The sequence below is a fragment of the Dama dama genome, chromosome X (assembly GCF_033118175.1).
Source record: "Dama dama isolate Ldn47 chromosome X, ASM3311817v1, whole genome shotgun sequence".
NCBI classification, from domain to species: domain Eukaryota; kingdom Metazoa; phylum Chordata; class Mammalia; order Artiodactyla; family Cervidae; genus Dama; species Dama dama.
Window position 1 is genome coordinate 40,444,363 of NC_083714.1, and position 144,179 is coordinate 40,588,541.

General features: G+C 39.6%; 3 protein-coding genes and 1 non-coding gene across 4 annotated transcripts; 1 reads left to right on the plus strand and 3 right to left on the minus strand.

The window, feature by feature from the left end:
- Positions 1-5,958: 5,958 nt before the first annotated feature.
- On the plus strand, positions 5,959-89,208 carry LOC133052044 (transmembrane 9 superfamily member 2-like). The gene is made up of 17 exons (XM_061136786.1): positions 5,959-6,219; positions 9,673-9,740; positions 10,806-10,899; positions 14,488-14,615; positions 15,623-15,752; positions 24,693-24,820; positions 29,314-29,425; positions 43,535-43,614; positions 46,415-46,511; positions 47,213-47,345; positions 48,322-48,441; positions 48,634-48,691; positions 62,744-62,903; positions 64,152-64,300; positions 66,986-67,097; positions 71,341-71,512; positions 89,113-89,208. The coding sequence occupies exons 1-17, from the start codon at positions 6,031-6,033 to the stop codon at positions 89,178-89,180; spliced, it is 1,998 nt and encodes a 665-aa protein (XP_060992769.1). The 5' UTR covers positions 5,959-6,030; the 3' UTR covers positions 89,181-89,208.
- On the minus strand, positions 18,925-19,723 carry LOC133051819 (small ribosomal subunit protein eS6-like). The gene has a single exon (XM_061136463.1). It carries the CDS (start codon positions 19,687-19,689, stop codon positions 18,940-18,942), a length of 750 nt encoding a protein of 249 aa, XP_060992446.1. The 5' UTR covers positions 19,690-19,723; the 3' UTR covers positions 18,925-18,939.
- On the minus strand, positions 36,594-36,665 carry TRNAE-UUC (transfer RNA glutamic acid (anticodon UUC)). The gene has a single exon. It is a non-coding gene; the product is annotated as a tRNA-Glu (tRNA).
- Positions 89,209-98,338: 9,130 nt separating the features above from the next.
- GPR101 (G protein-coupled receptor 101) lies at positions 98,339-99,850 on the minus strand. The gene has a single exon (XM_061136806.1). The coding sequence runs from the start codon at positions 99,848-99,850 to the stop codon at positions 98,339-98,341; it is 1,512 nt and encodes a 503-aa protein (XP_060992789.1).
- Between the last annotated feature and the right edge of the window lie 44,329 nt (positions 99,851-144,179).

The window sequence follows — 144,179 nt, forward strand, 5'->3', positions numbered from 1 at the left end:
TGCATCCTCTTTTGATTTATTTCCAAATGAGGTAAAACACAAAATGTCTGTGACAGTGTGAGTTCATTTATTAATTCATTTTTTCATTTATTCTGAATTACAAAGGGCCCAGCTGTGTGCTATGGATTTGAAGATAAGAAATGGATCCTGTGCTCAAGAAGCTTACTTTCAATAGAGGGAGAGTGACAAGTAAGCACAGAAAATTAGTACAGTGCTCATGCTCTACTTTTCCACCAACATTCATCATGCCTCAGGAGAGAGAACCCATGTCTTCCTGGAGTTTGGGGCATAGTTTACATTAAGAAACTAATTTCTTTGAAATGGAAAGATACCCCTTGCTCTTGGATTAGAAGAATTAATATCCTTAAAATGGCCATAGTATCCAGAGCAATCTAGAGATTTAATGTAACCCCTATCAAATTATCCATGGCATTTTCCCACAGAACAAATAATCCTAAAACCACTGTGGAATCATAGAAGACCCAGAACTGTCAAAGCAATACTGAGGAAAAAGAATAAAGCAAGAGACAACCCTTCCAGACTTCAGATAAATCTGCAGTAATCAAAATAGTGTGGTGTTAGCACAAAAAACATACAGATAGATCAAGGGAACAGAATAAAGAGCCCAGAAATAAACTCACACACCTATGGTCAATTAATCTTTGACAAAGGAAGCAAGAATATACAAAGGAGAAAAGACAGTCTCTCCAATAAGTGGTGCTGCGAAAACTGCACAGCTACAATAATGAAATAATTGTAGAACATTCTCTAACACCATATACAAAAATAAACTCAAAATGGATTAGAGACTTGAATATAAGACACGACACCATAAAACACCTAGAAGAGAATGCAAGCAAAATGTTCTCTGGCGTAAATTGTACCAACGTTTTCTTAGGTCAGTCTCCCAAGGCAATCGAGTGAAGAGGCAGAATACAAATCCCCTGAGCCTCTATAGCACAGAGAATATGCTGTATCTCCGGGCCCGGCAGAAGGCTGGAGCTGGTGATGATCACACACTGATAACACTAGGAGGGCTGTCTTGTTGCAGAGAATGGGGACATAGCTTTCTGTGATGCTTCACTTCTTGAGGTTAAGAGACACAGCATGGCAGGGAGCTTTAATGGAAAACTTCGATGGCACTACTGGAGTTGTAGAGGGTGAGGATGGTAATCTGCTGACCACTGCTCTTTCCTGCTTCTCAGAATCTCTCTGGAGAGTGAGCACAAGGGCGGGGGCAGGCATCCTGTAGAGGACCTGGGGGGCACCCCTCCTCCAGGCAGTGCCCAGAACCCCACCCTCCCGGGTTAGCAGAATCCGCAGGCACTTGGCAGGCTGCCCAGTCCTGCAGCAGTTCCGGCCTGCTGGGTTATCCTGTTTTCCAAATCTTTACAGGGGCCACTCCAGTTTTCTTGGTCAAGTTCAATCCTTTTACTAACAACATGACTAATTCTGATCATTAGTACATTTTCTCCATTCATGTCCCTAACAACTTTTCCTACCTCTTGGGTCCAGGAGTAAACTTGGTAAAATTTCTTCCAGCTTCTGCTATTGGCCAGTTAGCTGCCTTTGTTTGGTCTTGAATCGCCCCTGCCAATCTGCAGAAGATGCAGACCTCTTGGAGCGAGGGAACTTACACAGAAATGCTCTTGGCCAGGCGCACACATCTCAACATAAATGACCTCTGTTCTCCAAAACTCTTGAGACACAAGGAGGAAAAATAAGAAGCTCTTCTATTTTTGTCCTGTGATGCCTACAATGCTTCCCTTGGTGGCTCAGCAGTAGGGTCCACCTGCAATCCAGGAGACTTGCAGGAGATGCAGGTTCAATCTCTGGGTTGGGAAGATCTGCTGGAATGGGAAATGGCAACCCACTCCAGTATTCTTGCCTGAAAAATCCCATGAACAGAGGAGCTTGGTGGGCTACAGTCCATGGAGTCACAAAGAGTCAGACAAGATTGAGCATGCACCTACAATACCCTCTAGGTGCAAATACAGACACTTTGCATTAACAGACAGAACAAGGAGCAGAAGGTAAGGATTCTGACAGAGGTTGCAAAATAAGATCCCTGCCCTAAGAGAAAGAAAACTTTCTTTCAGAATCTAAGAGCACCCCCTTCCTTCTACTCTCTCTTCTTCATTTCCCCCGCCTTTTTCCTCCTTCCCCAGACTTGTACTGTCCAACAGCAATATAATTAGAGCTCCATATGTAATCTTAAATGTTCTAGTAGCCACACTTAAAAAAATGAAGGGATAATTTCAGAGTTTGAGATTAACAGATGCACATTATTATTATAAAGTAAACACAAGGACATACTGTATAGTACAGGGAACTATATTCAATATCTTGTAATAACCTATAATGGAAACAACTCTGAAAAAGAATAGATATATACACATATATAACTGAATCCCTGTGCTGTACACCTGAAACTAATACAACGTTGTAAATCAACTACAGTTCAATAAAATTTAAGTCACAAAAAAGAAACAGATGGAGTTAATTTTAATGTTTTATTTAATGCAATATTTCCCTGGTGGCTCAGATAGTAAGGAATCCGCTTACAATGCAGGAGACCTGGGTTCAATCCCTGGGTTGGGAAGACCCCCTGGAGAAGAGAATGCTACCCACTCCAGTATTCTGGCCTGGAGAATTCCATGGACAGAGCAGCCTGGTAGGCTACAGTCCATGGGGTTGCAAAGAGTCAGACATGACTGAGCGACTTTCACTTTCACCCTAAATATTATCATTTCAACATGTAATCAATATGAAGTTGGGGAGGTTTTGCATTCTTTTTATCACGCAAAGTCTTTGAAGCCCGGTGTGCAATGTCCCATTGCAAGGCAAACTATCCAGCATCACCATAATCCAACTCTATGACCCAACCACTGATGCCAAAGAAGTGTAAGTTGAACAGTTCTGTGAAGACCTACCATGTCTACTAGAACCAGCACCAAAAAAGGTGTCCTTTTCATCACAGGAGAGTAGAATGCAAAAGTAGGAAGTCAAGACATACTCAGATTAACAGGCAAGTTTGGTCTTGGAGTACAAAATGAAGCAGGGCAAAGGCTAACAGTTTTGTCAAGAGAACACACTGGTCATAGCAAACACCTTTTCCCAACAACCCAAGAGATCATTACACATGGACATCACCAGGTGTTCAGTAGTGAAATCAGATTATGTTCTTTGTAGCCAAAGATGGAGAAGCTCTATACAGTCAGCAAAAACAAGACCTATAGCTGAGGCTCAGATCATCAGCTACTTATTGCAGAATTCAGGCTAAAATGGAAGAAAGTAGGGAAAACTACTAGGCCTTTCAGGTATGACCTAAATCAAATCCCGTATGATTATACTGTGGAGGTGATGAATAGATTCAAGGGATTAGATCTGGTAAATAAAGTGCCTGAAGAACTATGGATGGAGGTTTGCAACACTGTACAGGAAACAGTAACTGGAACTAAACCAAAGAAAAAGAAATGCAAGAAGGCAAACTGCTTGTCTGAGGAGGCTTTGCAAATAGCTGAGGAAAGAAGAAAAGGGAAAGGCAAGGGAGGAAAGGAATGATATAGCCAACTGAATGCAGAGTTCCAGAGAATAGCAAGGACAGATAAGAAGGCCTTCTTCAATGAACAATGTAAAGTAGAGGAAAACAATAGAATGGGAAAGTCTAGAGATCTCTTCAAGAAAACTGGGGCTATCAAGAGAACATTTCATGCAAGGATGGGCATGATAAAGGACAGAAATGGTAAGGACTTAACAGAAGCAGAAGAGATGACAAGATTACACAGAAGAGCTATACAGGAAAGGTCTTAATGACCCAAATAACAATGATGCTGTGGTCACTAACCTAGAGCCAGACATCCTGGAGTGTGAAGTCAAGAGGGCTTTAGGAAGCATTATTACGAACAAAGCTAGTGGAGATGATGGAATTCCAGCTGAGCTATTTCAAATCCTAAAAGACGATGCTGTTAAGGTGCTGCATTCAATACGTCAGCAAATTTGGAAAACTTGACAGTGACCACAGGACTGGAAAAGGTCAGTTTTCAAACCAATCTCAAAGAAGGGTGATGCTAAAGAATGTTCAAACTATTGTACAATTGTGCTCATTTCACATGTTAGCAAGGTTATGCTCAAAATCCTTCAATTTAGGTTTCAGCAGTATGTAAACCAAGAACTTTCAGATGTACAAGCTGGGTTAAGAAGAGGCAGAGGAACCAGAGATCAAATTGCCTACATTTGTTGGCTCATGGAGAAAGCAAGAGAATTCCAGAAAAACACCCAATTCTGCTTCATTAACTATGATAAAGCCTTTGAATGTGTGGATCACAACAAACTGTGGAAAATTCTTAGAGATGGGAGAAGCAGACCACCTTACCTGTCTCCTGAGAAGCTGGTATGAGGGTCAAAAAGCAATAGTTAGAACCAGACATGGACCAATGGATTGGTTCAAAGTTGGGAAAGGATTATCAAGGCTGTATATTATCACCCTGCTTATTTAACTTATATGCAGAGTACATCAAGCAAAATACTGGGTTGGATGAATTACAAGCTGGAATCAAGATTTCCTGGAGAAATATCAATAACATCAGATATACAGATGATAACACGCTGGTGGCAGAAAGTGAAGAGGAACTAAAGAACCTCTTGATGAGGGTCAAAGAGGAAAGGGAAAAAAACTGGCTTGAAACTCAATATAAAACAAAACTAAGATCATGGTATCTGGTCCCATCACTTAATGGCAAATAGAAGGGGTTAAAGTAGAAGCAGTGACAGATTTTATTTTCTTGGACTCTCAAATTACTGCAGACGGTGACTGCAGCCATGAAATTAAAAGACACTTGCTCCTTGGAAGGAAAGCTATGACAAACCCAGACCGCGTATCAAAAAGCAGACATCACTTTGCTGACAAAGGTCCCTATAGTCAAAGCTATGGTTTTTCCAGTAGTCATGTATGGATGTGAGAGTTGGACAATAAAGAAAGCTGAGTGTGGAAGAATTGGTGCTTTTGAACTGTGGTGCTGGAGAAGACTCTTGCGAGTCCCTTGGACAGCAAGGAGATCAAACCAATCAATCCTAAAGGAGATGAACCCTGAATATTCATTAGAATGACTGATGCTGAAGCTGAAGCTCCAACATTTTTGGTCATTTAATGTGAAGAGGTGACTCATTGGCAAAGACCCTGATGCTGGGAAAGATTGAGGGCAGGAGTAGAAAGGGACGACAGAGAATGAGACGGTTGGATGGGATCACGGATTCAATGGACATGAACTTGAGCAAGCTCCGGGAGAAATAGGAGGAAAGAAGAGCCTGGTCTGCTGCAGTCCCTGGGCTTGCAGACTGGGACACGACTTAGTGACTGAACAACAGTAACATGCAATGTACACTTACAGAACATCAGTTTTGGATTAGCTGCATTTCAAGCCCGTATTAATAATCATAGTGGGCAACAAGGTCCAGGAATTCCCTGTCTTCTCCTTTCCACCCACCTGGAGCAAGACCTGAAGATGGCCGGGCGGCTTACCACCCGGTAACCCTGCTACTCTGGTGCTGAGAGGCAAAATCAAGAGGATGCCAGACTCTGGGATGTTGGAAACTTTAAATCTCTCCGACTGCATCCTCACCTCGCAACCATCCCCCTACTCTGCACCTTCCCTCCAGATTCCGCGAGGAACCTCTGAAGGAGGCGCGCGAGAAGCCGCCCAAACCGCGGGAACGTGTTCCGCAGGGGATGCTGGGAAGAGGGGGAGGGGTTTGCAGGGGCGGGGGGAGAGCGAGGGAAGACGCAGCAGGACCATCACGCATGCGTACGGCGCGCGCGCGCTCATAAAGGCAGCCAGGTCGCCTAGCAACCGAGTTCCAAGCCAGTATCTCGTCTGAACAGGTGGCCTTCCCCAGAGTGCTAAGTCTCACTAGCCGGTCTGGGCTCTCCTCTGTCGTTTCACGGTTCTCCTTATAATTTCCGCTTCTTCTCTCCACTGGGTCCAGTCACGCCCCTGGTGTGTGGCCCCAAGCGCAGAACCCGCTACTAAAATGAGTACTCGTGGTTTCTGCCTGGGAACCAACCCCTGGAGCCGATGGCCCACCCTCCCCTGGCTCAGGGTGTTGCTGGGGCTGGGACTGATCCTGGGTCTTCAGACCGCCAGCTCCACCGCTTTCTATCTTCCCGGGTTGGCGCCAGTCAATTTCTGCGAAGTGAACGGAGAGACCAATTACTGTCAGGTGAGGACTAGAGGGACGAAGTGAGATGTGAGGGGAAGGCTTCGGGTTGGAGTATCGGGCACACCGGGGCCGACCAGTGCTGAGAGCTCTCTGACTCTACCCGGAATGCCTAAGCCCCCTCTGTGGGTGTGTCTCAGGATCTCGATTGCAGAGCCTAGCACCTGGCGGATCCGGATCTATCTTTTTCCCTTGATCCTCTTTCTCTCCCTCTCGGTTCAGCCCCTCCCCTCCCGTCCCCTCCCTCTCAGCTCAGCCCCTCCCTTCCCCTCTTCCCCTAGGTTCTGCCCTCCCTTTTGCCCCCGCCCTCCCCTTGGCCCCGCCCCTTCCTTATCTCGGTCCCCCTAGTTCCTGCTCCTGCTTGGTCCCGCCTACTCCCTCACAGCCCCCTCCAAGTGGTTCCAACCTCCCCCCTCCCAATTGGTTGCTCCTCCCCTGTCATAGCTCCTCCCAGTCATAGCTCCTCCTCGTCATAGCCCCTCCCCCGTCATAGCTCTTCCCGTCATAGCCCCTCCTTCGTCATAGTCCCCTCCCCGTCATAGCCCCGCCCCGTCATAGCTCCTCCCCTACCCCTCCGTCTCGGTGGTTCCTTCCTCTTCCGGTGGTTGGTTCCTCTTCCGCTACGTATAGTCTTCTCCCTCACTTCCCCTTCCTGTTGTTCCCCTTATACAATCTGCCTGTCAAGACAAACTTCTCACTTCATCTTATGTATAGTCACACCATGTGTGTGTCACTCCTCACACCTGTGGTCTCAGACTTTTACCTGTTTAATTCTTGTTAATTCATCTTGGTTTCCCTTGGGCCCTCTCTGCAAACAGCAAGATAATATTTACCTCTCAGACTTGTGAGAATAAAATGAGACAATGTATGAAAAGCACTGACAAAAACATCTGGCACATGGTAAGCTTTCAATAAGTGGTGACCATTATCATTATAAGTTTTCTTTAGTCAGAGATCTCTTGCTCAGTTCCTCTTCCACACGTCCACAAACCCCCTGATAAATTTTTGACTTCCTTCTTTGGCAGCCTAATTTTTTTAAACTAGAAACTCACTGTAAATTTTTTTTTGGCAAGTAATGCATTCAAAAAGTATTACTGAATAGTAAGACTTATTTTCTGATCTCAAGTTGCCAGTCAAGTGTGTGAGCAATGTTTTGGTAGAAGGAACCCAAAGGCTTTAGAGCTAAGAACAGTGCTAGGTGTGGCTTGACTACAGACTTAACAAATTGAAAGTTGGGGTTTTTAGAGACCAGGTCTAGGTGCAGCAAATTTGCACTTAAAACCTGGAGCTTGCCTTTTCCTGTGAGAAGTATTGATAGTAGTGTTTTGAACCATCATCTTGCCAAATACAGTAAATAAGAAATGGCATTAAAAATAATTTTACACCTGCCTTTTCTCTGACTGGTAATGCCTAGTCCTGGCTCTTTCTTCTTTATTACAGCAGACTTCCTAGCAAAAATGATATAATCTTTAACCATATCAAATGTCTGGAATTTATTTTTTTGTAAGCTTTTTTCTTTTTAGATTTACTTACCTCCTTGAATGTGTTCTACTTTTGATTCTGAGATTGTACCTTCTTTCCTTTGGTGAGTCTCTCATTTTATGTTTAGTATGCCAAACTTCCCGAATTCAATAGTGTCCGGCCTCTTGATTTCAGATAGGCAAAAATCAGGTAGTGAGATGAGATGGTTGGATGGCATCACTGACTCAGTGAACAGGAATTTGAGCAAACTCTGGGAGACAGTGAAGGACAGGGAAGGCTGGTGTGCTGCAGTCCATGGAGTCACAAAGAGTCAGACACAACTGAGTGACTGAACAACAGTGCGCATTTATACTTTCAATAAACTTTATTTTTTGAGCAGTTTTAGATTCGCAGCAGAATTGAGCAGAGAGTATATAGAATTACCATATGCCTTGGCCCCCCCACACGTGCATAGCCTCTCCCATTATTAACATCCCCAACCAGAGGTACAGTTCTTACAGTTGGTGAACCTTCACTGAATAACATTATCACCTAAAGTCCATAGTTTATGTTACAGTTTAATCTTAGTGTTGTACATCCTATGAGTTTGAACAAATGTATACTGATGTGTATCCATCATTATAATATCATACAGGGTAATTTCACTACCCTAAAAATCCTCTATGTTCTCTGCTCACTCATCCTAATGTCCCTTTAATCCATGACAACCAGTGATGTATTTATTGTCTCTACATGTCTGCCTTTTCCAGAATGTCACATAGTTGGACTCATACAGTATGTAGCCTTTTCAGCTTGGCATCTTTCACACAGTAATATGATTAAAGTCTCTTTCATGTCTTTTTATAGTGGACTAGTTCATTTCTTTTTAGTGCTGAATAATATTCCATTGTCTAGATGTGTCACAGTACATTTATCTATTCATTAACTAAAGGACACCTTGGTTGCTTCCAAATTTTGACAATGATGAATAAAGCTGCCATAAACATTGTGTGTAAGTTTTTTGTGTGGACATGTTTTCAACTGTTTTGAGTAAATACCAAGGAGCAACATTCCTGGATCATGTGGTAGGAGTATGTTTAGTTCTGTGAGAAACTGCTAAACTGTCTTCCAAAGTAGCCGTACCATTTTACATTCCCAACCAGGAGTGAATGAGAGTTCACATGCATTTTTTTCCCAAAATAAGATCATAGTATACATGTTAATGACTGCAACAGCCATAAGGAAAGAGACATAAAATCTTTACACACAAGTTTATATTCTTTGGTAGAGTTGAGGGGGTGTGGGTAGCCGGGGTGTGAGTAGTCATCTCTTGCCATTCAGCTTTGGGGCAAATAACTCTTCTCATTTCACTTGATACTGAAGATGTCACAGAGTCAAAGCAAGTGCAATAGCTGATGCTCAAAATGACCCTGAGTCATCAAGGAAGGTTAAATTGTGATCATAATGTTCTGTTTAAGTTAGGAAAGAGTGAAGTGTATTTTAGAATAATTAAAAAATAGTTAAAATAATGCAAAAAAAAGCACTTATGCAGGTAGCTTAATTATTTCAAGTTATTGAGTTTCATGGACTCTAGGGTCCCTATGAAGACTCTTAAAGCTGAATAGGGAATTTGGTGAATGTGTGTGCTTCTCTGGGGAGAGGGGCCATAGTTTTCATCATATTCTCAAAGGGTTATATGGTTTAAAAAAGTTAAGAATGGCTGAGGTATATGAAAAATTCATATGTTCAGAGACCCTGATGATGCCAGATAAATGAAATGTTATGAATTTATAGCTATACTGTGTTAAAATTTATAACTGTACTGTGTTATAAACATATAATACTACACTAAGTTATAAATTTATAAATATACAGTTATAAATTGATGGGAGTAATAAACCCAATTACCTTTCAGTTACTTCATTATTACGTATTTTGCAAGTGCTACCTTATTTTACTTTGTATTAATAATTAATTTTTTTTTCCTTCTTGCAGTCATCAATAGAACTGTATGTAAACAGATTGGACTCAGTGGAGTCCGTGCTACCTTATGAATATAATACGTAAGTTATAAGTATTATAATTATATCTGATATAGTTGATATAATTGTGATTAATTTATATCAAAATTATGATATAATACTGTTAAGATGTGCCTTCAGTTTTTAAAGTTAGTGAATGCAAGCCATGGGTGTATTAAGAAATGTGGTGGTAATATTATAATAAAGGTAACAGGAAAAAATGATTAGAGAACTTTCAATGTGAGACAAATGCCTAAAAGATTAGGAAGTTTCCATTCTTGATTTTTCTTGCTAAGAAAGGCAAATTATAAATTTGCTACATTTTGAACCTTGAAAAAGTGTCTTTGCAGTTGTACCTTATTTCCAAAACATCGAATAGGTAGGTTTCTACTAAGATTTTAAGGGATGAAGGTGCTTAGTTTAGTAGTGAGTAGTTATTACATATTGAAGATTAAGTATGATCATTCACTTGACAATAACAACAAATGATGCACTTCTTGGAAAAAAATGATCATAGTTTCCTTTGGTATTGCTTTACTGCCTCTAATTAGGCAGAAATAAAATCAGGTCTCATTTTCATTAAAATACCAGGTGTAAATGTAGGGTGTTAGTATGAGTATTAAAAATATTACTCAGGCCTACTATTTATTTTATCTTCTACCTAAACCATTTTACATTCAAATTTACTTAAAGGTAGTTGTGATTCTTTTCAGTTAGTAACCATTTGATTTGTGAATATGTGAGAATGTGTTTGAGGGCTTTTTTAAAATTCCCCTTTGGTCAGAACTGATAATTACAGTTTCTAAATGTCTCAGGTTAGAATCAGTACAGACTTTAAGCCATGATTTCCTTATTTGTGCTTACATGTCATTCGAAGTGTAACCCTAAAAATAGTGTTGGTTTCTTTCTGATTGTGATTACCTACATTACAAAAGTCAAGAGCAGTATCATGAGCATTTTGAATCCTGAATTCATAATTATCAGAGGTTAAACAATTTAAAGAGAAATATAGAATCTACCATGAAAGGTGGAGCAGCTAGATGAATGATCAGGACTGATTTCTTTGTTGAATTTTTTTTAACCTTACTTAAACTTTTCTTTTTTTAGATTTGATTTCTGTCATGACTTCAAAAAGAAAAGCCCTTCTGAAAATCTCGGACAAGTCCTGTTTGGAGAAAGAATAACATCATCTCCTTATGAGGTTATTCAGTTGATCTTATTTTAAATTTTATTTTAAAATGAATCTTCTCAGAACTGACTACATACAGAGTTGTCTGTCAGTATCCATGAGAAGTTGGTTCCGGGACCCACTGTGGATGCCAAAATCCACATATGCTCAAAGTCCCATAGTCAGCCCTCCATATAGGCAGGTTCTGCATCTGTAGATTGAATGAACCATGGTTCATGTGTTAAGTTTTCCATCTGCCATCCACAGTTGGTTGAATACGTGGATGTCAAACCTACAGATACAGAGGGTCTGCTGTATATTTATTGAAAAAAATCCACATATAAGAATGGACCTGGGTAGTTCAAACTTGTAGTTGTTCAAGGGTCAACAGTCATACCAAAGAGTCTTTGCTTTAAAAGGAAAAGAAAAAGGAAAGGAGGTAGAATCTGGTGTTGCCAGAAGAATGCATTAATATAGTTGGCCCTCCAAATCCAAGGGTTCTGCATCTGAAGATTCAACCAACTGAGAATCAAAAATATTCAGGTAAAAAAATTCTAGAGTCCTCAAAAGCAAAACTAGAATTTACATAGTATTTACATTATGCTTAAAACTAGTTGCACAGCATTTACATTGTATGTTAAGTATTATAGGTAATCTGGAGATGATCTGAAGTACAGTTGACCCTTGAACAACACAAGTTTGAACAGTGTGGGTCTACTTATACCCAGATTTTTTTCCCACTATATGATCTATGGTTGGCTGAATCTGTGGATGTGGAATCTCATTCAGAGGAACCATCTATGTGGAAGACCACCTATAAGTTATAGGTAGATTTTCAGCTTCAGGGAGGGTTGATCCCCTAACCTCTGCATTGTTCAAGGGTTACCTATATAGGGGAGGATGTGTATAAGTTATATGTGTATGCATGCATGCTAAGTCACCTCAGTCGTGTCAGACTCTTTGTGACCCTCTGGACTGTAGCCCACCAGGCTCCTCTATCCATGGTATTCTTCAGGCAAGAATACTGAAGTGGGTTGGCATGCCATCCTCCAGGGGATCTTCCCGACCCAGGAATGGAACCAGTGTCTCTTTTGTCTCCTGCATTGGCAGGCAGGTTCTTTACCACTAGCGTCACCTGGGAAGCCCCATATACTCCACCATTTTATACGAGGGACTTGGGCAATGGTGGATTTTGGTATCTGTGGATCTTTATATCTTCCACTGATACTTTGATATACTTCACTGGGCTTCCCAGGTGGCGCGAGTGGTAAAGAATCAGCATGACAATGCAGGAGAAGCAAGAGACGTGATTTTGATCCCTGGATTGGGAAGATCCCCTAGAGGAGGAAATGGCAACCCACTCCAGTATTCTTGCCTGGAAAATTCCATGGACAAAGGAGGGCTATAGTTCATGGGGTCATAGAGAGTCAGACATGGTGAGCTATAGTTCATGGGGTCGTAGAGAGTCAGACATGACTCCGAGACTGAGCATAGTGACTGATACTGTGAGATGACTCTATGCTCTTTAAGCTTTCTGCAGTAGTTGGTGGTTCCACACAAGGATTTTGCCTTTGACATTTTATTTTTGCTTCATAAAGAGAAAAAGTTTAATTTTTTGTTCTTACATATTTTGGGTAGGGTGATATAAGGAAATATAATTGGACTCTCAGTGTCTATTGATATTGCCCTCAATATCTTAATAGATGTGAGGATAGAGTAAGGATGTTTTCATGAGCAGTTATGATTATGAAGGCACTAATTTTTTCTTCTTTTTTCCCCAACTTCATGGAAGTATAACTGAAGTACAATAAACTACACATATTGAAAGTGTATAATTTGATCCATATATGTGAAACTATCAGTCATTAGCCTGTTTTACAACTTTTTATTTTGAAGTAATTACAGATTCACAGGAAATGACAAAAGAATGAACAGGGAGGTCTCATGTATGCTTTGCCCAGGTTTGCCCGATGGTAACATCTTGCACATTGAAAGAAGAGGGTGGCAGAGGGTGAGATGGTTAGATAGCCTCAATGACTCAATGGACATGAGTTTGAGTAAACTCTGGGAGATAGTGAAGTACACGGAAGCTTGGAGTACTGCAGTCTGTGGGGTCACAAAGAGTTGGACATGACTGAGTGACTGACAACAACAACATCTTGTATAGCTACAGTATGACAGCAAAGCCAGGGAATTAACATTGGACAATGCACAGAGCTTATTTAGATTTCACTAGTTTTACATGCACTTATTTGTGTGTGTGTGATACAGATTTGTGTACGTACTACCACAGTCAATACATGGCATAGTTCTATCAGCACAAGGCTCCCTAAAGTTCTCCATTTACTATTCTTTTTCTGTTTAGTTTTCAGAATTCTTTATGTATTCTAGTTATGATTCCTTTGTTGCAACAGTTATTTGCAAATAGTTTATGCCTGTCTGTGACTTGTTTTTTTGGACTTCTTATTAGGGTCTTTCATGAAACAAAGACTTTAAATTTTATGTGGTCCAATAATCAAGTTTTCCTTTTATGAATCATGCTTCTGGTGTCTAGTCTAAGAAGACTTTGTATAGCCTTCGGGCCTAAAAACTTTTTTCTATGCTTTTTTCTAGAAGTTTTATAATTTAGCTTTATATCTTTAAGTCTGTGATCCATTTTGAATTTTTTTTATATAAGGTGTGAGGTTTGGGTTGAAATTTTTTTTCTTTCTTTTTTGGCCTGTAGGTGTGCAATTACTTCAGTACCATTTGCTGAAAAGACCTTTTCAACAATTTCAGTTCTTTCTACACTGACTTGCTTTTGCACCTTTGTAGAAAAAGATCACTTGGGCCTAGTTGTGTAGGTGTAATTCTAGGTTCTCTGTTGATCTGTTCCATTGGTCTGTGTGTCAGGCATTTGCTTTTTGATGATTAAAGTTGCACACACTCCCCCTATTATACCATTGTACTAAAAGAAAAGTGCACCTTTCCAAGAAATGCTATGCTTTGCACTGAACATGACAGTTCAACTCAGTTTGGGGTTAATATTGTATGATTTCAGGATATCAGGTGTTGAATTTTCATTGTTTATTCTTGCTCATTGTTTTCTGATTAACAACACTAGCACTTCACCTTGGTCATCTCCAGTAGCCAGACTTTGTAAATAAGAGATTTCATATTAAAAGTTTCAAATATTTTCTTATCATTTTTTGGTAACACTTTTATTGAGGGATCATTTGGATGCCAAATAATTCACCCGCTCATAAGTGTCCATTTCAGTGCTTTTCAGTATATTCATAGAGTTCTATAACCATCACTACAACCAATTTTATTATCAGTTTTAAGTGAAGTGTTCTAGATCAGGGTAATTTATAGAAAGCTGCAGTGGATTTTATACCCCACCTTATATAGTATTGAAGAAGGCAGGTTCTCTTGAAAGCAGTGTGTGCCTATGTGTGTATGTGTCTAGTTTAATTATTTCAGATGTGTACTGAAGTGTAGAGGAAATAATGTTGAGAGCGATGGCATACTGAAATCTCTGAAGAAAAGTTTTATCTGGAAAATAAAGTGCTTACTTTGTGACATTTGGTTTATACAACTTAGTACAAATCTCTTAATATTTTAAATTTTCTTTCTTAACAGTTTTCCTTTAACAAGACAGAGACATGTGTGAAAGTTTGTAAGAAATCTTATGATTCAGCAAAAGAAGATCAAAAGAAAAAGCTGGATTTTTTGAAGAAAGGAATGCAACTGAATTATCAACATCACTGGTAGGTTTGGCATCGGACATCGTATGACTTAAATTTTCAATTCCCTTCAGAAGCAGTTTTATACGTTTTATTTCCCTTTGGAGAAATGTATGTTGTGATAGTATAAATTAGTAGTTTTACTGTAAAATAATTAACCAGTTTGCAGTCTTTGAAAGTATGCTGGTATTTGGGAATGGATTGGGGGAAATCTTGATTGGGGATTTAAAAAACATCTTCAAGGAAAGAGAACAGAATGAAAGACAATGTTTGACAATTGGTAAACTTGTGGGTGACTTCTTTATTTGCTAGATTTTATATAGCATCCTTTTTATTTCTTATCTGCAAACAAATTTAGGTATTAGTGCCTGGCATATGGCAGGTGTTCAATAAATAGTTGCTGAATGGGTAATGAGTGGAAGAATTTTTTAAAATTTATTTTTTTCATTTTTTTGGCCATGCCACACAGCATGGGGGATCTTAGTTCCCTGACCAGGGATTGAACCCAGGCCCTTGGCAGTGAAAGAGTGGAGTACTAACCACTGGACCACCAGGGAATTCCTTAAGTTCAGATTCTTAAAAAGATTTTTTAAGTATTGGAGTACAAATAAATTAATAAAAATAATTGGAATGTAATTTCTTTACAATGTTGTATTAGTTTCTGCTGTACAATAGCATCAATCTGCTGTATGTATACATATACCTCTTCCTTGTTAAGTCCTCCCTCCCACCTCCTCCCCATAAGTTAACATTTTTAATTAAAGCCAAGTCACAAAAAATAGTATATAATTTCAGGTAGATATTAAATAAATTTTAAAACTGCTTCTGGGGAATTCCTTGGCCGTCCAGTGGTTAGGACTCGGCACTTTCACTGCCATGGGCCTGGGTTCAATCCCTTGTCGGGGAACTAAGATCTTGCAAGCCATGTGGTGTGGCCAAAACAAAAACAAACAAGAATCTGAACTTAAATATATGTAAGATGATGTTATTATTGCTTGTTAAATCTTTTCCTTAAAAATATTTATATTTAGGATTATTGATAATATGCCAGTGGTATGGTGTCGTGATATAAATGGTGGAAATAAGTACTGTACAACAGGATTTCCGATAGGATGCTTTGTTACCCCAAGTGGCGTATCCAGTGATGCTTGCATCATGCACGTAAGTATTGAAAACTTACTATAGAAATATAAGAATGTTGCTTCATTTACAATTTGCTTTCTAGTATAGTCACTTAACAAATATGAATGGGACACCTACTATTGTCTCCGTTTTATGCTAGAGATTGAGGATACAAAGACAAGTGGTCCCTTGCCCTCTAGAAGTTCATAGTCCTAAGTAGGAGATAAACTTGTGAGCACACTGATGCAATAAAATGTTTTATGGTAGGAGACTAAGGAGAAAGGAGGATATAATGAAGGGAATGAAAAAGTGTTTGTTAGATGAATGGGTGGGTGAGCATTTCTAGAAGGGAAATCAGTCAGGAGATTGGAAGTCTGAAATAGCATGCTGTGATTGAGGGACTGTGAGTAATTGGGTATATCTGCAGCATAAGGTTTGGGGTTTTGGGGATGCATGTAGAGATGAAGTTCAAAACAGGGGTAGGTAGAAGCCAGATCATGGCAGGAGGTCCTGTATACAGTGGTAAGAAAAGTCACATTAAATGCCTGTTATGAGCCAGAAGCAATGTTATATCAAACTCTATACACAGTGATTAATCCTTGAAACAGCCCTGTTGCTAGAATCTACTGCTGTTTTACAGATGATGAAATTCAATCTCAGAGACGGTAAGAGACATGACTAGGGGCAGACAGTAAGTGGGAGACATAGGACTCCAACTCAGATCTTTTTAGCTTGGAAGTCCTAATCACACGGTTTGAAATTTATCTTGTGGTTCTCAAACTGTTTTCTACTGGGTCCTAGGGTAACAGAAGTGTCTTGGGGCTGCCTTGGAGGCTGAATGGGCATGGAAGGGCAGCACCACTTAGAATCTTTCTTATATGAAGAGACTCAATGTGGATCAGCAGTGGGCTGAAGGGGAAGGGAGAGAGAGGAGCAGAGGCTGCCTGCCAGGTTTCTGTTTTGGAGTCTAAACTATGGTACCCTTCATTGTTTCTTTCCAGAGAAAAGGGCTGTGCTTCTTGCATTTCAGTCATTCAGGGACCACCTTGGTGATTTGTGCCACAACTGAGGCACTTGTAATTATTATTTATCTGTAATTTTAAAAGTTTCTTTAAAGTTTTATTGTTATGAATTTAGGAAGGAAAGTTATATTTGGTACTGCTAGTTATAATAGCTATAGCAAAAAGTATATATATATTTATATATATGATATATAAAACAATAGATATTTAATCTTTAATAAATTTCAGAGGTATTTTTTAATACCAAAGGTTTGACATAGCTAACAAGACTCATGGGGCCTGAGGTGTAGTTTGTATACATGTCTCAGGGATTCCAGCATATCAGAGCAGGCCACTAAAAGTCCTAGTTACATGAAAACTCCATCTCTTCTCCCATTTCCAGTAAAGACATCCTGGGAAAAAGGGGGCTTTTTTTTTTTTTTTTTACACAAACATTTGTAACAATTTATGTTAGCCAACATCTGCAAACAATGTAAATGCCCCTCAACAGGTGAGTAAATGAAGAAGATATGGGGTATTCATTCCTTGTACAACAACTGAGCAATTAAAATGAGCAAACTGTTGACACATGCACAACATGGAGAGATCTCAAATTTGTACTAAGGGAAAGAAGCCAGAAATAAAATTTTACAGGTTGTGTGATTTCATTTATGAGGTATTACTAGCAAAGGTAAAGCTATAAAGACAAATGGCTTTAGATCTGACAAGCATAAGGATTTGGAGTGGAATACAGAGAAGACCAAGGCCAGAAGCTCCAATTCTTGGAGCCAGAGAAATCACTCCGAGGTAACAAAGTTGAGATAAATGGGATACAGAGTTTAGAAGTATGTAACAAAATAATTGTTTTATTTTTCAAAATTTTTTCTTTCCTTTTAAAAAAAACCTGGAATATAATTGCTTTACAAAAGCTATTGTTTTGTTAAGGACCTCAAAAGTCCTCTGGCTCATTCTAGGAGACTTGTTAATACAATGCTCTGCAAAAGAGATGGAAAATATGTATGTCTCTAATTTAACTTAAACTTATTTAAAAGGAAATTATAGAAATTACAGGCTTAGTGTACTTATATATTTTATTCATCTATTTTCAAGTACATAGAAAAATAGAATACAGATTGTTTTATCATCTACTACCTAAGATTATCTCATATGTCCCCAGTGATATATATTCTTCACAATGGTAAACATTGACATAGGGAATGTGGGAGGAAAAGCAGCAAATAGCAGAAGAGAGAAGTTAATGAATAGGAGAAATTTGGATAAATAAAGCTTGTGTTTGATACTCTAGATGAAATTCTATATGGAATGGTTCTTTTTTTGGCTGGGTCATGCAGCTTGCAGGATCTTAGTTCCTTGACCAGGGATTGAACTATGGCCATGGCGGTGAAAGTGCCGAATCCTAACCACTAGACCACCAGGGAACTCTCCAAAGGATATGGACTTAATAAAAACCCTTTTTGTTAAAAAAAGACAAAAAACACAGATAACAGAAAACCACACAGAGCATATATAAAGTTTAATGAACTATTATAAGGGGAACACCTTTGTAAACCTCAGCCAGATCAAGAAATTGAATTTGGCCGGCCTCCTCAGAAGGTATCCATGTATCCTACCTGTTGAAACTCTGTTGTGTCCCCTAAAATAACCACAATCCTAACTTTTACCCTAATCACTTCCTTGAGTTTCTTTTACAGTTTTATTACCCAAGTCTACATCTCTCAACACTATAGTTTAGATTTGAGCATTTTATATATCTTTTATCAATATTTTCTTGTGAAAGTGAAGTCGCTCAGTTGTGTCCTGACTCTTTCAGACCCCATGGACTGAGCGTTTTCTTTTTTGGGGGAGCATTTTCAAGCACACAGAAAAGTTGAATGAATTGTATAGTGGACACTCATATACCCAGCATCTAGATTCTATAATTAGCATTTTTTGTATTTGATTTATCACAGATTTGCACATTTGTCTATTCCTGTATCATTCATCCAAACAATGGTACATTTTCCTCTGTCCCTGATTTCTTTGAAATTGGTAGATGGATCTAGGGACTTGATTAGATTCAGGTTTGATCTCTTTGACAAGATAAGGTAGTGGTGTTCTTTTATCAGGACAAACATAATATCTCTTTTTTAAAAATAGGTTTATTTTGTTTTATTTTATTTTTTTTTTGATGTCTGATCTTATTTATTTGTTACTCTTAGAACATCTCATTTTTGACTGGACTCAGTCTTAGAAGTAGAAGCTCTCAGAGAGGACAACCTCCGTCTCTTGGCAATCTGTTCCTGCCGTTTTTCTTTGGCCTCCTTCATTCTCTTGGCCAAAAGTTTAGCATATTCTGCAGCCTCTTCTTTGTTTTTCTTAGTACGCTGTTTCTTCAGAGCAATACGCCGGGGTTTGTGTTGCAGAACTCGTGGAGTCACGAGACGCTGAATCTTGGGTGCTTTAGTCCTAGGTTTCTTACCTTCTTTGTTTAGGGGCTTTCGCACAACATACTGGCGGACATCATCTTCTTTAGAGAGACTGAAAAGTTTGCGGATTCTGCTAGCTCTTTTGGGACCCAGGCGACGAGGCACTGTAGTATCAGTGAGTCCAGGAATATCCTTCTCCCCTTTTTTCACGATGACCAAGTTGAGAACACTCAGATTGGCATCCACAATGCAACCCCGTACAGATTTGCGCTTTCTCTCTCCAGTCCTCCTTGGTCTGTAACAGGAATGCCCCTTACTCAGTAGCAGGCGAACTCGGCCATGGGTCAAGACACCCTGCTTCATGGGGAAACCCTGCTTATCGTTCCCGCCACTGATTCGGACCACATAACCCTTCCATTCTTCACCCAGAGCGTCAGCAGCAACTTCTGTGGCCATACGCTTCTCGTAGAAGGTACGAAGTTTTCGTTCATCGTCCACTTCAATGAGCTTCTGGCAGCCAGTGGCCGGGAAAGAGATGTTCAGCTTCATTCTGAAGTGGCCGACAGCCTCCGAGGCTCCATGACAAAGAGACAAAAATAGGTTTATTTTAAAAAAATAAAAATAGGTTTATTATTTAGAGCAGTTTTAGGTCAAAGAAAAATGAAGTGGCAGGTACAGAGACTTCCCAGGTGCCTTCTGCCCTCACACATGCATAGCTTTCCTCCTTATCAACATCACTCACCAGAATGTGGTACATTTGTACAACTGATGAATCTTCACTGATACACAGTGAAGATACACATTATAGCACTATGTGATACACATTAATTAATGTGATACACATTTCACCCAAAGCCCATAGTTTACATTAGGGTTCACTCTTGCGTGCATTTTATGGGTTTGGACAAATGTATAATGACATGTGTCCACTGTTATAATATCATACAGAGTAGTTTCACTGCCCTAAAAGTCTTCTGTGCTCTGCTTGTTCATCCCCCTCTACCTGGTGTCTTTTGTTTCTCTCTTTTACTGTGATAACTGGATCCACTATTCCTTAGAGGATGCTGAGGCTTCTGAAACTAGAGGGTAAAGAAACCATAAGCTTCCATCAACCAGGAAACAGAAACTTTTTCTCTTGCAGTGTCTAGCTAGCGCCCTCTACTGACAAAGCTTCATTTAGTGCCAGCTTGCAAAGGAAAGCTAGTTAAAATACTGAAAGGGCCCAGATAATTTTCACAGAGGTAAAAGAGCATGAATTTGGCGATGAGAGGCAATAATCAATAACTGGCACACCTTACACGCATGCACTGATCAATACTCTGATGAAAGAGAGCCCTTGTTTATCTCCAGAAATCTCTGTGCAGCTTTCGTTTCTCTGGTATTCTGCCCCACAAAATCCAGCCCCTGTGGCCTCTCTGGACTTTGAACTTTGTCTTCCCAACTGGGGAGATTGCGGGGCTCCCTTGGGTACCCCCTTCCCTGCACCACTGCCTGGAAAGTCTCTCTGGGAAGGAAGCTTGAGGCTTCCCCTTCTCTAGGTGATCACTCTCTTATTAATGTTCTTTGTTGTCCAAGGTCTGAAAACCATTTTCAAATACTTTAACCGTTTGAAAAAATTGTTTAAGGTGAAAGAGTAAATCTAGTCTCATGTTCTTCCATCATGTCTGGAGGAGGAGATTCCACTCTCCTGTTTTCTTTTTGCATACATTTGCTTGGTGTGACTTTGCCTATCCTTTCAATTTAACTTTCCAAATCTCTTTTAGATGTGTCTCTTTTATACAACATGTTATTGGTTTTTGCTTCAGGGCATCTTCTGAAAAATCTTTTCCTCTTAATGGCTGAGTTAAGCCCATTTACATGTATTGCTATGATATTTACTTTCAGTTCTGTTATATTACATTTAGTTTGCTATTTTGATATTACACATTTTATTGATTCTTTTTTTTCCCATTTGTTTTTATTAGTTGGAGGCTAATTACTTTACAATATTGTAGTGGTTTTTGCCATACATTGACATGAATCAGCCGTGGATTTACATGTGTTCCCCATTTATTGATTCTAAGACTCATGTTTCCCCATATTTTATCATTTATGAAATCAAGATGTGTCTTCCAGTTGATGGCATGTTAAAGTTTAATTGGCAGTGTATTTTTTTAGCAGCACATAAAATAATGTTTTGCAAGTGGTGGCATTTTCAATTCCATGAAATATAATATTTCTTCGAAAAGTCTTTATGTGGTCTACATTTTATTGTAATTCTTCTAATATTTAAGGTTTGAATTTCTATTATAGTCTTTTCATTTCTACCTACTTCTTAGTCACTTTTTTTTTTTTTTTGCCACACCATATGATTTTCAGGATCTCAATTTCCTGACCAGGGACTGAACCAGGCCTGAGGCCGTGAAAGCTCAGAATGTTAGCCACTAGGCTACCAGGGACCTTCCAGTTGCCTGTTTCTTAGAGGGTGTTATACAGTTTCATGATTATGCATCTGGTTATGGATTTTTGTTTTGCTTTGTTTTTAATCGTGTTGTTAATTCCTTGAGTTTCCTGGATTGGTGCCTTTTATCAGTTCTGTAATTCTCAACCATAGTCAGATATTTTCTTCTTTCCTTTTTAGACTCCAATTAAAGCTATGTTAAGTGTTTTTTTCTTCTCCACATGTCTTAACTTTTTTCTGTATTTTCTATTTTTTTTCTGTGCTGTGTTCTTCTGGTGTATCTTCTAGTCTATAAATTCTCTTTTCACATGTTCCTTCTCTTAAAATTTCAGTAATAATCATTCTCATTTCTACAAGTTCTGTTGTTTTTCAAATCTGCTAGGTCATTATTTTATGCTTATCTAGTTTATGCACATGCTTTCACACTTGTGTTTGATGTCTTTGAAATATATATTAAGTTTGGTTAACTTTAAATCTGCCTCTTATCATTCCTGGATCTGAAATCTTTACAAATTTGTTTCTGCTGGTTCCTGCCCATGATTCCTTTTTTCCTTATATACTTCATTATTTTGACTTCACATTCATTGTTCTCAAGTAGTATTTGTGGAGTTTGAGTCCTAGGGTCAAAGTACTTTCCTTCAGAGAGGATTTTCATTTACTTCCACATGGTGTCTTTGGAAAATACCAGTCCAGGAACACCTTAAGGCAAATTCATAATTTAAACTTCCTGAGGCAACTTAGATGATGTGAATCTAGCCAGCAAATCTATGATTTTTGAGGATAGTTTTATTTCTCTCCCCCTACCCCCACCAGGTTCTGTTTATCTTTGAGGCCATCTTCCCAATAGTCCGTTGGGACTATAGGAGTAGGCTCACTTCTGGCTCACCTTTATCCTGAGGATGTTGCTTTTGGAAGGGGTGGGTGGCCTCAGCTTAGTGTGCAGAGGGTCTCATATTAGCCTTCTCATCTGGGAGGGCCCCCCCGAGTGCCCCCCTCCTCATCCTATGAAGCTACCCAAACTGAAGTTCAGGTTTGCCCAAATTAGCAGGTATCCTCAGTGCAAGAGCAGCATCAGTGTTTCCTTACCCAGCTGACCTCTCTGGCTTGCTGCTTCCCCTTAGAATTTGGCATTGGGACCTCCCTCGCAGTCCAGTGGTTAAGACTCTGGGCTTCCAATGCAGGGGGCAGGGGTTTGATCCCTGGTTCAGGGAACTAAGATCTTATATGCCACATTGCATGGCCAAAAAATAAAAATAAATAAAAAAACAATAAGAATAATAAATAAAAAAAGAATTTGGCATTGGTAGTTCTTTACTTTCTTGTCACCTCATGTTGCTTTTTTAAATTTTAAAGCCTATTTTTTTAGAGCAGGTTTGGGTTTATAGTAAAATTGAGAGGAAGGTACAGAGATTTCCCATGTACCCTCTGTGCCATACAGACATAACCTCCTCCATTCTCAGCATCTTCCACCAGAGTGGGACGTTCATTACAACTGATGAGCCTGCATTGATGCATCACATGATGACCACCTAAAGTCCATAGTTTACATTAGGGGTCACTCTTAGTGTGGTACATCCTATGCTCATGTTACTTTTAAGGAGATATTTGTTATGATTATCATTTGTGCTTTGCAGCAGGAGATTTGGCCAAGATAAGATGGGAATTGGAAATCTAGTTAGTTTTAAAGCATACTTTTAATATCTAGTAGGAAGGAATCTAACATTTAATGACTTCCTTATTCTGTGCCAGGTACTGTACTAGTTCTTTCCATATGATTTCTCATTTAATCCTCTTAATAATTTTATGAATTAAGTGATGGTAGCCCCATTTTATGGACTTCCCTGGTGGTTCAGTAGTAAAGAATCTGGCTGCAATGCAGGAGACCTGGGTTCGATCCCTGGGTTGGGCAGATTCCCTGGAGGAGGACATGGAAACCCACTCTAGTACTCTTGCCTGGAGAATCCCCATGGACAGAGGAGCCTGGAGGGCTAGAGTCCATGGGGTCACAAAGAGTTGGACGTGACTGAGTGACTAAGCGCAGTGTGCTGCTTCTGTTAGCATATATCATGGCCATACCTCCATACCAGTACGTGCAGATCTACTGTAGCTGCATTGTATTTCTCTATATGGTTATATTGTCTTTCATTTAATTGTACTGGCAGATACAGTCCAACACATCACAAGTCTTATACAGAAGCTTCTCCCACACCCTTATGGAAAAATAGTCATTCACTCTCCCTTAACCAGTTTTACCAGAAAAGAACAGTCAGAAATTTTCTTTCTTCTGAATTGGAGCAGTGGTTCTCAAAGTGTGTTCCAGGACCAGTAGCATCGGCACCACCTGGGAGCTTGTTAGACATATAGAATCTCAAGTTTCACCCTAGGCCCAGTGAGTCAGAATCTGCATTTTAACAAGATCCCTGGGTGATTTGTAGAAACTTTCAAGTTTAAGAAGCACTGATGTAGGATAATTACCTACAGATATAGTTGTGGCTGTTAGGGAACGAACTAATGAATACTTGACTGATAGAGAGTTTAATTCACTTTTTGATGCCTCTGTTTGATGCCTGTGACTATAAATGTAAATATACCCTCATTATACAAAATTTGGTAAGTACAGAAAAATCTAAAGAACCAGTGGAAAAATGAATGCCTGTAGTATCACTACCGAGAGACACCACAGTTTACATTCTGCAACACGTCTTCTTTCTATTTTTTCTTGTTTCCTTACTTTTACCATAAATAAAGCCCAAACTCTTGATATGCTTAAACTTTAAGTACCTATAACATTTTATTAGTTTATTTGCATTACTTCATATTTTTGTGTGGTTAAAAACCAGCAATGTGTGCATTTGTGAATTTTACATTTTCAAATTATTCCTTTGTAACAACCGTTTAAGACAATAGAATTAAGTAACATCTTAATTTTAGGACAGATATTCAGGGCTGCAGTTTTAACCTTATAAAAACATATTTACACTTCAGTATGCTTAATTTATAGCTTGGTTTTTTAGAACTAATATATCCCATTTTCATTCCATGCTCACAATTTATATTTTTGAGTTTGTAGGAAAAATTCAAACTTCTTTCAAATTTGTTTATATTTTTGCAGCCTGAATTCAACAAAAATAATACTTACTACCTCTTCAACCACGTTGATATTACCATTACATATCACAGTGAAAATGAAGTAGATTGGTATGTTTCAAAATTGGTTTCTGCTAGACTTGAACCCAAAAGGTAATTATAGAATATCTTTTAAAGTAGTCCCATTAATTTAAAAATTAATTCAAAGTGTAGAAGATCTCACCAGAATTTTCATTTTTAGGATATATGTGTGATATAACATTTGACATAAAGTTTAAAAAAATCAAATAGACAATTTTATTCCCTTTTACTTATAGCAAGCATCTGAGTAACAGGTAATGTGAGAAAGAACTGACAGATCTGGAAGAGAATAGCCTTATTGAGGGTGTCCTAACTCTCCTTTAGTTGCTGCCATATGACGGAGATTACATTAAGGTTTGTGTTTGTTCAGAGGAGAATTCTAGTTCCAATGGAGTCTATTAGGGAGGTATCAGTTGGGTTTGAGGAAGAATCTGCTAACAGTTAGAGCTCTCTAACAGTTGAATAAGCACTCTCAAGAAGCAGTGAGTAGTTAATCCCTAGATGTTTGTAGGAAGAGCCTAGATGACCCAGCTCTTAGAGATTTCATAATTAGGCACCCAGCATAGTGTCTGGTCCTTAGTAAGTGAATACTTAATGAATTTTTATTTTATTTTATTATTTTTTTAATACTTAATGAATTTTAAGGGCAGTTCTGCATTGGGTAAGAGACTGGATAGGTGCAAATGATGTTCTAACTTCAAGATTCTTTGAAACTGTAGGATAAGATTGGTACTCTTCAATTAAAAGAGGGAGGGGGAATAAATCATACAGTATATCAAATCATGATCAATATGGGTAAAATATTATAAAATCTGATATATTAGGATGGAGGAAGTTATCCTTTGAGACTAAGGTGAAGTATATTAAAGGAGGTAAGTGTGGTATAGTTTTCTGAACACAGAACAGGAATTTGGAAATTTGGATTTTAGTCTTATATCTGCTGGCTCCATTTTGGAAGTCAACCCTAAGTTCATTAAGATGGATCAGATTTCATTGTTTTTAAGTCTACTAGCTTATTTTATTTTACCCAAGGTTGTTCCATCTGTCAGAACTAATGACCAAAGGAAAGAATAGTTAAAGAATGTACTGTACCAATCTTTTGGCCCTGGGTACATTAACTTGATGTCTCACAGGCTCAATTTCCTCATCTACAAAAGGAGGGGACTGAATTAGGGGTTTTTAATATAGATCCTTATGCATCAAACCCAGTTTTTATTGATGTGTATTTTTCTGGGTAAAAGGGTCCATATATTTCATTAGATAAACAAGACCCCAAAAGATGAAGAACATTGGTACTTTCCAAATCTGATTTATCTTTGTTTTTTTTATTTTTTTTATCTTTGTAAAAAGATATTCTTTTGGAAATTAGTGGTTATGTTAAAATTTTTTGAAGATTTATTTCATAAGGTATTGCAGATAGGAAATAAAAGAAAAGATTAAAAGGATCAGGGCATGTTTATCATTAACAGGGTAAACAGAGCTACTCAGAGAGGCCAGGGAATACTAACCATTGTCAAGGGCAATCACCCATGCTTCTTTGTGTATGTCACTTCTGATAAGTGGGAATAGAATTTTAGGTTCATGGACTGTGAGATCTGACTCAGAATGGCTGCTCCTGTTGAATGTCATTTGGGTAGAAAGGTAGTAAACATACAAAGTATGATATAGGAAGCTAATCTCATCAGCTATATGAAAATCAAATTTAGTGCTTACAGGCACATTGCATATTCTCAAACTCAGGGTAAAAAAAGCCAAGAAAATAATTTTCTAGAGCTGTATTTATCTATCCTGCCCATAGTAATCACTTATATATGCAGGCAGTAAAACTTTTATCTAATCACAGTAAAGCTCATTTATTTGGTCCCCCTGAGAATAAGGACTGTGTTAAAATTCATCTTTTTCAGAATTGGGCAATCTGCTCAAGGTCATAGATGTGAGTTAGGCCTAATGGTTTTCTCAGTCTAAAGTCTTGTGGTTTTTTTTCAGGTACTGTACCCTGTTTATTTCCCTGATGGTTGCCATAGCTGATTATCTCTTTTTCCTTAAAACACCTGCTGCATTGGCTTTTGGATTGCCACTTTCCTGGTTTTCTCTTGTCTCACTGGTTGCTCATCAGTCTTCCAATTTCTCCAACCTCTCTCTCTCTCTCTTTTTTTTTCTGTCATTTTTGGGTTTACCACACGGTTTGTGGGATTTTAGTTCTCCAACCAGGGGTTGAACCAGGGCCCTTGGCAGTGAGAGTAGGGAGTCATAACCACTGGACTACCAGGGAAGTCCCTCATTTCTCCAGCCTCTTAATCTCAGTGGGCTCCAGAACTCAGTATTTGAGCTCTGCCTCTTTATTTATACTCACCTTGGTGATCTTACCCTGTCTCCTGGCATCAGACACCACAACGACACTTAGGTCTCTGTGTGTGTGCTCAGTTGCTTCAGTCATGTCCAACTCTTTGCTACTCTGGACCGTAGCCCACCAGTCTCCTCTGTCCATGGGTTTCTCCAGGCACGAATACTGGAGAGGGTTGTCATGCCCTTCTCCAGGGGCTCTTCCTGACCTAGGGATCAAACCCATGTCTACTGTGTCTCCTGCATTGGCAGGCAGATTCTTTACCACTAATGCCACCGGGAAGCCCCTCTTAGGTCTCTAGACCTGTATATTTAGCTGTCTATTTGCCACTTGGATGTCTAATAGGCATTTCCAACTTAACATGTCCCCAAATAAACTTCTAATCTTCCCTCCAAACCCACTTCTCTTGTTGTCTTCTCCATCTCAGTAGATGGCAACTATATCCTTCTAGTTGCTCAGACCCCCAAACCATGACATCACTCTTGATTTCTCTTTATCATTCTTCCCTCATACCCTATATCTGGTCCAACCCTTTAGTATATCATGTGGCTCTGGCTTTTTTTTTTTTTTGGCAGCACCATATGGCTTGTGGAATCTTAGTTACTAGACCAGGGATGGAACCCATGCTCCCTGTGATGGAAGCCCAGAGACCACCATGGAATTCCCCATGTGGCTCTATTTTAAAAACATATTTAGAATCCACTACTTCTCATCACCTCCAGCACTATCAGCTGGTCCAGGACATCATCATACCTTACCTGGATTGTTGCAGAAATCTAGCTGGTTTTCTTGCTGCTACCCTTGTCTTCTCATAACCTTTTCTCAATACAGCATTCAGAGCATTCCTTTTTATTTTTTTATTTTAAACTTTTATTTTGTATTGGGGTAGATGATTAACAATGTTGTGATAGTTTCAGGTGAATAGCTAAGGGACTCAGCCATACATATACATGACCCTTTTAAAATTTCAGCTTGTGTTAATCCCCCACTTAGAATCATCCAGTGACTTCCCATCTCAGAGTTAAAGTTGAAGTTGTGAAAGTGGCCTGGAAGGCCTTATACAATTCATATATAAGGCCAGTGGTTTAAAATAGGGCTTCTAACTCGATTAGAGACCTTTATAGAATTTTTGCCACATAGTCTCGCATATGAAATGCAGATCTTCCCTGTATGGGGTTCAAGACCCATGCTTCATAGCATACTTGATATGCATTATCATGTAGTAATTTAATTTTTCCCTTCAGTGTGAAATGTTGACCTGTAGCCTTAACAATTATGATTTCTCTAATTCATAGCTATTTTAAAATGTATTTTGGCTTTAAATAGAACACGTTTATCCTACACTTGTAAGGGCACATTATGGACCAGACAGTAAGTAGGGTTACAGGAATGAATACAAAAGATGTGCACACCAGTAACCTTTGCAGTTGTGAGTGAGTGGTTTGATTGTGCATGTATGTGTAGAGATAATAATCTCATCAGGATTGCATAGTAATCTTTAGACAGAAACCACGGGGTAAACTGTATGTTGAATTAACTAATTAAAAAATGAAGCAACATGGTTTCTCCTTTTGATTTTTCTCCCTCCCTTTTATTCTTTTATTTTTCAAGAAATAGAAGAGTCACTTTATTTCTGACCAGGCATTTGCTAGCTTCACCAGTCCTGTCTAGTTTCAAGCTTCTCTAGTTTTTGTTTTCCATCTTTGGGTTTTAATGATCATTCTCTTTTTCAAACACAAAATGTTCACATAGATATATCCTCAGGCCCTTTTATGGCTAAGCATGGCATTTTACACACAGTAGGCCCTCAAATCTCTGGGTGCTTATAAGTATGATTTCTGTCTCATCTATTTGATTTTCTAACTCTATAGTTGAGGTTACAAGATAGATTTTTTTTTAGTATATAGAAGAGAGGGATGGGATGAAAGATGAAAAATAAAGCCATTTGCTAATAGGATTTAAAAAAAATCTATCCACTGGCAAAGAGAAAGTTCTTAAGTATTGTGTTTTGGGCAGTATATTGAGTCTATTTGCATGTTAGGGACATTTAGAAACAAGAATATTTTAAATTGTAAAGAGTTTTAAATGCAGAATATAATGAAAGGCCCATTTTTATCAGCCTGCTGTTATTACATGCCCAAAGAACCATGAATCAGAAGTTTACAATTTCAATTTGGTATAAAAATTCCCTTCCCTTCCTTTTCTCCTTCTCTTTTACTAGCTATAAACATGTAGATGAAAACCATCTAACTTGTAATGGAACCCCTATGGAAATTCCTGGAGACAATACAGATAAGTTGAACATCATCTACACTTACTCGGTGAAATTTGAAGTAAGTATTCCATTCCATAATCTTACTTTTTTTTCTAAATCAAGTATATAAATATCATATACTTCAGTAATATTAAAGCCTTTATTTCTATCAATTGAAAGTTGTATAGTGCACCTTTGGAGTCCAGGAAAGAAGGTAAGTTCTTCATGTTAAAACCATTCAAAGGACAATCATTACAGGAATTGCTGTATTTAATCTACTACATTTCAGGTAGCTTGCCAGGTACTTTACTTATTCTTACTTCATATTGATGTTTGAATGAGGTACATAGGAAACCAGAGAGGTGTCGCCTGGGGTTGGCAGACTGGCTGACTGCTCAAGTGAGACCTTAAAGGAAGAGTATCTTGTGGAAGAGACAAAATCTAGTATAGTGAAAAGAGCAGCCATATTGGACATTTGGACTAACCTGCAGTTCAAACTATGGCTTGGCCATTTACTAGACACAAGTGCATAGGCAAGTCATGTGATCTCTGAGGCTCAATTTCTTCTCATGTCATTTCATCCTCATTTTCAGAATATATAAAGCCCTTAGCATGATATAGAATAGGTCCTCAACATATAACATTTATTATTATTTGTACATCTGGAATTATCCCTTTTGTGAATAGCTATTTTTATAAAGATGGTATGTATTTTTGGTAAATAGGTAGATAGATTAATAACATTCTGGTGAATAATCTATCAGTTCTTTGAAGCCCATGTTTCCCAAAGGGTTTTCTGGAAACAAATTCCTTCATATTTTATTCATTTTAGCTTTTTTTATTTTAGCTTTATATTTTAAAAGGTGTTACATGAAAAAAAGGATCTATGATGAGGTTACGGTGGATAATGCTAGGTTAAACAATGTTAAAACAATGGCTTTAAGGGTATTCACTATGATAAACAGCATTGTAAATTTCCAAAAGATGATTATAACATGCAGCATTTCATAGACCATGGCACAGCTCATGGGGATATCATTTTCTGTAGGAAAATACTGTGTGTGGTGCTAAAAAGTGCACAACTTTGTACAAATGGGGTATTATATATACTATTTTCACTTACTGTATATGTCATGGACATTTTTCCAGGTCAATAAATACAGAGTCACCACCTTCTTTTTATTGACTACATAGTATATTTAATGTACAGGCTGTAATCAACTTATTTAGTGCCCTATTGATAAAAATCCAAATGTCTAATTTTTAATTCTTATAAACAGTGTTTTAATTAGCACCCCTTTTTATTTGTCTGATTATCTCCTTGCATTAAATTCCTTGAAGTAGGAATTTAGGTAACAGGGTATACAGAACAGACTTTTAGACTCTGTGGGAGAAGGCGAGGGTGGGATGTTCAGGGTGTAAACATTAAAAAAATATATTTGTTTGCCTGCGCTGGGTTTTAGTTGCAGCACACAGGATCTTTGATCTTTGTTGTTGCATGCAGGATCTTTAGTTGCAGCATGTGGGATCTAGTTCCCTCATCAGGGATCAAACCCGGGACCCTGTATTGGGAGCACAGAGTCTTAGCCACTGGACCACCAGGGAAGTCCCAGGGTGTACACATTTTGATAACACATTACCAAATTCTTTGCAAAAAAGCTGTTAGGCTGTTCCCTAGCATGCTCCGCAATACTAGGTTTCTGTCAATTTAAAAAATCTTGCTTCATAATTTTAATTCTGTGAGTATAACAAAGTGAGATAGATTCATACTAGGCAAACTCCTAAGGATCTAATATATAAACCAAAACACCAATTTCCTAATTTATTTGGAGAACTCTAAATGCCTCGTTGACCACATCATTCATGTTAGCTGGTTGGCACATCTGCCAATGATAAAGAGATATGAGAAAACAAATATAAATAGAGTAGAATAAGTAGAAAGTTTCTTGGTGAGCATAGGACTCCAGAGAAAAAGGAAGACAAGTATTAAAAGATGATATTCACATGGCACATGGACCAGATGTTCATATTCATGGGTCAGGTACTCTTAGCCTTGGACAGTTTTAGAGGTACTTCCCTAGAAAATGAACAGTGGGGCTTTCCTTTCATAGGGAAAACTTTTTATCACTATGTAGGTATATGTATTTCTCTTTATAGTTTTTCTTAAAGACTATGTGTCATATTTTTGATTCAGCTTTGATTATACTTGATTTTATACAAGGCTTATTTCTTATAGCTTTGGATATGCTTTCCTGAGACAAAACCCTAATCACCTTATTTGGGATCAGGTCTCAAATCTCTTTGAACACTTACAAATTGTGCTTGGTTTGTGTCATTTCTATAGATGGCCTGACAGCCATTATAACACAATTCTTCCTAATCTCATTCTCAAAGCAATTCCAGTTTGGGGATGCCTTGCTTTTGTCCCTATGTATCACCTAGAGTGGTTATCTCCATTTTATAAATGAGGATCCTAAAGCCCAGCGAGCTGAAGTAATTTTCTCCAGATCATAGCTAGCAGGAGGTGGAAGTGATATTCAAACTCAGGTCTGTTTGGCCCCAAACTCATAGTTTTTCCACTATTCCATTCTGGCTTTCTATATTAAAGGTCTATTATATTTTCTGCCTACAGAGTTACTGTAAAGAAAATGAGAAGCGTTTATGTTAGAGATATGTGTGTGTACTTTGAGTCATCCAGCTAGAGGTCAGGATTACTTGATCCTACATCCTGCAGTTTACCCAAAATACAATTGGTGAAAACAGGCAATTTACCAGTCCAATAAGTATAGTCCAGTCTTCTAATCTCTGGATGAAACACAGAAGTGTAATCTGGGAAAAGGAATGAAGTACACCCTGAAGAAATTAAAATAACCTTTCCCTAGTGATTGAAAATAGTATTCCAACTCCAAGCTATTACCAGAAGTAGATTGAAGAGTGGAAGCTCTTATATATTTTTATCACTTATCAATTGGCTATTAAAATTAAGTGTAGGATGGTAACAGACTTATTTGTGGTGATTATTTTGAAATGTATAGAAATATTGAATCACTATGTTGTGTAACAAGAACTGACAGAGTTGTAGGTCAATTATACTTCAAAAACAAACTCAGAGAAAGAGATTAGATTTGTGGTTACTGGAAGCAGAGGATGAAGGGAGGGAGGAATTAGATGATGGTGGTCATAACTACAAACTTGGAGTTATAAGATAAATAAGTGCTAGGGGTGTAATGTACATCATGATATATATAATTAATGCTGTATATTATATATGAAAGTTGGGAGTAAATCCTAGGAGTTCTGATCATAAGGAAAACATATTTTTTAATTTCTTTAATTTTATATCTATATGAGATGATGGATGCTCACTAAACCTATTCTGGTCATGATTTCATGACATATGTTAAGTCCCATCATTATGCTGTACACCTTAAATGTATACAGTGCTGTGTATCAATTATACTCAGTAAAACTGGAAGAAAAAAAATAATAAAATAAATTTAAGTGTAAGAACGCTTATGTTTACAGGAAATGGCAAGGGAAAGCACATCTAAACTCTGAAGTTTAGACTCAAGCCAGGGGCCTACATGGTATGGTGTTAGTGGTCTGTCTGCCTGTTAGGAAGCAACTGTGGCAGTTAAAAGAGCTAAAGTGCAAGTTTAGATGCAGCTATAGCATATGGGGGTTTTGGGGGGATTGCCTTATTTGGGGTTAGGTCTCAACTCCTTGTTCTTTAACTTTCCTTAATCCTGGGAGCTATTTCAGAGGAGGAATTTTCCTTCCCATTGAAACTCATTTAAGGTGCTTAGAAGGCCTGTGGCTTCCAGATGTGGTACAATGGAAAGAACCAGACAAACCCAAGGTCTGAATCCTGGCTTTGACATTTCTTAGCTGTGTGAACTTGGGCAGGTTACATTGAGCCTATATTTCCTGATCTGTAAAATAGGGATAAAATAGTTACCTCATGTGATTGCTAGCAGAGATAAGTTAACAAACATATAAAATATTTAGCACAGCTCCTAGCCAGTAGTAGACACACAGTGTTTCCTCTTCCTTCTCTCAGATACAGGAGCGCTTGCTTTATAAATGTCTTATACAAAAGTAGCTCATAGGTGCAGAGTGCACTTATACAGTGAGAATGCACTAAGCCACAATGTTCTTTTTTTGGCCTTTACTTAATTGCTTTTAACCACAATAGTCTGTATCTGAACACCAGGAAGTTGCTGTTACAGTTGTGGGGAGGGCGCCAGGAAGAGTGGTTATGAATATCTCTGATGGTGTTGTTTCTTTATTTTCTGTCTTGGGTTGAAAATGTTTGTGTTTTTAAAAAATTTTTTACACAGTGATAATCGTACACATCAACATGTCCCAAAGTGCATTCCCGAGAATGCTAGTCAAATAAATTTGGAAAATGCTACTTTCTACTGTCTGCTTTTGTAGCTTCAGAAAGCACATGAGTGTTTGATGTTTTTTAGTTGCTATGTCTGACTCTTTTCAACCCCATGGACTGTAGCCCACTGGGTTCCTCTGTCCATGGGATTTCCCAGGCAAGAATACTGGAGTGGGTTGCCATTTTCTTCTCTAGGAGACCTGCTCGACTCAGGGATCAAATTCACACTCCTGCTTGATAGGCATATTCTTTACCGCTGAATCACCTGGGAAGCCCACATCAGTGTTTTAAAGTCTCCTAATAGAGAAACCTTTGACTGCGTCTAACTCAACAGTTAAGAATCGCCTTTTGACTATGGAGTACTATTCTGGAGTAACATTTATATCCCACTGCAGATTCTACTTTGTGTACACTAGGTGTACATGGTTGTTGTGTCTTACAGTAGCTTACAAGATTCTACTGAACTAGAAATTTTTACTTTTTAAATTAAAAAAAATTTTATTGAACTATAGTTGATATACAATATCATGTAAGTTTAAGGTGTACAGCACAGATTCAGTTATACATGCATATATATGTATATTATTTTTTAGATTTTTTCCCCTTATAAGTTATTACATAATAGCGAGTATAGTTTCCTGTGCTATTTAGTAGGTCCTTGTCAGTTGTTTTAAGTAAAAAAAAAATTATAGTAGTAAATCATGTTCATTGTAAAAATATAGAAAGATCACAAAATGTAAATAAAAGTCATTTAGAATACCACCATGTGCTGAGAACCACCATGAAAATTTTGGTATGGAATTAAGAGATAATTCTGAAATCAGGCAGCTGGGTTTGAATTCCTGTTTTCTACCACTACTTACTATACTAGCTCTTGCCTACCATTTACCTCTTCAGACTTCCATTTGTAAAACTGGGTCAATAATAGTAATTATCTACATCACAGGTGTGAAATTTAAATAAGGAAATATAACTAAAGGCACGTGGTATAGTTTCTGACACAAAGAAGGAGCTCAAACAATGCTTGCTACTAGTAGTGTCATTAGGTTGTGAGAATTGGATGAGCTACATTGTTTTGTAACCTGCCCTTTTAACTTAACCATATAATGTAAACACTTGCCATATGATTAAATTTTCTTCTGCATTATCTAAATTTAAACTTGGTGAGATTATATTATTTTAAATTTAAGATTATGAAAATGAAAGTTCAATTCTCTACAATAAAAAATCATATTGAACCTATAACATAGCTTCCAGTGGACAAATGAGAAGCTGTGTACTTAATTATCATTTATTGAATTTCTTCAATGGGAATGGCAGAATTTGAAAATAAGTCTCTTTTTCTGGATTTCCCTGGTGGTTCAGTGGTTAGGACTCCTCACTTCCAATGCAGGGGGCACAGGTTCAGTCCCTGGTCAGGGAATTAAGATCCCATATGCCAGACAGTGCAGTAAAAAGAAAAAAAAGAGGTTTCCTTTCATCCTCCAACTAAATAATTGATTCAGGTCAATAATTGATTAAAGGATATTAAAACTGTAGATGACTGAGTGCTGGAGAAACTGGGTTATTCTCAGTGACAAAGTAGCACTCCATAGATTATTTTCTAACTGTAAATGAGAAAATATAAAAATAAATGGATAAAATAAATATGACAAGTAGGAATTCATACTGATCTCTCTGACTGCAGTGGTCATGCTAGCCCTCTCCTCTTGTTGATCTGTAACTTCTTTCTCTGATATTGAGAAACCTGGCTCCCATTATCCACAAGATACTGACTTTTTGGTCAACTGAAGCACACACGTAAAATATTGTCTCCTGCTAACCCATAGTCCTGTGAGAAACAAATGTATTAAACAGTATATAGTGTTCGTGTAGCACTTTTTTGATAAATATCTTACATTCTTCTTTTTGAACCAAATCTTTAAAATCTGATGTATGTTTTACACTTAGAGCTCATCTCACTTAGGACTGGCACATTTCAAGTGCTGAATAGCCATGTGTGACTAGCTGCCGCCATCTTAGCTAGATCTAGACCTCCACATTTTCAGGGACTGTCTGTTTTGATCTGTGTTTGTACATGTTCTTTGCCTTTTGCTACTTCTCACTCTTAATACAGAAAATCCCACCAGGTCATTTAATAGACTATAGTATAGTTGTAAAAATTTTGTCTTTTTGCTTTTTATTTATTTTTTTTTTGTCTTTTTGCTTTTTAATTGAACATCTGTGCACTTTGTGTTTCCAGAAAATGATACATGTTTCCATGTGGGTATAAAGTTTGGTGTTTATATAATGATTTTGTTCAGAAGTTACTGAAGGATTGGACCATAATGATTAACATTTGAATGAAGACCTTTTATTTATCTGTTTATATAGCAAATATTTTTGAGGGTCTATTATGTTCCTGGGCTTGTCTGGTGGCTCAGCAGTAAAGAATCCACCTGCAATGCTGGAGACATAAGAATTACACTTATAAGAAAGGGAAGATGTAAATCTAGTGCAGTATTATTAATGTCTCTAGTTGGTGACATGGTGCTTCCCTGGTGGCTCAGTGGTAAAGAATCTGCCAGCCAATGCAGGAGATGTGGGTTTGATCCCTGGGTCAGGAAGATCCCCTGGAGAAGGGCATGGCAACCCACTCCAGTATTCTTGCCTGGGGCATCCCATGGACAGACGAGCCTGGTGGGCTCCACCAGGTCGCAAAGAGTTGGACACAACTGAGCGACTTGGCATGCATGATTATGTGCTTAGCATGGGAATTTTTATAAAGTACCTAGTTTAACTTTATTTTTCATACCTGCCTCTGAAAGCAAGTATTTTAAATCTCCATTTTTTTTTGGCCTCTTGACTTGAAGAATCTTAGTTCCCTGATCAGGGATTGAACCCAGGCCACAGCAGTGAAAGTGCTGAGTCCTAACCACTGGACCACCAGGAAGTCCCTTTAAATCTTCATTTTATAGACTATAAAACTGAGACTCATAAAGTCACTTGCCCAAGGTCACAAATGTAAAGGATTATAAATCTAGATTAAGTTGGCTACAGAATCCAGGCTCCTAAAACAGCCACTTTAATGGTATGAATTTATTTTTATTTTTTATCTATTTATTTTTTGGCTATACCAAGTGGCATGTGGAATCTTGCTTTCCTGACTTCCAGGGAAGTCCCCATGGTGTGTGTTTACAATGGGCAGGAACTATGCCTAGGAATGAAGGGTGGGTACGGGAGGGCATTACAGACAGCCCCAGGGGGAGGGCGGGGCTCTGGGGGGAGGTCAGTGTCTAGAGGCCAGCAGGCCCTGGGGCGTCCAGAAGGCGAGGCCCTGGGGGGGCTGGTGGAGGGGTTGGCTTCCCAGAAACCCCCAGGGTTCAGGTGGGCAGGGGAGGCCAGATCCCACCGTCCAGGCCCAGGCTGGGCAGAACTCCCAGGTGCTAGGAAGGCTTTTTAAGAGAGAGGCCTTGACCTAGTCCTTGAAGGATGCTGAGGATGGTTTGGATAGCATGGGTAGAATGTGCAAGGCATTCTGGGAAAGGTCATAGACTGAGTTAAAAGACCTGGAATTTAGGAATTTGGAGGGGGGCCAGCAGAAGGGCTTTCCAGGTGAGAATGTGCATGTGTATGTGGGGAACAGTGAATAGATTTGTCTGAAAGAAATTTTTTTCATTTGTTTATTCATTCATCAATAGGTAATAAGTGCATTCTAGGTGACAGGTGTTAAGTCCTGGGTATATAAAGGCCAAAAAGATTCAGTATAACACCCCAGACTTTAACAGTTTATGTGTAAACAGTATTCATAGAAAGGTTAGAAAGATAGATTTGAGACACATTTTGAATGGCCTTGAATGCTGGGCTAAGGTATTTTTCTACTCATCATATTTTACTTTAGAAAACTTACTGTTTATACCACCAATTAAAGATTTTTTTGATTTCACTCTAATCACATTAATTTTAGCTATGTATCTGTGTATGTGAGTTATATAAGCTTTAGTTGTGGGCTAGCTTGAGACCCTAGCCACATATATAGATTGTTTTTTGCAAGATGCATTCCTGATTTTCAGGCACCATGGACCAATAACTGAATTTGAGAATCAGAGATTTTTGGTACTGGTTTACTTCAAACTCATACTTGACCTTGAGCAAGTTCATTTTCTTTTCTGGACTTCAGTTTCCCTATAGTAGAGTGAGGGAATGGAGCTGGATCAGTAGTTCTCAACCCTATCAGATTAATATCTTCTTTTAATAACAAATGTTTTATCCTTCTCCCTTTGCTGTTGTAAAACAATTTTAATAGATACTAGATAATTATACTTGTCTTACACGTAGTTTCAAGAGACATCAGTATAGCACCACAACTATAATATAAAGGAGGAATAAAAAAATCAATTTTTAATAAGATATGTTTCAGTCATTGTTAGATGCTTGCACCTTTGTGTATTCGTGCGTGTGTGCATGCTCAGTCATGTCCCACTCTATGGGACCCTATGGACTACATACAGCCTGCCAGGTTCTTTGGTCCATGGAATTTTCCTGGCAAGAATACTGGAGTAGATTGCAATTTCCTCCTCCAGGGAACTGTGTGTATAATCATTGTAAATATGATATACATGAATACAGATGAATATGAGACTATTTTATATTGGTGGCTCAAATATCACACCTTCCTAAAGGATGCCATGATTTTCTGAAATGTTGATTAATTTTAATAAAGTTTCAAGCCAAACAGTACCATTTTCCCTCAATTTACATGGTCGTTGCATTCCTGGGGGAAAAATAAATGTATATTAACTTGCCTGCCAATGCAGAAGATGCTGGAGGCAAGAGTTCAATCCCTTGGTCAGGAAGAGCCCCTAGAGGAGGGTATGGGAGCCAACTCCAGTATTGCCTGGAGATTCACATGGACAGAGAAGCCTGGCAGGTCACAGTCCATAGGGTTGCAAAGAGTTGGACACGACTGAAAAGATTTAGCACACAAAAATACTTTAATTGTAAAATGAAGTTAGAATCTAGCTGCAGATAATCATAAGCAGTTTTTCACTCACATAAATGGTGGATGGGGGCTTTTGGAAGTTGTTCTCAATTCTTTGTGTGGGTCTCCCAGTGCCCTGCAGGACGTCTGGCATTCTGCTGTGCTTCTAATACCAGTAGTATCCTCGCGTCGTTTCATTATGTCCCCTAGAGGGTGCTGTTCTCCCTGTTGAAAACAACTAGACTGAAAGAAGCTCTAGTTGCCTGCCCCTTGATTCTTTGATTCCCTGCAGGTGTTTTTACTGAGTGAAACTCATCATATACTGGGTCCTGAATCAAGAACTCTCATCTGTATTTCTGCCTTTGCTTCTTGTGATTTCATTAGAAAGAGCATTAAAGACCTGCCTACCTCATATGCTTTTATGTCTTATAAAAGATTTTGAAACTCTGGGATGTAAAGATGCAGAATAATTAATTTTAAATGGATTTAAAAAATGGGTTCCACCATTTAGTTATCTTTTTACATTTGTCATTTTGTCTCAAATGTGCCTTAGGATTTTAAAATAATTTCTTCTTTTCTTATGGAGGAGTAGTATGTGTTGTGGACTGTTATTTCCAGCAGATGGCAATGTTTGGTGCAAAAACTACTTGATTTAACAACTGCAGATTTTCTAGGCTCTCTTTGTATTTAAAAGTCAAACTTCATAATGTATATTTGAAAGTATCTCTTTTATTTAAGTTTTATTTTTTCTTCCAGTTTTATTGAGCTATAATTGATAAACAGCATGGTATGAGTTTAGGGGCTTCCCAGGTGGTACAGTGGTAAAGAATTCTTCTGCCAGTGCAGGAGATGCAAGAGATGTGGATTCAATCCCTTTGTCAGGAAAATCCCCTGGAGGAGGGCATGGCAACCCACTCGAGTATTCTTGCCTGGGAATCCCCGTGACAGAGGAGTCTGGTGGGGTACAGTCCATGGGGTCACAAAGAGTCGGACACAATTGAGTGACTGAGCACTGTATGAGTTTAAGGTGGACAGCATTATGGTTTGACTTATGTCATGAAATGATGACCACAATAAATTTAGTGAACATTCATCATCTCATATAGATACAAAATTAAAGAAATAGCAAAGCAATATTTTTTCCTTGTGATGAGAACTCTTGGGATTTACTCTTTTAACAACTTTCATATGTAACATACAGCAGTGTCAATTATATTTATCATGTTGTACATTACATCCCTAGTACTTGTTTACCTCATAACTGGAAATTTGTCCCTTTGACCACCTTCATCTACTTTCCCCTCTCCCCATTTCCACTTCTGGTAACTACAAATATGATCCCCTTTTCTATGGATTTGTTTGTTTGTTGTTTTTGAAGTATAATTAACTTACAATACTATGTTAGTTCTTGTTTGTTACAAAACAGTGATCCGATATTTCTATCCATTTTAAAATGATCACCACGATAAGTCGTTACCATCTGTCACCATACAAAGGTATTACATAATCATTGACTAGATTCCTCACCCTGTACATTTCATACTTGTGACTCATTTATTTTGCAACTGGAAGTTTGGACCTTTTAATTTCCCTCACTTATTTCACTCCTTGTTAAAAGGCTTGATATGAGTTAACTTGCTTAAGTCAATGGACAGTAGTCTGGTAAAGAAATGCATGCAATTCAAATTTTGACAAATTAAATCACACTTTAGTATAATAACAATATTTTAATAATAAAATGGCTAAGACAAATCCTTTCATGCAATGACTATCTATCCCTGGATTTGTCAGTCTGTAAATTCAGATTTTCTAAAAATAACTTATTTAGAAAGAATTTCATACTACAGAAAAATTGCTAAAATAACACAAAGAACTCTTGTAGTCCCTTTAACCAGATACTCCAATGTTTAACATTTTACTTCATTTGCTCCATTGTTCACTCTTCTCTCTGTGTCCATTATCTTTAGTCTTTCTGTGAATCCTTTGAGAGCTAGATGCTGTCTCATCACCTCTAAATCTGCCAGAGTGTCTTTCCCTAAAACAAGCATGCAACAGTGCAAACCAGGAATCAATATTGGCATTACAGCATTACATTACCATCTGATTCATATCCATCCATTCAGATTTCGCCAGCTGACCAACAATGTCACTTTCCCCCTTTCTGGTTCAGTATCCTTTCCAGGATTACATGTTATATTTAGTTTTTTTTTAAAATTTTTTTCCATTTATTTTTATTAGTTGGAGGCTAATTACTTTACAATATTGTAGTGGGTTTTGCCATACATTGACATGAATCATATATTTAGTTTTTGATCTCCAATCTGGGCCAGTTCTTCAGTCTTTCCTTATGTTTCATATTCTTGAAAATTTTGAAGAGTACAGACCTTATATTCTGTAGGATGACCATCAACTTGGGTCTGTCTAATGGTTCTTCATGACCAGGCTCAGGCCATGGATTCTCAACAGGAAGACCGCAAAATGATACTGCACATCAGTAGATACAAAATGTCAACCTGACCTTTCATAGATAAGTTCATCATGAACACTGGGTCATCAGGTGTTAGCTAAAGTCTACTGTTGAATTAAAAGTCATTTCAATTAAAATCCATCATTTCAGTTTTTTAAAAAGCAGTGTACATTGACTTTCTTCATACCCATCCCCCACACTTCACAGAAAACATAGATACCTAATTTTATTAATTTTTCTACCCATTTTAGATTATTTTAAATTATAAAAGTATGATAATACATCTATAGGAGACTTGGAAAATACAGAACAAAGTTACTTATAGTTCCACTATATATTACAGTTATTTTTAAGTAGATAAATTAAGATTTTTAGTTGGAGCTTCAATATCAAACTCTCAAACATTAATAGGACGAATAGACAGAAAAGTAGAAGGATATAGTAGACCTGAAAAGTACTATGAACCAATTTAATATAATTAAGATTTATACAATTTTCCCAAAACAGCAGGATACAAATTCTATTCAAGTTCCCATAGACTATAAATCAGTAGACACTAGAACATATCCATGGACATAAAACAAGGTGCAAAGATTTCATGGTCTAAAAGTATTGAAATCATACAGAGTCTGTTTTCTTATCACTGGAATTATTTTAGAAATCATTATCAAAAGATATTTGAAAATAACCCACATAATTTCAAGCGCAATGTGACATTTACCAGGAGAGATCTTTGACTTAGTCATTGAAAGCCTCAATGAAGTTAAAAGATTGAAGAAACACAGTGGGTGATTGCAGAGAAGAAAGCATTTAAATGAGAAACTAATATAAAAATGAGAAATTAATATTAAAGATACTTTAAAAAACCCATGTTTTTTGAAATTAAATGTCCAGTTTTTAAATGATGGGTGCAGATACCAAATTTTAAATAATAAGTCATTTCAAACATAATTTGGTCAATTTGTTACCTGTGTTTTCCTTTTGCTAAGAGCATGCCATTAATTTAAGGGGTAATAATAACACATTAATGGTTTAAATGTTTATCAGGGATTATCTTTTAAGATATTCATTTATTGGGGCTATTTTATAAGAAAGCTATTGAAAGGTTAGGTTTGATCATGTATCGGCAGAAACAACTGGTGATTATATTTTCTTAGGTTTTAATAAATATCGAGAACCACAATATTAAAAAACTTTTTATCAGTTTGTTGCTGAAACATTTCAAAATACTTAAAGTACAAAAGTAAAATATTAGAATATTCTGTAAGAAATAATGACAGAAATTGAATACTGTTTTCTAAGTAAACAAAATACTGTAATAATAAACCTATTTGCAGGAGGTGGATTTGGTGTGTTGTAGTGAAGCAAGTTGTCTTATAGTTCAAAATTTTAGTTCAATTTAAATAATAATATTGATAATACTTATATGTGGTAAAGGCTTCAAACCATATAGAAAATGTATAAGTAAAATTCTGCCTGCCTTTACTACCCTTCCCCTACTTTCTAGTCTCTTCCTCCAAAAGTATAACCATTGTTTTTTCTTCCAGAAAAATGTTTGCATCTACAAAATATGTATATTTTTTTGGAGGGGGAATAGAGTCTTGCTGTACATACATGTCTTACTATGTACTTTTCACCTTTATTTTTTCATTTAATGCTATTTCATAGACATGTCATCACCTAGAGATGCACATCATTCTTTTTAATGGTTACATAGTATTTCTTAGCATGGATTACCATAGTTTGTTTATTCCTATTCTGATGGGAATTTTTGGTGGTTGTTTTTCGGTTTTTAAATTTAAAAACGAACCACAGTGACTCTCATTATATATGCCTGTGAAGTTTCAATTAAGATGAAAATGTGGTCTGGACAAAAAGAAATGAAGTATGGGGTGGATTTAGGATGACAGAAAAATAGCAAAAAGGTGCTATTATTTCTGACGAACAGTAAACTACATTTTTTTTCCTAGTCCCTTTCTGAAATGAGATAGTGAAGTGAAGTTGCTCAGTCTTGTCCGACTCTTTGCAACCCCATGGACTGTAGCTTACCAGGCTTCTCTGTCCATGGGATTTTCCAGGCAAGAGTAGTAGAGTGTGTTGCCATTTCCTTCTCCAGGGGATCTTCCCAACCTAGGGATCGCACCCAGGTCTCCCGCATTGCGGGCATCTGAGCCACCAGGGAAGCCTGAAATGAGACAGGATATCAGTAAATAAAAGTAAGATGAAAATGTCAGGCTAGATTGCATGATTCCATGAAGTTAGCAGTAAAGAAATGGAGAATGTACAGGCAGAATAACTTTCTGTTTTAGGATTAAACCTTTAATAAAAGGTCAGTTAAAGTTTGGTCATGTGATTTTTGTATTTTTGTTTTTAGGAAAACAAACAGATCAGGTGGAGTTCTAGGTGGGATTATATTTTGGAGTCCATGTCTCATACCAGCATTCAGTGGTTTAGGTAAGCACTTATTGAATTAAAGAGTAAGTAGCTTCATGGTGGGAAAAGTATATACACACATATGTGTACATATGTGTATTTTAAAACTTATTTTGTTACCAGAGATGATCTTTTGTTCCTTCCAGTTTTATTGAGATATAATTGACATATAATAGTATAAGTTTAAAGTGTGCAGCATAATCTGACTTGCATTGATGGCCACACTAAGTTTAGTGAACATCAGTGATCTCCTATAGATACAAAATGAAAGAAATGTAAAAAATTTCCCCTCAGTGATGAAAACTCTTAGGATTTCCAGTCTTAACAACTTTCAGTATAATGTACGTTAGTGTTAATTATATTTATCATATTGTATATTATATCTCTAGTACTTATTTATCTTACAACTGCAAGTTTGTTGTACCTTTTAATTACTTCACCCAATTCCCTTTCCCCCAACCCCCTATCAGAGATGATCTTGAGTGACAGTTTTTCTTCTCTCTGGCTAATTTCCCCTCTTCTTCTCCTCCCCCACCTCTCTACATACACAAAGAGAAACAAGAAGGAAAATCTGTTTTAAATATACTAATGTTTATGATCAAGGGAAAGAGAAGGCTGAGATGTCCAAGAGATAGCATGTCTGCGTGTAAAGAGTAATACATGCTGGGAAGTATGCAGGATAGGACTGTGATAGTGGACCCTGTGCAGAAGATGGAAGGAAAACAAGACAGATTCTTTCATTTGTGGGGTCAGAAAGTCTGAGCAAAGTAGAGTGGAGGAAAAGCAGTAGCCAGCTGGGGTGGAGGAAGGTAAAGATGTCATGCAAGACTGGGAAGAGAGCAGAGAAAGATGAAAAGATTACAGATGAGAAACCAAAGCACTCCAAGTGGTCACTTAATCAAGGCAGGTCATTTAGATGAGACAGTTGTGTGGAGATAATGTCTGTGAGTGAAGGTCGATTTATTTTCCAGGTGTTCTTTTTCATCCCTATTAGGATGCCAAGCACTAGGGGAGGTGCTCAGACCTGGCAGTGAATAAGGCACACAGGCTTCTGCTCGAAGGAAGCTTACATTCTAGTGGATTCACAGTGAAGGGACTTGATTCCTCAGGAATTTTCAACAGGATCAAACCACAGAGTTAGAAGTCCTTCATGACTATGGAAGGAATAGTTTCAACATGAAACTGAAGGATGGATCAACTGAGAATGTGATGATTGAGTCTGTCATAAAGTGCTGACAGCGAGCATAGGATCTTCAGTTAGTAACTTAGGAGACTGATCAGAGAAGCTGATGAGAAATAGAAGAAACTGGTACATATAGTACTTTTCCCCCTTCGTCTCTTATAATAAAGCAATTTTGGATGGAAGAAGACTATAAAGGTAAAGGTGAAAGTAAGGAAGGATATAATTCTATGAGTATGGTCTTCTGAGGTGATGATTTTCCTTATACTGCTATTGCCTTTGTTTTTTAAAAAATATTTTATTTTGGGTTGGGGGACACATGTACACCCATGGCGGATTCATGTCAATGTATGGCAGAAACCACCACAATATTGTAAAGTAATTAGCCTCCAAGTAAAATAAATAAATTAATTAAAGAAATATTTTATTGGTGTATAGTTGCTTTACAATATTGAGGTAATTTCTGCTGTACAGCAGAATGAATCAGCTATGTGTTTACATATATCTCCTCTTTTTTGGATTTCCTTCCTGTTTAGGTCACCACAGAAAACTGAATAGGGTTCCCTGAGCTAAGAGTAGGTTCTCATTAGTTATCACCTTTATTTTTTAAAATTTCATTTTATTGAAGTATAGTTGATTTACAATGCTATTGCCTTTAAAGTGAGAATAGCTCCCATTCTCCTCCTCCTCCTATTTCTATCCTCACTCTTCCTTCTCCTCTACCTCCTTCTCTTCTTCATTATAATTATCATATCTTAATTTTTCTAGAAAATCTTCTGTTGGGGCAATAGTCCACGTCCCATTTTGTCACACCCCCAAGGAGTCTCTTCAAATAAAATTTATTTAAATGGTTTCTTTAAAGGGGTCGTGAAAGGAAAGGGCATCCAGATCAATGGTGGGGCTAATCTCTAGTATTAATATTTATGATGTAACAATAAATGTACTTTAGTTTCTGTCTCGAGCTAATTTACTTATGACATTTAACAGACATTTTAGACATCCTAGCGGCATTTTTCTACAACAGTGCTGGTCTTTTCAGAGATTCTGGTGAAACTTTTTAAAATGTGTCTGGATTTGGCTGGGTGGTGGGATGACAGATGGTCTTGGTTTTCATTTGGACATAATTTTTAAGATTCAGTTTTGGAACCAGTAAGAGCTGGTAGGTAAGTGGTCCATGGGATCTTTACCCTGACTTGATAAAGACTTGATTAAGTTAAAAGCCTTGATCCATCTAAGGATCCACCTAAGGACTGACTGACTAAAGTCATCAATTTAACCTTGACTCCTGAACTTCCATTCTCAGTTTCATGTTCTGGAACTAAGTTTGTGTTCCTGATCTTTTTCATTTCCCCTTGTTTATTTTTGGGGATGTACTCTTAAAAAGTTGTAAAATAACCTTAAGAATAGTGTTGCTTCTATTGCTTAATTGGTAGTGAACTTTTGTGATAGAACTTTAGGTTTATTTAATATATTGATGTATTATCCAAATGTATTAGCCTTAGATCCAAATTTAACTTTAGAAAACTGTTCGACATGATAATTTGAATGTCTTTCTTTTACATGTGCAAACATTTTCTTTTTTACTGTTCAAATAAGAAACTTGAGATTTAACTTCTATTTTTCCTTCTTTCCATTTTCTAGTATCTTGAATTCATTTGTTGTTGTTCTATTCTTAACTGGAATGGTGGCTATGATCATATTAAGGACTCTCCACAAAGATATTATCAGATATAATCAGGTTTGTTTTCCTGTAAATAAAAATGCACATATTTGATTCAGCCAATATTTGAATGCCTGCTTTGCCCAGTTCTCAAGGTTATGTTTCTACTTAGAGTATAACACCTTGAATACAACACATTTTAATGTCTAGTAATTTTGCATATTGTGCTGAATCCAAGTATAGAGTATTGTGTAGATTCTTAAAAAGTATAGGTAAGTTTATTAGAGAGTTATTTGCTATCAGCTCTTTGGTTATATACCTTTCCATGTCCTGAGCTTTCAAAATATCATTATTTAAGATTTTCATTAATTTGGAACATGAGAATATGTAAAAAACATTGCAAAATACTACAGTTTAGAGCAAATTTAGTTTTATCTAATTTATACTCTTTTGACTCTTATGATCATTTATGTATTGATGAACTTTTAATTTCTATAGAATTAGTTGAATTTTTTTTTGTAAGTTAAATCATGTTGCTTTCTCCATGAAAATCAAGCCAGTTGTGTGCTTTACATAATTAATACACTCCCTTCAGTGCAAAACTTAGAGAATGGCTCATTTGTATGGCAGGATCACATACCTGCCAGAGACCTACTTTATCCAAAATGAGCCATTAGTCTGTCTTTAGAGGAAAATTAGTTTTCCCCTAACTTTCAGAGCTCTTGTAAACTTTCTGTCATAATAACTCCTGTGTTTATTAAAGACTTTCTCTTATGCAGGAAGATATCCAGAAGGATTATGGTTGGAAGCTTGTTCATGGGGATGTATTCAGACCTCCAAGGCATGGAATGTTGCTATCAATTTTACTGGGTCAAGGAACACAAGTTTTGATTATGACATTTATTACTTTATGTGAGTAGGCTCAGATCAATATGTGTCATCCTCAACATTCTGACATAGGTTAAACTTCGATTCATGTGTACAAAAGAACTTTGAAAATTCTACCCTAAAGTTTAAGGAAATGTGTATTTTATAGTATATTTTAATGAGTATATGTAGTGTATTTAAAATAAAATTTGTATTTTATTTTAAGGATATGAGTCTGAATATGTTCCTATATCAAGGACCTTTCACAGTTTCTTCAGTTCTGAATAATATATTGTAATGTCCAATATACATGTTCCTTGCTTTGTGTGTGGGTAGATCATATTTTAGGTGGGCTCAGGGAATTATAATTCAGAGATTAGGATTTTGAAACGCTAAGGCAAGCCTAAGCACTGATCTTTAAATGTATAAATGAAGTGGTATCGTCAGTAGGCTTACAATGGCTGATGAACTCTCTCTGCCTTCATTATCAACCAAGAATAGAGTTTGTCAGTTTTTCATAATCAGAGTGGGGATTTTCACAAACAAAGCTTCTGTAAATAAATGGCTTATTAGGTGTTTCAGAAGTCAATGATAATTTCTAAATTTAGCTCTTAAGGTTATGTTTTCCTGAAATCAAGTCTCACTGTGATGGTTTTCCCCCCTCACCTTGAATAAAAGGAAACAGAAGGAAATTTTTGTGGGGAAAATGATTTGCTCTTTAGGGAGTGACTACTGGAATAGGGAAAGGGAAGATCTTCTCTTTGATTTTGATTTAAAATAATATAATGATTTAAACAAGGTGATTAAAGACTAAATTGAAAACACATAGTTTGCCTTGTATGGGATCAGACTTTTCATTAAGAACAGATTGTCAAAAAATTAGCTAAGTAACATCAGAGAATTTCCCTGTATTCTGTTTCATAACAATGTCTTAATAAGGTGTCTTTAATATAATATAAAGCCTTATGTGTTTTGAGGCTATTATTGTCACTGGTTTGATATTTCTTCTTTGTGCTTTTAGTTCTTGCCTGCCTTGGTTTCCTTTCTCCTGCTAATCGTGGTGCTTTAATGACCTGTTCTGTTGTATTATGGGTCCTTATGGGAGCATCTGCTGGATACGTGTCTGCTAAGGTGTACAGATGTAAGCATTACTATTCTTATTCCAAGTTGGTGTGTTAAATATAGAAATTAAAAAGCTTGAAAATTTTAAAAATTGCATCAAGAATTTTAGCTGACCTAGCAAAATATAATTGTGTCTTCGTTACTGTAAAATATTTGTAAAGTGGACTAAATCTAGTTGCCCTAGTAATTATTCTGTCCTTTACTTCCTCAGCATTTAGAGGTCTGAAGTGGAAGACAAATTTCTTGCTGACGGCACTGCTGTGTCCTGGGTTAGTATCTCATGTTCTCTTTTCTCTACACAATTATAGTCTTTCTTATACTTTACCTTGGAAAAATCATTGTACACAATAATGAAGAGTAGAATGGAGGTGAGTGACCACTGTTTTTTCTGTGGCTGCAGCATTCTTTTTTTGGTATATTTGCATTCTTTTCATCTTTTTGTACATCTTAACCCTTAGTACAAAGAGATGGTGATGGTGCTGCAATATTCAATTTTGATCTTTGCTTTTGAAGCAGGTTTCATAAATGCTCATCTCAGTTATGCATCTTCCCTTATATGTCATGTTAGAGTGGCAGCTTATATACCACATTGTGTTACTCTCTTGTCTCTGCCTTCTGTGATTATTTCTTCCTATCTCACCTAGTTACTGCAGTGTCATTAGTGACTGCAGACCCCAGGCAGAGTCATGGTCAGAGAGGGAGTCAGGGTGGTGTTGCACAGGGGCTCTTAGGGAGCTCATCTTGTCCCCTAATTCTAAAGATGCAGAATCAACGTGTTCAAGGTCATACATGAAGTCAGTATTGGAGCTCGGGCTATATACTGTCTTGGCCAAAAAGTTAATTTGGGTTTTTCCATCTTGTGGAACAGCCTGAGTGACCTTTTTGGCCAACCCAATATCCCCGACCAGTGCTCTTCCCATAATCCCTCACCAATAAGGTGCTGACTCATTTTGAGTTTTATCTCCAAATTTTTTAATATGTTTTATCTTAGTCAGCTCGGGCTACCATAACAGAATACCATAGACTGGGTGGCTTAAGCAACAGCCATTTATTTTCTCACAGTTCTGGAGGCTGGGAAGCCCAAGATCAGGGCATCAACAGGATAGGGTCCTGGTGAGTGCTCTCTTCCTGGTCACTGATGGCTGCAATCTTGATGCATCCTTACATGGCAGAGGAAAAGAGAGACACTGAACTCTATGGTATCTCTTCTTGTAAGGGCACTAATGCCATCATGAAGGCTGCACCCTCATGACCTCATCTAAACCTAATTCCTCTCCCAAGGCCCCATTTCCAAACACCATCACATTAGAGATTAGGGTTTTTTTTTTTTAACTTTTTATTTTGTTTTGGGGTATATGTGATTAACAATGTTGTGATAGTTTCAGGTGAACAGTGAAGGGACTCAACCATACATATACATGTATCCATTCTCCCTCAAATTCCTCTCCCATTCAGACTGCCACATGACATTGAGCAGAGTAGGGATTAGGCTTTTAATGTTAGAATTTTGGGGGAAACAATTCAATCCATAGCATATTTCATTAAAAAAATTCTTTCTTTGATATGTTCTGAAGGACAGTTTTTTTTTTAGGAAATGTCATGGATTATATCTTAATTGTTACATGGAACTTAAAAAAAGTTGTGTTTTTTGGCTGCACTGGGACTTCATTGCTGCATGGCTTTCTCTAATTGTGGTGCACAGACTTCCCGTTGTGGTGGCTTCTTCTGTTGTGGAGCAGACTCTAGGCACGTGGGCTCAGTAGCTGCGCCTCATGGGGTTAGTTGCTCCATGGTATGTGAAATCTTCCCAGATCAGGGATCAAACCCCTGTCCCCTGCATTGGCAGGCAGATTCCCTATCACTGAACCACCAGGGAAGTCCTGTTTTGTGGTAATTTAATTTCCATTTGTTGTAAAATTCCCATGTCCTTGATGCTAGAAGTGTGTCACAATAACGCATGTATGTGTGCTCAGTCACTCAGTTGTGTCTGACTCTGTGACTATGGACTGTAGCCCACCAGACTTCGCTGTCCATAGGATTTCCTAGGCAAGAATACTGGAGTGGGTTGCCATTTCCTCCTCCAGGGGATCTTCCCAACCCAGGGATCAAAACTGCATCTCCTGCATCACTTGTATTGGCAGGCAGATTCTTTACCACTGAGCCACCTGGGAAGCCCCATAACAATGGTGGAAATTCTATAATGGAAGTTATATATAATAAATTCAGTTACATTGTATACTAATTAGTGACAAAATGAGAGCAAATGCTCTGTGACTGAGTATAAAGCCATCATCAGTGCAATGCAGTGATAGATGATACATTCAGTAGACTCATAATGTTTTATCTACATGTGGCCTTTTCCCTCAACTCCAGGGAAAGGCTTGAATATTCCAAGTTTGCACATCAAATACATGTACCACAGAGTTTTTGATTTATTTAAAATAAGGACAATGCACTCCTCTCCCCCTTGCCACCTTGAATAGAGCCATCTGCTTTTTCTGTAACTCTTTTCAAGGGAACTAGAATGGGTGGTCTTTCCTGAGCTTTAATACCTTTATGTAAGAAAGCAATGTCCTTGACAATATTTCAGATATTTGTTGCTTCAAGTTCAAGACTCAGATGAATCTGACATTGAGTAACTTTGGCACAAAAGTGCCATTGTGCAGTCATTATACTGGATTGTAATACAAGGGATATTGCGAGCAAGAACTAGTCAATAAACTGTCTACTATTCTCTTCATTATTTAGTTACTCATTCAACCTATTTGTTGTATTTTTGAAAAAAAATTTTTTTTACTATATTTAATGCATTATGCTAGGCACTGGAGAGGAAATAAATGTAAATCTCTCCTGAAATTGCCTTCATGGATTCAGATGAATAATAATGGCCTATTTTTCATCAGACAGATGTTCCATCTCATTGTAAAAAGAAGTTACGTCATTAGAATAGAAAATTTAAAAGAATTAGAATATGCTGTGTCACTAAGCTTGATTAACTAAATTGAACAATTAATGTCTGGAAAAACATTAGCATTTTCACTGCACTATGAGCTGTTTTTATCTCATTTTCTGTGGGATCAATTTTGAAGAATGTTTTACACAGAAAAATTTAAAAATTCAAGTGGATGTCCATAATAACATGGCTCAGGGTTACAGGGACTATGAAATAGTTCAGTATCAAACCATAGTTTTGTGAAAATATTTTTTTTTAATTTGAAAAACACCTGTTAACAGTGGTTGTCCCCAGGTGGGTTTCTGCATGGCTGGGGGAAAGGAGTGTGAAGGAGACTGTTTTATACTTATTTTCACTGTTTCTCTATTTTTATTTTTACTTTTCACATTGTATACCATATATATGTGTTACCTATTTTTAAATAATCTCATTATAAACAACTCATTACCATATATTAAAGTGGAGAGGCAGCATTAAAGGTTACCAGCACAGGTGTTAGAATCAGACACACACACACCCTACACTCTGTACACATAGGGGTTCATTTCCCAATTCTGCCTCTTTCTAATTAATGAGGCCTTGAGTAGGTTTTGAATAAGGCTGCAATGAACATGGGAGTGTAAGCTATCCCTTTGAGATTCTGTTTTCATTTTCTTTTGCATACCCAGAAGTAGGATGGATGAATCATATAGTAATTTTATTTAAAAATTTTGGGGAGAGGACTTCCCTGGCGGTCCAGTGGTTAAGATACCACACTTCCACTGCAAGGGCATGGGTTTGATCCCTAGTTGGGGAAGTAAGATCTCACATGCTGCATGGTGTGGCCAAAAAAAAACTTTTTTGGGGGGGAACCTCCATACTGTTTTCCGTAGTGCCTATACCAATTTAGATTCCCACCAACAGTGCATAAGGGTTCCTTTTTCTCCATATCCTGCCAACAATTGTCTCTTGTCTTTTTGATGATAGCCATTCTGACAGGTGTGAGGTGTTATGGTAGTTTTAATTTGCATTTCCCTGATGATCAGTGATGTAGAACACTTTTCCATATATCTGTTGGCAATTTGTGTGTCTTTGGAAAAATGTGTATTCAGGTCCTCTGCCCCTTTGTTAATTGTTGTTTTTTTGCTATTGAGTTGTTTGAGTTCTTTATATATTTTGGAATTTAACTCCTTATCACATGTATGATTGTGATATATGTGATATCCACACCACACAGTTTGCAGGATCTTAGTTTCTTGACCAGAGATCTAACCCAGCCCTTTGGCAGTGAAAGTGCAGAGTCCTAACCACTGGACTACCAAGGGATTCCCTATCTGTTTTTGAGTATAGCTATCCTAATTATTATGAAGTGATGTTTTATTGTAGTTTTAGCTTATACTTTTTGGTGATTAATGGTATGGAGCCTCTTTTATTACTCATTGGTAATTTGTATATATTCTTTAGCAATATGTCTATTCAAATCCTTTGCCCACTTTAATTTTTAAAAAATAATTAATTTACTTTGGCATGTGGGGTCTTAATTCCCCAACCAGGGATCAAACCTGCGCCTCCTGCATTGTAAGCATAGAGTCTTAACCATTGGACTGCCAGGGAAGTCCCTGCCCATTTTAAAATTGAATTTTTAAAATTATTGAATTATAAGAGTTCTTTATATATTCTGTTAACTAGATACTTATCAGATATATGATTTGTAAATATTTTCATGTCTTCTGTGTGTTGTCATCTCAGTTTCTTGATAGTATTCTTTGAAGTACAAAACTTGAAATTTTTGAAGACATTCATTTACTTTTTCTTTGGTTGCTTGTACTTTAGATATCATATTTAAGAAAGCTAATTCAAGGTCACTAAAATTTATGCTTATGTTTTCTTATAAAAGTTTTCTAGTTTTACGTACTAAATTTTGGTCGTTGGTCCATTTTGAGTTAATTTTTTTGTATATGTGAGAGGTAGGGATCTAACTTCATTCTCTTGTACATGGATATTCAGTTGTCTGGACATTATTTGTTGAAAAGACTCTTCTGCCCCAGTTGAATTGTCTTGAGTCCCTTATTGGAATTCAAATGTCCACAAATATGTGAGCTTATTTCTGAATTCTCAATCCTGTTCCATTAGTCTATGTCTATCCTTAGGCCAGTACTCATCATCTTGGTTATTGTAGATTTTAATAAATTTTGAAATTATGAAGTGAGCGTTCTCCAGCTTTTTTCTTTTTCAGGAATATTTTGGCTATTCTGAAACTTTGCATTTCCATATGAATTTTAGAAAAAGTGAAAGTGTTAGTCTCTCAGTTGTGTCTGACTCTTTCCGATCCCATGGACTGTAGCTTGCCAGGCTCCTCTGTCCATGGGATCCTCCAGACAAGAATATTGGAGTGGGTTGCCATGCCCTTCTCCAGGGGATATTCTGGAACCAGGGATTGAACCCAGGTCTCCCACACTGCAGGCAGATTCTTTACTGCTGAGCTACCAGGGAAGACCCTATGAATTTTAGAAAAAGCTTTTCAATTTCTTCAAATAGCTGACTGGAATTTTGATAAGGTTACATGGAATCTGCAGGTCAGTTTGGGGGATATTGCCATCTTACTATTAAATCTTTAATTAATGAACACAGGATGTCTTTTCATTTATTTGGTCTTCTTTAATTCCTTTCAATTACATTATACTTTGTGTGATTTCAGGTCTGTTAAATTTACTGAGACTTGTGTTATGGTCTAACATATGGTCTACCCTCGAGAATGTTCCATATACACTTAGAAGAATGTGTATTCTGCTGACAATCAGTGGAGTGTTCTACAGATGTTTGTTAGGTCTAGTAGGTGTACACCATTGTTAAAGTCTTTCATTTCCTTGTTGATTTTCTATCTAGTTGTTCTATCCATTATTGAAAGTGGGTATTCAAGTCTCCAACTATCGTTGTTGAATTGTCTGTTTCTTCCTTCAGTTCTATCAGTTTTTGCTTCATATATTTTTTGGATTCTGCTGTTATGTATATATGTATTTATAATTTTTTTTATAATTGTTATATATATTTTTCCATTTATTTTTATTAGTTGGAGGCTAATTACAATATTGTAGTGGTTTTTGTCATACATTGACATGAATATATGTTCTATATTCTTGATTGACAGTTTTATTGTTTTTTAAAATTATTTGGCTGCGGGGTCTTTGATCTTTGTGTAGCATGCAGGATCTTCTGCTGCAGCACACAAGCTCTTTAGCTGCAGCATGTGGGATCTAGTTTTCTGACCAGGGATTGAACCCAGGTCCTTTGCATTGGGAGTGTGGAGTCCTAGCCACTGGACTACCAGGGAAGTCCTAACACTTTTATTGTTATAGAAGTCCTTCTTTACCTTGCATAATGCTTTTTGTCTTAAAGTCTATTTTGTCTGATAGAAGTATAGCCACTTTAGCTCTCTTTTGGTTACTGTTTGCATGATCTATCTATCTATTGTCTATCTATATATATCTAGAGATCTTATATAGATCTCATATAGTTGACCCTAGAACAACATGGTGGCTAGGTGCCCTGAATCCCTGTACAGTTGGAAATCTGTGTATAACTGTAGAGTCAGCCCTCTGTATCCATGGTTCTGCATCTATGGATTCAACCAATAGCAGATTGTGTAGCACTGCACTATGTATTTATTGAAAAAAATCCATGTATGAGTGGACTCAGGCAGTTCAAACCCATTTTGTTCAAGAGTGAACTATATGTAAAATCATTTCACTTTCAATCTATTTGTTTCTGTGAATCAAAATTGTGTCTCTTGTAGACACCATTTATTTGGATCATTTTTTGGGGTCCCTTTTGCCAACCTCTGCCTTTTAATTGGAATATTTAATCCATGTACATTTAATGAAATTATTGGTAAAGTAGGATTTACATCTGCTATTTTCTCTTTATAAGTTTTAAGTCTTTTTTGCTGTTTCATTAATGTTCTCTGTTGTGTTAAATAAATATTTTTAGTGTACTGTTTTTATTCCCTTATCATTCCTTTTACAGTTTTTTGGTTTGTTTTCAGTAGTTGCATTATGTATTACATTTAATGTTTCAATTGGAAACAATCTAGTTCAGATTAATACCAACTTAATTATAATATTATTAAAAATATTATATGCTCTTATGTAGCTTCTTTCCCTCTTCCCTCCTTTGTGCTGTTATTGTTATACAAGTTGCATCTTAATGCTTTGTGTGCTCATCAACACAGATTTATAATTACTGCATTATGCAGTTGCCTTTTAAATTTGATAGGCAAAAGAGGAGTTTTAAATAACATTTTATATCATGGGACCTTGAACAAGCTATTTTACCTTTCTGATCTTAGGCTTCTTTATCTGCAGTATGGAAATAATGGTATTATATATTTCATATGATTGTTGTGAGGATTAAATGAGATAATGTATTAAAGCTTTTGTAAGTGCCTAGCACATAATAAGTAAGTGTTAGTTGCTCAGTCGTGCCTGACTCTTTGCGACCCCATGGACTGCAGTCCACCAGGCTCCTCTCTCCATGAGATTTTCCAGGCAAGGATACTGGAGTGGGTTGCCATTTCCTTCTCCAGGGGATCTTCCCAACCCAGGGATCGAACCCAGGTCTCCTGCACTGCAGGTAGATTCTTTATTGACTGAGTTACAAGGGAAGCCCAATAATAAGTGTTTAATAAAGTACATAATAAGCACATAATAAGTGTTTAATAAATGGTAACTGGTTTATTAGCTACTATTTTCTTCCACTAACAGGCCTTTGCTCAAGCTGTTCCATCTATTTTGTTCCAATTTTCCAATGCCAAATTTGCATTCATTCTTTAATTTCCAGCTCACCACCACTTTCATGTTTTAAAATTGTACAATATCTATTACCGTTATTACAATGCCCACCACAGTATTCCTCAGATTGAGTTATTAATGATATGTCTTATCTCTCATTTTACATTCTAAGACTCATGTGAGTGAGTGTCTTATTCATTTTTGTATCTTTCACAGTGTGTAGCCCAGTGCCTTATTTGAAGTGTAAGTGGTTTATAGAGTGTAAGTGTTCAGTAAATGATTGAATCATGTGAAGAATTTAAAATGCAAGACAGGTTCAGTTTCCTATTTCTGTTAGTAGAACTGAACACAGTTTAAAAGCAATAAACCAGACATGATACAAAATACATATTCTCTTCAAGAGGTTTAGGGGCTTAAGTAGATGAGAGGGAGAATCTCAAGGTACTGGGATTCTTATTTGTTAGAATGTGGTAGGTTGAAAGAGTTTCAGTGCCTCATGGTATGGACATGGACAATGTAAAAATGGTTTTGAACTTAAATGGAGAAGCAGTTAAATTAATGAGCATACACTTCCTAAGAGAAATTGAAAAAAGTAAAATTATTAAATGATGTCATTTTGCTGCATGTAGCCCCAAGAGTGGTAGGTAAGAAAGAGAAGAGTCAGCAGAGGTTGATGGGCATGTACCCAAACTTTAAAATTAGAAGAAGGAAGGTTGAATTGTAGTACTCAGTATTAGCTAAGTGACTTTGGATAAGTCCTATAACCTTTCTGATTGTCCATTTCCTTGTGTGTAATGCTTGTGTCACAGAGCCATTTAGAGAAGTAAATGAACTAATGGATTGTGAAATTGTTTTGTGAACTACAAAGCATTTTTGGCCACTCTCTTCTTCTGTGTTCCTACTGTTTTATATCTATTATCTGCTATAATATTTCCTATGTTATAATTTGTTTGTCTCTGTCCCCCACTAGACTGAGCTTTTTCAGAGCAAGGATTTTTGTTTTATTTATCTTGGAACACCAGGGCCTAACTCATAGGTACTCAATAAATGTTTGATGAATGTGTGAATAAATGTTTCAAGTAGGAGATGGACCCGGGAGACCTCTTAAGTTTCCTTCTGGTTTTGCTGTTTAAGATTCTATGAAAAGGTCTAGAAATAATTAGACATCGACAAAGGAAGAAATACTTAGAATATAAAAACATGAAATGGAAGGACAGCTACAGAATTGTTAAACACATATTAGCATTCTAGAGTGTACTTTCAAAAGGGAAATCGTTGAGACGGGTTAATTGAGTTTATATATAAGAAAGAAGGTTATGATTTGTCAACTGAGAAGTAATTTTTCTGGTTATGGAAAGATAACAGCTAAAATGAATCTTTCCAAAGCTAGAAAATGTGGCAGAGGAATATTGCGGCTAAACAAATTCATTAGAGCAGAAAGGTATTAAAAAAACATTTGAGGAAGTATGGTTAAATCATGGGAAACTAAACTCCCTTATTGAGAAGCCAGAAACTGATGAGACATAAGGTGGAGGTTTTATTGTTGTACATGCTGTTGTTTGAAAGGACTGGAAGCTATATCTCCAACAGGAGCAAAGTATGAGCCTTTAAAGAGCAGAATAGATACGCCTACTGAAAAAAGTGTTAATAGAAGAGTCTGTAAATGCAAGGAGGAAAGGTGAAGTAGAAATAGTAAAATGAAAGAATAAATGGATAAAAAGGAATAAAAGAATAAAATGAAAGAAGGTTTAGAAAGGATAAAATCACTTATAATGAGGGATGGGGAAGGATCCAAAACAATGATCCTAAGTAAGAAATTGAAAATAGATGGAAAATACGAAGGAAGCCTTAAAATACTAGAACTGGAATGGGCCTTGAGAGAATTTACAGCTGAAGACTGAAATCAGAGATTCTCTAAACAGTAGACCTCAAAGCCTAACCTGGTGCAGCATCAAGTGGCTGTCACCACACTCCCTGTCTCTGATCTTTGACAAAATGTTTTGGGGAGGAGAAGGTAGATGCGATTGGTCTGGTTGGTTCCTACTGTAGAGGCTTTATTATAGCACAGTGGGATGGAGAAAGCTTGCTGTGAAACACACACACACACACACACACACACACACACACACACACACACATCTGAGTAAGAATCCCAGCTCTGCCTCTTTTCAGCTGTTTGATCTTCAGCAAATTACTTACTGTCCCTAAAAGATATTCAGAAAGAACTCTATCCATGTAACTTCTCTTTTACATTTACCTGGGTTGATCATTAATTTTCCTTTTTTTTCTTGCCTGTTCTTCATTTCTTTCTCTTTTTAAACTGCTTTCTATGACGTTTCATCAGCTTTATCTTGCAACCCTTTTACTAAGGTTTATATTCACCTTGTCATTTTTTTTTAAATTGGAGTATAGTTGATTTATAGTGTGTTACAGGTGTACAGAACAGTGATTCAGTTATACATGTATCTATCTACCATATATATATATATTCTTTTTCACAGTCATTTCCATATAGGTTATTATAAAATATTGAGTATCATTTCTTGTGCTACATAGTAGGTTCTTGCTGATTGTCTATTTTATATATAGTAGTGTGTATATATGGGCTTCCTAGGTGGCGCTAGTGGTAAAGAACCTGTCTGCCAATGCAGGAGACACAGGAGACACGGGTTCAATCCCTGGGTTGGGAAGATCCCCTGGAGGAGGAAATGGCAACCCACTTCACTATTCTTGCCTGGAAAAATTCCATGGACAGAGAGGCCTGGTAGGCTACATGTGTTAATCCCGACCTCCTGATTTATTCCTCTCCTCGCCTTTCCTTCCTGATAGCTGAGTTGGTAAAGCATCCACCTGCAATGCCGGAGACCCTGGTTCGATTCCTGGGTCAGGAAGACCCGCTGGAGAAGGGAAAGGCTACCCACTCCAGTATTCTGGCCTAGAGAATTCCATGGACTGTATAGTCCATAGGGTCTCAAAGAGTCAGACACCACTGAGCAACTTTCACTTCACTTTCCCCTTTGATAACCATAAGTTTATTTTCTATGTCTGTCTCTTTCCATTTTGTAAATAAGTTTATTATTATTATTATTATTTTTAGATTTCACATACAAGTGCCTCTGGTCATACTTTGAATTCCTAAGACCTCTTCCAGGGAATTCCCTGGCAGTCCAGTGGTTAGGGCTCTGTGCTTCTGTTGCAGGGGGCACAGGCTGGATCCCTGGTCGGGGAAGCTAAGATGCTGCAAGTCCTGTGGCACAGCCGACACAAAAGCAAAAACACAACAGCAAGAACTCTTCCATTTTCTCAAAAGTCTTAAAAAATTTCCTCTTCCTGTCTCATGGCTGCAATGTCTCCTCTGATTTCTCTGAGGATCTTAAATTGTCTTGGTAAAGTTTTTACCTGAGCTTCAGGAATCTTCTCTAAGGAACTAACCCTCCTGTCTTCTGCAGGGGTTGTGAAGTGACATTGTTTGGTTCTGCAGAGTTGGGGGGTGGGGGACAGAATCTGCAGGTCTGTCAGCATCTCAGGCTGACTTTGAACCAGTCATTCTGGTTTTAGCCACTCCTTCATCCCTACCTGTAGAGGTACCTGGCACCACAAATTCCCAAGCCTTTTTGGAGCTCTGTGGTATAAATTGAGTTGCCTCTCAGCTTTTTCTACTGACGACTTAGGATACAAGTTCGCACTCCAACTAACTTAGTTATTATTTGTCTGCTCTCTGGTTTCCAAACTTTGCTGTTAATGTCTTCTCCCCTTTACAACATCCCCCAATCCTTATGCCTTTAAAAAATTCTTTTGCTATAATTTTATCAGGGTTTTGATGAGGGAGCAGAACTAAAGATGCATTCAATGTGCCATCTTTAACCCAAAGTCTTTTAATTCTTCATGTCTTTTGTATCCATTCTTTACATTTTAACCATCATCACATTGTACAGATTCTTAACACTTTATATCTAGGCTCCTTGCCTCTAGTATCTCCTCCCTTAGATTTGTCCTTTGGAATGCTGTATATTCAACTTTCCGGAAAATTGCATGGAGTACCTCACAGCTTTGAGTGTAAAAACCCTTTAGTTGCTTCCTGGTGTTGACAGGATAAAGTCTATATTCCTTAACTGGACATTCAAAGCCTTCCACAATCTAACTTCTGCCCATCTTTTCAACCTCATCATTTAGGCTTTCAGAAACACTCATGGGACTTCCCTGGTAGTCCAGTGGTTAAGATTCCATGCTCCCAATGCAGGGGGCCTAGGTTCAATCCCTGAATGGGGAACTAGATCCCACATGCAACAACTGAGACCCAGTGTAGCCAAAGAAATAAATGTTAAAAAAGAGGAAGAGATAAATCCCTGTCAGAAACACTCACATCCGCACCACTGATACCCATACTCACATGTAGCTGTGATTAAACTTGTCTGGAACATCTACAGGCATAGTAGCTGGGCTTGCCTGGTGAGTTATCCATTAGACTTAGGGGTTGACCTGCTGATTTTGAATGGTTAATTTAAACACTTTGTTTTATTTTGGGGGAAAATTTAAATTATTTTATTGTAAAATTTATACAAAATAAACCATAAGCACACAGTTAAACTTTAAACAGAATTAAGCCAGTCCATAAAACATTTCAAATAAAAAAGTAATAAAAACCTTATCAGTTCATTTGAAATTATTCATCTTTAGATACATGATGGTTTATTTCCTAGATTTAGAATAGTGATCTCCATTACACTTAGGCTGTAAAATATTAAATACTATTTTTAAAAGACAGATTCTTTTAAAAGTTTTTTTTCATTTTATTTTTTTCCCATTTATTTTTATTAGTTGGAGGCTAATTACTTTACAATATTGTAGTGGTTTTTGCCATACATTGACATGAATCAGCCATGGATTTACACATATTCCCCATCCCGATCCCCCCTCCCACCTCCCTCCCCTTATTTTTTAAATTATGGAAGTATAACACATTTACAGGAGACTTGGAAAGTACAAAACAAAGTTATATGTAGTTCCACTATATATTATAATTATTTTTTAAGTAGATAAATTAAGATTTTTAGGGGAACTTTCAATATCAAACTCTAAAACACTAATAGAATGAATAGACAGAAAAGTAGAAGGACATAGTAGACCTGAAAAGCAGTATGAACCAATTCAACATAATTAAGATGACAAAACCCACTACAATATTCTAAAGTAATTAGCCTCCAACTAATAAAAATAAATGAAAAAAAATTTATACAGTTTTCACATAGCAGCAGGACACAAATTCTATTCAAGTTCCGTAGACTATAAGCCAGGAGACACTGTAACATATCCAGGGACATAAGGTGCAAAAATTTCATGGTCTAAAGGTATTGAATTCATGTAGAGAAAAAACAGATTCTTATACTCAAGGATTAGCAAACACTTGCAAAGTGATCACCAAAATCTTTGTCAACAAAATTGTAAATCCAGAATACAAAAATCTACTTGAAATAATCTAACCAAATACTAAATTACCTAAATGAGACTCAGTTTCTGAGGTGGTATCAAGAGGAAAAAAATCTTATTTACATACAAGTTTGTATACACAAGTAGTTTTTTGTCAATATACGTTTTAAAATTTTTTTATTGAAATATAGTTGAATTACAGTGTTGTGTTAATTTCTGTTGTACAGCAAAGTGATTCAGTCACACACACTCATACAGGTTTGGCCAAAAAGTTCGTTCAGATTTTTCCATGACATCTTAAATTCTCTTCATATTCTTTTTCCATTATGGTTATCACAGGATATTGAATATAGTCCTCTGTGCTATACAGTAGGACCTTGTTGTTTATTCATTCTGTGTATACCAGTTTGCATCTGCTAATCCCAAAACTCCCACTCCTACCGCCTCCCACCCCCACTTTGGCAAATATACTTTTTTAGAAAAAAATCAAACTGGCCACCATTCCCAAAAATGTTTCTTACACTATGCTGGAATTTAAAAGGACTTTTAATAACTTTGAGCCCTATCTGCACTACATGTGAAACAGCTTTTAAGCTTTCTCTACCTCCTGTACTGAAGGTAAAAAAAAAAAAGCTGAAAATGTCTGCATGATAGTAAACATTTTCCCCCATCACTTAGAGATATTATTAGAAATTGTATGGCAGAATCTTTGTTAGGAAGGCTCTGAAAAACAAAAAGGTATGTGTAAGATAATTTTTAATGAACTTTCTTACAGGAAATCATTGTAAAACTCTTGGTTTTAAATGAATACTTGTTTGACAAGAGGCTTCATATAGCCCATTTCAGTCTAGTATTCTAAAATCTGTTTTTAATATATGTATTTTCTTAATTGTGTTTATTGCATATTGTTTTTCGATGGTATATTATTCCACACCTTATTTATTTTCTGCTAGGCTCTGGAACTGCAAAGACAAGTGGGATGTAGAAATTATGTCCTGTAATAAACTGCTATCTTGTTATATATATGGTATTGAGTTTAAGCTCCAACTCAATAACTGGGTTTACACAGAATGATTTAATATTCTTCTAGGGTTTAATGTTCTAACATTCATATCAAGTATGTTTATAACATTTTCCTGAAATTGTAACATTTTCTGATGGTTTTTCTACCCTAGTGTGGTCTTTGTTGACATCTTCATCATGAATTTAATTCTTTGGATTGAAGGGTCATCATCTGCTATCTCATTTGGTACCTTGATAGGAATCCTTGCATTGTGGTTTGGAATTTCAGTGCCATTAACATTTTTGGGTGCATACGTTGGAAGTTTCCAAAAGGTAAACTTTTAAAATACTGCTTTTAACCATTGAATGATGTCTGAAATAATCCCTCGGTGTGAATAGACTATACAGGAAATGGAAGATGTACCATTGGAGAAAATGACAAAGAATAATCATAGGGATAAAAGATTTTTTACAAACTTTAAATGAAAGACAGTAACACTTTAAAAGACATTCTTTAATGTATTTCACATTTTATGGGTTGTTTATATTTCCCTCTCTCTGATGGGCAAAATTTAAAAGATATATTATAGGAAGGCTGACTTTAAGAAAGTCAGAAAAATAATGAGATTATATAGTTGCGGGAAGAAAGCCAAGATACAATCCAAGAAATGGGTTCTGTTGATGGATTTTTTTTCTGTTATGGTTTATCCCAGGATATTGAATATAGTTCCCTGTGTTATATAGTAGGATCTTGTTTATCCATTCTCTGTGCAGTAGTTTGCATCTTCTCACCCAGTTTACAGATTTGAAGATAGCCTATTCAACATATAGGGAAAAGGAACAGTATACCAAAAAGACTAAATGAGGCCACACTACAAAAGGGTTGTATTATGAGGACATAGTGTGAATTTGCAGGGGAGAAGTCAGACAAGACAAAACAGGAAGTGGAGTTCCACATAGAGCAGAAAAAGAAAAATTTCTGAAAACTATTGACAAATTTTCAGAGACAAATTATTAGACAAATTCTAAGAGAGAACTTTTTGACGTCATATATTATTTTACATTGAAACAGTCACTAGTAAGTTTTGTCCAATATCTCCCTTGAAATGTGTAAGGAAAGATAAACATCCTTATTGTTTAGCTGTGTCCTATCTAACATGGTGGCCACTCAACAACTATGGTTTTTGAGTACTTGGAATGTGGCTAGTCTGAATTATGTGCTGTAAGTATAAAATACACACTGGTTTTCAACCACTTAGAACAACAACAACAAGAGGAATGTAAAATATCTTGATTAATAATTTTTATATCGGTCACAAATGTGAATGATACTATTTGGGCATGTTAGATCATTAGATCAATTAAAATATATCAATAAATTGATTCCACCTTTTTAAAATGCACCTACGAAACTGGATACTGCATTTGTGGCTTGCATCATAGTAAGCATTGGTCTAGCCTTTGCCCATATAATTGCTCTTGAAAATGTTCAGATTCAAGATTGTGTATTGTGATGCTGTCTGTATAAATTTACTTCTGTTTTATTTCATTCTGATTTTCACTTGATTTATTTTCGAGCAGCTTGACTATCCAGTTAGTACAAACCTGATTCCTCGTCAGATTCCTCACCAGGCTTTCATTAGAAGACCATTTTTTAGTGTCGTCATCGGTGGCGTTTTACCTTTTGGTTGTATTTTTATCCAACTATTTTTTATTCTAAACAGCATTTGGTGAGTATCATAAATTCTTTTTTTTTAGCTTATTTATTTTTAAATTGAAGGATAATTGCTTTACAGAATTTTGTTGTTTTCTGTCAAGCATCAACATGAATCAGCCATAGGTATTCATATCTTCTTAATCTCCAAAATATTAATTGTTAATAAATTAATTTTCCTTTATGTCGAGGTTGAATTCTGGTATAGTAAGACTTCATGTGATACCCTGTTTTATCTAGGAAATAGCAATCTGACCCAAGGGAATTTCCTAGGAAACTAAGACTTAATTTACAACATTTTAAAGCCACTTTTGGATGGAAATGTCTATAAAGGTTTCCTTTTTGAAAATTAATAGCCTCTTTTTAATCCTTTCCAGGTGACTTAGAAAAGTTGGTCTCAAACCATACTTCTCTGAGACTTTGCAGGGGGTTGAATAGGGGTGTCCCTTGGAGGCAGGTACCTAAAGATGGAAGGGGCAGCTCTGATTTGTATCTGTTTTCCATACAGGCCTCCCGTGCAAGAGTTCATTTATTTTCTCTGCTAAAGATAACGTGAATAGCACTGATTTTGGGTCTTTATCTGTACTGAACTATAAGTAATGGTTTTCTATCTTCCTTTCTGTCAACTGTTAGTTCTGCTGTCAGATGCCTTTTCCTTATAGCCTTACTCTTTTTATCTGCTACTTTTAATCTGTTGTAATTTAAGAATTCTAATAATCAATATGGAGCTTCCCAGGTAGCTCAGTTGTAAAGAATCCGCCTGCCAGTGCAGGAGATGCAGGAACCTCAGGTTTGATCCCTGGGTCAGGAAGATCCCCCTGGAAGAGGAAATGGCAACCCACTCCAGTATTCTTGCCAGGAGAACGTCATGGACAGAGGACCCTGGTGGGCTACAGTCCATGGAGTCGCAAAGAGTTGGACACAAGCTGAGCACACACGCACCAATAACCAATATAGAAATGCATGTGAAGTAAAAACCAGTGCTCTCTGATTAAAGTGCTACAGTTTTAGTGCCCCTGCTTTGTGACAGCTATTTCAGTTGCTCCAAGTCCCTTTTTTTTTCTTACATCCTGATTCTTGACAGCATTTTGGTTTTGGGAGCTGCCAAGTGGAGTTTACTCTGGAAGGATTTTTGGAGATGGGGCAAATGCACAATAAAATAAAATGCAGTCACCAATTGTGCATGTTTATAACACTTTTGTCCCAAAAGAATCTTCTAGACAAAGCTTTGATGTCCTAGGAAATTAGGTTTAATCATAAACATTAATTGCACACCTTTTATAAACAGCACTGTATCAAAGTTGTTTGAAAGATAAACAGTAAAATCTGTTACCTTGTCAGCAACTAAATATTTAACATGCTGCAAAATAGATTATAGTAACCAAATTTTGCAGATGTTTTTGATGGGAAAGTATTTGTAAAGCAAAACTGAAAGATTCTTTGAAGTGTTAGTCACTCAGTCGTGTCTGACTCTCTTTGCGACCCCATGGGCTGTGGCCCACCACGCTCCTCTGTCCATGGAATTCTCCAGGCAAGAATACTGGAGTGGGTTGCCATGCCCTTATTCAGGAGATCTTCCTGACCCAGGGATTGAACCCGGGTCTCTCATATTGCAGGCAGATTCTTTACTGTTTGAGCCAAGATTCTTTAGATGATTTAATTTTTGTTTCAATGAGAAACCAGGGTGCTTTTTGTGTACAAGCACAAAGTGTACAACTTTGTATATATTTATGAACTCTAGACATGATTCTCCCCAACCCCCATCCTTCATCCTCCCCCCCAGGTGTATATTTTACATGAGGTTTTAAAATGGAATATTGATCAGTTCACCAGTTTCTTCTCTTCAGAAGGCTTTTTGAAATGTCTATTTCTTATCCCAGTTTAGTCAGCTTGCTCTATAATAATGAAAGGAATTACTTCATTCCTTTGAAGTTTGGCCTAAATGTAATCTACACACTGATATTTTTAAAGATGCATGTTTGAAAGTAGATTTCATGAATTATGTGTGTTGTGCTATAAAGACCAATTTGGAGAAGCTACCTGTTAATAGACCTCCAAAGACAAAATTTGATTCTGTGGTTTTCTGTTATATAATATAGTTGCTGGTATTTATGCCATTTGCAACTTTCTGTTTCTAAAGTCACCAGCCCAGGTGGGATGCATGAGACAAGTGCTCGGGCCTGGTGCACTGGGAAGACCCAGAGGAATCGGGTGGAGAGGGAGGTGGGAGGGGGAACGGGATGGGGAATACGTGTAAATCTATGGCTGATTCATATCTATGTGTGACAAAACCCACTGAAATGTTGTGAAGTAATTAGCCTCCAACTAATAAAAAAAATAAAATAAAATAAATAAAAAAAAAAAGAAAACATGTTTTCAAATGTGTATAGAGAAAATTGATGGGTTTCAAGTGAACACTAAATTATAGGAGCAGACAAATATTGGTAAGTAGCAATACTGTTTCTGATGAGAGAGAACATGGCCAAATTCTGAAGCTGTGTAGGTGAGGGAATATACATATATATTTGATACTACATGGATACTACATGGATTTGATGATATTACATGAATAGATGAAGTTTGGAATGAAAATCTCAAGATGAGAAAAGTGTGTGACAGTTTACTGTTTAGAGTTGGATGGATCTTTCTGTGTGTATCCTTAAGTTAAAGCTTATTTTAAAATTGTCATTTTTCTTTTCAGGTCTCATCAGATGTACATCATGTTTGGCTTCCTTTTCTTAGTCTTTATAATTCTTCTGATTACTTGTTCTGAAGCTACCATTCTGCTGTGTTATTTTCATTTGTGTTCTGAGGTAAAGACATAAGAAACTAATAATACATCTGAAGCTTTCTAAACTTGCATTATTAGAATTAGAAGTCTGTTGAGAAAGGGATTAAACTAAGTGTTAACTGCATGGTTTCTACAACTTGGGATCACTTTTATATTGTGTTTTCCTAATGACACATTTTGATTTTGATGCAGCTATCAAGTTAATGCTATGTTTTTATTTAAATTAATTTATTTTAGTTGGAGGCTAATTACTTTACAATATTGTAGTGGTTTTTGCCATACATTGATATGAATCAGCCATGGGTTTACATGTGTTCCCCATCCTGAACCCCCCTCCCACCTCTCTCCCCATCCCATCCCTCTGGATCATCCCAGTGCACCAGCCCTTGCATTGAACCTGGACTGGTGATCTGTTTCATATATGATAATGTACATGTTTCAATGCTATTCTCTCAGATCTTCACACTCGCCTTCTCCCACAGAGTCCAAAAGACTGTTCTATACATCTGTGTCTCTTTTGCTGTCTCGCACATAGGGTTATTGTTACCATCTTTCCAAATTCCATATATATGTGTTAGTATACTGTATTGGTGTTTTCCTTTCTGGCTTACTTCACTCTGTATAATAGGCTCCAGTTTCATCCACCTCATTAGAACTGATTCAAATGTATTCTTTTTAATGGCTGAGTAATATTTCATGGTGTATATGTACCACAGCTTCCTTATGCATTCATCTGCTGATGGACATCTAGGTTGCTTCCATGTCCTGGCTATTATAAGCAGTAAACTGCAATGAATATTAGGGTATACGTGTCTCTTTCAATTCTGGTTTCCTTGGTGTGTATGCCCAGCAGTGGGATTGCTGGGTCATATGGCAGTTCTATTTCCAGGTTTTTAAGGAATCTCCACACTGTTCTCCATAGTGGCTGTACAGGTTTGCATTCCCACCAACAGTGTAAGAGGGTTCCCTTTTCTCCACACCCTCTCCAACATTTACTGTTTGTAGATTTTTGGATAGCAGCCATTTTGACTGGCGTAAGGTGGTACCTCATTGTGGTTTTGATTTGCATTTCTCTGCTAATGAGTGATGTTGAGCATCTTTTCATGTGTTTGTTAGCCATCTGTATGTCTTCTTTGGAGAACTGTTTAGTTCTTGGGCCCATTTTTTGATTGGGTCATTTATTTTTCTGGAATTGAGCTGCAGGAATTGCTTGTATATTTTTGAGATTAATTCTTTGTCCATTGTTTCATTTGCTATCATTTTCTCCCATTCTGAAGGCTGTCTTTTCACCTTGCTTATAGTTTTCTTTGTTGTGCAAAAGCTTTTAAGTTTAATAAGGTCCCATTTGTTTATTTTTGCTTTTTTTTCCAATACACTGGGAGGTGGGTCATAGAGGATCCTGCTTTGATTTATGTCAGAGAGTGTTTTGCCTATGTTTTCCTCTAGGAGTTTTATAGTTTCTGGTCTTATGTTTAGATCTTTAATCCATTTTGAGTTTATTTTTGTGTATGGTTTTAGAAAGTGTTCTAGTTTCATTCTTTTACAAGTGGTTGACCAGTTTTCCCAGCACCACTTGTTAAGGAGATTGTCTTTTCTCCACTGTATATTCTTGCCTCCTTTGTCAAAGATAAGGTGTCCATAGGTGTGTGGATTTATCTCTGGGCTTTCTATTTTGTTCCATTGATCTATATTTCTGTCTTTGTGCCAGTACCATAGTGTCTTGATGACTGTAGCTTTGTAGTAGAGCCTGAAGTCAGGCAGGTTGATTCATCCAGTTCCATTCTTCTTTCTCAAGATTGCTTTGGCTATTCAAGGTTTTATTGTATTTCCATGCAAATTGTGAAATTATTTGTTCTAGTTCTCTGAAAAATACTGTTGGTAGCTTGATAGGGATTGCATTGAATCTATAGACTGCTTTGGGTAGTATAGTCATTTTCACTATATTGATTCTTCCAATCCATGAACATGGTATATTTCTCCATCTATTTGTGTTTTCTTTGATTTCTTTCATCAGTAGGTTAATGCTACTTTGATAGAAAGTTTTCAACAGAAAGCAGTTTCTCTCTGGCTAGTTACTATAATTTCTGTATAGTATTCAGTTAACATAAAAAAACGTAGGGAACTGATTTGATAGTTCAGACATAAACGATCTGATTTGGTGATGTTTTCTTTTTAACAATGAACATTTTCTTGTAGCTTAGGCCAGGATTATATTTTATGGGCTTGAGGTTGCTGCTAAAGACCCTTTCTCTTTCTTTTTGTTGTTTTGGTTGCCATGGACATAAATAATTCTTTTTACCTAATGCCACCCTCAATTTTTCCTAAGGTCATTTTGAATAACTGAGCTAGTGGTGAACATATTTTCTTAAATCCCCTAGATCCCTCTTATTTTGGTAATTTAATGTGACTTTCTAAAGGTGACAAGAGAGTTTAGGGAATGATTATTATATACATGATATCTTAGAGCATTTTTTTCTTGAGCTATAGAAATAAAAGTAAAAGATACATAATTATGTACGTATTATACTTAGGTAAGTATATACTTAAGTATATACTTATGTACGTATATACTTAGAATGAATGAATACTCATTCATTCTATGATACATTTTGTCATAGGAATTCTGTAACAATCATTAATAAAACATTAATAGGCATAAGATATATATATATATGTGTGTGTGTATATATATACACACACACATATATTTCTTAGAAAGGTTTGAGGGCCCCCAAAACCATCCACATATTTGGTGACTCACTAGAAGGACTCATGAGACTCAGTGTATAGACATCTTCTTGACTAGGGTTTGTTACAGCAAAAGGATGCACAACAGGATCAGTAAGGGAAAAAGACACAGATGGAACCTGGAAAAAAAACCCATGTGCAGTCTTCCTGTGTTTTCTCTCCCTCATGAGGGGACACACCAAGCGTGCTCCTTCTGCAGCAGTAAAAAATGCAGTAGTATATGTGCAGTGTGTCTGCCCAGGGAAGCCCACAAGAGACTCAATAGCCAAGGCTTTTATTGGGAGCTAGTCACATAGGCACACTCTGCCTAACAACTCCAAACTTTTCAGACACTCTAAAGGAAAGCACATGTTCGCCATGAATCACATAGTTTGTACAGTCTAGGTATAGAAAACCAGTCTTATCAGTCAGGGAATGATTAAATGCTAAATTCCCAGGTATTAAGCCACGAGTCAACCTTGTAAGCAGACTTTTTTTTTTTTTTTTTTTGTAAGCAGACCTTTCTAAAGATGGCAACCTCAGACCTGCTATGTTAACTCTTTTCTGCATTTATCCCCTTGGCCCTTGACCATGGTGCTTTTATGGTAATTTTATTATCAGAAGGAACCCACGGGCAGGGTGAGACTAACCTGATTATTGACCTCTGTCATGCCTCCATGGATCATGAATTTAGCCAGTTAAAATAATTCCCATTAACCATAAAGGTCTATCTTAAACAAACAAACTTATAGAAAAAGAGAGCAGACTTGTGGTTACCAGAGGCAAGGGTTAGGGGGAGGGAGAATTGGATGAAGGTGGTTGAAAGGTACAACCTTGCAGTTATAGGATAAACAAGTACTAGGGATGTAATGTACAACATGATAAATATAATTGACACTGCTGTGTGCTCTTTATGACTGTTGTTAAGATAGTAAATCCTAAGAGTTCTCATCACAAGGAAAAATATATTTTTCTCTATTTCTTTAATTTTGTATCTATATAAGATGATGGATGTTCAGTAAAATTACTGTGATAATCATTTCATGATAAGTTAAGTCAAATCATTATATTGTACACCTTAAAATTAGACAATGCTGTGTATCAATTATATCTCAATAAAACTGTAAGGGGGGAAAAAGATCTATCTTAAATTTCTCTACTAACCTTTTTTTACCTGAACTGAGGCATCAATTCAGGCCCAGCACAACTCTGGCCAGTAAATTGAAGCTGACCTGAAAGCCTTCCAGGGCTGAGGCAGCGTCTAGGGAGAAAGGATGTGCATATTAGAAGTACAATCCCTGAGGGCACACATAGTCCCCCTGGAAACCAAGAGTTTATCATTGTGAGGGTGCCTCAAGCAGGATGTACATTAGTCAGACAGTACATATGAAATTAAATTTCTTCTGAAACTTCCTCTTTTATTTCTTTTAATCCACAATCCTATACAGCCTATTTTATGTTGCCTCTTATTATAATTACTAACCCATGTATAGTTAGAGTTTCATCTAAACAGTTGTTTTTTCTACCTCTTCTCATAGGATTATCATTGGTGGTGGAGAGCCTTTCTTACCAGCAGTTTTACAGCTGTTTATTTTTTTGCTTATGCAGTTTACTACTTCTTCGCCAAACTTAAAATCACAGGCATTGCAAGCACCATTTTGTACTTTGGGTACACGATGATCATGGTCTTGATTTTTTTCCTATTCACCGGTAAGCACAGAATTACATTTTGTGTATTTTGGATTCTCTAAAGAGACTTGGAGATAGCCATAATATAATAAGCATCAATTAACAATTAATGGAAGGAAGAGGGAACAAAGTCATCATGTTCATTTCTATGCTTTGGGGATAAAAGATTGCAAGGCCTGGGGAGCTGGAGGGACTTTATGTACTTAGCTGCAAGACCGTCCCTTGTGAATGTTTTTAAACAGTAGGGATGTGTTCCAAAACACAGTAAGGGTTGTGTGTAATCACTTTTGAATTCCTTCCAGGCATAAAAAATTAACTGACTTGAATAACTTTTAAATTAGTAAAATTAGATTAAGTCAATATAAGCAATTATAGGTGAGGAACAAGATGGATACTTCTTAGGATTACTCATTTGGGATTGTTATTTTGGTTCAGATGTGATGGAAATTCTTTTTTAGATGAATGCTTAAAGCAGGTGAAAAAATGGCATTGTTTCTAAAATGATCCCATTGGAGAAATAATGAATTTGGAGAGCTTTATGCCCTTGCCAGCCCAAGGGAAGCAGTGGTCCACCTTTACCTGCCTCACTTTTTAAGTTCTGGTTTTAGCTCAAGTCACATCATTTGTGTAGGTCAGTTTGGAACATTTGAAGCGTTTTCCTATGCTTTTAACGCTCCAGGTTCAACAAATATGCAAAAATTAACAATGAAAATTTGTCGGAAATCAAAGCCTTAAGACACATGCAAACATTATCTGAGAAACTGGGCATCTTGGTGGTGACTTCTTTCTGTCCTTTTTGTGTACCTGCTGCTCTTAACTCTTCAGTAAGGAGAAGACTGTGCAGGCCTCCTCTCATCTCTCAGTTCTATTTAGGAAATTCCCTGGTGGTCCAGTGGTTGGGACTCCATGCTTCCATTTCTTTCTACTACAGGGAGCCCGAGTTCCATTCCTGTTGGGGGAACTAAAAAATGAGTTCTATTTAAAACCGAAGGCCTGACAGTGTCTCACTATTCTAGTCTAATGAGGCTCCTCACATTTGCTTCTGAGGTTTTTAAACTTTTTACTGAAATATGCCTGCAGAAAAATGCACACGTCATAAGTGTACAGCATTGAACACACTCTGTAACTGACAGCCATGTTAATAAAAGCTACGTGATCCACGGACCCAAAGCCTCTGTTGGGCATCTTTCCACTCATCTTCCCCAAAGGCAACCACTATCCTGACTTTTAACAGCATCAGTTAACTTGCCCTGTTTTTGAATTGTAGGTTAATGGAATCATACAAGATAGACTCTTCTATGTCTGGCTTCTTTGAGGTCAGGTTTCTTTTTCCCCAGATTGTTTGTGAATTTCACCCATATTGCTGTGTGTACATGCCATCTCTGCCCACAGTGTCTTGTTTTGGATTTCTCTCTTTGTAAATTACTGGCTTTTCTATTTGTGTAATGTGCAGTTGAATGGATTGAGTGCAGTGATTTCAGGCTAATGTTTTCTTCATTACCTAACATTTTGACTCAGGCTACCTTTTTCTGGGAGTCTTATATTACCAGTAGCTTCTTTCAAAAGTGAAATGTCATCCCAAATGGTCCCATTGCTGACAAACATCTATGCCCATTGGTAGTCTCCACCACTTAAATTGCTTCTGTCACTAATATCTGACTCTGCAAGGTTCTCAGTGGTCTCTTGCAAAAACCTAATGGCCGTTCCCTGGTCACCATCCTTCCTGGCTTCTTGGTTAAACACTAGTCCACACCCATTCTGTGAAATTCTTCCTGGCAAGATTGGCATTCTTCTTCCTGTGCCGAATTGTGAATTCTTTTGTTTCCCTCCCTCTTCCTGTCACCTAACTCTAGGCTTTATTGAGGGTTCCACCTTCAGCATTTCAGTCCTTTCTGCATTCTCCCTTTTAGAGTTTATTTAGTCCTAGGACTTCATTTATCTCCTTAGTGCTGACAGTTCCCAAATCTCTGTCTCTAGCCATAACCTCTCTTCACGTATATTCTGAACATTTTCATGTCATGTTGGTTCATGCCCCAGAAAGTGAATCTAGCACTTCCTCCCCCACCCACTGATTGATCTGAATTTCTCTCTCTCTTTGACCCTCATCTCTAATCTCTGATCTCCTTGGCTTAATTTGCATGAATTCTTAACATAGCCCTTCCATGCTTTATGGACTTCCCTGATAGCTCAGCTGGTAAAGAATCTGCCTGCAATGCAGGAGACCTCAGTTCGATTCCTGGGTCGGGAAGACTGGCTGGAGAAGGGATAGGCTACCCATTCCAGTATTCTTGAGCTTCCCTGGTAATTCAGCTGTTAAAGAATCCACCTGCAGTGAGGGAGACCTGGGTTCAATCCCTGGCTTGGGAAGATCCCCTGGAGAAGGGAAAGGCTACCCACTCCAGTATTCTGGCCTGGAGAATTCCCTGAACTGTATTAGTCCATGGGGTCACAAAGAGTCGGACATGACTAAGCGACTTTCACTTTCATTTTTCCATGCTTTATAGTTAATCACAGCCTCCCTATTTATTCTTCAGAAACTTCTTTTTCTGTCTTACACAGCGCTAGACTCTGGGCTAGGTGTTGGGAACACAGTGGTAAACAAAACAGGTAAGGGCCCCTGCTTTTGTGGATGTTATATGTTAATAGATGGCAGACAAAGAAGGAATTAGGGTTTGATGAACTTTGTGAAAGAAATGATATGAAAGAAGAGGTGGATAATCAAGTGTTTCAAACAGGTGACAGCATGTTCAAAAATTCTGAAGTAGGAAGGAATTTGACATCTTCAGAGAGCACGGAGTTCACAATAGCAAGGGGGGCGGGATTTCACTAGGTGGCAATAGTGATGTTAGAGATGTAAGGAACTGGCAGATCTTACCAAGGTCTCAAAAACTCTACTAAGGAATTTAGATTTTATTGTTGGAGTGATGGGACGTTGAGGGGGTTTAAATGTGATAATTTCATTCATCTTATTAGAAAACTTTGATAGTGCCATACTTCCTTATCAAGATCTAAACTTACCTTGGTGTTTGGGCTCCTGTTCTGCCTGCTCCGTGTATTTTCTAAATCTCTTAAACTGAACCATTTATTGAGTTCAGGTGTGTATCCTCCTGATTTTTTTTTTTTTAAGTATGTTTCTCCACCTAACTTGGAATCTTCTTGAGAACAGGGACCATACATCTTATGCCTATTTTCTATCCGTTACCATCTTTTTCAATTTTCATAGTGCTAAACACATGGTTCTTCTTGAATTACATAGTGTATGAAAGAGAGTAGATACCCTTATGGAATAATGTTTCCATATCTATTTTACTTTAAAAAATTTTTTAGATTGAAGTGTAATTGATATACAACATTTTATTAGTTTCTGGTGTACAACACAATGACTCTATATTTGTATATATTATCAAATGATTACCATAATGTCTAGTTGACATCTGTCATACACAGTTACAAAATGTTTGCCATCAATGAGAACTTTTAAGGTTTATTCTCTTAGCAACTTTTAAATACTAATAAGTATAGTGTTATTATTTATAATCACCATGCTGTGCATCATATCCCTATGACTTATTTATTTTATAGCTAGAAATTTGAACTTTTGACCACCTTTACCCATTTTGCCCACACTCTTTTATTTTTTCCATTTATTTTTATTAGTTGGAGGCTAATTACTTTACAATATTGTAGTGGTTTTTGCCATACATTGACATGAATCAGCCATGGATTTACATGTGTTCCCCATCCTGATCCCCCCTCCCACCTCCCTCCCCTTCCCATCCCTTTGGGTCTTCCCAGTGCACCAGCCCTGAGCACTTGTCTCATGCATCCAACCTGGACTGGCGATCTGTTTCACCCTTGATAATATACATGTTTCAATGCTATTCTCTCAGATCATCCCACCCTCGCCTTCTCCCACAGAGTCCAAAAGTCTGTTCTATACATCTGTGTCTCTTTTTCTGTCCTGCATATAACGGTTATCGTTACCATCTTTTTCAATTCCATATATATGCGATAGTATACTGTGTTGGTGTTTATCTTTCTGGCTTTCTTTGGATGAAACTGGAGCCCATTATACAGAGTGAAGTTTGCCCACATTCTTGTCTCTATCCCCCAGCCTCTGGAAACCACCAGTCTGTTCTCTGTATCTATGAGCTTGGTGTTTTATGTTTTTAAGATTCCACATGTAAGTGAGAGCATGCAGTATTTGTCTTTCTTTGTCTAACTTATTTCACTTAGCATAATGCCCTCAAAGTCCATCCATGTTGTCACAAAAAGCAGGATTGTATTTTTTATGGCTGAATAATATTCCATTGTGTGCATATACCACATTTTCTTTATCCATTTATACATCAGCAGACACTTAGGTTGTTTTCATATCTTGGCTACTGTAAATGACACTGCAGTGAACATGGTGTACATGGCTTTTTTTCTGTCAGTGTTTTCATTTTCTTTGGATAAATACCCAGAAGTAGAATTTCTGGATCATATGGTAATTCTATTTTTAATTTTTTTAGGAACCTCCACACCATTTTCCATAGTGGCTATACCAATGTATATTCCTATTAACAGTGCACAGGGTCCCCTTTCCTGCACATCCTTGCTAACACTTTTTATTTCTTGTGTTTTTGATAATTGTCATTCTAACAGGTGTGAGATGTATCTCATTGTGGTTTTGATTTGCATTTCCCTGATGATTAGTGCTACTGAGCATCTTTTCATGTACTTTTTGGCCTTCTGTATGTCTTTGGAAAAATGTCTATTAAGATCTTCTGCTCACTTTTTGGTAATAAATTGCATACATCTATAGTAACAGGGGGAGAAGGAAATGGCAACCCACTCCAGTATTCTTGCCTAGAGAATCCCATGGACATAGGAGCCTGGTGGCCTGTCGTCCATAGGGTCGCACAAAGTCGGACATGACTGAAGCGACTTAGCGTGCATGCATGCATTGGAGAAGGAAATGGCAACCCACTCCAGTATTTTTACCTGGAGAATCCCAGGGACAGAGGAGCCTGGTGGGCTGCCATCTATGGGGTAGCACAGAGTTGGACACGACTCAGGTGACTTAGCAGCAGCAGCAGCAGCATAGTAACAGGCCTAAAATCTTTCTGGAGGGTGTATATATTTTTTCCTTTCCAGTTTTTTATTGGAAATAAAAGCAAAACTAAACAAATGGGACCTAATGAAACTTAAAAGCTTTTGCACTACAAAGGAAACTATAAGTAAGGTGAAAAGACAGCCCTCAGATTGGGAGAAAATAATAGCAAATGAAGAAACAGACAAAGGATTAATCTCAAAAATATACAAGCAACTCCTGCAGCTCAATTCCAGAAAAATAAATGACCCAATCAAAAAATGGGCCAAAGAACTAAACAGACATATTCAGATTTTTTATTGAGGTATAGCTGACATACAGCTCTGTATAAGTTTCAGGTATACAGCATAATTATTTGACTTTCATGCATCATGAAATGATGACCACAGTGGTCATGAACATTGACCACTTGAACATTTATATCAATGAACATTTATATCATACAGATACAAAATTAACAAAATAGAAAATTTTTTTTCTTCTGAGAACTCTTAGGATTTACTCTCAACAACTATCATATGTAATGTACAACAGTATTAATTACACTTACCATGTTTTACATTATAAGTACTTCTTTATTTTATAACTGAAACTTTGTATCTTTTGACTGCCTTCAACCAATTCCTCTTCCCCTATCCCTCACATCTAGTAACTACAAATCTGATCTCTTTTTCTATGAATTTGTTTGTTTCTTTGTTGAAATATAATTGACCTAAAACACTATGTTAGTTCTTGATATACAACAGTGATTTGATATTTCTGTCCATTTCAAAATGATCACCATGATAAGTCTAGCTACCATCTGTCACCATACAAAGATATTGCATAATCATTGACTATATTCCCCATACTGTACAGTTCATCCTATGACTTATTTATTTTGTAACTGGGATTTTGTATCTCTTAATTTCCCTCACCTGTTTCACTCCTCCCCCCTCCCCCCAGCAGCCACCTGTTTGTTCTCTAAATCCATGACTCTGTTTCTGTTTTGTTATGTTTGTTCAATTGTTCTGTGTTTTAGATTCCATGTGCAAATGAAATCATACAGTATTTGTTTTTCTCTGTCTGACTTCTTTTACTTAGCATAATACCCTGTGGGTCCATCTATGTTGTCCCAAATGGTCAAATGACAAGGTTTCATTCTTTTTTAATGTCTGAGTTTTATATATATATATATATATATGTGTGTGTGTGTGTGTGTGTGTGTATTATGTATATATATATATATATAAGTGTTATATATATTATGTATATATATGTATCTACACACACATATACCACATCCTCTATTGATAAACACTTAGGTTGCCTCCATATCTTGGCTGTTGTAAATGAGGCTTCAGTGAGAATATGGGTTCATATAACTTGAATTAGTGTTTTTGTATTCTTCAGATAAATACTCAGGAGTGGAATTGCTGGATCTTGTGGTAAATCTATTTTCAATTTTTCAAGAATCTGCATAGTGTTTCCATAGTGGCTGCACCAGTTTACATTCCCACCAACAGTGTAGAAGGGTTCCTTTTTTTGCACACCCTCTCCAGCATTTGTTATTTGTAGACTTTTTAATGATGGTCATTCTGACTGTTGTGAGGTTATACTTCATTGTAGTTTTGAGTTTTTAAATTAATTTTTTTTATTTTTATTTTTTTTATTAGTTGGAGGCTAATTACTTCACAACATTTCAGTGGGTTTTGTCATACACTGACATAAATCAGCCATGGAGTTACATGTATTCCCCATCCCGATCCCCCCTCCCACCTCCCTCTCCACCCGATTCCTCTGGGTCTTCCCAGTGCACCAGGCCCGAGCACTTGTCTCATGCATCCCACCTGGGCTGGTGATATGTTTCACCATAGATAATATACATGCTGTTCTTTTGAAACATCCCACCCTCACCTTCTCCCACAAAGTTCAAAAGTCTGTTCTGTACTTCTGTGTCTCTTTTTCTGTTTTGCAAATAAAAGCAAAAATAAACAAATGGGACCTAATGAAACTTAAAAGCTTTTGTACAACAAGGAAACCATAAGTAAGGTTAAATTAATTTTTATTGGAAAATAGTTGATTTGCAATGTTGTATTAGTTACAGGTGTACAGCAAAGTGAATCAGTTATACATATACATATATCCCCTCTTTTTTAGATTTTTTCCCCTATATAGGCTATTACAGATTATTGAGTAGAGTTCCCTGTGATATACAGTAGGTCCTTATTAGTTAACCTATTTTGTATATAATAGTGTGTATATGTCAATCCCAATCTTCCAGTTTATTCCCCTCCACCCCCTGGTAAGCATAAATTTATTTTCTACATCTGTGTCTCTTTCTGTTTTGTAGATAAGTTTATTTCTACCCTTTTTTCAGGATTCCACATATAAGGGATATCATGTGCTGTTTGTTGTCCTCTGACTTCTTTACTCAGTATGACAATCTCTAGGTCCATCTGTGTTGCTGCATATGGCATTATTTCGTTCTTTTTTATGGTTGAATAATATTCTATTGTATATATAGTACCACATCTTCTTTATCCATTCATCGTTTATGGGCACTTGGGTTGTTTCTATGTCTGGCTATTGTAAATAGTGCTGCAATGAACATTGGGGTGCTTATATCTTTTCGAATTATGGTTTCTCCAGATATATGATATATGCCCAGGAGTGGGATTGCAGGATCATATGGTAGCTCTATTTTTAGTTTTTTAAGGAACCTCCATACTGTTCTCCATAGTGGCTGTACCAGTTTATATTCCCACTAACAGTATAGGCGGGTCCCTTTACTCCATACCCTCTCTAGCATTTATTGTTTATAGACTTTTTGATGATGGTCGTTCTGACTGGTGTCAGGTGATTCCTCTTTGTAGTTTTGATTTGCATTTCTCTAATCATTAGTGATGTTGAGAATCTTTACATGGGCCTCTTGGCCATCTTTATGTCTTCTTTGGAGCAATGACTATTTAGATCTTCTGCCCATTTTTTTTTGGATTGGGTGGTTTGTTTTTTTGATATTGAGCTGCATGAACTATTAGTATATTTTGGAGATGGCATATGAGCCCTTAAGAGCCAAACTTCAGTTTGTATCAGCTGCTTGGGTCTCATGGGTGTGAGCTCCATGGTTTTTCAAAACCCAATGTCTGGAGAGTTTATTTCTCAGGTGCCAGTCTTAAAGGTTGGAGTGCCTGATGTAGGGCATGAACCCTTTGGTCCTCAGAAAGAAGCTCCAGGTTTTGGATTCCCTCCCAATTGTGTATCACCATGCTGGATTTGGGGTTTATGGTGAGATCATTGTCCCAGCCTTTCCTACCCACTGTGATGCAGTTTCCCCTCTAATTTGTCCCTTGTGAAGATGTTGCTCTGCCAGGTTTTTTTCAGAGGAATTTGTTCCATGTATTGCTGTAGGTTTGGTGTGTCTATGAGAGGAGGTGAGTTTAGGATCTTCCTATGTCCCTGTCTTGAATCAGAACAAATTATTTTTCATGGCGGGGGATGGGGAGAGGAAAAGAGATCTCCATATCTATTTTAAAATTAAATCATGAAAAACCTCCAAAGTAAATCCTAGTTATCGTTCATATCAGGAAAAAAATTTTAAATCGTAAAGTGTGCTTTGGACATCAATTTTCTACAACTGTTCTTTAAGAAGCCCTTTCTGCCTAAGACTCTTGAATGGCATCTCTGTATTCCCTTTCACCACTATATTTTGAGGTTCACAGCAGGAAGCAAGGCTTGTTGCCTCTGCTCATGGTGTTTCACTTTTGAAGAAGACATTCTTAATGAAATAATTAGTCTTAAGAATATAGATGTACACAAAAGTACAGTTCTTAATTGCTGATTACTCTTTCTTGCTACAGATCTTTCTGTAGCAGATCTTTCTGAGAGTGAATTTTTTAAATGAGAACTTTAAAATTAGCAATATCTACTCGTGTAAAAATTACTGAAGAGTTTTACACTAACTTAGAATAATTATGCATTCATCCAGATTTCTTCCTTGTGGTCACCACATTCCTCTTTGGTATTTGAATTCATCCATGGCATCATAATGGACGAATCATAGCTTTTCAATATTGAGTATGTTCCTATATATCCTTTATATTTGCCACTTTTATGGCTGTTTAATCTGTTGAGAAGATTACTTAACTGTTTCTTCACTGTTGAACCCCCCCACCTCCCCCCACTTTGAATTATTTCCTTAGGATAGTCTGTGAAATGGGATGACCGGGTCAAAAAGCATAAATATTTTTATGGCTTTTTATGCTTTTCTGGCATCAGCAGAGTTGTATCGTTTTCCCTACAGCCTTGGCTGGCATTGAGTATTATTTTAGCAGAAATAATAACCAACTCCCCCCAAAATGGTTTTCTTTTTTGTTAACTCAGTATGTCTAAAATGGCACCCCATTGTTTTCTTCCTCTCAGTTTTTGAGGCAAAGGAAATGATGTGCATTGTGGCTGGTGTTCCTCTACTCAATTTTCAGTACATAGCACACTAACAGATGTGTTAATAACATTTTGAAATAGAATTCAAAGAACAGGCAGAAGGATAAGCCACACTATACCAATAATGTCACCAAAGGGTACCAGGAGAGAAATGTTACATTGTAGAGACAAAGATAAACTTCAGTTCAAGTTGGGTGACTTGTCCCAAATCCTAACTAGTTTCAGTATAACTAGTTTAACCAGCTGTTAAGAAACCAGCTATTAAAGAAATGAAGTCTATGTGTGACCAAGTAGGCTGTGATATCTTCTAATTTGATCATTTTACTCAGATTTCTAATGGAGGTTGATGGTCGGCACACATGTGGATACTTGATCTTGATTGGAGGATAGTGATTTTTAAAATTTGCATCAAGTTCTCTTTTTGATATCAACAAATGAGTTAAAGTCTTAAAATTAATTGAAATAATGTATCTCTAGTTTGATATAATAGACATAAGATCAGAATAACCAATTCAGATCTAACACTTAAGATTCCCTCTCCTAAAGTTTAAATGCTATGTTCTATTATGATAGTAGAGTTTATGGTTTAATATAAATCCTGGTTGGCATTACCATGGGTAGCAAATTAAATATTTTATATAAATGTTTGCATTTAGCCACAGTCTATTACTCCTGAGCAGTGGTTCTCAACCAGGGACAGATTTATCCCCTTATAGGACATTTAGCAATATCTGGAGACAGTTTTGATTGTCACGACTGGGATGGGAGGATGCTAATGACATCTAGTGGGTAGAGGCCAAGGATGGTGCTAAAGATCCTATGATGTACAACAAAGAATTATCTGGCCCAAAATGTTAATAGTACTGTAAGAAATACTATTTTTGAACCTCACTTTTACCTGGGAGTTAATGCTATTTTCCAAATATAGTTTTGTTCATCTCAAGAGAACATGTTTAGAATCAGCGACTTTGAATCAGCAATCACTGTGCAGTGATTGAAGCCAGTGTGATGCAAAGAGTTTCTAAGACCCAGAAGTATCAGCCAAGTTTAGAGTGCTTTTCTGTTGGCTTTCTCACTAAGTGTCTATGCTTTAAACATATTTTTATTCATTAAAAGAAGCAAATAAAGTTCAGTATATTTTGAGAGTGTCTACTGTATAATATTTTTGTCACTAAATTAGAAGTGAAAAATGTTCTCACACAGTGCATGATGAAATAAACTATACTGAAGGAAAAGTCCAATTATCTTAATATACAAATATTAGCTATAGTGGTTCTTTTGTGCTTTATTATACCAAATTGTCTCTGTCTTATTAAAAATTTAAATTCTAAAGGACAAAAGATCAGAAAGGAATAAAGATGTATTAATGCTAATTGTTAAGCAGCCAACAAATATTTACTGAACTTTTTATGGGCTTGGCAAGGTGCTTACAGGGAATATGAAAACATAAGATATAATACTATTTATTTCTTATTGAGTCAATTATGTGTCAACTATTAACATACATTTATCTCAATTTTCACCTAACTGTCTAACTATTGTGAGGTGTAAGTCATATTACTCCTATTGCATGGGTGAGGAACTGAGGTCCAGAGAGATTAAGTGACTTGTTCAAGGTCACTTAGCTAGCTTAGTCTGGGAGCTATGATTCATTCAAATCCTGGTTGGTCTGACTCTATTGTTTATTCTTTTTTTTGTTTGTTTATTCTCTTAAATACAACTCTCCACATCCTCCTTAAGCAAGAGGTACTTTTTTAAGCTAAGGCCAAACCAACCACCAAATGATGCCTGCGAAGTCTCCTCTGTGGCCTTCTGTTAGATCTGGTGGACTTCCTGTAATTGGGAGAATGAAGACAGGTGCATGTACCTAAAGCCATAAAACATCACCCTCAGGGGTAGATGACGATAACAGCCAATTCCAAGTCTTTTCCATGCTCTTTCAACCCTTCCAGCCCTTCTTAAAAAAATAAAGGCACACCCTTCCAATTTTTCCACATTATTCTAGAATACAGGGAGTCAAGGCCAGTATAATCTTTGGGATAATTCTATTACCTCTTCAATCCCAGCTCATTTTTATTTCAGCTTATATTTATGGACCAAAATGCCGGGTGCTATTGGAATGAACAGGACATAGTGTTCTCTATTTTCAAGAATATTGAGAACCTCAAGGTCTTAACATTTTTTCCCAGTACAGGTAGTTACAGACCTATTCTAACTCTGGGCCCTGTGGTAGCTAGTATTCTTCTAGTTTCAAGTATCATACTAAAAATTTCAAAGGAAGGGAAGTATTCCTTTTCCTTATGCTCAGTTGCTAAGTTGTGTCCTACTCTTTGAGACCCCATGGACTGTAGCTGGCCAGGCTCCTCTGTCTGTGGAATTCTCGAGGCAAGAGTACTGGAGTGGGTAGCCATTCCCTTCTCCAGGAGATCTTCCTGACCCATGGATCAAACCTGTGTCTCCTGCACTGCAGGCAGATTCTTTATCACTGAGCCACCAGGGAAACCCAAGCATTTAATAAATAACAGCTATTGTCATTATTATAATCATCATTGTCATTTTCTTGGTCATGAAGGTATTCATTCATATCTCTGGCTAAACTAAACCGACTAAAACCAATAAATCTGATGCCCAGGGCCTATCCTAAAGCCTCTGAATCATAATCCTTGCTTATCTGTATTTTTAATTGCTTAACAAGTTTGTAATACTCTCCAGGGTTTAAGTACCTTTGTTATGGAAAGCTATTTAAAGTTTGTAAGTAGGGGCTGGGCAATCAAATTTGTGTTTTGGAAATATCACAATCACTCTGATAGAGTGGAGAATTGATTTGAGAGGGAGACTGGCCATAAAGACAAGCCAAGAGATAGTTTTGTAGATGAGAGATTTAGTGAGTATGACTTAAGACCCAATGGCTATGGAGATGGACAGATGGATGGAGGGGATGGATTCAGAAAATTCCCATAAAAAGCAACATCAATCATGTTCTAGAACTGATAATAAAGTTTTTAGAGAAAAGATCCTAGAAAACATTATTTTATTATTGATAGAGCATTGAGCTTGGAAAGTAAGCATAAATTAATCAAGGAATCAGTGAAAACTATATTTACCATCTCTGATTTTTATTTTTATGAGTTATACAATTATGCAAATATGAGTATAAAATATGTTTATAAATTATATTAAATTGTCTCTATTAAGACTTTCTGCATTAAACACAGAAACAAAAAATGTCACGGGTTACCAATTGAGAGGGGAAAAGTGGTTGTATTCTGTATCATGGTAAGTATTCAGTTGAGGAAAAGAAGTATTTATGAGAGTGATCCATTGCCCACTGTGCCATGAAGGCAGGTGAGAAGAAGTATTTAAGTAAGCATGTAAAATAAAATATTTGCACTTTAAAAAAAATTCCAAGTTGGAAGGTCTTGGTGACTGATAAAATATGAAAGTGAGAAAGGCTGGAGTTAAGGGTCCTTTCCAAGTCTCTGACTGTGACCTCTATATAAGCAGCAATATGTTGATTAGCCCCTGGCATTGTTCCCCACCAGAGGTCCCCCTGCTATTTTTTTACATTTTGACCACACCTCACAGCGTGCAGGATCTTAGTTCCCTGTCTTGGGATCGAACCTGCACCCCCTGCAGTGGAAGTGAGAAGTCTTAACCACTGGACTGTCAGGGAAGTCCCTGAGCCACTTTTTCTATCTTTTACATTACCTGGCAAGCGCCAGGCCCAGAGAAAGTGTTTACTGAATACTGAATCAACTATGGCTGAAGAGAGTCAAGGTCCCTAAGACCTTTGCTCCAAACAAACTTTATTCTTCTGTGCAATGGCTCTAATTCCAATGGTAGGAAAATCTTTTCTGCATGTCTTAGTCACAGGTGCCAATTCTCAAAATAATATATATTGGAATTTAGTCCCCACAGTAGCTGTGGAAAGCCTCTTTAAAGGTTTGTTTATATTGAATAGAATGTGATAGACTTTCAAAATGTTTTATTAGCTAGTTTCTTCTTCTTTTTTCAAGTGTACATGAAGACTTTGGGAAGGCCCTGGAGGAAATGTGTATTGGATGCCAATCTTAGATCAGGCTGTGAATTTTGTTTTTCTCATTGTAGAATTGCATTTAGGGAAAGGAAAGGGGGAAATGGGCTTCTCTGCTTGTCTTGGATGGCCTCATTCAAGATCCTGTAGTTGGTTTGTCTTTTTGTAATGTGTCTCCTGACCTAATGAAAAAAGGTTAAGTTTAGAAAGAAACTAGGACATTTCTAGTACTGGTTTAGTACTTTCTCTGTCCTGGGGCAAATGTAGGCAAAGACACCAAAGGTATAATACTTCTCCCTTTTTGTCCCATCTCCCTTTTTCTATCCTTAACTTGTAGTACCAGCAATTGAGTTGTAGAAAAAAATTTTTAAATTTCTCCAGATCCTTTGTTGTTGTTATTGAGTCACTCAGTTGTATCTGACTCTTTACAATTCCATGGACTGCAGCCTGCCAGGGTCCTCTGTCCATAGGATTCTCCAGGCAAGAATACTGGAGTGGGTTGCCATTTCCTCCTCCAGGGGATCTTCCCGACCCAGGGATTGAATCCGTGTCTCTTGCATCTCCTGTATTGGCAGGCAGATTCTTTACTACTGAGCCACCTGGGAAGCCCACTCCTTTACATTGCTTTTAACTTGTGTGGTTTTTTAACTTGTGTGTGCTTTTAACTTTACTTGCTTTTAACAATGACCCTTAGAAATTTCCACACCTTTCTTAATATTTAATGTTTGTTTACAAAGAAGGAAGGAAGAAAATGAAAGAAAGGAAGGAAGGAAGCATTGAAGGAAGGAAGACAGATAGGCTAGCCCAGAGGTTCTGAACCCTGGTTTCATAGTAGCAGGACCTGGGGAGATTTAAAAAATCTTGACATTCAGGCTGCATCTCAATCAGTTAAGTAGCATAGCTGAGGGTGTGACCCAGATAATAGTATTTGTTACATCTTCCCAGATGATTCCAGGCTACAGGTGATGTTGAGGCATTTAGTCGAATAAATCCCAAGTGAACATACTTTTCAACCCCAGATCAGAACATCATTTCTTGAGTGCCTATTTTGACAGACACTCTAATGTATTTTGTCCTTTTTTTCCCCTCAGGTCAAGCCTGTTGGGTGGGTGGGAGTATGATTCCTTTTCACTTATGAGGAACAGAGGAGAAAGGTAGCTTGTTCTACATCACCCAGCTAAACATCTGCGTGACTCGAAAGTCCAGCTTCTTCAGCTCAGTCAGCTCTCAGAACAGTGTGAGGGCTGATGAATTTTTGTGTTTTGGGTAGGACACATTTTGGTATTTTAAGTAGAGCATCAAAAGGTTGAGAATTCATAGACATTTTCTTAATTTATGGGACTAATATGCAGCAAATGGAAATCAGGAGTGTTTTAGATTCAGAGACATACGTTATCTCATGAACCTTTGAAGTTGTTGGATTCAGAAAAGGGAGACAAAAGTAGGAATAGGTATTATCATCCCCATTTTTCCACTTAGAAAACTGAGGGTTGGCAAGACTGTCACTTGCCTAAGATCAACAAATAACCAACAGAGGACACTTGTGTCCCTCCAGAGCCTATAATCTTATCACTATTCCATGTGTGTATTCAGTTGCTAAGTCATGTCCGACTCTTTGCAACCCCATGGACTGCAGCACGCCAGGCTTCCCTGTCCTTTTCTGTCTCCTGGAGTTTGCTCAGATTAATGTCCATTGAGTTGGTGATGCCATCCAACCATCTCATCCTCTGTTGCACCCTCTCCTCCTGCCTTCAATCTTTCCCAGCATCAGGGTCTTTTCCAATGAGTCGACTCTTCTCATCAGGTGGCCAAAGTGTTGGAGCTTCAGCTTCAGCATCAATCCTTCCAATGAATATCCAGGGTTGATTTCCTTTAGGATTGACTGGTTTGATACCATATTAACTGACAAGGAGCTGTAAAGAGTGGGAGGGAAGTGGCATGATGGTATATAGGATGGAAAGTTATTCTAAATTTAGAAATTGGCATAGAAAAATGTAACAAACCCTGCCTACAGCTTTCTGTGATCTTGCTATTAAGATATTCTCCTAGATGATTGACTTGTCTTATGGTGCCCCATTTAGACTATGAGATTTGGAAATCTTATTAGAATTTTCTTCAATTAAGTCATTGAACATTAAGGTCATTTGAAAATTAAAAAAAAAAAGAAAATTTATTTTTATAGTATGAGCATCAATGGAATTCTATGTTAAAGAAAAATTTGTCCATAATCATGTCACCCTAAAATAGGGAAGTATCTTCTGTCATTTATGCTGTGCTCTAGTCTACGGGTTTAAAGCTTATGTAATGTTCTCATAGGTGTGATACCTGGAACTTGTTTAAGACCTGGCTTTTTTCACCTAATACCATATTATAAAGATTGCCCCAGGACTTCCCTTGTGGCACAGTGGATAAGAATCCACCTTCCAGTGCAGGGGACACACATTTGATCCCTGATCGGGGAAGATTCCACATGCCTCGGATTAACTAAGCCCCTGTGCCACAACTACTGAGCCAGTGCTCTAAAGCCTGTGAGCCACAACTACTGAAGCCCACAAGCCCTAGAGCCTGTGCTCCACAATAAGAGAAGCCACTGCAATGAGAAACCCGCACATTGCAATGAAGATTAGTGAAAGCCTAAGCAAAGCAACAAAGACCTAATGTAGCCAAAAGTAAAATAAATAAATAAGTTATTAAAAAAGATTGGCCCATGCTGCTTTATATATCTTTATGTTTGTCATTTTTAAATAAAATAATTAAACTAATCAATTAATTTGGCTGTGCTGGTCTTAGTTGTGGCACATGGAATCTTTTTTTTTTAGTTGCTGTATACGAACTCCTAGTTGCAGCATGTGGGATCTAGTTCACTGCTACTGCTGCTAAGTCACTTCAGTCGTGTCCAACTCTGTGTGACCCCACAGACATCAGCCCACCAGGCTCCCCTGTCCCTGGGATTCTCCAGGCAAGAACACTGGAGTGGATTGCCTTTTCCTTCTCCAATGCATGAAAGTGAAAAGTGAAAGTGAAGTCTCTCAGTCGTGTCTGACTCTTAGCGACCCCGTGGACCGCAGCCTCCCAGGCTCCTCTATCCATGGGATTTTCCAGGCAAGAGTACTGGAGTGGGGTGCTATTGCCTTCTCCACTAGTTCCCTGACCAGGGATCAAACTGTGGCCCCCTGCATGGGGTGCTCAGAGTCCCAGCCACTGGACCACCAGGGAAGTCTCTATATTTGACATTTCTGCTGCCTCTCTTATTTCATCTTAGTCCATCATTTAGCTCATCACCTATTTGGGGGCATTTGGTTTGTTTGTAGTTTTGCAATATTATAAATCAGTATTATGAACATTTTTTGCATGACATTTTTTTCTCTATAGGATCATTTCTTTAGGATAAATCCCCAGAGATGGGATGTTTCTCAAGCTTAATATTATAAAACTTTCATTTAGAAAACTAATATATGCTCTGATTATATAAGTAAATAGATTATTCTTGCTTTTAAAAAATGTATTTATTTGGCTGCGCCAGGTCTTGGTTGTGGTACACAGGATCTTTAGTTGCCACAGGTGAACTCTTCTGGCATGTGGAATCTAGTTCCCTGACTAGAGATCAAACTGGGCCCCCTACAGTGGGAAGCAGAGTCTTAGCCACTGGACCACGAAGGAAGTCCCAAGATTATTCCTTATTTTGCTATGTATAATGATAATGGTTATTTACATTTTCCAAATTGAAGCAAGTTATACAAAGTTAATTATGTTAGAAAAGTAGCCTTGGACCTTTTTATATCCATTTTGAAATAGAGAACTTAAGCTACTTGTTTTTTGCTTTGGTTAAAGACCTGCAGTGTTCAATCAAATGGATTCTCACACCCCTTTGCAGGTGACTGCCTCCAGCCCTGCTGCTCATCCTCTTTGCTCAGCAAGAGAGCCTGGTGATTTTTATTGGATAAAGTACACGTCTTGAGATGCAGAGAATCAGTACTCCATCTCCAAACTGACATGCTTTGCATTTTTGAGAAAGCTATTTTGATTTTCTATAATGTCTGGTTAACAAAAATCTTTCTCATTTTGTTTCAGGAACAATTGGATTTTTTTCCTGTTTTATTTTTATTTCTAAAATCTACAGCGTGGTGAAAGTGGATTAAAGAATGCCCCCAGAGGCTTCAAGGCACGTCACCCTTGCCTTTGAATATGTATCTGTATCTTATATGAACATCTACAGAGATACATATGCTTCCAATTGCATGCTTTTAAATATATATCAATTTAAAAATCTCACTGTCTGGCCTCAGTTTGTGTAACACAAAATGCTATTATATGGGAGAAAAATCAAGGTGACAAGTAGGTTTATTCTAAGTACTATTTTCCTGAAATGGTACCATAAAAGGGTATTTAATTTAAAACAATCAGAGCAAGGGAGATACTTTTTCTTAATTTAAGTACACTGGTTTTTCAGTTGAGAAGGTTTTTTCCCCTTCTTTTTCTTCCTTGTCTGTTCAGAATATCAGAACTCTTGTCAAATAAATGTTAGGTAAAATGTGACATTTTCCAACCTAAGTTGATTGTACAAACAATATTATACCTTTGTATCTAAGTGATCACTTAAAAATATCCATTGGTTTCGCATACAGAGTTTATGAAATACCAGATACTGCTGTCTTATTACTCAATTAAATCTGTACATTCCTGATTGTTTAGCTGCCTATTGTTTTTGCTTGCTGCCCTTGGAAAACGTGCTGAGAATGTGCAAGCTTGACTTAGTTGTGTGTAGATAACAAATATTTGAAGTCAATTCTCTTGGATTTATTTGCTCCTACTAGACAATAGTCAGGTGTCACAACTCCCCAAATATTGGTAATTTGTATTGCAAATGTTCTTTGAGCTTGCAGTTTCGGGGGAGATGGCATGAAATTCATACATTGTTCTGTGATAAATATTATTGATAAATATTTGTCTTATTGAGGTAAAGATTTAAAAACCACCTATACATACCCTTCAATTCATGAATGTTCTCAAAGTGGCCCTCAAGCTGAGGAATACATGTTGGTGTGTGCAGGGATCAAAGAGGTGGTGTGGCTTTTAACAGGGATTCTGGAATGAAGAGGGACAAGGTCAGAGAATTGCATTCTGAAAGAGAGTAGGAGAGGGAGGAAGAGTTGACTAGTTGCATTGGGGAAGAAGAAACTCATTTGGTCGCCTGCAGTAGGCCTTCTTCTATATTGGAAGGAGCAGGGTTTTGACTGGGGCCTGGAGCAGACTGAGGGGAGGAGTGGCTACAGACAGTCAAAGGTGTCTCTTGACAGTGGGATTTTCTGATCCTCTCAGCCCTCTCGCATACAGTCTCATAGTCAAAAGCTGACCCCTAAACCCTGCCTGAGAGGAAGAGCTGTTATGAGGAGATGCCTTGGAACCAGGCCCCTTCTCCTCTAAATACTCTGCACTAAGCATTGTTCCAGCTTCCGGCTCCTACCAGGTTTGCTGCCTGATAGTTTTATCTGAGTTCACTTGCTTGCACTGGTAGCTTGCTAGAAGGTATTAATAAAAGTATTTCGGTAGCAGGAGAGGGTCACTGCCTGGTGGGCATTCACAGACCAAGGTTAAAGGTGACTGTGTGAATAAGGCAGCCATCTTTTAACATCTTGAAATACAGCGTGTAGGTCAGTATTCGATTTAATTTTGGAGTAAAAATGGGAGAAGGGAGGGCACTTTCTTTTGATTGAAATGGGCATGGATAGCTCGGATAGCTCCCTGAACCTCTGTAGGGCTGCTTCAGAGGTACAAGGGTGCAGGTCCTTAGACCACCGCTGATAAGATTTGGAGAAGAAGGGCTACCAGTAGGTCAAGCACCTGGACTTGAGAGGAACCAGTAGACTCTTTTAGATATATTTGTTTGTCTCATCTGTGCCCTGTGTTTTCATGTCATGATTGGTGTTAGAGGCAGACCCATTTTCTTAAACTGGGGCTTGAGGGAACACGCTCCTGCCTCTTGTTACATAAACCCTGGTGAGTTGGAGCTGCATTGTGTGTGTGTGTGGGGGGGTGTGGTGGTTAGAATGGTCTGTGTGTGGCTTAATTGTGCCAAGGGAGGTGTCCTGGTCATGAGTAGCAGGACAACAGGGGCAGGAGCCCAGTGGGGGTGATCCAGGTGCTGGGCAGTAGTGTTTCTTAAAGCCTATTCACCCCCACCCCGCAACCTCATGGCCTTGGGAATAAGGCTGGCATTATTCCCACAAGCCATCTGGCCCTATTTTTCCACTCAGCCAACCCACCCTCAGTTTGCCATTTTTAAAAAATTTTATTTTATATGAGAGTATAGTTTTTTAAAAATATTTATTTTATTTGGCTGAACTGGGTCTTGGGGCTTCCCAGGTGGTTCAGTGGTAAAAAATCAGCCTGCCAATGCAGGAGACGTGGGTTCAATTCCTCGGTCAGGAAGATCCCCTGTTGGAGGAAATAGCAGCTCCAGTATTCTTGACTGGGAAATTCCACGAACAGAAGAGCCTGGTGAGCTACAGTCCATGGGATCACAAAAGAGTTGGACATTACTGAGCGACTAAACACCAACCAACCAGGTCTTAGTTGCAGCATGTGGGATCTTTAGTTGCGGCATGTGAACTCTTAGTTCAGCATATGAAATCTAGTTCCCTGACGAGAGACTGAACTCGGGCCCCTTGCATTTGGGAGGGTAGAGTCTTAACCATTGGACCACCAAGGAAGTCCCTATATGAGAGAATAGTTGATTTACAATGTTGTATTAGTTTTAGGTGTACCGGAAAGTGAATCAGTTATGTGTATACATATATCCACTCTTTTTGAGCTTCTTTTCCCATATATGTTAGAACAAAGCATTGAGTAGAGTTTCCTGTGCTATATAGCAGGTCCTGGTTGGTTATGTATTTTATATATAGTAGTGTGTATTTGTTAATCGCAAACTCCTAATTAATCCCTCCTCCCACCTTTCCCGTTTGGTGACCATAAGTTTATTTTTGAAATCTGACCACTCTCACTTTGGGAGGGCTAAGCAGATTCCCCTCTTCCAGCAAGCCCCTGAAGACCACTCCCCCTCCCACTGCATATTCCTTATATTGGAAAGACACAATGCAAAAATATTGGAGCCCACATATTTCATTCTACCATGTACTCTGATTAGTTTCTCCCCTGTCTCCTCTATTTAACCAAAAGGGAGGGGATGGAGAACTAGTTATGTGTCTCCCTCCCTTATGTTTTCCCCATGGAGCTTGGAACAGTAACCAGATATGCATTAAAATTAGACTTTATTTAGCATATTTAAGAAGAATATACCAAGGACAGATTAACAGCACCTATTTAAGAAACACAAACATTATTTAATAATATTTAGTTAAACCACAAACATCAATCTCTCTGCATTCCCCAAGCAGGAGTCCATTATTCCTGTCCAGCAAGAACATGTGCTGTAACCATTTTAGAAAGGATCCAATTGAAGTCAACCAATATATGAAACCTTGTCCTTGGGCAGAGTCTCTGAGACTCCTGATCTGTGTAACAGTATTGATGTATGAATTTGATTGGGGTGTGAAGGGGTTTCTCTTCTTGCTGGGGGGAGGAGGATTAAGTCCACCCCTTTTGTGCACCTGAAGGTAAGTTGTGCCAGTGGGAACTTGGCCCCAGGATTGTACTTTGGCAATCCTTTCAAAAGGCACTTTTAAATTGCAAATACTTTTTGAAAAGGAAAAGGAAAAATTCAAATTCAAAATACTAAAGAAATCTGTCTATTGACTGAATGCATTTTCCTCCTGCTTTCAGTCTCAAAAACAGCACATAAAATTTGGTATTAAAAGGCAGTTTTAGAAATTATTCAATATATATATATATAGCTTTTAGCTTTACTATTTTTATTCTTAAAATATAATGAACTCATCTCATAGTTCTCTTTTGTTGTCTGATGCAAATACTGCTGCTATATGATTGTAATTCTCAAACATCTTAGCTTCGACTCCTGGAGGAGTCCCACTACTTCTTTATCTATTTACCCATCTAAGCTCTTCTCAGGCAATCAATCAAAGAAAAAAAAAAGAGCAGCCTTTTTCTGGTTTGTGGTACTGCTTTGGGAGGGGAGAGATGGTCACAATATAGATCTGCTCAATGCAAACCGTCAGTTCACAGTCAGGTACTGGTTGGATCTTGAGAGTACATCATTCTTTCCATCCTGCTAACAGGATTCCAATAGCCTGTCCTGGGGTCTTTGCTTTGTAAGGATAAAAGGATTGTCTTTTTCATTTTGCATTCTATACAATGAATGAAAAACAGACGTGTCAGTGCCAAGTGTGTTGTGGAACTGCCAGTGAGGACTTCAGCCAAGACGATTAAGTCACCGTAATGACCAATTGTACCAGAATCAGTTCTCACCTGTCGTATACTGTACCAGGGATTTAAGAAATGAAAGGCACCACTTCCTGCCACCCCACCTTGGAGCCTCTTCTACATCCTGAAGTATATACTTTAAAAAGAAAACTTTAAACACAAATATACTATGTTCTACTTTGGAAACTGACCAAGGTGTGGGTCACAAATAGAATTGTGCATGCATTTGATTAACTAACTTTACATGGACGCACTACCCATTTTTGAGGGTGACACAATCTATAGACACAGTCTAATATCTAGCACCTTATCTCCAAGAATACATATTTTATATACAGTAATAGCTTACATTTAGAAGAATTACTACAGAACGGAATACACCACTGAAACGGACAAAAATACCAAAAGTTTTAACATCAAAGTTGTAGCACAGATGAAGGGGTGGGGGAATCCACTCAACTTTGAAGCACCAAACTGAAACCAATCTTGTTTTTGCGTGTATTTTAGAACAAGAGAGATCCAGGAAGGAATTCTTGGCCATAGCAAACCTCTTGTGAGTGTACAAGTTACTGTGTTTTCCCCTTGGTGTGTAGACACTGAGATAGGTGAGCTTTGAGAGGCAGTGATGAGAATACTTGACAGCTATTGGCAACCTTCACTGACCTTGAGGATTCTTACTCTACCTTTTAACAAAGAGCAGTGAACTTTAGTTGTGGATTTTAGCTTTCCTAGTTCTTCCTTCAGTCAGCTGTGCCGCTTTTAGCAGAAGACTGCTGTAAGCAAGCTGGGCCTTTGCCTTAGAGGAAAAGATTGTAAGTAACTGGAAAGAATTTATGACAAGGGTCTCTCTCCTTTTGGACTTCTAAGCTATGATCTGTTGTTTGTGGCTCACTGCTTCTGTCTCCTCATGCCTCAACTTGGAAGGGCTTTGAGAGGGGCCAGGAGCACCTGTCTGGCCCATAGAAAAGGAGAGACAGAGATAAGGACCGAGAGGGTTAAAAGCCATAGCTGACCAGATTTTCTCTCCTTATCTTGGTGACTGGCTCACAGCCACCTGTTCCTTGAATCGTTTGTCCGCTCTAGAGGGAAAAGACATTTTGCTTAGAGAAGCCTCTCCTGACAGCACAAGGGTTTGTCTTAAAGAAGAATACAATAAAAAAGATATTATGAGGGGAAAACACTTCTTTTGATTTTTTTTTTCTCAAAATCTGGGAGAGGTCAGTTATGAGAAAAAAAAAATACAGTCTATAAGTTGACATTGGTACTCTCTTTGTTCAATCTTGACGACCTCTGAGGGTTTTATTTTGGAGCATTCAAATGACCAGATGATGCATAATTTTTCTCTTCCAAATGGTATATTTCAGACAGTTTTAAGAGCATTTTGGCAAAGTCTAAAAAGAAAGTGTAGTTTAATCTTATATGTTACTCTTTAGGTAGTATGAAAAAAATCTTTTGAAGTAACTTTACCTAGCTTAATTGGCTAATTATGTAAAAAATAAGGCAGTATCAGGCACCTTACAATTTTACAGGCAATTTTTTTAGTGTTTTTCTTTTTTTGCTGAAATAATTGGACAGTATCTACAGAATTGAATGTGCTCCCAAAGATGTGTTTTAGTGGGTGTTTTTTGATAAGAAATGAGGTGCCTACCCCCTCCTATGATAAAATGGCAGTTTTCCTTACCTGCTGAATTTGAAGTAGATATCCCCTCATCTTTAAATTGGACTGGAGTTGGGGGAGGAGACAGAAAAATACCTTTAATTGCTGCTCCCTCTGTTTACTTCTGTTCTTCCCTGCTTCATGGGCCCCCGGGTCCCTGTGAACCTGTCAGCTCTGGGTGGGAAGGGGATGAACGGGGGTGAGTGAGCACACGGAGCTTCAAGAAGGGCCAGCACAGCAGGGGGAGGGGGTGAAGGCAGTGGGCATAATGGCAGGAGGTAGGCATGGGGCCGGAAGTACACAGGACTTCCAAGCAGCTGGTATTTGTGGTGCCATAGAGAAGATGGACCCTCGCAATCATAAAAGTCACAGAAGCCTGGGGCTTGCTCCTTATTACTGCCTTCCCAAGCTTGTTGAAATTGGTGTGTTAGTCAAAGCACCTGCGACTCCTTGGCAAACTGGATGCTCTATTATTTTTAAATAAGGAAATCATTAAATTGGAAACCACATCATTTCAAAGTCTGGTTTGTCTGGCCCCTGGACTTTAATGGGATTTTTACTGCATGTATGAAGTGGCCTTGGCAGAAGAACACCTCCTTTAAAAACATTTAGGGAAAGCTATTGCACACAAGGATCTGTGAGGCTAATGATGACTTCTGTGTGTGCTTTCAGATTTTCAAATGACAAAACAGTATGTGCAGTAAAACCTCATTAAGTTGATAGTGTTTTATTCAAAATAGCATACAATTTGAAGCAGTTGCTATCTCCAAGCTCACTAGAGGCCCTATTGTTCATTAAGAAGATGTCAGCAAAGCAGAATGCTCTTAATTCAAAGGTCCTCTTTTTCCAGTCCCCTATTTTCAAAAGGTTTTCGACTTTGAAAAATCCAATTTTCTATGAAAATGGACAATGACTAAATTAGGGAAAAGAGGAACTTGAAAAAGGAAATTGGTGAGTGTTGGTGCCCTGGAGGATGTTGTGTGTGTTAACTGAACTTACCACACTCGGACAGGTTCTGCTTCCATTTGGATTTGGGATTTTGGCAAACAATTTTCTCTGATACACTTTGAAGGGGTTGCGCTTTAAAAATAAAACAAGAAGTTCAGTTTCAACAAAATATTTGGAGACACTTATGTTTGAAAACCTGTCTCCTACCCAGGTAAGCATTTCTACTTAAAGGACAGGCTACCACTATGTCAAACTCCTTTGACCATGACTGATTTTCAAGGCAAAACCCCTCCCCCCATAGAAGGATTGGTCACATGGGCCATTTCTTCACCCAGAAATCCTTTGAGGACAGACTGATACAAGAGCTTGGCAATAAATTGGTATCATAAATTTATGACTGTTAATTCACATTTTGGTAGAAAAATGATTTACAAAGGTAAACTTTAGCCCCCATGTCTTGTCTGAATTACCACAAGTTCCAAATTACTGGGGTTGAAATCAATATGATTTTCATGGATATATCAAATTTATCGGTCAGCTCAATGCTATTTGGGTCTATCCCCAAATTTATTTCCTAAATTCTGAACATGGCAATGCCAAATTCCATGCAGACTTATTCACAGCCCAAATACACTGACTGCTGTTTACCTCTTCCCCCTTGAGATGCTCATGCTGGAATCTGTCAGGAGGAAGAGATAAAATATAAGTGAGCTTGGCTTTTAAATGAAAGAAATTTCAGTTCTAATACAGACATGGTCATCACACAAGAATGAGACTAAACCCTGAATATAGCCATCTTTATATATACCACCTGATCAACCATTTTTTCCATGAAATACTCTTTCCTCTCCCTCCACCCATATTAACATTGGATTTCTGCCTGAACACTTGATCACAGAATTGCTTTAATGTGATCTTCAGGAGGATCAAAACACTGTCTTGACCATTTTTTGGTTCCATGTTATTTGGTCAATATGGTCTGTGCCCTCAGAACTACACAAGTATATACCCACTCAAAGTGATTTCAGGGCTTGGGATTTGAAATTTCCTCTGTATTGACCCTAAGGATGATTTAGATATTGTAAAGGTTTTCCCAAAGTGATATACTTCGACAGAAATAATGAGGATAAGTCTGACCTGAATGCTTCGATTTAGCATTGTCTGGAACAGGTCAGGTAATAGTCCGGGTATTGAAAAAGCATCCTCTCTGTTATTTCCAACTCTTACTTTTCTCTGCTACATCTGTGGAGAGCTTATAGGTTTCAGAGATGGTAATAGGTAGAAAAGAATCATGGGTGTGCCTGGACGAAGGAAAACATTTATCCTGCTTTACTTTTACCCCATGTGGAGATCATATGTCTTGTTTATGATCTCAGGGACACAAAAGACATTTCTAGTGGGCATATCTCTCTTGATTGGCAGTTTGAGTTTTGTAGGACAAGTGACTGGCAGAGGTGATTTGGAGGATTCTCATGAGCATCTCAATTCAATCACAAAGGGAAAATTGTTAAAACAGTGGTGATTTCTGTCCCAATATTATTCAAATAGGAGACAGAAAATAGTTCAGTGTCAACAATTTTCCATTTGCATAAAAACAATTGTGGCCTCCGCCCATGCCCAAACCCAGGATTTTATAGAAAAAAGTCTACTGTTTAGCCCCACAGATGTGTGATTTTCCTAACTTCTCCCTTGGACTAGCTTCCCATTTCAAACATCCTCTATTATCCTCTTTCACTTTTCTGGATCCCTTTGGAGGATACAGAAACCTTGGTCTTTTGACTACACAGTGCCCTTAGTTTCTGTAATAGTCTTTGCACCAGACTGTGGGGGCTCTTCAGTCTAGAATTTGGCTAATACGTTGATCAGTCGGTCAGGTTCTGCTTCCTGGGCTCCATGAATGACTTAGTCCATCGCTTTTCTTTCAGTTGAACATACGCTGGAGCCCTTCCCATGAGCTCCCAAGTCCTTAAGTTCACCAGCATCATCTTCCTTTTCCCTCAGAGCAAAAACTGATAGATGGTAGCTCTGGGGAGACAGACATAATACCAAGCATGTGTCCAAACTGGATAGCCCTTGTTGCTTTAAGAAATTTAGAGCCTAATAACTTTTTTTGGGGGAGGGGAGAGAAATTTCAGTCAGAATCCTCAAGTTCATTCTTTGAGGGGCACGCTTTTTAGGGAAGACCCCAGTTCCTACCTCTTCCATATATGTATCTACCTTGTGGTGAGAGGGGTGTGTGCAGAACCTTTGCCTGGAATGGTATGGGTTGGCATTAACGCGATTGTGGATGGTCCATTTAAGTGAAAGCTGCTCCGGTATTCTGTGAACAGTTCAAGGTTTACCTTAGAACCAACTTCAAGGCGAAGTGGCAGAATCATGAGAAGGGACGATCTTGCCTTCAGTTCCACCCTCAGTGCCGGCTTCGGTTCCGGGCAGGTCTGGGTGGCTGTTTTCTTTAGGGGGCTTCTCCTTGCAGAAGAACTTCTTCAGCATATCCTGGATCTCCTTCTTGATGGTCTTGTGCATGTAGCCATAGACGTAGGGGTGGATGCAGCACTGCAGGAAGAAAAGCCAGATAATTATGGTGATCACCCACTGGGGTACCTTGGTTTGGACATCCACCCACACGGCCAGGACCGCTAGAAAGCAGTAGGGCCCCAGGGACAGCACGTAGGAGAAGATGATGAGGAAGATCACTTTAGCAGCTTTGCACTGGTAGCACCTGGGCAGAGGGGGGTCACCATTGCTGTTTCGACGACTGGCTGGGAGACTCTCTGGAATGTTCACCGCCTCGATGTCATCCTCGCTGAAATGAAGGTTATCCTCACCAAACTCTAGGTCATCTTCACCCAGGTCAATGTTGCACTGGGTGACTTCGAGGCAGCCCTTGTCTGCCTTCCTGCTGCTCTGAATTTTGGTGCTGCCTTTGACCACCAAAGAGTTGCTTTCTCTGACCTCTTCACTGCCAGTGGCCTCCACGCTCCCCTCACCAGTCTCCACGCTCCCTTTTTTGGCCTTCCTGCTGCCCTCCTTGGCTTCCACGCTGGCCTCCTTGGCCTTGACCTCACCTCCATCCTGGCCGTGGAGCTCACTCTCACTCTGGAACTCATCCTTCTTGCCGCCCTCTTCGTTCTCATTCTCCACCCGGTCCTTGGCTCGCACTTCCAAGCTGTGGCTCTTGACGTTGTAGAGCAGTGCGTGCTGCCGCCGGGCAGCCCCGAACACCACAGAGTAGCAGGCAATCATGACAATCAGCGGGATGACGATGAAGGACACGACGCTGACCACTGTGTAGCTGGGGCTGGCCCCCCAGATCATGGAGCAGAGGGCGTTGCGCTCATCGAAGGCAGCCTGGCCCCAGCCATAGAGTGGGGGCGTGCTCTGCAGGATGGCCACGATCCAGGTGCCATAGAGGAGCAGGTAGCCCCGGCGTGGGGTCATCTTCGCCGGGTAGGAGAGAGGGTGGATGATGGACAGGTAGCGATCCACAGACACCACCACGATGGTGTTGACGCTGGCAAAGGCGAACAGGTGAGTGAGGCTAACCAGGGCAGTGCAGAAATGGCTGTTGAGGGGCCAGAAGATGGGTACGGAGGTGGCCACCACCCAGGGGGCCACGAGCGAGATCTGCAGCAGGTCAGTGACGAGGAGGTTAAAGATGAAGCGGTTGGTCACCTGCAGCAGCTGAGGCTTGCGCTGCAGCACGAACGCCAGCACGATGTTGCCCACGAAGGAGGCGGTGAGGAAGATGAGCAGAACGCTCGAGCGGATGATGCCGTGCGCTAGGCTGATGGGCATTTTGGAGAGGGGCATGCACGCGTGGCTGCTGTTGTTTTCGCGCGTGCTGTTGGTGCAGGTGGACGCCATGGCGGCAGGGGCAGGAGGGCGACAGGTGCGGGCGCCGGGCCGGCCCCGGCGGGCGGCGAAGGGGCTCACGGAACACACTCAGCGTCTAGGCTGGGGACGAAAGAAACGCGGGCTGGGTTAGTCCCCCTGCTTGGGGCGCGGGGGTGGGGTGGACGCTTCCACGCTGGGCAGCAGCGCTGCAGGACCCCAGCCCCGGGGACCCCGCGCGGGTGGCCCCCCGTCTCTCCCCCGCGTCCGGGCAGTTTCTCTAAATCCGTCTCTTTGGGTCTCTCTGCCTCTTTTGGGGGGTTTCCGAGACACCCCTCCCACAGCTGTCTCCAGCTGGCGCGTGGGTCTCCCACACTCTCTGGGGGTCTCGCAGTTTGGGTTTCTCCAGAGATCTCTCCCCGGGCTCTCCCGCTAGCGCATGCGCGCGTGCGCGCTCCATCCCTGCCTGTTTACGTGTGTACACTTGTCTTTTTCTCCCCAAAGTCTCTAATTAGCGCACTTTCCCTGTATCTCGTGTGTGCGTGTGCGCGCGCGCGCGTGCGTTACCGGTTTTCTCTGACTGTCTCACCCTTGTCCCTCACTCTGGGGTCTGTCCCTATTTCTCAGACCCTCGCCAGCACGTGCGCGCTGTCTGTCCTCTGCCAGTCTGTCCTCCTCTCACCTCCGTTTCTGTTGCTCCCCTCTCGCCCGCCCACTCGCGGTCAGCTTCTCCGCCTCAGTTTCTCTCTGAGTCTGCTTTCGCCAGCGCACTTTCTCCGAGGCTGTGTGCGCGCCTCTGCGCGCAGAGACGCGTCTCTGCGTCTCGCCGTCTTTCTCTGGGTTTCGTCCCTGTCTCTCCTTCCGTCTTTTTCTGATGCCCTCCCGTTTCTGTGTCTCTGCCAGTCACTGTCTCTGTCGCTCGCTGGTGCGTGCGCTTCTGCGTCTTCCCCTGATGCTGTCTCGTCTCCCCACTTCTCTCCCACAGTCTATTTCCCCGACAATCTCCGTGGGTCCCCGGTGCACCTGTTCAGTATCACTCGCTGAATGTGTGTCTCTGACCATCTCCTCACCTCTCCAGCTCTCCTGTCACCGTGTCTCTCTCTCGGTTCTATCTCTCAGCGTCCCCCATCTCTCGCTGCTCTTGCTCTGCATTTCTCGGATCCTCTCCCCTCGGTGTCTCTCCCTGTTTACCCCCTGCAGCTTCTGCCTTCCCCGCGCCTTAAGTTCTCTCCTTATCACTATCTGCCCGTGTCCCTCAGGATCTACTCCGTGTCTCCTGATTATCTCTGCCTCTGCGTTACTCAGACTCTTTCCAGAGCGTGCACTTAAAGGGAGTCGGCTTCTCTGTCTCTCACTCTCTTCTCTGGGACTCTCGTGAAACACTTTTTTTTTTTTTTTTTTGGTATGTTTGAGTGTGTGTGCAGTCTCTTTTACCATCCTTCTCCGATGATCTCTCACCTCGGTTTATCTCTGGCTGGATCTGTCTCTGATCTCTAGCTCTCTGTCGACTTTATTTTACCATGGAAACCAGCTGCCGCCTTGGCCGCCGCGGGCTCTGGCGGATAAAGCTCCCAGTTTCTCACAGCTCCGTAGCGGCTGGATGCAGGGGGGATGCCTACTGCGGACGCCCCCACCCCTCCAATTCGGCATCCTGTCTGCATTCTCCAGCCCACCTGGCCTCCTGACCTCGGCGGTGGCGGGTGGAGGGATGGGTGAGCTGGGGAGAGCCGGGGAAGAGGCGGAGGTGGTGGGGGAGAAGTCTGAGAGAGAGAGCGCAAGAGATTGAGACGCAGACAGAGAAAGAGAATAAGAAAACATCAAGAGACAGAGACAGAAAAAGATGAGAGACAGAATGAGAGCCACCCAGAGACAGAGAGAATGATAGAGAAAAGAGACCTAGAGTCAATGAATGAGCCAATGAGAGAAAGACAGAAGAAGAAGGCGAGACAGGGCAAGAGACAGGGGAAAACAGAGAGAAAATTTTTTTAAAAGGATGGGAAGCAGAAAATGTGAGAAAGAATGAGAACACATCGAGACGATAGGGGCGGGGGACGAGGGAAAGTGCGATTGAAAAAGCGAGGGCGAGGGACTGGCTGAGAAGGGGCCGCGCCGGGGGTTGGGGCGGGGGGACCCCACGCGGGGCAGCGCAGTCGCCGTCCGGCCGCGGCGGACGGGGCGTCCGGGGCGCCAGAGCGCGGGGGTCCGGCTGGGCGCGGGTAGCAGGGCTGGGGCCGCTTACCTGTTGCTGCCGGAGGCGTCGCGCCGCGGGAGCTGCGTGCCGGTCCCTCGGGACGCGGCGCGCTCGACCGGGCGGCCTCCAGAGGCGCCGGCGGCCGCTAGCTGGAACCCAGCGGCGCGAGCTGCGAGAGCCCGGGCGCCCGAGCCCGCACGTCCGGCTGGCGCGGCGCGCTGCGAGCTCTGAGCGGCGGCGGGGGCGCGCGGCGTCTTAAGGCGGCGCGGGGCCCTCACCTTGCGGCGCCCCCCTCCCCCCCCCCCCCCGCGCCCGCCCGCGCCGCTGACGCACGAGGCCGCGGGCGTCCGGAGGAGCGGGCGGGCGGGGGGCACTGCGTCGGGCCCGCTTAGCGCCGCTCACCCCGCATCGGCGCCCCGGGCGGTCCGAGCTCACTGGAGACTCACAGACTGGGGAGCGTCACCGGGGCTGGTTTTCCTGCCGACTAGCCCCCCCGGATTTCGGTCTAGGGTCAGGCCCCAGATATGGCACGCGTCTTCCGAAGAGAAGCAGAAAGCTGGCCGGGGCCTGGGGCCTCGACCTTGGAAGACCCTCCCCCCGCCTCACTCCCACCCTCCCTCAAGTATGAACCTCCCTGGGACTCTGAGAGGAAGTGACTCTGATATCACCGATTTGCCACAATTTGCTCTAGCTCCCAGCAAGAGCTAAAGAGCAGTTCCTTTCCTGTAGGCCTTGGGAGCATTTCCTCTAAGAGGAGCTGCTCAATTATCCACTCTGGTATTTGACTGAAGTCTGTCTGTAAGTCAGTCTGTTGGTCCACTCACCCCCAGGTAGTGTGGGAAAACTGTTTACACAGAGAATACCCCCGAATCCTCACCCCAGCCTTGTGAGATAAGTGCTGCTATTATCTTCATTTTTATAGAGACAGAAGCAGAAGCTGGAGATTACCCAACTTGCCAGAAGTTCAAGTAAATGTACCTGCTTTGTTAACTAGGGGCTTCCCTAGTAGCTCAGTTGGTAAAGAACCCGCCTGCAATGTGGGAGACCTGGGTTCGATCCCTGAGTTGGGAAGATCTCCTGGAGAAGGGAAAGGCTACCCACTCCAGTATTCTGGCCTGGAGAATTCCATGGACTGTATAGTCAGTCTATGGGATCCCAAAGAGTGGGACATGACCGGGCGACTTTCACTTCAGTATTAACTAAGACTTTCTGGGCCTCTCCCAAACACGTGCACATCGATTGTTTGCTCTTTACCAGGCAGGCAAACACCAGACTGTAACTCCCTCTGCCTCCCAGAAGAGAGAGTCGTGTCCAGGAAGGTGGTCCAGAGGAGGGGTTGTTTTCATCTGGTTTCCAAGGAGTGATGAGACGTCTTCTGGGCATGACAGACGGGGAGAATGTGTTCTTCTAGAAGGAGATGCATGGGCAAAGAGGGCTGCAGCAGAGAGCTGGGTGCCAAGAGAGGCTGCAGCATGGTGAATGCCAGCAGGTGAGCCAGAAAAATGGAGTGGAGGCAAATCCTAATGGGCCCTGAATGCCGGTTTGGACTTGATCCTGAGATCCGTGGAGAGCTGTTGAGGATATGTTTTATTATGCACAGTTTCAAACATGCACAAATATGATGAGAATCATCATATAACTCCCCGTTGTTCTCACCATGCAATCTTAAGTATTCTGCCATTATTATTCATTGTTTTTTTTTGAAGGTTTAATAAGTGAAAAAAATCAGAGTATAAAATTAGATACTATTTTTGTTTTGGTTGTGCCACAGCTGCTTGCGGGATCTTAGTTCCCTGACCAGGGATCAAACCTGTTCCCCCTGCAGTGGAAGTGAAGTGTCTTAAACACTGGACCGCCAGGGAAGTCCCCTAGATACTTTTGTTTAAAATGGCCTATACATTTTTTATACATGAATTCAGAATATGAAGGTGGATGTGTTATAAGTTATCATCCAGTGTATGATAAGATTGTATATTATTTAAAAACGATTTTCAGTTTTTATTGATGGTTTCTGTGCAGGGCCATGTGGGAAGAGTTCTGTTTTTCTAGGGTCTCCTAGAAACAAAGCTGGGGTTGGGAGTGGAGGGTGCAAGACTTTGAATGGGGAGAAAGCACAAAGAAGGCTGTGGCAGGAGATAAGACAGTCTCAACAGGTCACAACGAGGGGGCTGAGCATAAACCCCTAGACAGGCAAAGTTGGCAGTGGAGAGGGATAAGGACAGGGAGGTGCTTGGGAGGGTCTAGGATGATACAAGATTCTGAGTTGATTGATGGGATGGATGGAGATCCACCCCACCCTCCACTGCACCCCGTGTCTTTGGGCAGGGATACAAGGCAAGTGTAGAATCAGGCCCCAGGATGTTCTTTGGATTTCAAGTCCTATCATTTGCTGTAGATTTCTTGTCTTTTTTGGGGGGAGGGTGTGTGGCTAGGCCTGTTTTTATCTTCCGAAGTTTGAATGGTATAAATGTGGTTGTTTTTCTTGGAGACAGTTTCCATGATAGTCGCTCACAATTATGAATTCCCAGTCTCACACTGGCCATGGTGCAGAATCCTGGGTGGCATGAACTGTCATGTGGTTGTTCACTCAGACTCCATATTTTAGAATCACTTGGGAGACTGTCAAGCTGGGAGAAATGACCAGAGACAAAGGCTAGTCTAGTCTGTCCTGCTCTTTCTTCTTTTTCACCGTGGTCCTGAGAGTTTCCTGGACTGCTGGGATCCAGCAGGGCACAGGGAGAAAACCTCTCGGTACATGTCAGAAGTAAGTGCCTCAGAGAGGTGGGCTCATGGAGTCAGCAGCTACACTCCTTAGTGCCAAGGGACATGATGGAAGAGCTTGAGTGCGTGAGGCCTCTGCACCCAAAGTCAGTCTGCCTACAGGAGACAGTACAAAAGGTGGGGAAGACCTGAGGAATAAATATAAGCCACTTTTCTGTACAGGGAGTTGTTTGAGGGTTGTTAATCCTCAGGTGTCTATTTCTTCTTTTTTTCCCTCCAGGCGGGAGCAGAGTTGGTGTCCTTGAATTTCAAAGGCATGCAAGTATCAGCATCCCAACTCGAGGTATGTGGGGGGCCTTGGGGAATGTGGATCTGGCTTCAGGCCCTGCAGGGTCTGATTCCAATGGCCTTGGGAGAGCCCTTCGACTGACAAGCTTTGTTAGATTCTGTGGAGGTTCTTTGGGATGAGACAGGGAGAGTCTGGGATGATGGCACCAGAAGTCACCTTAGCAGCAGAGGTAAGATCAGGCTAGTGGTGTTAATGAAGCAGAACTGGAGGGCAGGAAGCTACTAGAAAGCCTCTAGGGCCTGATGACAATCACAAGTTGCAACACCAGCCAGCAGTGTGCCAGCCCGGTCTTCCCAGACTTGTTCACCTCATCAGACTGCCCCGATGGATGTACCAGCTGCCAGGTGAGGGAAGTCAGAGGCCCAGGACCCACTCAGGTATTGGTTCCAGTAACAGTGAGAGTGCAGGAGTCCTTCAGCACCTACCACTTGCCAAACTGTATGTATGCTTGCTTTATCCTATTTAATCCTTGAGGAAACTCTGCATGTTAGAGATTAATACAGGGTTTTTAGAATCCAAGACATCGTATACTATTAAGAATAAAAAACTGCAAATTTAACCATCACACCACTGCTGGCAATATGCATCTTGATTTCAAAGGTGCTAAAATGCAAAGGGAAATGAGCATTAGAATCAATATATGCCAATACCCTCCCTGTCCTTACAGAGAGGTTAAGTAACTTTACCCAAGGTCACACAGCAAGTAAGTTTTGGAGCTGAGATGTAAAACCTGTTCTGACTCCAAAGCAGGAGAATATCCTAGGCTGCTTCTTGGAAGAGTCAAGAGGCAGGACAGAAAGAAAAGCTCCCAGAGACCAAGCCCAGAAAGAGTTTTTGAATCCAGATGAATAGCTAAAATTGTGGGAAGACAAATGCAGTTGCAGTGATAATGGCTTCTTTTTGTAGGATACATGGTTCCCATAGGTGGTGAAATGACTAAATTAGCCAATCTAAATTCTAAGTCACACTCTTTCCTGCATAGTGAGTTCATAATAAGTCAATGGGGAAAAATATATGGTTTTGTTCTAGAGTGCCTACCCATGGGGGTATTTTAAGTTTTTCAGTGTTATGAGCTGCTCTGGTATTCACTTTAGGCCAACCTTAGGGATTGTGATTGCAAAAATCACATGAAATTAAATACCCTCTGGGTGTGAGCTAATTTTTCCCACTCAGTGGGCTTGGGCAGGACAGAAGGTCTAGATTTCCAAGCTGTATCTATCCAAATAAAATGGTTTGGAAGAAAAAATCAACAGAAAATAACCAGATGGAATAAAAATAAAGAGCAGGAGACCTGATTTCTAGTCCTAATTCTGTGGCTAGAATTAGGTGTGTGACTTTGGGAAGATACCCTCCCCTCTCTGATCTCAGTTCTGTTAATCCACCAAATGAAGTGGGGGTAGTGTTAGGTAATCTCCAAGGATTCTGTCCAGTTTTGACTGATTCCATCTATTTTATATCTTAGTGTTATTAAAAATCCCCAAACTAATCCACCTCAACTATTTAAGAACTGAAAACTGGACCTCTGCCTCTGGCCATAGATGAGTAACAGGGGCTGGATTTATCCTTCCTTCTTAACTAACTGAAAAAGTGGGCAAAACATATGAAATAATGGTTGTCCCACGTTGGAAAATAGGATGTGCAGGACAGTGATTGTCAAAGAAAGGGAAACAAATGAGATGAGCCCTACAATTGCCCCAGTTTACTACCTAGAGAAAGTTTACCAGTTGGGAACCCAGGCTGAGCCTAGAAGTCTGCCTAAGCTGAGAAGACAGAGGTCAGAATTCAGGAAGGTAGGTAAGGGTGGCTAGAATTTGCAAGGGATGTTTCAGAGAGGAGCTTCCCAGAGAGAGAGCTCTGGAGACCTGATTCCAAAAGAGTAGGTGGAGTGATTTCTAGAGCTCACACAGGGCTGGGAATAGCTCAGTTTCCCAACAGCCAGAGAGAAGAAACTCATAATATTCAGGGCATTAGACTGAGTACTCAGAGAGGACTACCTCAGCAGTGGAGCCAAGTTAACCTTGGTGTAAAGTTTGTTCTGGTTCCATGTAGCAAAGCTTAAAAGCAAGCTTTAAGAGAGTTGAACTGTTTTAAAGTATCTTTACTGCAACTTAAAGCAAGGCTCAGAAATATTTAAAGGAGTACAAAATTCTCTATCACACAAGAAGGTAAAATTTGCAAAGTTTGAAATCTAATAAAACATTATAAGGCATGCAAAACAGGAAAATACAACCCATAATAAGAAAAATTCTTAAATAGAAATAGACATGGATGATGAAATTGGACAACAAAAAGTAAAGAGACTTAAAACATGTATTTTGTATGTTTAAGAAGGTAGAGGGAAGTGTAGGCATGTCAAGGAGAGACAGAGACGATAGGAAATAGATTAAATCTTACTTCTGGTGATGAAGAATATAATGTCTGAGATATACAATAGATGACATTATTAGCACATTAGATACTGCAGCAGAAAAGTTTAGTGAACTTGAAGACATAGAAATAGAAGCTGTCCAAAATGAAGAGAAAAAATATAAGTAGAGAAACAGTGAGCTGTGGGACAATTTCAAGTTGCCTAAAATAAGTGTAAGTGAAGTCCCAGAAGAAGTTAGGAAGACAGAAGTGTTATTTGAAGAAATAATCACTGAAACCTTCCCAAAAATAAAAACTATAAACCCACAGATCTAAGAACCTCAACAAAACTCTAGCACAGGAAACATGAAAACCATACCAAGGCACTTCACAATACTTACTGTTTCTCCATAAATCCTTGCCATATAGTTGGCGAGGATATTTGGAGAAACAATAACTTTGATATACTGCTTTTGGAATGTAAAATAAAACAGCCACATTGATAAAGAGTTTGGCTGGTTTAAAAAAATTTAATGTACACTGAACATACGACTTAGCTTTTCCATTCCTAAAAGAAATGAAAGCATTTGTCCATGTAAAGATGTACATGAATGTTTATAGAACCTTTATTTGTAAGATGCAAACTGGAAGCAACTTCAGTATCTATCAACAGGTGAATTCACACGTTGAGGTTAAGAAAATATTCTAAAGTTGAGTGTGGTGATGACTACTTAGCTGAAAAGAGAACAAAGTGTTGCTGTATACAACAGCATGGCTGAATCTCAACAATAATTATGCTGAGTGAAAGAAACCACTCAAAGAGAATACATACTATATGGATTCCTTACTATGTAAAATTCCAGAAATGCAACTAAGTGCCATAAAACAGATCAGTGGTTGTGTTGAGATGGGGGAAGAGAGAGGGAAGGGTATGAAGAATCTTTTAGAGATGAAACAAATGTTCTCTATCTTGATGGTGGTGGTGATGATTTGTGGTGTACTCCTGTCTCAAAACTCATCAAATTGTACTGTTTAGATTTTTGTAGTTTAATCTCAATGTATTATACCTAAATAAAACTGTATGTAAATATAAGTCCCCAGGGGGAAAAACCCCAAAGCAAATGGTTTGGTGTTCAGGATTCCACCTCCAGCATTAGAACACTCACCTTCCTCTGAGGGAATCATCAGGGCTCCCAGTACCCCGTCTTGGCTCTCATCAACATACCCTTGTGTTTGATTATCAGTGTTCTCGCCCCTTTATCCCTCTGTGATGGGAACATGATGTGAGCTCTTTCCAAATGCTTGCTGAATTGTGTACATCCCCTCATGGCAGTATAGCAGCTCTCATTTACTGAGGATTTAACAGTGTACCTAGCACTTGACCTCTCCCAGCTCATTTAATGAACACTGTGCTATCATTTACCTCATTTTATATATGGGGAACCAAAGGCTTAGACAGAAGCTGTGGCTTACTCAGAGTCACTCAGAAACAGGCAGGGCTTGAATTTGAATTTAGGACTGACTCTGAATTTATAGCCCAGATGCTTAGCAGAGACATGATTTTGCTTCCCTATCCTAAGCAACTTTTTAAAACTTCCTTTTTAAAGTTCCTCACTTATACGTGAGGAAATTTATACACCTTATCTCATGTAATTCTCCAACAATCTAATGAGGTGGGTATTGTTAATGTTCGTTATTTTATAGATGAGAAAACTGAAGCTCAGAGAATCTAAATAATTTGCTCTAAGCCACCCCAATAGCATATGGATAACTACAGAGCCCGCTCTCCATAGCTGCTTTGCTTACTGTCATCCTTAGGGCCGGAAAGATTTAAATCCTCTCATCTTTGGAACCACACTTAACTCTTCTTGAATCAAGTTGTCCAAAGGCTCTAGAGTTTCACAGCCTAACTTTGGTGCCATGTCAGGTGCCAGGAACACTGAAACGGCCTATTCTGTTTTATGACACGTGAGTGGAGGACTTGGGTGGTTAAAACTGATGTAGGGTTGGTGAATATTGGATATTCAAAGTACCAAACACTTCAAACCTCCCCTGTCTCTGCATGAAATGTTAGGGTCTGTGGAGTTTTCAAAGGCAAATTTATATTTTACTTTTCACTGAATTAAGACTTTGAAATTTGATTAAAAAAAACAACAACCAGAGTTTGATGGTGTTAAGAATCAGAAGGGAGCTGCAGAGCCTGTGGGTCAGCTAGAGACAGAGGTGGTTCCTAGAGTATGTTTTGGTGCATTCCTTGAACTGTTAGTATTGCTTGTTGGCTGTAGAGATGTGGCCAAAGTACCTTAAAATTGAGTTGATAGAAAGTAGGATTATGTTTCCACATTTAGGAAAATATTTCTGCCATGCTCAGATATCAGCATTAGAGGGGAGAAAGCAACCTCTTCAAGTCAAACTGTAATGACCATATAATTTTTAGAGTTTTTGCCCAGAGGAATGCAAAAGGTGGCAGTTTTCTGGAAGCTGCGCATGTGAAAGTCTTCAGAAAGAGTGTTCTGTGGTACAGTGTGGTAGAGACAGTCTAGAGACAATCTGTACTGGCTCGTGAGAGCTGGTGTACTGGTCTGTTGTGTTATCAGGAATTTTGCAAGTGATGGTTAAAAATTAAATTGCATAAGTGTACAGTTAAATGAATTACATTCAAAAAAGGTAATAAATACTCAAAACACATCACTTCCTAATTATTTCATCACCTTTTACTATTATCCATGATTATCTATGCCCATTGTATATGTATAGTGCAAATACTTTATAATGGTGTGCTGCCACACAACTCCTCACAACTCCATGTTGACTGACATCACATTGGTCCCTTGAAATTGACCAAGGGAATATTTTTACCATGGAAATCATCAAACACTACAAATCAGGACTTTATTTCTCTGAAAGCCAGATGTTAAACCTTTACCGACACATCACTGTCTGTAGAACATACTGTTTTTATTTATGTAGCTTTATTGAGATGTATTCTATATGTAGCTAAGTCAGTAAAGAATCGGCCTGCAGTGCAGGAGACCCAGGTTCGACCCCTGGGTTGGGAAGATCCCTTGGAGAAGGAAATGGCAACTCACTCCAGTATCCTTGCCTGGAAAATCTCATGGAGAGAGGAGCCTGGTGGGCTGCAGTCCATGGGGTCACAAAGAGTTAGGCACGACTTAATGACTAACACTTACTTACTTACTACATGCCATACACCCATTTAGTGTACAATTCAACTGATTTGAGTATATTCACAGATATGTGCAACCATCACCATGCTCAATTTTAGAATATTTTCATGACCTAAAAAAGAAACCCTTTAGCTAACAGCCCATTATCCCACATCCCATGTCCCCACTCCTTAGCCTTAAGTAATCATTAATCTATTTTTTGCCTCAAATATATTAAATTGACCTATTCTGAACATTTTGTATAAATGGAATCATATACTATGTCATCTTTTGTGACTGGCTTCTTTCACTTAGCATTGTGTTTCCAAGGTTCATCTATGTTGTGATATGTGTCAGTACTTCATCCCTTTTCATGACTGAATAGTATTTCATTGTATGGATATACCACCTTTTGCTTATCTGTGTATCAGTTAATGGACATTTGAGCTGTTTCTACCTTTTGACTATTGTGAATAGTGCTGCAATGAACATTCATAGCTAAGTTTCTGTTTGAACATCTGTTTACAGTTCTTTTGGGCATATGCCTAGGAGTGTAATTTCTAGATCATGTAGTGATTCTGTTTAACTTATTGAAGATCTGCCAAATTGTTTTCCACAACAGCTGTACCATTTTACATGTGCACCTGTAGTGTATTGGGATTTCAGTTTCTGCACATCCTCGCCAGTGCTTGCTATTTTCCTTTTTTGATTATAGCTATCCTAGTGAATGTGAAGTAGAATCTTGTTGTAGTTTTGATTTGCATTCCCGTAATGACTAGTGATGTCAAGCATCTTTTCATGTGTGTATTGCCATTTGTATATCTTCCTTGGAGAAATGTCTATTCTGATCCCTTTGTAGAGCACTTTTAAAATACTTCTACTGTTAACAACCTTGGAAAGTATGTTTCATGATTCCCATCTTACAGTTGAGGTAACCGAGACTCAAAACAATTAAGCAGTTTGCTGAATTTGTACACAGTTAGAATGTATCTGGCTTGAAAACCTGTGCTCCCTCCATTATACCATACTGTTTCCAAGACTCCTTCATCTGTCCACTCATACTTTAAGGCTAATACTCTTTGCTGGGGCTTTCCAGGTGGGGCTAGTGGTAAAGAAGCTGACTGCCAGTGCAGGAGACAGAAGAGAAGACACTGGTTTGATCCCTGGATCAGGAAGATTCCCTGGAGGAGGGCATGGCAACCCACTCCAGTATTCTTGCCTGGAGAATCCCACGGACAGAGGAGCCTGGCGGGCTACAGTCCATGGGGTCGCACAGAGTCAGACACGACTGAAGCGACTGAGCACACATGCATGCACTCTTCTGTGATTGCTGTGCTCCCAGTGAAGTCCTCTGGCCTGGGTTCTAGTCCCGGCTCTGTCCCTCAGCCTCCATACCCTCATCTCTAGCTGGATGACCTCTGTGTCACTCCATTTATATAATAGAAGAATTAGCCCTTTCATTTTGGATGCAGATGTCCCGAGGATTGTACAAAGAAGGCTTGATTGCTTCATATGTTATTTTGAGTGGTTAATGGGATTCTTTTCCATGGTGCATTATGTTGTGCTTGCCTACACCGACGCTCACCTGCTACTTTTCAGCCCACTCGTTCAGCCTCTCAGCATCTTCTACAGTTTAATCTAAAGAGCTTAACATGTTACTACTCAGAAGGGTTGAGTGTTGCCTGGAAACCTGAAGTTTTTACTAGGCTGACTTTTCTTCCACATAATTTTTGAGTAAGTCAGATGAACTAGATCTCTTCATCAGTTTTTTTGGGGAGGCCATAATGTCTAGAGGGTGTCCCAGGTGGCTCAGTGATAAAGAAATTTGCCTGCCAATGCAGAAGATGCGGGTTTGATCCCTGGGTTAGGAAGATCCCCTGGAGTAGGAAATGGCAACCCACTCCAGTATTCTTGCCTGGGAAATCCCATGGATGGAGGAGCCTGGTGGGCTACAGTCCATGGGGTCACACAGAGTTGGACATGACTGAGCATGCACACACACACACACACACGGGGTCTAGACTTCTCTCCTCAGAGAAAATCAGGTTTTTCCCTGTTTCTTGTCCCTGTGCCCATCATTTATCCTGATACAACCATACCTGCACTCCAATGGTGGTTTGGAACTGTGTCAAAATCTTTTGTTTTCACATTCCCTTTTTAATCCATATGTATTTTTGCTGCTTAAAAATTTCTGATAGATTGGTCTGGCATGACTTCATCTTGTGTAAACTGTTGTCCAAGTGGTCATTGAACTCATTTTTTGACTTAAAACTTAGGTGTTGCCCAGCCTGTGCCCTGGGATCTCTTTAGGACCCTACTTTATGAATGGAGCTCGTATTGGCCATGTGGCAGTCTTGTCACGGGGCCCTTGATGAGGACAGGCTGCATTTTTGGACCTAGTTTCATGTAGACACTTTGCCCCTGAGTCTTAGTGATGGGCGCACAGTTAAGCTATTCTGTAGGCCTTGGACATCCACAGCATTTGCCACTATCTAGCGGGGAGATTCCCTGGTGGCTCAGAGGTTAAAGAGTCTGCCTGTAATGCGAGAGACCTGGGTTCGATCCCCGGGTTGGGAAGATCCCCTGGATAAGGAAATGGCAACCCACTCCAGTATTCTTGTCTGGAGAATCCCATGGATGGAGGAGCCTGGTGGGCTACATTAGTCCATGGGGTTGCAAAGAGTCAGACACGACTGAACGACTTCACTCACTCACTCACTCAGTTTCATGACTTGGACACTTCTAGTGGGGGCTGGGGAACAGACATCCCGCTGATCTTCTGCTTGATATTTGTTCACTTTTTGGCCTCCCAAACATGGCTGCTATCCGAACTGTCAGTTGTCCACATTGATTGTCTTGCCGGCATTCTTCTTAGACTAGATCTCAAATTTGGCTTTTAGGTAACTTGTCTGGTTCCTTTTCAGTTCTCTTGGTCCCCCTGAGTTTTAGTGCCTTTGTTCTGACACTTTTCAAGAGCATCTTTGTTCCCTTTGCTTGAGCCACCTTTCCATTTGGAGAAGGAGCATTTATCTTACAGCTCGTCTCTCTCTCACTTGGCTTCTTAGTTGCTCAAAGGTAATTCGTTCAAAGTTTCTGATATTTTGGATTCTTGGTACACATTGCCCTGGGTTTTCGATAAGGTACTTTCTAAACTACCTATGGGCCTCTTGTGGTTATTGCCGTACTTAACCTTTTCGTGTTCTTTCCTAAGGAATGCTCATGTTTGGTCAGGGTTCCATTTGCTGGAATGAAGTCAGTCTCTGGTAGATTTCTTTTGGTTTTCCCTCTCCCACTGGGATGCTGACTCTGGTTATTCCAGGATCAGCATTTTAGAAGCCTTATTCAAAATGACCTGATCAGTATCTATTACTAACTATAGGCCTTTGTCTTCCATAGGGGCCCCGGGTGCAGGGAGAGGACAGGTGAAACCAATAGGTGCTATGTGGTAATATGGGGGTGCCAGAGAAATCCAGCTTGTAGCCAGGCTCAGTCACAGTTTTCCTGAATGACAGTAGGTAGGCCATTTCCTCTCCCTGGGCTCAGTTTCATCCTTTTAATGAGAGGACTGGTCCATAGGAAGGGCAGGGATGTATAAATGTTATCCCAGTGATTCAGTTTGCATTACTACATTTTCAATGCACACTCTTGTCCATGGATCAGTCAGGCAAGATTTTTAGATCATTGCGATATCTGAACCCTGGAGCCAGGATTTCCATCTGGATTGGTGGCTGGGATTGGGCTGTGTGGCTCTGAAGAAAATGGCCCTGAACTTTCATCCTCAGTTTCATCATGCCCAGCCCCGTACTCTGGCTCTTTATTCTTCTTCACAATACCATGAGGAGAACTGCTGACCAAGCTTAGTGTTTCTTTGAGTACAGTGATGCTAAACTGTTTGCTTTTTAGATCAGGGACCCCTTTGAGAAACTAATGAAAGCTGGGGACCCTCTCCACCAAATATTGCATGTACACACACATACACACATACAGACACACCAATCTGAATATAGTTGTAGGGGGTTCATGACCTATGAAGGCAAGTCCATGTAATCTGGAGTCTAAGGATCTCGGGTTCATTGCTCCAGCCCTAGAAGGTGGCTCCTGGCCTGTGCTGAGCTCAGCATCCCCCGCTGCAGCTTCGTTATACTCCGACTTCATGGTCTAGGACTAGTGTTGGTGATCAGCAAACCACCAGAATTGATCCAGAGCCTTGACTGTATCTGGAAGGAGTCATTTGCCCTTGGACAATAATTCTCTGCTGAGCCCCACCAACAATACAAAGGAGAGGGGATGAGGGTCAAGTGGAAGATTCTCATGGCATCTCAGGTAAGGGTGCTTTCTGTGATGGGAGGCTTGCTGGTGGATATAGAATCACTGGGACGTACTTCTGTGGCTGGCAAATGGGGAAGAGACTCCATTGCTTTCTATTATAGCAGCCAAAATCTATGAAGAAAACAGGCAAGAGTAAGGTAAAAGCTCAATTAATAGTGAAGTTATGTTTGAATGCAAAGCCGTGGTTTGATTGAAGGTGAAGGACTAGTGGATGAAATGAATAGACTTAGAAAGCCAGTGATACAAAGAAAGAAGCGAGCCTAATGAAAAGTAAATGGTAGAGGAGGGGGAATGTTATTAGTTAAAACCTCTCTCATCCTGATATTTTATTTCTTGGTGGAGACATCATGATTCCCTTCAGGAGAGCTTGCTCATGTGTACCATGGAGCTTTGGGGACATGTGAGGGGGGAAGCTGGGATCCAGAAAGTAGAGATTAAGAGTTGGGCAAGGAGCACTTCAGGGCATGCACACCTGTCCTTAATGTACCTGAGTCTGGTCCATTTGGAAGCAAAATGTCCTTTGTGAAGGCAGAGCTGTGTTGAGCTCCTCACATCCGCCATGGTGAGCAATTATGGAGAGTGACTAAGATACGGAGCTTGTGCAGCAGCTTTGGCTAGACTGGTCCCATCAGAGACATGCTCCTTTGGCGCTTACAGGCAGAGGGAAAAGGGGTCAGTTAGTTGGAATTCACTGTGGCAGTCTTCAGTATTTCTTTGGCATCATGAATTTACCCCAGCATTTGGCTGGCATTAACCCAGTCAAAGAGCTGGAATGGCAGCTAGAGTGTAACTGCAGCAGGTGGAGAGTCCTACTTCTCCTGTGGTGTATTCAAGCGGGACAAGCCAATGGGGTTTGGAGGCTGAATAGCTTTCTTTGCTGAAATGTAGCACTTTCCCTGCCTAAGGCAACACGCCACTTGTGTGGGAGGTGGTAGGTGCGCTCATGGGGTAATAACCGGGGAAATGTTTGTAATCAGCCTCTTTAGAGGTGGCAGGGGTGACCTGCTGCTAACAGACCACTCACTGTCACTTACTTGCCCCGCCACAAGAAGGCAGACACAGGTCTGGCCACCCAGAAGTTTTTTCTTTTTCTTCTTAAACATCTCTTATCATCTTTATGGTCAATTAATTTTGGGAGAAAACTCTTGAGAGTAGGTTACCAGAGAAAAGGCGTTGAGGAGAGGTGCTGGGCCTGCTGAATCACTGACCTCTATAGGTTGCTGGGGACTTCCTGAGTTTCTTTAGGTCCACACTTAACGTCCGTGGGCCCTTAAGAGGAGTTTGACTTGTTCTTTAACCTTTGCCATCCAATGCTAGACTAGGGTACATCCCATCACTTTTCGTTCATTCTTGCTTGTTGAGTTTCAGACTCAACTGCTAGAGCCTCATGCAGGAAAGGCAGTTCCCGAAAGGTAGCACCTTCTGTTATGTTCTGTGGGCAACAGGAATGGGGTCTATATAGGACATGCTAGCGTCTCACTCAACTTTCACTTCTAGAGCAAACAGCCTATTCCACAGCCCCCTCCCCGGGGAACTTGGTGCATATCATTTTGCATGTCTTTCTTTCTTCCCCTTTCCTGCCTTCCTTCCTTTCTCTCTTGCTTTCCTTCCTTCTTTCTTTTAAAAAATTATTTATTTATTAGGTCTTAGTTGTGGCATGCAGGATCTTTAGTTGAGGCATGTGGGATCTAGTTCCCTGACCAGGGATGGAACCCAGGCCCTCTGCATTGGGAGCATGGAGTCTTGGTCACTGATCCACCAGTGAGGTCCCGTCCTTCTTTCTTTCTTCCTCCCTTCCTTTCTTTCCTTCTTTCTTCACTGTTTGGACCAGAAATGGGCACCTGACCCAAGAGTGATCCTACCGAGACTGGCACCAAGGACTTGGCCTAAGAGTGGCCTTGGCAATCAGCCAGACCATGAAGACAGTGCCATCTGGAATTTGGACTAGAGAATGTTGAGCGGCTTTGTCAATTGGTCATTCGAGCGGCACAGGACACCATGAGAGGTAATGTGACACATGAAAAAGAGAAATGGAGAGAGTAGTAGGTCTCCAGAGAAACTTCACTTCCTGATGACTTTCAATTTCCACTTCCTCCAACTTCCTCCTCTCACTTTTAAATTATTTTTTATTGTGGAAGTTCTCAAACATATGCAAAATTAAAGACAATAGCTTAATAAACCCCATGTACCCATCACCCAGCTTAAGCAATTATGGCTGATCTTGTCTCATTTAATTCCCACCCACTTCTTCCTCCCATCCCCTGGAGTACTAAAAGCAAAATAGGTTTATTGAGTTATAATTTACAAACTATAGAATTTACCCATTTAAAAAAATTTACCCATTTGAAGTGTAAAACTGAATGGCTTCTAGTCAGTATACAGAGTTGTAGAAATATCAATAACCACATCCAGTTTTAGAACATTTTTTATCACCCCCAAAGAGATTCCTTGTGCTCATTTTCCTGAACTTTCATTATTATCCTGAGCACTCTGAAACCACCAGTTTGCTTTCTGTCTCTATAGATTTGCGTTTTTAGGGCATTTTATATAAATGGAATCATACAGTATGCAGCTTTTGCTTCTAGCTTTCTACATGTGGCATGTTTTTGAAGCTGTGGCTTCAAAACAGCTGTTTATACACTTTTAATTGCTGAATAGTATTCCATCGTATGGACATATCACATTTTGCTTATCCATTCACCACCTGATGGGCATTTGAGTTGTTTCTACTTTTTGTCTGTTATGAATAATACTGTTATAAATATTCACCCCTAGAACATTTTGAAGCCAGTCTCAGATATTATCATTTCATCTGTAAATACTTGGATATATATCTCTAGATCAAGCATGGGAGTCTTAAAAACAGTCACAGACACACCACCATTACCACATGTAAACTAATTAATAATAATTCTTTCATACCATAAGCTCTCCAATAAGATTAAAATTTCCAATCATCTCTCAGATGCCATGGGATTTTGTTTACTTATATATTTTGTTAGAATCAGGATCTAATTATGATCTACACATTGCAATTGCTTGATATGTATTTAAGATTTTTTTAAGACTTTTTTTGGGCCATGCTGTGTGGCATGCGAGAATCTTAGTTCCTTGACCAGGGATTGAACTCATGCCCGCTGCGTTGGAGTCTTAACCATTGGACTGCTAGGGAATCCCCTATTTAAACTTTTTAATCTACAGGTTTCCCCATATCTTTTCTCCTTCTTGCTCTCCAATTTATTTGTTGAAGAAATGAGATCATTTGTTATGTAGAGTTTCCGGGAATCTGGATATTGCTGATTGCATCCCCATGATGTCTTTTAACATGTTCCTCTGTCCTCTGTTTTTCCTGTAAATGGGTAGTTGGATTCATGTTTGATCAGACTCACATTTGCCTTTCAGCAAGACTTCCACAGAGATGGTGTCATGTGCCTCTATTAGGAGATGCATGTTGTGTCGTCATCTTACTCTTTGTGATATTAGAAGCCACTGGGGATTATTAACTAGAATGAATTCTGAATGAAATTCTCCTTGTCCTTTTCACTTCAAAGTACCTAGCTAGCCTGAGGAACTCATTTTCAAGCTGAGGCAGCATGGCAGGGTGGATCTGGAAACTCTGAAGCTTCTGCAAATGTGTGCATTTTGAAAGGAGCTGCTTGGGTGGCATACCTGGTCTAGCAAGAAGTGCCAATTATTTGGGCCTTCCTCTGTGTCTTATTTTGAGCTGCCATAATGAAACAAAAAATTAAACAGCAGAAATTAATTACTCATGGTTTTGGAGGCTGGGAAGTCCAAGATCAAGGCAGCAATAGATTCAGTGTCTGGTGAGAGCCTGCTTCCTGGTGCAGAGACTGTTCTCTTTTCACTGTGTCCTCACGTGGTAGAAGGAATGAGACTGCTCTCGGGTCTTTTATAAGGGCACTAACCTCATTCATGAGGCTTCCACCTCTATGACCTGAGCATCTCCCCAAGTCCCTACCTCCCAACACCATCACATTGGGGGTTAGGATTCTGACATATGAATTTGGGGGGAGGGACACAAACATTCAGTGCATAGCACTTCATCTCTCAAGTTATGGGGTTCTGTATATACATACTGGGACTTCCCTGGTGGCTCAGATAGTAAAGAATCTGCCTGCAATGCAGGAGATGCAGGTTCCATCCCTGGGTCGGGAATATCTCCTGGAGAAGGAAATGGCAACCCACTCCGGTATTCTTGCTGGGGAAATCCCATGGACAGAGAAGACTGGTGGGTTACAGTCCCTGGGGTCGCAGAGAGTTGGACACCACTGAGCGACTGATTACACACAACATACATACTGCCTTGCTGCTTTCCCAGTTTCCAGCACCCCGCCATTCCACCTTTTTCATCATGTTTCCTTATCAATTCTTGCTTCCTCCTTCTCACTGCCCATCTTTCCATTTCTTATCAGTAACAGCCTGTTTGGCCACTGCATTATGAGAGAGAGGGAGAGATATCCAGCCCAACGCATCTGATTGCTACACAGCACTCTACTTTAAGTGCGTTACTAGAAAATGGTGGAGAAGATGGGAATTTGCCAGACAGTGGTGTCTCCTATTAATATTCATTTGTATTTTGGCTTTCTATAGCATAGATGAGTACCTGTTATCAAAATACAGCTGTGAAAGAAAGATGAAACAGGGATCCAAACAAGAAGAGAGGACACAGTGAACATTGCATCATGTCAAGGAAATAATTCACCTTTTCACCATTACTGTTGTCTTTTTATAAACTCTACCTGTCAGCCGGCATCAGTCTTTCAAATAAACAAACCCCCAAACTAGACAAAAAAGCAGACAGGGCCACCTTGTTTAATTGGTGGAAAGTGATAGATGTTGTAAGCAGAGATGCGGCCCTAATTCAATTTCACAAGTCCCCAAGAGCTACTGCTTGTCCACTGCTGACATGGTCTCTGCTCCCGTGGTTCTTGCCAGCTCTCTGTGAAGACAGATACACACAAGAGAATCAGAGAACAGGAGATGGAAACAAGCAAGTCACTACAGGATGGCTCCTACATTAAGTACTAGGGGGAGATCAGAGACAGAAATTAATGTGGGCTGAAAAAGCTTCTGGAAGGAGGTAAGATCCTGGCATCAGTAGTTTATGCAAATGTGTTTAGTGATACCTCTGGACCACTTATTGGATGCTTTTCCATTCTGTGCCCAGAAAGCAGATCTTGCAAATGTTGGCAAGAAGCCAGGCCTGAGAGTCTAAAGGACTCCGGGTGTCTGGGGCCACTGTGGCTCCTGGTGTGGGCGATCACTTCCTAACTCAAGTGGGGAAGGCTTACTTCAGCCAGTCTGAGATACCGCATTCAAAGGACACCAGAGGAAGGTTTGGGGGTTATTTCTAAGTGAAAAGAATTAAGAGCCTGAGTTATTTTTATAAACTCATATGCTTACTTTTTAGCTTCAGTATTTCTTGCTGGATTGAATAATTGTATAAGCAGTCATTTGGCCAGCTGTGTTCCCCATCAGGGAGGTGTTGTGGACGGTGAAAAGAACACGGTTTTTGTGTGAACTTGAACAGATCCTATACCCCTTCTGAGCTGCAGTTTCTGCCTCTGTAAAGTGAGGCTGAGAATGCCTCCTGGGATAGTTTTGAGGATTAAATAGAATGATTGATGTGCAAGTGCTCAGAGTCACAGTGCTTTTCGGATGACTGTGATACAGTTCTGTGCATCCTTATCGGACGCCCCCTTGGTGGGTGGCACCTGGCATCTCTGAGGTGGGGTACATTCCTCAGGACAGAGCCAGCGCTAAAGGATTTGCGAGATGCGGCAGGATGGCGTCTGATGGCAATTGCTCATCCTCAGCCGTTTAAAAATGACATTTGCTTGAGCTCCCGTGGGTGTTATGGATGCTTCCCCCTCCTTCATTTGCGTTTTGCCAGCTTGTTAGCAGAGGTTACCTGATCCGATGTTTCCAAGAAGCGCGGGCCCCTCCCTGTGGGCTGCAGAGCCAGGCCCGGGGTCGCGCGCTACCGGAGGGGTGGGTGGAGGGGGCGATGGTTCAGGCGGGCGGGCTGGCAGGTGAAGAAGCCTCGCTTCCGTCCCTCACCTCCCGGAGGCCCCCAAGTCCCCGCCGGTGCCCGGCTCGCGGCGAAAGCAAGCTGTGCGCGCGGCGCCCTCTGGTGCCCCGGAGCTGTCACTGCGGGAGTGCTCGAGCCCCTAGCCCGCCCGGACCCCCGAGAGTGATTGCGAAGACCCCTGGCACCGCCGCGCGCCTCCACCTCCAGTCCCCGGTGTCCTGGGTCCCCCTAGACCCCAGGACGCAGACCTGGGGGGTAGCACTCCGGGTCTTTTATTTCTTTAGCAAAACTGTGCCTAAAACGGGGCGCTCGGCCTTGGCCCCGAGGGCAGCGCCTGCGGTAGCGTGCAGCCGGGGTCCCTGCCGCGCCCTCTCGGGACCGCGGTGCCCGCCCGGCTCAGACGCTGCCACTTCCAGCCCCCGTCCCGCAGCACCCTGGAGGCTGCCATCTGCTGCCCTCGCCACCATTTACGTTTGGGGAAGCACTCTGAGGAGAAAGGGGGGCTTTTCTCTCTCTGGTACCCTGTTGGGAACCACATGTAATGTGCAGCCCCAGGAAGATGCCCGCGGGTCCGTGGAGCGCAGGCACTGCGGGTTAGAAAACCCTGAGTTTGATCAGACGTAGAAATGGATTTTCACTCCTGCGCAGCTTCAGTCTATGTTTCGACAAACTATTAAAGAGAACTGGGTTTCACAAAGGGAAATAAATTTGCGAGGGCCTGCTGTGCTGAAATGTGGGTTGCTATCAGCACCCGGCGTTTAATGAGGACTGAATTATCATTAATACGTGGAGGAAATTTATAGTGCATCATTAATACTTTTGGAAGACAACATTCCAGGCGTCGTCTCTCTCTTCCTTCTGAAAAATATGGATGGGCTTCAAAATATATGTCTGGATCGCCTGAGCATTTTGAACTGCAATCTAATTGTCATTCATTTCTGGGTTTGGCCATAGGGCTTGTAACACCCGCCTTCATTTCCCCCTTGCTTGATGTTCTTAATGCTACCGAGATTCCTCTCTGCTCCCTCGTAATGAATTGTATTATTGAATAGCAGAGCCTGAGAGGCTATGTATTCATCCCTTCAAATGTTAAAATGTTTTTAACGGTAAAAGTAAGAAGAAGAATTACTATTGTCTCAATTATGGCATTATCTTCTCTTACTTGAGTTCCCCCTCCTTGCACCTCCCCTCTCCTTTTATATAAACTCGGCAGGACAGGTTTATCACAAGTAGAGTGTTCCAATTCAGTACCCATCACCAAATGTGTTTCTGTGAAAGGCAGATCTGTAAGAGGTTGGAGAGAGAAAATGATAAGAGAAATACAATTGCAAGAAACAATTGCATGTCACTTTTAAGAAAACCCAAGGCTTGCAGAAGCACTGCCATTGTGTGGGCCTTCTTAAATGTGCGTTTTTCTTCTTCTTTTTTTCCCCTTACCTATCCTCTCTATTGTAAATTTTATTGTTTCACATATGCAAAGTTCAAAGTTCAAACTTGATTTCTTCTGCCAGTGTTCAACTGCTTGCTTTTCTCTGTAACTGTGCAACCTCCCTGCAAGGGGAAAATCTCGGAAGGCATAGCAGGAGAAATACTGAAGACCACTTCCACGGCTCAGGACTTAGTATAGGTCTGTACACCTTGGGTTTAGAGGGATGCCTGCTGGACCACCAAGAGAAGGTGGCAGAGAGCCCCAGGGGTGTTGGTTTTGTTGTTTTGTGTACTTGGTCTTCTTGGGAGATAGGGCTGGTTGGTGGACCTAAGGCTGGACTCCCAGAAAGGACCACTGGATATTTTTATGGTGTTCTTAGCACTTTTCACAAAGGAGGGAGGTGGAGGGAGTGGCCTGCCCCACCCCTACAGCCTGAGACTCTGCCCTTGATCTCCAGGCCCGATGGTGGGGAGCTGTGGCAGCCCCAGGGGTTAAACTGGGAATTTCAGTTGTGCAGAGCACTAGTGTTGCAAGGTTTCTGCTTTGATTCTCAGCCTCAGTTGCCTCATATGGAGAAGGAGGGTGACAACCTGTAGGGCTGAGTGAGGATCAGAGGGGTTCATCAAGTGGACAGCTCGTAGGATGCATTCAAGTTATAGTAGTACTTTCCACTTTGTTGAGAATGTGGATCCTGTGAAGTGTTTGTATGTAAGGGGAGAAGGCAGAGGAGAAAGAAGACTCCCATTAGAATTCCTTCGAGATGGGAATAGCAAATCGCAGTGACTCCTAGGAGAGAGAGAGAGAGGAGCATTCGTGTTCAAGTGGGACTAATGTCAGGGTAAGCATAGTGATGGAATGGAAATATTTCTGAGTTTATAAATCAGTGGATAAGACTGGATTCAAGAGCTGAGGACTTATCTCAAAGCAGCAGGATGCTGAACCTACCAATAAGGTTCAAATCTACTTAGCAAATCTACCAATAAGGTAAAAGGAAAACCATCTCCAGAAAAATGAGAAGCACTAAAACCAGGGCAAGAAGAATGGAAGTTAGACCCAGAAAGAACTCTATGAGTGAGGGCTATGAGCAGTGTTTAGCAAAAGGAGGAAATGAAATCTCATTCTGTGGAAATACAGTATTTCTGAAGAGCCCTGCCTGGGAGTACAACCCGGCTGTGCAGGCAGGCGGTGCAGTGGCTGCTTCACATGCTCACATAAATACAGATTTCTCCTTTCTGTTTTCATCGGAAACTGAAATTGATATCTTCTGTGTAGGATTAGACTGAAAAAAAAAAAAAAAGAGTCCCATGATCAAAGTTACCCCTTTCCCTGAACAGTCTTAGCAGCCCTGGAATGGATTTTATTTCAAGGGAACCTTTTTACTCATACACTTATCTATAGACACACACCAAATGCCTGACCATCAGGAAGATTTTTATTTTCACAAGACAACAAGCAGTTTTGGTTGCTATGGCATTTGTCAGTATCATTTTCACTATATAACCTCTTACAGACCCTTCATTTCTATAAAACCTACTCAAGATTCAATCCTACTATTGCTACTTTTTTTTTTTTTTGCTGGCTAAGTGTGTGATGGTTATAGTATTAACAAAGCTTTCTTGGGCAATGCTGACTCTCCTTTTCAGGGATTAACAACACCAGGCGAGCTGTGACATTGCAGTTCTTTAAAACTCTTTACCAGGATTTCTGTACAGACGATGGCTTTGAATGGTGCATTCTTTTCTGCCTGGCTAGAAAAGTAAGCTTTTGCAAATATATTTAAGGGGATATTAATCTGTAGCTAAGTGGGAGTGGGAGAGGTATGTGACATGTTATATAAGCTTCTCAAACGTCTTCTTCCCTCATGGATACAATTGCAAAAATCCCCCTTTGTGACTAGAAGTCAGTTACTTCTGAAGGTGGAGTCAGCTTTCATCTGAAGTGGGATGTACATTTTCTATTATTTATTAATGGATAGAATCTTGGTTTTATGATTGCCCTAGTGAGGAAAGAGTCATCTCTTAGCCTCAGATTGGTTTTGAAATCAAGGCTGAGATGTCATAATGCACAAAGATGGTATGAAAAAGCTATTCCATCATAAGGTGAGCATGGCAAGCTCCCAAGCAGGTCCATTTAACTTGAATGAAGGAAGAGGCTAGTGGTTGTTTTGGTTTTATTGTGACTAGGGCATGGGGTAAGGGTAAGGGTTCCTTTGAAATTTTGATGGCTTGAACCTCCCGGCTGGCATGAAGGGAGGGATCACTTGGACTTTATTCCAGAGTTGTGCAAACTTGAGACAAATGAGAAAGATGGAATGGGCTGGAAAGCCATCAGCAAGCATAAAACATGGATTCAGACTCTGTTATTGATGCAATTCATCTCTGATATTTCACTGATGATTGAATTATGCTGTGTTTCGTTTAATTGAATTTGAACTTGTTGAAGTAAGCCATTATGGTGCTCTATGAGGCCTGCAGCCTGAGACCAGTGAGGGTCTTGAACGTTCCTTTGAATACCTGCTTCGAGAGCCTAGCATTGTGTATTCTGAAAAGTGAAATGAATGCCTCATTCACTGTCAGTGATGTCTGGAACTCTGAAGAGGATAAGGAGTGTCTTGCTGGGACCTTGCAGAGACATGTGTGACCTTGATTTATATTTTGGGTAACTGTGAAGTCATAAATTCCCAGAATTTTTTACCCTAAAGGGGCAACCTTGGATAAGGAATTGTTGCTGCCATTGATCGGACTAGGTGAACACACCATTGGCAGTGACCCAAGAGTCTAAAAAAAAAAAAAAAAAAAAACAAGCAAATGCTTATGGGATCGATTGTCTAGGGTATCCTCTAGTGCTAAGATGATGGCCTGTAGTTGACTCAGTTTTGATGATTCTTGAGTCCTGTCCATGATTAGGTACATCCAGGTTAGATGATGAACAGCAGCAGCTCTCCAGCAGTGCAGCTGTCTGTAACATGTTCTAGTTCCCTTTGTGGATCTGAAGTTGATCCCAAGAGGCTCTTCAGGTGATCACTGAATCTGGGAGAAGGTAATCTCCTTCGGCATCATTGGATCTGTCAAGGGCCTGGGGACAGAGGAGGCCACCCATTTCTCTAGGTGAGCTATGCTAGAAGGCCCAGGTTTGGCCCTATTGTGGACATATCATTTTCGTTTCAATAAGGAGGGGTGCTGCCACCATGATCAAAAGCATCCTGGGCAGCTGGCATGGAGAGTCCCCTGTGAGAGTCTCCATCTGCAGAAGGGCCTGGTATATTCAAATAGCCAGCAGTTGTTGCTCTAATGTATGTAGCCTGGGGCTGAAGAGCAGCTTTTGCACCAGAAGAAAAAAGTTTTCTGCATAGACAACTTATGGCCATCTTAGGTGGTCCAGAGATTCCAGGAGGCAGGAGAGGAGGTTCCTGAAGCCTCTACAGTGAAAGACTGTCTGGAAGACACTAATGAGAGTGCCTGCCATCTTGCGCTTTGGACACATTCAAGTGCATTTCATTGGTGGGAACTTCATTCAAGATGGGCTGATTTGTAAGTAACAGCATAAGTGGGTTTAAGTAAAATTTGTGAAGAAGGAATATATTGCCTTGGGAACCCCCAAATGCCTAAAAGATGTTTGGCTTGTTTTAATGATGTGGTTACTGAGACGACCAATAGTTGTTTCTTGACAGTATTGGGGTGGAGTGGCCCTTTGGCCAAATGATTAATGGGAATTTAGCCAAATGCTGGGGCAACAGCTCATCCTCCTTTGTGAATATTTTTGTGTCCTGAATCAGTGTGTCAGATGAATCTCTTCAGAGGAAGATGTCGTCAGTGGGATATTATACCTGTGCTCCTGAGGAAAGTTGGATACCATTGATGTCTTCCCTGCAAAGACTGTGTGTGCCATGGCAGTGTTGTTAAGATACTCCGTGTGTAGCTGGGTGAAGGTGTATTAAATTTCTTTGAAGATGAGGGGAGACTTCAATTGAGAGACTATGGAAATAGGCACTGAATAGAGCATATTCACCAAATATTTAGTAGCAAAACGTTTTCCAGTTGTGGATTGGGTCCAGTAATTTCAATAATATTAGTTATGGAAGCTGTGTAGTAAAGAATGTAACCTTGCCCAAAGACAGGTTCAGCCTTTTCCCTTAGCTTCTTGGAGATAATATCTAAGCCCTTGAAATACCGTGCCTGATAGGAATATCTTCATTTGTCTCAGGGCTTTGGGTCATATTAACAGTCTGATTTAGGGTGGGAGCTTTGGGTCATGAGGTCTCACTTGACCTCTGGAGGGACTGGAATTTGAGATCAGCCATATGGACGGCCAGCCAGGTGTACACTATCAAGCCCCAATAAAGACTCTGGACTCAAGGCTCAGGTGAGCTTCCCTCGTGGACTCAATGTATATTGTCACATATTGATGCCAGGAAACGAATACTGTCCTTGACTGTGGAGAGAGGACAACTGGAAGCTCCAATTTGGAGGAACTTGGTGCCATGTATCTCTTCCCTTGGCTGATTTTCATCAGGGAGGAGGTCTATGTGGTTCCATTTTGTCACACCAGTTGTAAATACCAAATACTTAATTTTATTTCAATTTATTACTCATTTGATCAGAGCATCCATGCCCACTACGGGATGTGTTAGGGAAGTGGGCAGTGTGACCTTGGGGACTTTAGTCAAGGCAGCAGTCCTGATGGTTAAGGTGAGGCATACCTTTCCCTGCCTCTACTTTATGTTTGGTAATTCTCTGAAAGTATAGAGGATACCTTGTTTAAATTTACTGAGACCTACAGGTATGGCTTTAATTTGGGCCCCAGTATCAATTAAGGCCATGGAAGTTTGCCAGTTGGTTCATTTCAGCAGATGTTAAAATTAATTTAGAACGTTTTAGAAGTGCAAAACCCAATCAGCACACTTTTAACTTTCTGTTGCATAAATTGTTTTCAAACAATTTGGATATGCAATTGGGTCAAATTGCAGGTCTCTATTGTAGTTTCTCTCTTTCCTCCATCCCACATCAATTTTTGTTTGTTTCATTTTTTTTGTTTGTTTTGGTCTTTACTGAATATACCTTGTGTTGGAGGACTCCTCTCTACCCTGGTCATGTTTATAAGTTTCTTCCTCCAAAGCATCCCAAATCAGTGTTATTAGGGTTAGGGACCTTTGTTATGGCAATTATTGTTTTATTGGGCCTAGAGACTCTGGGCTTAAATTGAGTTTGAATTAACCTTTTGGTATGTTGATCACATGTGGCACTCAGTAGAACCCAGAGTCTTCATTGATCTATTTTGCAACCATCTAATAAGGTGATGGTGACCCCTGGTTCTTTAAGAGGGTTGGGAATAAAGCATTAAGGATGTTTTTCATAAGGGTCTTTGCCACAGGGGTACCAGGGGTGCATGCTTTCCACTATAATACTGAGGATCAAGATATTTGTTGCACCAGAGGCATTTAGGGTCCTAATATGCCATCTGCTTTTAGACATGTGACCTCAGCATTCCACATGACCACCCATGACCATCATATCGCACATGTTATCAGTCTTTTCCCTGAACACTATATAGAATAGGACCAACGCCTGGTTGAAACATATGCTCAACAATCACTGGGTGAGAGTTGTTCCCCTGTCATACCTTGTGCAGGAATTGAGAGACGAGACTCAATCTGAGACCGATAGGTCCAGGCTGAGATACCCAACACAGGGCCACTTTAAGTAGTGTCCTAATCCCATAGTCTTGGCCCGAAATGCAAATCTTATGACTCGGATAGATTAAATCAGTGACTAAGGCTTGCTAGGACTGATTAAATGCTGCAGCAACTCTAAGGTGAGTTCACTAGTAGGTAGCAGCACAGTTCAAAGAGCACAGTAGGCAGCAGGCCCTAGGGAGCGGCTCAGAGTGTAGATTTGCCTCCAGGAGGTACTGGGCATCTTTTAGACACTACTGCTCTCAGCACCAACCATCTTGGAGTTCCTCTGTGAAAGGGCAGTATCATACCTGCTACTCACACACCAAATTGGTTTGAATCTTGAGGCCAAAGATGCCACACATGCACCAAGAGGATGTGAAAAAGTTTATTATTCACATCACGAGGCTTTCTGGGAAGAGTAGGGCTGGCATTCAAGCGCATCCACTTGCCTTGCACAAAGGATGTGTGGTGAGTGGCTCTGGTTTTTAGTGTGGGTAGAAGATGGGGTTGGGGTGAAGAGTCTTGAACATGGCTCAGGGTGTACTTGGTTTGAGCTTTCTCATCAGCACCAGGCGAGAGAGGGCCCAGCCTTTCTCATTGGCTTACTAGATGTGGGGCAGAAGGGGAAAAGGGGAAAGTAGCTTGAAAGCTGTCAGCAGTCAAATATCAACAATGGAGCTTTTTGTTACCATCTTCCTGTCACTTCAGATAATATATTGCATGCACGAATACAGTTAATGGGAAAGTAAGATCAATAAAATGATGAAACCACCAAATTACTTCAAGGGAAAATATCACATATTGAGTTCAGAGGAAATCAGTTGGGAGTTAAAAATGATCATACACCATAGAAGCAAAAACAGAACTCTGAAATGAAATGACTTTGGCCCAAACTAAAGAAAATGGAGCACTCCTTGGCTTTGCTGTGGTCAGTTCCTGAGGGCCCTAAACTATTGAGAGAAAGTAAACACCTAGCACTATTCCATTTAATACATTTTCAAGAAAGGTCAAGATTTGTAAAAAGTTCTTTGTTTATACTTAATCCTCAAACTCCCTGTTTGCCTGATGCCTTTTTTCCCCTAAGCTACTCAACCTGCTCTGAGGGGAAGCCAAATTGCTGTCTCTCAAGCTGCACTGTCCAGTAGGTAGTCACTAGCCCTGGATGGCTGTTGAGCACTTGGAATGTGTTTAGTATCAGTTGAGTTGTGCTGTACATACAAAGGCTTAGATTTTGTATTCATTTCCTAGAGCTGATGTAACACAGCACCACCCATTGAGTGGCTTAAAAAACAGAAATTTATTTCCTCCTCGTCTGGAGACTGGAAGTCTGAGGTCAAGATGTCTGCAAGGTTGGTTCTTTCTGAGAGTTCTAAGGGAGGATATGTTCCAGGCGTCTCCCCTAGCTTCTTGTGCTTTGTTGACAATATTGGGCATTCCTTGGCTTCTGCTCCATCACCCCTTTGTCTTTACATAGCTTTTTCTATTTGTATGTGTCTGTTTCTGTGTTCAAATGTCCTCTTTTATTTATTTTTTTAGTATTAATTTATTTTATTTTATTTTTTCCCAATTATTTTTGTTAGTTGGAGGCTAATTACAATATTGTAGTGGTTTTTGCCATACATTGACGTGAATCAGCCATGGATTTACATGTGTTCCCCATCCTGAACCCCCCTTCCACCTCCTTCCCCATCCCATCCCTCTGGGTCATCCCAGTGCACCAGCCCTGAGCACTTGTCTCATGCATCCAACCTGGGTTGGTGATCTGTTTCACAGTTGATAATATACATGTTTCGATGCTGTTCTCTCAGGTCATCCCACCCTCGCCTTCTCCCATAGAGTCCAAAAGTCTGTTCTGTACATCTGTGTCTCTTTTTCTGTTTTGCATATAGGGTTATCGTTACCATCTTTCTAAATTCCATATATATGCGTTAGTATACTGTATTGGTGTTTATCTTTCTGGCTTACTTCACTCTGTATAATGAGCTCTGGTTTTATCCATCTCACTAGAACTGATTCAAATGTATTCTTTTTAATGTCTGAGTAATATTCCATTGTGTATATGTACCACAGCTTTCTTATCCATTCATCTGCTGATGGGCATCTAGGTTGCTTCCATGTCCTGGCTATTATAAACAGTGCTGTGATGAACATTGAGGTACACGTGTCTCTCTCAGATCTGGTTTCCTCAGTGTGTATGCCCAGGAGTGGGATTTCTGGGTCATATGGCAGTTCTATTTCCAGTTTTTTAAGGAATCTCCACACTGTTCTCCATAGTGGCTGTACTAGTTTACATTCCCACCAAATGTCCTCTTTTAATAAGGATAACAGTCCTATTGAATTAGAATCCATTGTAATGACTTCATCTTCATGTGATCACCTGCAAAGACCCTTTTTCAAATAAGATCATATTCACAAGTACAGAGGGTTAAAGCTTCAACACCTTTTTGAGAAATTCAGTTTGGCCCGTAACTGATTTCAAAGACTTGGTATGATAAAAAACATGTAAAATATCTCATTAATAATTGCTTTGTTTGTTGTATGTTGAAATGACAATATTTTTGATATACTGGGTTAAATGAAATATACTATTAAAGTACTCCTCTAAAAAATACACTACTGAAAAAATACACCTCTTTCTTTTGGCTTTTTAAAATGTGGATTCTAGAAAAATTTTAAGTTACCTCTGTGGCTTGCATTTGTGGCACAGATTATATTAGATAAGGACTTCTCTAAATCAGAGATTGGCAAGCCATGACATGAACACCAAACCTTGCTCACTGCCTGTTAGCTTTCTTTAATTAAATTTATTTATTTTTTTAAGTTGAAAGATAATTGCTTTACAGAATTTTGTTGTTTTGTGTCAATCATCAACATAAATCAGCCATAGGTATACATATGTCCCCTTCCTCCTGAACCTCCCTCCCATCTCCCTCCCCATCCCACCCCTCTAGGTTGATGCACAGATCCTGTTTGAGTTCCCTGAGACATATAGCAAATTCCTATTGGCTATCTCTTTTACATATGGTAATGTAAGTTTCCATGTTACTCTCTCCATACATCTCACCCTCTCCTCCCCTCTGTTTGTGTCCATAAGTCTGTTCTCTATGTCTGTTTCTCCATTGCTGCCTTGCAAATAAATTAATCAGTACCATCTTTCTAGTTTCCATATATATATGTATTAGTGGGGAACCTAGTGGGCTGCCGTCTATGGGGTCGCACAGAGTCGGAAACGACTGAAGTGACTTAGCAGCAGTGTGATACTTACCTTTCTCTTTCTGACATACTTCACTCAGTATAATAGGCTCTAGGTTCATCCATCTCATTAGAACTGACTCAAATGTGTTCCTTTTTATGGCTGAGTAATATTCCATTTTGTATATGTACCACAACTTCTTTGTCCATTCATCTGTCAATGAACATGCTTCCATGTTCTAGCTATTGTAAATAGTGCTGCAGTGAACACTGGGGGTACATGTGTATTTTTAAATTTTGGTTTCCTCAGGGTATATGCCTAGGAGTGGGATTGATGGGTCATATGGTGGTTTTATTCCTAGTTTTTTTAAGGAATCTCCACACCGTCTTCCATAGTGGCTGTATCAATTTACATGCCCACCAACAGTGCAAGAGGGTTCCCTTTTATCCACACCCTCTCCAGCATTTATTGTTTGTAGACTTTTTGATGATGGCCATTCTGATTGGTGTGAGGTGATATCTCATTGTAGTTTTGATTTGCATTTCTTTAATAATGAGTGATTTTGAGCACCTTTTCATATGTTTGTTAGCCATCTATATGTCTTATTTGGAGAAATGTCTGTTTAGGTCTTTTCCCCACTTTTTGATTGGGTTGTTTGTTTTTCTGCTATTGAGTTGTATGAGCTGCTTGTATATTTTGGAAATTAATCCTTTGTCAGTTGTTTCATTTGCTATTACTTTCTCCCATTCTGAGGGCTGTCTTTTTACCTTGTTTATAGTTTCCTTTGCTGTGCAAAAGCTTTTAAGTTTTACTAGGTCCCACTTGTTTACTTTTATTTCCATTACTCTAGGAGGTGGGTCATAGATGATCTTGCTTTGATTAATGTCATCGAAAGTTCTGCCTATGTTTTCCTCTAAGAGTTTTATACTTTCTGGTCTTACATTTAGGCCTTTAATCCATTTTGAGTTTATCTTTGTGTATGGTGTTAGAAAGTGTTCTAATTTCATTCTTTTACATGTAACGGTTCAGTTTTCCCAGCACCACTTATTGAAGAGGCTATGTTTGCCCCATTGTATATTCTTGTCTCCTTTGTCAAAAACAAGGTACCTGTAGGTACATGGGTTTATTTCTGGGCTTTCTATCTTGTTCCATTGGTCTAGATTTCTGTTTTTGTGCTAGTACCATACTGTTTTGATGACTGTAGCTTTGTAGTATAATCTACAGTCTGAAGATTAGGAAGTTTGATTCTTCCTAATCTGAAGAATCTGAAGTCAGGAAGGTTGATTCCTCCAACTCCATTCTTCTTTCTCAAGACTGCTTTGGCTATTCAGGGTCTTTTGTGTTTCCATGTGAATTGTGAAATTTTTGTTTTAGTTCCATGAAGAATGCCATTGGTAATTTGATAAGGATCACACTGAATCTGTAGATTGCATTTGGTAGTATAGTCATTTTCACAGTTCTTCCTACCCAGGAACGTGGAATATCTCTCCATCTGTTTATGTCATCTTTGATTTCTTTCATCTTATAATTTTCTGTATACAGTTTTTTTTTTTTTGCTTCCTTAGGTAGGTTTATTCCTAGGTATTCTATTCTTTATGTTGCAATGGTGAATGGGATTGATTCCTTAATTTCTCTTTCTGATTTTCCATTGTTAGTATACAGGAATGCAAGTGACTTCTGTGTATTGATTTTTGTATCCTGGCACTTTGATAAATTCACTGATTAGCTCTAGTAATTTTCTAATAGTATCTTTAGGGTTTTCTACATATAGTATCATGTCATCTGCAGACAGTGAGAGCTTTACTTCTTCTTTTCCCCATCTGGATGCCTTTTATTTCTTTTTCTTCTCTGATTGCTATAGCTAGGACTTCCAAAACTATGTTGAATAATGGTGAGAGTGGACACCCTTGTCTTGTTCCTGATCTTAGAGGGGATGCTTTCAGTTTTTCACCATTGAGAATGTTTGCTGTGGGCTTATCATATATGGTCTTTACTATGTTGAGGTAGGTTCCTTCTATGCCCATTTTTCGAAGAGTTTTAATCATAAATGGGTGCTGAATTTTGTCAAAGGTTTTTTCTGCATCTATGTTCATCAGTGATACTGGCCTGTTGTTTTCTTTTTTGTGTGTTGTCTTTGTCTGGTTTTGGTATCAGGGTGATGGTGGCCCTGTAGAATGAATTTGGAAGTGTTCCTTCCTCCAAAACTTTTGAAAGAGTTTTAGAAGGATAGGTATTAGCTCATCTAAATGTTTGATAGAATTCACCTGTGAAGCTATCTGGTCCTGGGCTTTTGTTTTTTGGGAGATTTTTGATCACAGTTTTGATTTCAGTGCTTGTAATTGAGTTTTTCATAATTTCTATTTCTTCCTGGTTCAGTCTTGGAAGATTGAACCTTTCTAAGAATCTGCCCATTTCTTCCAGATTACCCATTTAATGCCATATAGTTGATCATAATAGTCTCTTATAATCCTTTGTATTTCTGCATTGTTTGTTGTAACCTCTCCTTTTTCATTTCTAATTTTGTTGATTTGATTCTTCTCTCTTTTTTTCTTGATGAGTCTGGCTAAAGGTTTGTCAATTTTGTTTATCTTCTCAAAGAACTAGCTCTTAGTTTTGTTAATCTTCACTATTTTTCTTTAATTTCTTTTTCATTTATTTCTGCTCTGATCTTTATGATTTCTTTCCTTCTGCTAATTTTTTTTGTGTGTGTGTTCTTTTTAGGTGTAAAGTTAGGTTGTCTATTTGATGTTTTTCTTGTTTCTTCAGGTAGGATTGTATTGCTGTAAACTTCCCTCTTAGAACTGCTTTGCTGCATCCCGTAGGTTTTGAGTTGTCATGTTTTCATTGTCATTTATTTCCAGGAATTTTTTAATTTCCCTTTTGATTTCTTCAGTAACCTGTTCATTATTTAGAAATGTATTGTTTAATCTCCATGTGTTTGTGTTTTTTACAGTTTTTCTTCTTGTAATTGATATGTAGTCTCATAGCATTGTGGTCAGAAAAGAATCTTGGTATGATTTCAATTTTCTTAAATTTACTGAGGTTTGATTTGTGACCCAAGATGTGGTCTATCCTGGAGAATGTTCCATGTGCACTTGAGAAGAAGGTATATTCTTCTGCATTTGGATGGAATATTCTGAGGATATCAATGAGATCCATCTTATCTAATGTATCATTTAAGACTTGTGTTTCCTTATTAATTTTGTTTTGATGATCTGTCCATTGGTGTAAGTAGGGTGTTAAAGTCTCCTACTATTATTGTGTTACTGTCAATTTCTCATTTTATGTATATTAGTGTTTGTCTTATGTATTGAGGTGCTCCTATGTTGGGTGCACAGATATTTAAAATTGTTATATCTTTCTCGTGGATTGATCCCTTGATCATTATGTACTTCCTTATGTCTTGTGATCATCTTTATTTTAAGGTCTATTTTGTCTGATATGAGGATTGCTACTCTAGCTTTCTTTTGATTTCCATTTGCATGGAATATATTTTTCCATCCTCTCACTTTCAGTCTATATGTGTCTTTAGGTTTGAAGTGGGTTTCTTGTAGACAGCATATATATGGGTCTTGTTTTTGTATCCATTCAGCCAGTCTGTGTCTTTTGGTTGGAGCATTTAATCCATTTACACTTAAAGTAATTACTGATATATATGTTCCTATTGCCATTTTCTTAATTGTTAGTGGTTTTTATTTCTTTTTTTCCTTTTAATTGGAGGCTAATTACTTTACAATATTGTGGTGGTTTTCCCATACATTCACATGAATCAGTCATGGGTGTACATGTGTTCCCCATCCTGACCCTCCCTCCCACCACCCTCCCCATCCCATCTCTCAGGGTCATCCCAGTGTATCAGCCCTGAGTACCCTGCCTCATGCATCGAACGAGGACTGGCGATCTATTTCACATATGTTAATATACATGTTTCAATGTTATTCTCTCAAATCATCCCACCCTCGCCTTCTCCCACAGAGTCCAACAGTCTGTTCTTTACATCTGTGTCTCTTTTGCTGTCTTGCATCATAGGGTCATCATTACCATCTTTCTAAATTCCACATATATGCATTAATATACTGCATTGGTGTTTTTCTTTCTGACTTGCTTCACTCTGTATAATAGGCTCCAGTTTCATCCGCCTCATTAGAACTGCTTCAAATGCATTCTTTTTCATAGCTGAGTAATATTCCATTGTGTATGTGTAGCACAGCTTTCTTATCCATTCATCTGCCGATGGACATCTAGGTTGCTTCCATGTCCTGGCTATTGTAAACAGTGCTGCGATGAACATTGGGGTACATGTGTCTCTTGCATTTCTGGTTTCATGCTGTGTATGCCCAGCAGGGGGATTGCTGGGTCATATGTCAGTTTTCATTCCAATCCCTAAGAAAGGCAATCCCAAAGAATGCTCAAACGACCGCACAATTGCACTCATCTCACACGCTAGTGAAGTAATGCCCCAAATTCTCCAAGCCAGGCTTCATCAATACGTGAACCGAGAACTTCCAGATGTTCAAGCTGGTTTTAGAAAAGGCAGAGGAATCAGAGATCAAGTTGCCAATATCTGCTGGATGATCAAAAAAGCAAGAGAGTTCCAGAAAAACATCTATTTCTGCTTTATTGACTATGCCAAAGCCTTCGACTGTGTGGATCACAGTAAACTCTGGAAAATTCTGAAAGAGATGGGAATACCAGACCACCTGACCTGCCTCTTGAGAAACCTGTATGCAGGTCAGGAAGCAGCAGTTAGAACTGGACATGGAACAACAGACTGGTTCCAAATAGGAAAAGGAGTACGTCAAGGCTGTATATTGTCACCCTGCTTGTTTAACTTATATGCAGAGTACATCATGAGAAGTGCTGGGCTGGAAGAAGCACAAGCTGGAATCAAGATTGCTGGGAGAAATATCAATAACCTCAGATATGCAGATGACACCACCCTTATGGCAGAAAGTGAAGAGGAACTAAAAAGCCTCTTGATGAAAGGGAAAGAGGAGAGTGAAAAAGTTGGCTTAAAGCTCAACATTCAGAAAACTAAGATCATGGCATCTGGTCCCATCACCTCATGGGAAATAGATGGGGAGACAGTGGAAACAGTGTCAGACTTTATTTTTTGGGGCTCCAAAATCACTGCGGATGGTGACTGCAGCCATGAAATTAAAAGACACTTGCTCCCTGGAAGGAAAGTTATGACCAACCCAGATAGCATATTAAAAAGCAGAGATATTACTTTGCCAACAAAGGTCCGTCTAGTCAAGGCTATGGTTTTTCCAGTGGTCATGTATGGATGTGAGAGTTGGACTATAAGGAAAGCTGAGCACCGAATAATTGATGCTTTTGAGCTATGGTGTTGGAGAAGACTCTTGAGAGTCCCTTGGACTGCAAGGAGGTCCAACCAGTCCATCTTAAAGGAGATCAGTCCTGGATGTTCATTGGAAGGACTGATGCTGAAGCTGAAACTCCAATACTTTGGCCACCTGATGTGAAGAACTGACTCATTGGAAAAGACCCTGATGCTGGGAGGGATTGAGGGCAGGAGGAGAAGGGGACGACAGAGGATGAGATGGCTGGATGGCATCACTGACTCGAGGGGCACGAGTTTGAGTAAACTGATGATGGACAGGGAGGCCTGGCGTGCTGCGATTCATGGGATTGCAAAGAGTTGGACACGACTGAGCGACTGAACTGAACTGAACTAATGGCAGTTGTATTTCCAGCTTTTTAAGGAATCTCCATACTGTTCTCCATAGTGGCTGTACTAGTGTGCATTCTCACCAACAGTGTAAGAGAGTTCCTTTTTCTCCCCCCGCTCTCCAGCATTTATTGTTTGTAGACTTTTCGATAGGAGCCATTCTGAATGGCAGGAGATAGTAGCTCATTGTGGTTTTGATTTGCATTTCTCTGATAATGAGTGATTTTGAGCATCTTTTCATGTGTTTGTTAGTCATCTGTATGTCTTCTTTGGAGAAATGTCTGTTTAGTTCTTTGGCCCATTTTTTGATTGGGTCACTTATTTTTCTGGAATTGAGCTGCAAGAGTTGCTTGTATATTTTTGACATTAATTCTTTGTCAGTTGCTTTGTTTGCTATTATTTTCTCCCATTCTGAAGGCTGTCTTTACACCTTGCCTATAGTTTCCTTCGTTGTGCAAAAGCTTTTAAGTTTAATTAGGTCCCATTTGTTTATTTTGCTTTTATTTCCATTACTCTGGGAGGTGGGTCATAGAGGATCCTGCTATGATTTATGTCAGAGAGTGTTTTGCCTATGTTTTCCTCCTGGAGTTTTATGGTTTCTGGTCTTACATTTAGATCTTTAATCCATTTTGAGTTTATTTTTGTGTATGGTGTTAGAAAGTGTTCTAGTTTCATTCTTTTACAAGTGGTTGACCAGTTTTCCCAGCACCACTTGTTAAGGAGATTGTCTTTTCTCCATTGTATATTCTTGCCCCCTTTGTCAAAGATAAGGTGTCCATAGGTGCGTGGATTTTTCTCTGGGCTTTCTATTTTGTTCCATTGATCTATATTTCTGTCTTTGTGCCAGTACCATACTGTCTTGATGACTGTGGCTTTGTAGTAGAGCCTGAAGTCAGGCAGGTTGATTCATCCAGTTCCATTTTTCTTTCTCAAGATTGCTTTGGTTATCCGAGGTTTTTTTGTATTTCCATAGAAGTTGTGAAATTATTTGTTCTAGTTCTCTGAAAAATACTTTTGGTAGCTTGATAGGGATTGCACTGAATCTATAGATTGCTTTGGGTAGTATAGTCATTTTCACTATATTGATTCTTCCAATCCATGAACACGGTATATTTCTCCATCTATTTGTGTCCTCTTTGATTTGTTTCACCAGTGTTTTATAGTTTTCTATATATAAGTCTTTTGTTTCTTTAGGTAGATTTATTCCTAAGTATTTCATTCTCTGTTGCAATGGTGAATGGTATTGTTTCCTTAATTTCTCTTTCTGTTTTCTCATTGATAGTGTATAGGAATGCAAGGGATTTCTCTGTGTTAATTTTATATCCTGCAACTTTACTATATTTGCTGATTAGTTCTAGTAATTTTCTGGTAGAGTCTTTAGCGTTTTCTATGTAGAGGATCATGCCATCTGCAAACAGTAAGAGTTTTACTTCTTTTTTTCCAATCTGGATTCCTTTTATTTCTTTTAGTGCTCTGATTTCTGTGGCCAACACTTCCAAAACTATGTTGAATAGTAGTGGTGAGAGTGGGCACCCTTGTCTTGTTCCTGCCTTTAGGGGAAATGCTTTCAATGTTTCGCCATTGAGGATAATGTTTGCTGTGGGTTTATCATACATGGCTTTTATTATGTTGAGGTATGTTCCTTCTATTCCTGCTTTCTGGAGGGTTTTTATTATAAATGGATGTTGAATTTTGTCAAAGGCTTTCTCAGCATCTATTGAGATAATCATATGGGTTTTATCTTTTAAGTTGTTAATGTGGTGTATCACATGGATTGATTTGTGAATATTGAAGAATCCTTGCATCCCTGGGATAAAGCCCACTTGGTCATGATGTATGATCTTTTTAATATGTTGTTGGATTCTGTTTGCTAGAATCTTGTTAAGGATTTTTGCATCTATGTTCATCAGTGATATTGGCCTGTAGTTTTCTTTTTTTGTGGCCTCTTTGTCAGGTTTTGGTATTAGGGTGATGGTGGCCTCATAGAATGAGTTTGGAAGTTTACCTTCCTCTGTCATTTTCTGGAAGAGTTTGAGTAGGATAGGTGTTAGCTCTTCTCTAAATATTTGGTAGAATTCAGCTCTGAAGCCATCTGGTCCTGGGCTATTGTTTGTTGGAAGATCTGATTATGGTTTCAATTTCTGTGCTTGTGATGGGTCTGTTAAGATTTTCTATTTCTTCCTTGTTCAGTTTTGGAAAGTTATACTTTTCTAAGAATTTAACAATTTCTTCCAAGTTGTCCATTTTATTGGCATAGAGCTGCTGATAGTAGTCTTTTATGATCCTTTGTGTTTCTGTGTTGTCTGTTTTGATCTCTCCATTTTCATTTCTAATTTTGTTGATTTGATTCTTCTCCCTTTGTTTCTTGATGAGTCTGGCTAATGGTTTGTCTATTTTTTTATATCCTCTGGAAGATAGGATGTTGTTGATTTTTGCTATGGTCTCTTTTGTTTCTTTGCATTTATTTCTGCCCTAATTTTTAAGATTTCTTTCCTTCTACTAGCCCTGGGGTTCTTCATTTCTTCCTTTTCTAGTTGCTTTAGGTGTAGTTAGGTTATTTATTTGATTTCTGTCCTGTTTCTTGAAGTAGGCTTGTATTGCTATGAACCTTCCCCTTAGCACTGCTTTTACAGTGTCTCATAGGTTTTAGGTTGTTGTGTTTTCATTTTCATTTGTTTCTTTGCATATTTTGATTTCTTTTTTTTATTTCTTTGTGATTTGTTGGTTATTCAGAAGTGCGTTGTTTAGCCTACATTTGTTTGTATTGTTAATAGTTTTTTCCTGTAGTTGACGTATAATCTTACTGCATTGTGATCAGAAAAGATGCTTGAAATGATTTCAATTTTTTTAATTTACAAAGGCTAGATTTATGGCCCAGGATGTGATCTATCCTGGAGAAGGTTCCGTGTGCACTTGAGAAAAAGGTGAAATTCATTGTTTTAAGGTGAAATGTCCTATAGATATCAATTAGGTCTAACTAGTCCATTGTATCATTTAAAGTTTGTGTTTCCTTGCTAATTTTCTGTTTAGTTAATCTATCCATAGGTGTAAGTGGGGTATTAAAGTCTCCCACTATTATTGTGTTACTGTGAATTTCCCCTTTCATGCTTGTTAGCATTAGTCTTACATATTGCAGTGCTCCTATGTTGGGTGCATATATATTTAAAATTGTCATATCTTCTTCTTGGATTGATCCTTTGATCATTATGTAGTGTCCTTCTTTGTCTCTTTTCACGGCCTTTATTTCAAAGTCTATTTTATCTGATATGAGTATTGCTACTCCTGCTTTCTTTTGGTCTCCATTTGCGTGAAATGTCTTTCTCCAGCCCTTCACTTTCAGTCTGTATGTGTCCCTAGGTTTGAAGTGGGTCTCTTGTAGACAGCATATATAGGGGTCTTGTTTTTCTATCCATTCAGCCAGTGTTTGTCTTTTGGCTGGGGCATTCACCCCATTTACATTTAAGGTAATTACTGATAAGTATGATCCTGTTGCCATTTACTTTGTTGTTTTGGGTTCGAGTTTATACACCTTTTCTGTGTTTCCTGTCTAGAGAAGATCCTTTAGCATTTGTTGGAGGGCTGGTTTGGTGGTGCTGAATTCTCTGAGTTTTTGCTTTTCTGTAAAGCTTTTGATTTGTCCTTCATATTTGAATGAGATCCTTGCAGGGTACAGTTATCTGGCTTGTAGGTTTTTCTCTTTCATCACTTGAAGTATGTCCTGCCATTCCCTTCTGGCTTGAAGAGTTTCTATTGAAAGGTTAGCTGTTATCCTTATGAGGATCCCCTTGTGGGTTAATGGTTGTTTTTCCCTTGCTGCTTTTAATATTTGTTTTTTGTGTTTGATCTTTGTTAATTTGATTAATATGTGTCTTGGGGTGTTTCGCCTTGAGTTTATCCTGTTTGGGACTGTCTGGGTTTCTTGGACTTGGGTGGCTGTTTCCTTCCCCATTTTAGAGAAGTTTTCAATTATTATCTCCTCAAGTATTTTCTCATGGCCTTTCTTTTTGTCTTCTTCTTCTGGGACTCCTATGATTTGAATGTTGGGGCGTTTCACATTGTCCCAGAGGTCTCTGAGTTTGTCCTCATTTCTTTTCATTTTTTTTTCTTTCTCCCCTCTGCTTCATTTATTTCCACCATTCTGTCTTCCACCTCACTTATCCTATCTTCTGTCCGAGTTATTCTACTATTGGTTCCCTCCAGCGTGCTTTTGATCTCAGCTATTACATTATTCATTATTGATTGATTCTTTTTTATTTCTTCTAGGTCCTTGTTAAATTTTCTTGCATCATCTCAGTCCTTGTCTCCAGACTGTTTATGTGTAACTCCATTTTGTTTTCCAAATTTTGGATCAGTTTTACTATCATTATTCTGAATTCTTTTTCAGGTAGACTCCCTATCCCCTCTCTTTTGTTGGTTTGGTGGGCATTTATCATGTTTCTTTACCTGCTGAATATTTCTCTGCCTTTTCATCTTGTTTAGGTTGCTGTGTTTGGGTGACCTTTCTATATGCTGGAAGTTTTTGGTTCCTCTTTATTGTGGAGGTTCCTCCCTATGGGTGGGGTTGAACAAGTGGCTTGTCAATGTTTCCTGGTTCGGGAAGCTTGGGTCGGTGTTCTGGTGGGTGGAGCTGGATCTCTTCTCTCTGGAGTGCAATGAAGTGTCCAGTAGTGAGTTTTGAGGTGTCTGTGGATTTGGTGTGACTTTTGGTTGCCTGTGTTTTTGTGCTCTGGGTTATGTTCCTGTGTTCTTGGAGAATTAGCTAGGTATGTCTTGCTCTGAAACTTTTTGGTTCTTGGGTGGAGCTTGGTTTCAGTGTAGGTATAGAGGCTTTTGGATGAGTTTTTACCGATTAATGGCCCCTGGAGTCAGGAGATTTCCTGTGTTCTCAAGTTTTAGATTTAGGCCTCCTGCCTCTGGCTTTCAGTCTTATTCTTGTAGTAGCCTCAAGACTTCTCCATCCATACAGCACTGATGACAAAACATCTAGGTTAATGCTGCAAAGATTCTCCACAGTGAGGGATACCCAGAGAGGTTCACAGAGTTACATGAAGAAGAGAAGAGGGAGGAGGGAGATAGGGGTGACCAGAAGGAGAAGAGGGGGAATCAAAAGGGAGAGAGCAGTCTAGCCAGTAATTGATTCTCTATTTTCTCTCCACAGTCTGGAACACTCAGAGATTCACAGAGTTCCATAGAGAAGAGAAAAGGGAGGAAGGAGATAGAGGTGACCAGGAGAGGCTGGGGAGTCTAAAGGAGAGAGACTAATCTAGCCTGTGATCAGTTCCCTAAGTGTTCTCCACAGCCCAGAACACCCAAAGAGATTCACAGAATTAAGTAGAGAAGAGAAGGGAGAGGGAAGAGATAGACGTGACCTGGGGGAGAGAGTCAGTCAGTCAGTTCAGTCGCTCAGTCCTGTCCGACTCTTTGCAACCCCATGAATCGCAGCACTCCAGGCCTCCCTGGCCATCACAAACTCCTGGAGTTTACTCAAACTCATGCCCATCTAGTCGGTGATGCCATCCAGCCATCTCACCCTCTGTCGTCCCCTTCTCCTCCTGCCCCCAATCCCTCCCAGCATCAGGGTCTTTTCCAACGAGTCAATTCTTCACATGAGGTGGCCAAAGTATTGGAGTTTCAGCTTCAGCATCAGTCCTTCCAATGAACATCCAGGACTGATCTCCTTTAGGATGGACTGGTTGGATCTCCTTGCAGTCCAAGGGACTCTCAAGAGTCTTCTCCAACACCACAGTTCAAAAGCATCAATTTTTCAGCACTCAGCTTTCTTCACAGTCCAACTCTCACATCCATCCATGACCACTGGAAAAACCATAGCCTTGACCAGATGGACCTTTGTTGGCAAAGTAATGTCTCTGCTTTTTAATGTGCTATCTGGGTTGGTCATAACTTTCCTTCCAAGGAGTAAGCATCTTTTAATTTCATGGCTGCAGTCACCATCCGCAGTGATTTTGGAGCCCCAAAAAATAAAGTCTGACACTGTTTCCACTGTCTCCCCATCTATTTCCCATGAGGTGATGGGACCAGATGCCATGATCTTAGTTTTCTGAATGTTGAGCTTTAAGCCAACTTTTTCACTCTCCTCTTTCCCTTTCATCAAGAGGCTTTTTAGTTCCTCTTCACTCTCTGCCATATGGGTAATGTCATCTGCATATCTGAGGTTATTGATATTTCTCCCGGCAGTCTTGATTCCAGCTTGTGCTTCTTCCAGCCCAGTGTTTCTCATGATGAAAGGAGAATCAAAAGGGAGAGAGCAATCAAGCTAGTAATCACATTCCTAAATAAAAATGCATAATGAAGATTTGATTCTTAAAGATACAAAATTCATAACAATTACCAAAAAGCTAAGATTAAAATCCTAGAGTAGAGGTTAGACTCTCAAAAATACAATATTAAAAAAAAACATAATCGCAAAAGTTATATAAAAAATATGATATTTGCTTTAAAAATAGGGTCTTTTTTTCCTCAAGGTAATAGGTTTTAAAAATGAAAATTAAAGGATTAATAAAAATGTTAAAAATAAAAAAGAAAAAGAAATTAAAAAATGATAATGGTAAAATATATCTAGGAATTTCTCTGGAGCTGTTGAGGGCAGTGTGTGGTCAGTTCAGTTTCAGATAGTTCCTTGTTCCACCTTTTACTTCTCAAAGTCTATAGGTCCCCTTCCAATGTAGTCAGTGTTAACTACAGGGTTTTAATCTGTTGCACCTGTCACTTCCAGAGTCGTTCCCTCTTCTTGGTTTATTTTGGCTTCCTCTGTTTGCAGGTCTCTTCAGTGTCTAACTTCTGGTCTGACACAAGGGAGCGAAGGTGGTCATTTATTTAGGCTCACTTGTTCAGTTGTGCTGTGGGGAGGGAGGAACACTGCAAGCAAATGTCACTGGCGTGTGTGGGGAGTGCTCGCAGTGCCTGGGCCACACTGGGTTTTTCCCCGCTCATGGCGTGTGTTCTTTCCCAGTCTCCACTGCTCAGGCTCTGGGTTGCTCTGCTGGGGGACTTCCTGGGGCGGGCCCTGGGTTGCGTGGACTTCCCAGATCTACGCCGCTCAGGTTCAGGTTCTCAGGTACTCCACAGAGGCACAGACTCAGTTGGGCCTGCATTTTGTGCCCTTCCCAGGTCTGAGCAGCTCAGGTGACGAGATGCTTGGTGAGCGCACACTCCCCGGATGCGTTGTGTCTTATCATCTCCCTGATCCCAGCTGCTTGGT

Excerpts from the sequence above, each read along its gene's own strand:
- GPR101 (XM_061136806.1), bottom strand. The coding sequence starts at position 99,850 with ATGGCGTCCACCTGCACCAACAGCACGCGCGAAAACAACAGCAGCCAC.
- LOC133051819 (XM_061136463.1), bottom strand. The coding sequence starts at position 19,689 with ATGAAGCTGAACATCTCTTTCCCGGCCACTGGCTGCCAGAAGCTCATT.
- LOC133052044 (XM_061136786.1), top strand. The coding sequence starts at position 6,031 with ATGAGTACTCGTGGTTTCTGCCTGGGAACCAACCCCTGGAGCCGATGG. Across the intron at positions 43,615-46,414 it reads ACCAGCATTCAGTGGTTTAG|TATCTTGAATTCATTTGTTG; the intron begins GTAAGCACTTAT and ends TCCATTTTCTAG. Across the intron at positions 48,442-48,633 it reads GTCTGCTAAGGTGTACAGAT|CATTTAGAGGTCTGAAGTGG; the intron begins GTAAGCATTACT and ends TTACTTCCTCAG.